This window comes from Hyalella azteca, unplaced genomic scaffold (genome assembly GCF_000764305.2).
Source record: "Hyalella azteca isolate HAZT.00-mixed unplaced genomic scaffold, Hazt_2.0.2 contig16293, whole genome shotgun sequence".
Taxonomy (NCBI): domain Eukaryota; kingdom Metazoa; phylum Arthropoda; class Malacostraca; order Amphipoda; family Hyalellidae; genus Hyalella; species Hyalella azteca.
Genome location: NW_025946118.1, coordinates 38,325 through 152,043, shown reverse-complemented (window position 1 = coordinate 152,043; position 113,719 = coordinate 38,325). Strand labels below are relative to the sequence as shown.

General features: G+C 37.3%; 5 protein-coding genes across 8 annotated transcripts; 4 read left to right on the top strand and 1 right to left on the bottom strand.

The window, feature by feature from the left end:
* Positions 1-2,117: 2,117 nt before the first annotated feature.
* Positions 2,118-4,933, top strand: LOC108682391 (selenocysteine-specific elongation factor-like). Its single transcript, XM_018171551.2, has 2 exons — positions 2,118-2,283; positions 2,687-4,933. The coding sequence occupies exons 1-2, from the start codon at positions 2,167-2,169 to the stop codon at positions 4,241-4,243; spliced, it is 1,674 nt and encodes a 557-aa protein (XP_018027040.1). The 5' UTR covers positions 2,118-2,166; the 3' UTR covers positions 4,244-4,933.
* Positions 4,515-15,829, bottom strand: LOC108682389 (sec1 family domain-containing protein 1). Of its 4 annotated transcripts, none has more exons than XM_047884845.1 (17): positions 15,811-15,829; positions 13,159-13,203; positions 12,780-12,933; positions 12,005-12,218; positions 11,566-11,653; positions 11,212-11,301; positions 10,510-10,660; positions 9,986-10,139; positions 8,893-8,968; positions 8,363-8,590; positions 7,681-7,778; positions 7,440-7,539; positions 6,932-7,056; positions 6,657-6,785; positions 5,934-6,077; positions 5,589-5,741; positions 4,515-5,144 (listed from the first exon to the last, which is right to left on the bottom strand). In XM_047884845.1, exons 2-17 carry the CDS (start codon positions 13,187-13,189, stop codon positions 5,112-5,114), a joined length of 1,968 nt encoding a protein of 655 aa, XP_047740801.1. In that variant the 5' UTR covers positions 13,190-13,203; positions 15,811-15,829; the 3' UTR covers positions 4,515-5,111. The 4 variants fall into 4 exon arrangements, with proteins under 4 accessions (XP_047740801.1, XP_018027039.1, XP_018027038.1 ...); XM_018171550.2 differs by lacking the exon at positions 15,811-15,829 and adding an exon at positions 15,748-15,808; XM_018171549.2 differs by lacking the exon at positions 15,811-15,829 and adding an exon at positions 15,191-15,672.
* A 6,541-nt stretch (positions 15,830-22,370) lies between these two features.
* Positions 22,371-74,844, top strand: LOC108682385 (E3 ubiquitin-protein ligase lubel). The gene is made up of 44 exons (XM_047884846.1): positions 22,371-23,198; positions 24,783-24,867; positions 27,945-28,090; positions 28,274-28,405; positions 29,624-29,686; positions 30,292-30,360; positions 31,731-31,827; positions 32,371-32,449; positions 33,041-33,193; positions 36,844-37,600; positions 37,919-38,293; positions 38,920-40,129; positions 40,378-41,621; positions 43,855-44,001; positions 44,585-44,794; positions 45,304-45,351; positions 46,206-46,325; positions 46,834-46,976; positions 47,710-47,830; positions 48,182-48,311; positions 49,107-49,430; positions 49,884-49,952; positions 50,380-50,478; positions 51,793-51,936; positions 52,566-53,195; positions 53,511-53,987; positions 55,022-55,192; positions 55,656-55,715; positions 57,051-57,170; positions 57,790-57,846; positions 58,600-59,316; positions 59,790-60,532; positions 61,475-61,624; positions 61,921-62,031; positions 62,832-63,029; positions 64,088-64,225; positions 64,591-64,728; positions 65,373-65,462; positions 66,803-66,933; positions 68,341-68,445; positions 68,559-68,670; positions 68,957-69,123; positions 72,511-72,676; positions 74,002-74,844. Exons 1-44 carry the CDS (start codon positions 23,169-23,171, stop codon positions 74,029-74,031), a joined length of 10,506 nt encoding a protein of 3,501 aa, XP_047740802.1. The 5' UTR covers positions 22,371-23,168; the 3' UTR covers positions 74,032-74,844.
* Positions 74,845-75,250: 406 nt separating this feature from the next.
* LOC108682387 (synaptogyrin) lies at positions 75,251-80,578 on the top strand. Its single transcript, XM_018171546.2, has 5 exons — positions 75,251-75,576; positions 76,680-76,914; positions 77,743-77,882; positions 78,931-79,117; positions 79,496-80,578. The coding sequence occupies exons 1-5, from the start codon at positions 75,481-75,483 to the stop codon at positions 79,525-79,527; spliced, it is 690 nt and encodes a 229-aa protein (XP_018027035.1). The 5' UTR covers positions 75,251-75,480; the 3' UTR covers positions 79,528-80,578.
* A 7,728-nt stretch (positions 80,579-88,306) lies between these two features.
* On the top strand, positions 88,307-95,299 carry LOC108682388 (fructose-bisphosphate aldolase). Its single transcript, XM_018171547.2, has 7 exons — positions 88,307-88,391; positions 91,279-91,492; positions 92,078-92,197; positions 92,404-92,649; positions 93,168-93,341; positions 93,619-93,876; positions 94,234-95,299. Exons 2-7 carry the CDS (start codon positions 91,289-91,291, stop codon positions 94,327-94,329), a joined length of 1,098 nt encoding a protein of 365 aa, XP_018027036.1. The 5' UTR covers positions 88,307-88,391; positions 91,279-91,288; the 3' UTR covers positions 94,330-95,299.
* The last annotated feature ends 18,420 nt before the right edge of the window (positions 95,300-113,719 follow it).

The following is a 113,719-nucleotide window of genomic DNA, read 5'->3' as shown; positions in this document are numbered from 1 at the left end:
TGCGGAAATGGCTGCCATTTCTTTTTGGAATGAGATAGGCAAATTCTGTCAATTACGTTTTCAAGCCGACACCTGGGTGCAACTTTTACGTAAGTTAAATTTTTTAATACGGCAAATATTTTTTATGCTACATACCTTAGCAGTTGTAACTTTACAAAATATAGTTTTTCACCATTTTTTTCAGGAATTTTTTGAAGCAAGTAAATGTAGTTATTGTAGTATTTTTTGACTTCCTTTATAGGTACTACATAGATAGGAAAAATGTTGACGTTTACGACACTATTTTTAGTTTTGCAATATTCCAATTAGGTTCGCTACTACAACAGTTTTACGCCGTGTCAGAGGCCTGTCCTGAGTAGCCCCGCTTGTCCCGAGTAGCCCTGATTGACGGTAGGTATGCATTGTTCACTATGTTGTTGATGTGAGGGCCAAATGTCACGGAGGTGTTGCAAGTGACCCCTAATATTTTTGTTTTGTGTGTGTGTGGGATTGGGGTGTGGTTTAAAATGATGTTTGGTCTGTAATCTGTATTGGTGCTTCTTTGTGTGGCTGGTCATTAATGTGCTTGTTGATTTACTAGAAGCAACCTTGGGTCTGTTCAGTGTAAGTCATTGTGCCACATAAGTTGCCACTTGGGGTAATACTGGGCTTATCTCACCACTAAAAAGTAAAAACCATATAATTTTTCTTCTCTAAAACCATATAATACTTCTTCAGTTCTTCACCAAAATCTTTACTAAAAACTGTATAATTTTGTCCAGAACTGTGATTTTTAAGGTTTGATAACTAAGTAATGACCACAAAGCNTTTTTTTACATTTTACGTATGTATGTGAAGTTTCATGATGATCGGATAATAACTGTAGAAGTTTTTCCGGAGGGTAGCCAGTCCTCTTAAGGTGGCATTAACATTAAATGAGGCTAAAAAATCCACATGGGCCACTTTCTTAGTGCCAAATGTTCAGTTATCTTAAATATAAACAGTTCAGTGACTGGTATTTGAGTCATTAAGCTATATTTGCTAGGTAGTTCACTACTTGGTAACAAAATTTTTAGGTAGTGATTTTATTTCTTGAGTCACAATCCTTGTCCTAAGGCATAAATAATATTTTTTCAGCAGCAATATCATTAGCAGACTTGTAGTTGTAAGTTCTATCTCTAATCTTAAATTTCACCTTAGTATGCTGATTTTCATTATTATTATTATTATTGTTTTTTGTTTCAACCAAAATGCTGAAATAAAATATACTTGAATATTTTTTGTTTTAGAACACACTTTTAGTGTTTGTGGCTAAGTTTATTGAACTCTTTTGCTTGAAGCAAGTTGCAAGATATGACCATGACAGCATTTAGTGCTGCATTAATTTTGATGAGAGCAGTGATTTTTGTGGGAGCTTGGTAGTTTTGGTGGAACAATGGTACAAAATCATGTAGGTATATATGGTAATATAAATTTTTCTCAAAACTGGTTATTCATTATACATGTGCCAGAATTATTTCAAAACTTCAGATTGATTCAAAATTTTTAAATGACTTTCAAGACCCAAGATTACAGATTAATGGTTTGCATAAAGAGGTCCTGAAGATGAACCGTGTGAACAACATATTCCGTTCACATAACAAATTGAATGGATTAATTATATAAATTAGTTATGCATGGATAATTTTGCCTATACTAGAGAGCTAAACTTATTTCAAATCATGACATGCACCTAGAATTTAGGAAAACAGCTATTTTTATGCCTCTTGTTTGGCAAGTGGCTGCCACTTGCATATTTGTATTTCTTGTTTTCAAAACACATGCCTGATCCTGTTTGGGTTTGCTGTTGTACAAGAAATTTGTATTAAAGAATTTAGGCATTTGTAATTTGTAAATTTTCAAAATAGTTTGACTTAATTCCATTGCTCTTTGGACTTGGAAATTATGATGACCTGCAACATCACGAATGCAAAAGCTTCCACTTACATAGCCTTTTGATTTACTTCTTTTGAGTCTGTTCCATGCTGGTAGGTATTGAATTGCAGACTCCAGATGAAATGTCTTCATTGTTACAATGCAATTAAGGTGCCCAAAAAGTTTCCCAAATGTTTTGTTTTCACTAGCTAAATTGCTGATTTGCAAATAACTTAACTTTTTGTATTCCAGGTACGATATACCTCAGTTAAAATGTTCAATTTCAATATTGGTGTACTTGGTCATGTCGATAGTGGCAAGACAACTTTGAGCCGCTGCATCAGCACTACTGCCAGTACTGCTGCCTTTGACAAAAACCCACAATCACAAGTAAGTAAATATGCACATTATTTTCTTGACTGAGACAACAGTATCATAATTCACCTAAAATGATGTTCCTTCATGCAAGTGCAATGTTTCTTAGCCTTATGATTTTTTCAAACATTGCAAGCTCATTTATGTACATGCTGGACATAAAAAATATGATCTTGGTGTATTTGGTGATCAATTGCACTGACATGCCATGTGTTGTTTGTTACCATTAAATTTTTTTTAAAGTATTCAAAAATAAAATCGTTCCATGCACAAAAAAAAATGTGGAAACATTCCATTTTTGTCCATAAATTAAATTCAACAGTTGGAGACTCGGGATAATTCATATTGTGCAGGATTTTAAACAGTCATCTTTGTCAGTGAGATGGATACAAAATATTTATTACTTGTGTGCTTGCAGGAGAGGGGCATCACATTGGACTTGGGTTTCAGCTGCTTTGATTTGCCTGCTCCTCAATCCGTGGCATCTGTCACTTCAAACATACAAATAACTTTAGTAGATTGCCCTGGTCATGCATCACTCATCCGAACAATCATTGCTGGTGCTCAAATCATTGACGCCATGATACTTGTTGTGGATGTCACTAAGGGAATACAAACTCAAACTGCTGAATGTCTTGTCATTGGAGAAATCCTCTGTAGCCATCTTCTTGTAGTCCTCAATAAAGTCGATCTACTCCCTCTCGACAAACGTTCAGCCATGACAGAGAAAATGACCAAAAGAATAAGGATGGCACTTCAGTCCACCAAATTTTCTGATGTCAAGATTGTACCTGTGGCAGCCAAGCCGGGAGGAGGTGTTGAAAACAACAGCCTCGACACAGAACCTGTTGGTATTCAAGACTTGCTTGTGGCTATTCAAGAGATGATATATGTCCCCACACGAAGCAATGCAGGTCCGTTCGTGTTTGCAGTTGATCACTGCTTTGGCATCAGAGGTCAGGGCACTATTATGACGGGCACAGTGCTGCAGGGGGCTGTAGCTATTAACGATAGTATCGAAATTCCCAGTCTTGCCATTTCTAAGAAAGTTAAAAGCATGCAAATGTTTCGAAAGCCGGTAGAAAAAGCCATACAAGGTGATCGGGTAGGAATTTGCGTTACTCAGTTCGACCCCAAACTTCTAGAAAGAGGATTTGCATGTACTCCCGGTTTTATTAAATCGGCATATGCCTTACTTGTGCGCGTGGTAAAGATCCCTTATTATAAGCTAGCAATTGAAACAAAAGCTAAGTTTCATATTAGCGTTGGCAACGAGACTGTGATGTCTAAGATAGTCCTCTTTGGCTCCGAAGTTGAATGTCCTGATGATTCATTTGATTATAACCGTGAATACAAACATCAGGAGGAACTCATGGATGTCAAGGCCATTGAGGCAAGTGAGAACTGCAAACTTCGAGCTCAGTATGCAGTTCTGCATTTGGAGAGACGCGTGCCGGTATTACCAAATTCTTTCATCATTGGATCAAAACTGGACATGGATGCTCACACGAATATGTGTCGATTGGCATTCAAAGGAACAGTGTTGGAAATTTTTTCTGTCAAAGAATATGCAGAAACTCAACTTCCAAACATCAAGGTCTTCAAGAATAAGACTAAAGAAGGGATCGTCGAGAGGCTTAACAACGATTCAGAAGTAATAGTCAGGAATTTGTTCAACAAGGACACTAACTTGCAGCCGTTCATTGGACTCAAAGTGCGCCTGTCTACTGGAGAAGAGGGTGTCATTGACGGACACTTCGGGACGAGCGGTAAAATTAAAGTCTTTATAGCCAAGGGCTTACTACCTGACACCAAAAATACACTACAGGCGCAAAGCAGTGGGAAGAAAAAAGGTAAAAATGCTGGTGAAGCGATGCAGAGTTTAACCTTAGAAGACCGTCAAAATTTAGTGATTAGAGTTAAATTAGATTTTAAAAGGTACCTGTTCTCCGTTGGTAAGAAAATGATTCAGTAATATCATTTTCTGTCTCAATTTTAGATTACTTCACATCATTGTACAATAATTTTGTATATGAAAACAAGTGGAATAAATATATATAGATATAATATATACGTTTTCCCCTAGATTGAACCGAAGGTTGTGCGCTTTACAGTTGCGCTGATGCCCGATATAGGTATATATATTTGTTTTATAGGTATTGCATTGCTCATAGTACAGTTTAATGGACTACATTTCTAGTGCTGGCATCTCTGTGCATATATGTTGGTCAAGCATTATTCGTGTCAACTTGCCTAATTCATATATTTGCTTAACAAACAAATGAAGAATAGCAAATTGCTAACAATAACAAATAAGTTCGTATTATGCTCAACGTTATGGAGTCATTTGTTGAACTATGTAGCCGTTAAATCTCCATTTACACTGAATTTGCGAGTAAAATTTCATAGGTTGGGCAAATTAGCTCGAGCAAATTGGAGGCGTTGTTGTTTGTTATGCTGCATATATATAATGTACATCGGTGTGGGATTAGGTTTAGAAAATTTTGCAATGCTACTTAATAAGGAGAGCTTTACTCAATATTAATCAACATTGGAAGAAGTAGCGTTAAAAAAATTACACCCTTAGTCATTGACAAACGGTTACGTTAATTGTATTTAGCATTGTGCCTTACCATTTTTTAAGGTAAATAATATTTGTTTTCTTGGAATCGTGTATTATAACCTTGTTTCGTTAACCAAGAATGGAGATAGAATATAATAGTTTTGTAAATCTAGAACGCAATATAAATCAAATGAAAAAAGATCATCCTCAATAAGCCATGAAAATCAATAAAATAAATAGAAGAGCCCAATAATTTCGATTACACGTGGTTGTCTTCCCTTCACGATCCGATCTCAGCACCAAGCTTCGAGAGCTGAAAAAACGAACGATCATCAGCCCCAGCACGATAGTTACAATGGGAAAAAAGATTATTGACATGAGTTTTCACAAAATGGTCAGACACTACGAGCATTATTGCGCATACTGTCTAAGCAGCAAATTTTTAAGAATGAAGAAGTTTGAATCAATTGGAGTGATCATAAAAATTTTGCTGAATCAATGAAATCCGCCCATTTCGGAAAATAATTCCAGTGGTTTTGTGATGGAGTGACGATAGCGACTGGAACTCTTGTGCGGGATTAATTTTTAAGAACACCTCTGGTAGTGATGCAATAATAATTTCCTACGTGAGTGATGTAATAATCATTTCCTGCGCGACTGATGTAATAATCATTTCCAGCGCGAGTGATGTAATAATCATTTCCTGCGCGAGTGATGTAATAATCACTTCCTGCGGGAGTGATTTAACAATTATTACCTGCGCGAGGAAGCCCTCAGGGCTGAGCAGCTCGGAACAGCCGTAGACCACGCGACGCGACACAGGCGCGGCTGACGCCTTCCGTCCAGCATAGGCGCGCAGGTTGGCATACTCCGTGTAGCAGCCGCCGCCTACCACAAACACGATGCAGTCCTGCAACATACACATAAATTATTTAGTCTTGCAAACACAAGGAACTATATAGTTATGACTAAATTCAAAAATAAACCAGAATTTAACATATAAACTGACGCACTTGGATAAAAATCTACTTGAATAGTGAAATACGGCAGGCGAAAAAGGACATCTGAATTGTTGAAGTTCAAATCTAAAATAATCAAGAACCTGGAATGGGGTACGTGCGCGGGCGGAGGCACTGTTGGCGTCCTGTGGTCGCAGCAACTTAGGGTCGTGGTAGCAGAAGCTCTTGTCTTCCTCGCACGACCGCAGCTCCATCAGGTTGTCGACTATGCGAGTCACCGGCAGCTTCTACGTACATCCGTCGACAAATTTAAAGCTAGCGAGTTCCCGCATTAATAGAAATTTAGTACCTATCACGGTCCTAGCTTATTCAGACAGTGCTAGCTTCCAGCTATCGCAGCAGTTTGTTTGCAAGTTCACTATCCTCATGTACAATAATATTGATTCACAAATGTATTTTCCAATGCGCACCGTTAGGCCCGGGTCAAATCTCTAAATTGTTGAGTACAATGCAAAGACATTTCAGAAATTGAGCATTCGTTCTTTCATTAGACGTAGACCATCATACCAGACCTGGATCACTATTATCTGCTGAACTAAGTATATAACCGTAACATATTTGCGGCACAATAACCATAACAAATAACAGATGTTATTAGAAATTTGAAGAATTTTTTGTACATTCTAGCTAATATTCTCAAGTCATAGCAGTGCATACGCACAAACAGAACTCCAGTAACGCCTATTCTGGCTGAAGTTTCAGAACAGATTACTTGCAACACACAAACAGAACTTTGGTAACGCATGTTTTAGCTTAATGCGAAGACAGAACTCAAGGCACACGAACAGCACTTGTGAGCCACTTACGTTCTCTTTGAGCACGAAGTTCTTGACGCCCTCCACGACGAGAGCCGAGCCATGGTTGAGGAGCTTCGAGAACATCGACACCGTCTTGGTCACGCCACCTCCATACTCCGGAGACGCGCCGCTACTGAGCTGAAGATAATCTCACTGTTATAAATGAAGGCATTTGAATAATGAAAAATAATAATTGCATAATTTAGAGAAGTCATGGGAATATAAAGTTTTAATTACGTAATTAATTAGGCAAACACATTTATTATTGTTAGAATGCGATTCACCTTCATGATGTTTCGCCATTGCTTCATGTAGTTTACTGGCTTAAGGTCAGCCCCTGCAGCCTGCAAGGCTTCCAGCATCGCTGTCATGTCTGCGTCGCTGCAGCTGTTGTTGCTGCCACTGCCACCTGCATCAAGAAAGCATCAATAGGCATTCGCAAGAAAATACCTCAACACTAAAATGTACTTAAAAATAATAAATCCAGCGTAAAATTTTCGATTTTTTCGTGAATTGTTTGAATAATTTGAAATAATCAAGGTGATGCCGATTCGAAACACTCAATGAGGTCCTGATTGTAAGTTCCACAAGGCAAGAAATAAATTAATATGAAGGACAGAATCAAGAACCTAGATCAAGGAGGCAAGAACGATTTGAACGAGCAAATGCTTACGAAATGATTCAAATAATTAAAAAATAATATATATAGTTTGTTGATAAGACCTCAGTTATTTAGACCTAGACAAACATAAATTAGGGTAAGATGCATTATCTATCTATAAAATAGAGTACCCGGGGCATTAGAGTGGCTGGTATTGCTGCTGCAGAGGTAGTGGATAAGGAAAAGACGTAGTTTGTCGGAAGCAGAACCGCATCCGTCTTCTGCGAGCAGCTGAAACAAAATAAAGTCATGTTTAAAAGAATCACAGAAATGCAACACTTTAGCACAAGATATGACATTTTCAGTAAATAAACGATTTTGAATGTTATATTAGGGATTCTAAGTTCACATTTGAAGTATGAGTCCTCTTACATCAGTCAATGGCTTATCCAGAGTAGCTCGAGCCATGATCTTTTCTTCGGCCTCGAAGAAAACGTCCAATTTACGCTTCTTGATGTGATCCAAGAGACCTGTAGGAATGTTCATTTTTTATTTCAATAAATTCTTGGTAATATCAACACACAAATTTCCCATTGTAAACAATTATCACTGGAATAAACCGTACATGAAAACATTAATAATTTCCAACAAATTAATGTCTAACCGAATCCTTAGCTAACTAAACTAGGATTGCTCCAAAAGAATATTTAACAAACTTAAAACCAGGTTTGTTGCTTAAACAGCCTGAACCCCAGCTCTATCGATTTTTTTTTCAGAACGCATGACTATACTTATTTAATGGTCAGCATTTTCAGCGTAGTAAGGTGTGAAACCAACCTCGAAACTAAGCTCAAACACTCAGCTCTCTCATTTCATCGTGTAACCAATCAGTGGAATTGAAAATATCATCACTCAACGTCAACGGGCCTACGACGATGTTCATATATATGTATAGCAACAAAGAACCCATACGGTGCTCATATCATTATAACGAACCAATGGTGATGCGCATGTCATTAAAACGAATCCATTTCAATGCACATGTCATTTTAACGAACGAATGGCGATGAACATATAAGAACGAACTAACGGTGATGCTCATTTCACAACAAACCCATGGCGATGCTCATATGCTTGTCTATGTTATCCTTCTTCCTGAGGAGGTCGGGCAAGCTGGTGATGGCCGAGGTGAGCTTTGCAGTGTTGTCCGCCAGCAGCAGGTCGACGGCGTCGTCGGCAGTCTCGGGCAGGTCGCTCTTAAGGCCCTTGATGCGGCCCTCGGCAGCCTTGTAGTCCTCCAGCTCCTGCTCAACCGCCGCCGCCACGTTTGGGAACGGACTTCCTGCAACATTTCACTCAGTCACTATGCACTTTTTCATCACTATGTTTATCTCTCATTAATCAACAACTCTCGATGAAAGATATCTTCCTCCGATATATATAATCACTTTTATGAACTTAATAACTCATTAAAACCACTCAGATCTCAACATTTTGACACAATATTTATGCGTGATACTGTCTGACTGTCTGCACGTTTGAAAACAATTATAATTACTTCTAAGGTGATTTGAATGCCAGAATAATCTACAATTAGAGCATTTAGAAGTTTACTCAACATTTAAAGTTACGTGTATCACTGACCTTTGTGAGTGTTCCAGAATGCATCGTCAGATCCCAGGTCATACTCCTTGCTGCCTCCATGCTTCGGTTTGGCGCCCTGGAGGCAAGTGGATATAAAAAAATATAACTCAGTACTCACTGCAGTGAGTGACAGGGAGCGCATTTTATCGTCGACGAAAACGTAAAGTCACGGACGGACAGACAGACGGACGGACATGGCGAGCCCAAAAGCGCCTTTTTTTTCCATAAATCAGAAAATGCGCTACAACCCCGCCGGATAGAGGACAGAGAACTGATGGATAATATTCTAACCTAAGTTTAAATAATTTAGGTGACAAAATCGTACCATTTGTTCACACGAATTTTTAAAAGCATTTGCACTATTGTGTCCTAATCTTTGGCTATTTTTAAATTTTATTTTCGCTGTTACCGGTACGTCAAAAAATAATAAAAAAGATCGATTAACAATCAGTGTTATGCCACAACCGGGACATGAAAATCAACATTTGGAGGTGATTTGCTCCAGGTATGATAAAAAAATATAACTCAGTACTCACTGCAGTGAGTGACAGAGAGCGCATTTTCTCGTCGGCAAAAACTTGAGGTCACGGACGGACGGACAGACAGACGGACATGGCGAGCACAATAGTGTATTTTTTTCCATAAATAAGAAAATGCACTAAAAATGGAATCGTTAAAATTAATGCACACACTTATTTTCCCCAGGTACGGCCAAGTAAGAAGTTTAGTTAGAGCATAGAACTTCCTAAGGCAAGAACATTAATATGATATTGCATAGCTTGCCTAGAGTGCGAGAAATAAACGAGGCACAATGAATATTCTAAAGGGCAAAGGACTCTGCAAAAAAATAAGTCATGGAATAATTCAAGTAGTATGCAACGACAATGATAGAATGCAGAATCCTAACGAGCATGTCTGGCGAGCGTAATATTTTATGAGATGTTGAAAGACTAGTAAAAACACAATAGGAGACGCACAGAAACTATCATTGCAAACTATCATTGACCGCAGAAATACATTTAATGATTCACAAAATGTTAAAACTGGGAAACAGCAAGGAAAATGTAATTTATCATGTCATGACGAAGCTTGCCTGTCGTGCATGTTGCTCAGTAAGTTGCAACGAGACTCTGTTGAGAGACAGCGCGAGGAGGTCGTGACACAGAGCCTGGTACGTCCACGGGTGGTGCAGCGGCGTCGCCAAATCCATCGTCCTGTCCACCAGCACCAGCAGCGGTCGGTGGAAACTAGAAGCAAATGCGCTTTAGCTATGGAAATTTAAAAGAAAATCATTTGGAGTTCCTAACAAGAAGTTAAGGAAATTAGATATTTATATCCATTATCCCATAAAAACAGCAGGAACAGATTGCAGTGAAACAAATCGTCTAATGATTGCAGATCAATAAAAATAGTAGGTTTAATTTTATTATAGCTCAGCCATGGGCCTTCCGTAAATACCATGATAGAAAAAAGAACCGGAAAGAATGCGAATTGATGATATCTCACGTTTCACATTGAATAACATACAATTTACATGAGCTATCCCTATGCCAGGCATCAAGGAAAATAATTGGCACTATGAATTTTTCTTTCAGCAGCTAAAAACCAGAAAATCACTTGAGGTGCCCTGCTTGGAATCCCTGCGAAGGCACGGCATTGAAGAAAGTGTTGCGGGTGTCTTTTAGACTGTCACGCAACTTCCGGTCCAGCCGCTCTGCCACCATCTGTGCTGCGTTGTTGCGCTGTGACCTGATAATTGGAACCTGACCTGCGAGCAGGAAAATATTAATTAACAACGATGCATTTCATAAAGTATGTACAGAGCAAAGAGCAGTGTCTCGAGCTTGTGGAAAATAACAGTGGAAACGTAGAAAATAATACAATGTAGTCTGCATATACCTAGCATACAGCACAGTGTGGTATGCACGTAGCAAACAACACAATAAAGAATGCTCGTATCAAACAATACAGTGCGGAATTCATGTGGCAAAAAGAAAACGACGTGTGGGATGGACGTAGCAAATGCTATATTGATAAAGGAACATGTCTCGCCTGAGTGCATTGAGATAATTATAATCAAACAGTAACACAATCTATGTTTAGCCAAACTATAATAAATTATCAATTGATTGATATGCATGCTAATAGGGATCAAAATGAAGGCTTGGAAAAATTGAACATAACTGGCATCAATGTGAACTAAAAAATAAGATACTTTACACAACTATTACCTTATATTAAAATCTAAAGCTACAAAAATGTAATCTTAAATAATGGATGAAATCTAGACGAAATGGAAATGAGGTTATCATTGCTTACCCAGATTGACAAATACAGAGAAGAGTCCATCCACAATTGCATCAATGATGAGCTCAATGTCAGCGTCCTGGACGTCGCGCCTGTGCAGGGCTGCGGAGTTAAATGTATAATTAAACAATTAGTAAGAGTGAAAGCTTGAAGTTGTGAAATCCGAGAAATTATTGTGATAAATTGTGCACATTTAGTATAGGATTGAGAACTCACACACAAAAACAGAATATACATGAGCTGTCAAATTAAGCATATTAATGCATATATACGGCTAAACTAACAGTAGCTTATCCTTGCTAAATAAGGGAACAAGTTTCAGTCCAATAAAAAGCTATATATATATATAGTATGGGCATAACTTACAATAGAAAGATATTGCTTCTGATCCTTGGTGTTTCAGAGTAAACATGTCTTCTTCAAGTGAGATGAAATTTATGAATTGATCATAAACCTGAAAAAAATTGACTATGTTCATTACATGCAAAAATGTTTCTGATTATTTCATAGTATGAATTTGTACTGAATTCATCAGGACTATTTAAATTAACAAATGAAAATAATTTTAACTTTTAATTTTTACAGAAACTCTTTTGGCCCATAAGCTGAGGAATAATCTATGCTAACTATTGCAAAATCATCAACATTTTGTGGCATTTACCACAACCGGGATTTTATCAAACTAAGATAACAAAAAGCAATATCTACCCTCAAAATATAATGGATTGATAATGTTTGTCAACTATTAACATGGCTCAGAATAGCAGTTCTTTGTAATACAATATCTCATTGGTGTAGAACACACTTTCTTTATATCAGCCTGTACTCCAGCAAGGAGAGCAGCCTGGGCAAGATCCTCCATCTTGTGCCTGCTGATGGGAGTGCTGAAGTTCAAGTAGTAGGTAGTATAGAGCCCTGCAGCAAGATCCTGGGATATGCGTATTAAGTTCTCTTCCGTGGCCTGGCAGAAGTAAATTGCAGGAACATCAGGAACTTCTCCTCTTTCACTATGCAGTAAGCTGAAAATTGATAAAGAACAAATGAGATATGTTGATATTTATTTTTTGCTTAGTTATTTCAACAAAACATTCTTCAAATTACTAATAAATTCCAGACATTACTCAATAGAAATGAAATTCATTAAGTGAAGTTGGGTTAAAGATTCTTGGAACTTACACCTAATTAGGAAGCACAGGGAATTCTGACAATTGAATATTCAATGGGATAATGCATTTGTAACCTCAATTTGAAAATGATTGAACACTAACAGAATATAGGTACCGTATATATAATACCTCACCAAACAAAATAGTCGAGCAAGGAAAAAAATAAAAATGTATAAATTTGATACATAACTAAATTTGTAAAATTGATTCAATCTATATAGGACTTCTGTGCACAAACATATGCACCCACAAGAAATTGGTCTGTTAAAGTGAGGACTGTGAATTCTGAGAGCAATATAACACAAATATGACAGAAATGCATATTTATATTTACCTGAGAAAACAATATAAATACTGAATACCACCAATGAAAAATTTTATAATAATTTTATTGCTTGAACAGGAGGAACTCACAGATGCAATGTGACACCCAACTGTCTGAGTTGTTTGACAGAGATGAGAGGTGCAATGATGTCTTGTCCATGGCGGTCATATATCAAGACAGAGAAGACAGTTTCATTGCTATTGGCAGAGTTGCTGTTCAACTGGATCATGTTGTGAAGAGAAGCTGAAAAAAAAGCTTTTGAGTACCTACACAGATTATAGTGAAACCATTTCAACATTAACAATGAGTAAAAATTGTAGAATTTGTGGAAATCAAAATAAATTGTAGAATTTCTTATGATTAACAAGTATGTAAATTAATATGACAAGTAAAAAAAAATAAATGAATAATTGAATAGCATTGCACATTCTTATATTGTTATATTTTACAGATGTTTTTGTCTCTCACCAAGCTGCTTCTCTCGAAGTGTTGCCACCATTTTTCAGCAAAGATCTGCCAGCAATATGACAAGAAGTTTACATTCACTGATGTCTTGAATTGAAAATAATGCAATTTATTCTGATAAAAATTATCCTTAATTATAATCTCAAGGCTAGGTAATCTTTAAATGTCAGGTTAAGTATTCTTTAAAAATTATCTCTGATTTTCATCAACGAGCTACTGTTAAGAGGATTTATTAAAGCTTTTACCTACGGATGCTAGATAGAATTATTTGGAGAGACAACAGCCCCTCAACTATCTCAATACTTCAGTGGCCTACATTACTAGAAGTAAAAGCAATGTGAGTTAACACGTTTCCTGCGATGTGACCCACCGGTGGGTCACCACTGTGTTACGTGTACGGCGACGGCCAATATCGATGCTATTCTCCTGTTGCGACGGTGGTATATATACAATAACTTCAGTTGCATCTGAGATAGCTCGGAGTGAGGTTGTCAGAGTTTTGTTCTCATATGTTACAGCTTGATTAGGTAAGAAAAACAGTGACCCACGGGTGGGTCCCATCGCATCTGAAGATAATGTTTTTCTTGTAATGCGATGGGACCCACTAACAATGGAAAGAAGACTGGGACCCACCGGTGGGTCACATCGCAGGTGTCGTGCATAGCAGCAAAAGAGCCGTCGCAGGAAACGTGTTAAGTACAGTATAGTATTCAAATTGGACAATTCAGCAGTAGCCACCCATCATGGTAGCATTCTCAATGTCTTCTAAATCACATAAATGAGAGGCGCAGTGGCCAAAAATAGGAGCATGCTTGCTCCAATAGGGGCGGAATGGCCGCGCAAGCCAATACAAGCGGGCCAGCAGCAGAGTGCTTGTCCAGGTCCAACAAGAGCAAGACAGGCTGGACAAGAGCATTAGAGCACTCCAGCACCCAAATAACTCCTTTTTTCTTAACAAATAAGTGCCACATTCTCAACAAATAAGTGCCACATTCTCAACAAATAGCACTGTTAGAGGGCCTTCATTTTGAAGTCCCCCACTGCTCCTCAAGTGAGTACCTAGCACTGGAGCGCCCAGGCAGCCCTAGTGGATCTAAATGACCAGTATAAAATTTCACCAAGCAACCCATGAATGAGACAAAAATTTTAATGATTTTAAATAATTTACCCATTTTCATTTCAATTTCATCTGTAAAAAATAAGAAAAAGCAGTACATTTTGTACCTGCCTTTCTGAAAAATTACCAAAAAAACAATACATTCTCTGTGATTTTAGAAAATTTTTGATCAATATTCCAGATCGGTTTTGGTCTAGTTCCAGCTGCAGTTACCAGTTAGGCCATAGACAATTCCAGATTGGGTTTTGTGGTCCAACTCCAGGGTGCAGAGGGTGGATGCAGCGTCGCCAATATATGGGTTTTCAAGCTCTAAGCGTCGCCGGGTAATTTTAAGATGTGTTGCCGGGTAATTTTTAATGAAAAGCCATTTATGCTGAGTAATGAAAAACTATTTACAAGCCACAAACTTATTTACAAGGTTGCATGAACATGTTACCCCAAATAACTAATTTTACCCTAAAAACAGTCTGATTGTACAGCAAGTGTCAACTGAACATGTGATAATTCAGTCTGACCACTCTAATGTGACCGCAACTACATAATCATAAACTTGATGTTTACATTTTTTTGGCAGGAACTCATTGCAACTGATTTCCATACAAGCTTCACTGCATCCTGATCCATCCAACATACCAGAAACCTTAATTTTTTTTAAATAGTTGGCCAAAGACTGACAAATGTATTAAATGCAAGAATTTCATTCTAAATGTGTCGGCAAGATCTTCAGAAGGTGTAAATTTTGCTACTGAAGCATCACCAAAGATCTTGCAATATTCATCCACTCTCTGCACAGTGGGTCCAACCGTCCAAGTTGTCCAACTGCACTTATATCAACAATTAAATAGGTAGGAGATAGTTTATCAAACACTAAAAGCTCTAGTTACAGCTCAAAAAGGTACATATAAAAATAATCCATACCTGCTCACAACTTCTGGAGTTTTAGCCTCTTACTAATTGTAATTTGTAATTGCTTTGGGATTGGGAATCCAAAAATTAAACAATGCCTATTAAATTAATAAAAGGTCAACAATTTGGAATATTGTATGAAATTCTAGTAAAATTATAAGCAAAAATAAACATTCCACAGTTAAGGGAGCATGTAAATCAGACAGTTAACAGATGTCAGTTATGAGTTAAGCTTAAGTTAAGGGGAGCATGTACATTAAAAATAAAAAATTTAGACTTTTCTGGTCCTAAAGTTCATTTGAAGGTCCAAGAACTGCACAAGTGATGTATTGTGAGTGATGTCCAAGAAGTGTGCATCAGTTTGTCAAAGAAAGAAAACAAAAACGTAGAAAAATATTGAGCAAACTGCAAAGGCCAAAGCAGACTGTGAGACTGACATTGTGACAAATCTTCAATGAACTTGAAAGTTGAATGAAGAAAGACAGTTGAGTTTATGAAGGAACAAGCTAAAAGATTAAATTTGTTCGGAGTAGAAATGAAACTTTAACTGACAATAATTCACCGCTTACTTAAGAGAACGCAATTTACACACGCGTTTTCGTGCTGAACCGTGAACGCAACTTTCTCCTTACATCGGGTTTAGGATCAGGAAGAGTAAGGTAAACGTCATCTGTAAACAAATGTTCCGTTTCTGCCACCACGGAAAGAAAAACACATTTATTACAGTTACCGAAATGCGGATTAAAAGTTATGCGCCGATTGTAAATTGATCATTACCCTAAATTTTCACTGAGTATGAGCTCAAATTTATATCAACGTTAAATGAAAATTTCATGAAATAATATTATTATCAATCAACATATTCCTAAAAATTTAGTTTGCTTGTCAAAAGAATATATTTCTGCGCCACTGATTAGAAAACTCTCTTAATTTGCGCAGCATGCTACATGAATATGCATCACTTGTGGTAGCTCGGAGGAACCGCACGTGGGAAGTAGGGCGGAGTTCAGTTGGGGACGTCAAGAACTTTGGTTTGGGGTCGTGTAAGAGCAGTGGCAGGTGTGACAGTGTGCGGCTATGAGGTGAACAATTATTGTAGTTCATTCAAGTACTTTATTGACTGACTCAACAATATTTTTATCGTTAATTTGTTGTTTTCTCAAAACGTATTCTAGATTTCCGTGAGACATGTTCGAAAACTTAAAGTTATAGGAGATTTTGAGTTTTGACTAATATTTTTTTAGCCAGAAAAACATCGTATAAAATAGTATAATACTGCGTATGAAATAATGACGTGCCTAGATGCTTAAGGCAAAACAAAATTATAATGTACCCAAATTGTCTTAAGTGTTTTTTTAACATTAATAAAACTGGCCGGCATTTTCTCAGCCATCAAAAGATTAAAAGTTTCGATCGGCTGTTTGTACTTCATCAGACAGGGAATTATTCATTCACGAGCTTCATATGAAACCTAATTTAACAACAAATTCTCGCTGAATGTGATTTTCTTAACATTGCTCTTCTGGTAACATGTGGTCATTGGACTCCCAATAAACTTGCATCTTCTCGAGCAACAAAAAATTCTACACACGAAAAAGAGTTGCTTTCTTATAATGTGTAGTTTGGTGTTCGTCAAGAAAATATTCAATACCGCAGTGAAAATGTGGTAAAAAGCATATTGATTTTTAAATATGTGTATATGGATTGATTTCATGTTCCGATTGTTAATTAAATTAAACAAGAAACAAAGCACAAGGTGAGAGTTTTAAGGATGAAAAACTAACTCGATCTGCTTGCGACATGCGTCGATCATCAACGACAGTGAAGGTGAGTAGGTACAAAATTTATATTTCCCATTTGGATGTGTATATATTATTTTACTAATTTATGAATAAATGTTTGTAAAATATTTAACCAATCTCTGTCCACCATTTTTGGCAAACTTAGAGGAAGTTTTCAAGATTGTGCGCATATGATTTGCAAGTAAGTATTCGTTGATAATTATCGTGAAAAGAAAAGAGGGCAGATTGCTTGGATAATAAAGTTCATATGGATACAAAGATGGTTTCAATCCAGCCAAATTTCTTGAAGCGAAACTCAGGATTATCTTCAGTATCAGAATGAATTTGGAATTCCTAATAGTTGGATCTTATTATTTAGCTTGCAAGATTATTGCTTGGATTTGCTTTATTTATTTAACAGCACCATCTAGCTTCACACTTGGTCAGTGAGCATCAACAGACGAAATCGCTTGCGCAGATCCATGTTAAATCTAAATGTTTTTTATATTCAGCCTAATCATCTAAATATAATTTCTCCTCTTGAAACGCTCGAGCGTATGGTTCATGTTTTCAAGATCAGAACACAATATTCATATGTGTTTCGGAGTTACTTGAAGTCCAAAGTTATCACTTCATCGATGTAGTTTGAAAATGTACACTACAGTCATATATGTGGGCCAACGGATTTCTTGCGTTTATAAAGTTCTCGGATGATAACGCCCGTTGCTTGTATTCTCTTTCTTCCCATATCAGAATCAATGTGTTCCTTAATGGAAACTTATGCTATGATGCATTGTTGCAATACCTTGACAAGATCAGCAATGATTCACATCGTTCGTAAGGGATGGCATGAGAATAAGACATAGAGGGGTGCCAACTTGGCTCACCTCCAGCACCTGCACGGAGCTGCAGCTTGCAGCAGCAACTGCACCCTGCAGCAGCTGGAGATGTGGCGCAGCAGACAGCTCTTAAATCATCATAATTGTTTCAATTTTTATTATTTTTGTTAAATGCAACAACATTGCTTAACAATTAGTGTTAAACTACTCCTGAGACATCGCCGTATCCATTATATTATCAGTAGCAATCAGCGGAACTATCTTTCGGTTCATCCAAAATTTTTTGATACCAGAGTCGAAAATTTCTAGTGAAAATTGTCCTCTTCGTGGTTATTTTGGCAAATTAGAGGGTTGTGAGGTTTCTTGCATTGACGTCAGTCTGTTCACACGCACGTCTCAAAATAGGGCCTGTGATCAAGCGTCGGGTTCTATTTCCGCCGATTGGTTGCAGTTGCGGCTGAATTGACTTACCGTCTTATGAGTATGCGCAATGTATACGATTATGTGCGTGTACGATTATGTGTGAAAGATCGTCTTATTATCTAGGTTATTGCCTTGCAGTTTAACCCTTTGTGTATGGATACATTAACTGCATATTAATGCCGCTTTTCCTACAAAAGGCATAGGACCGAGAAAAGGGCTAAGACTAGTTTAAAAAGGGTAAAATCTGTAACTTTATTGATTAAAACGCAACCAATTGTGCTTATATCTGAATAAAATACTGAAGGCTCGATAGACTATTTTGAAAAATTCATCTAAGCCATATTATTTTATTTATATTCTATTTGCAATCTCTTGATGAACAATGGGAATGAATTTATTTTCGAGGCCAATGCAAGGATTAACTTTGGTTTGCCAGATTTTTGGATCTGTGCATCGAATGTGTTTCCAAACCTAAGTCCATGTACATCGAAAGTAGTATATAATTGCAGCAATTTTTAGTAATTTTTTGAACTAGTTTTAAAACAATATAATAAAATTTCATGATGCAAAATAAGAAATTTGTCACCACAGAATATGCCAGACATATAGGGGATCTTGGTTCGTATGTTAGCATAGTGCAGTGCCACTTGTAACATCATCAGTAATAATATGCGTTTAAAAATGCATTTTTTAACACTTCTAATGAGGCCAGTGCCTCCGATGTTACTAATGCACAACGATTTTTTATGTTCTAAATAATAAAAATTAAATTTTTAAATTACTTTAGCTATAATTTTCTTTAATTTTTAATATTATCTATTCTGTCAATTGATTCATGGATTGTCTCCCACTTTAAGCAAGTGTGCAAAATTTCAGATCGATTGGACAGGTAGAGGTATTTTAAATATTGATTCTAAGATTTGTAGCAGACAAACAAACAAACAAGAATTGAAGTTTGAAGAGAAGTGTTGTAAAAATATCCAGCAATGAGTACTCCAAGTCAATAGACGCTCGTAATAAAAGGAATGTCCATATAATGCCATGAAGACAACACACACTCAAATTATAGGCGCAATTCCATAATTGACCCCTGAATCAATCGGTACGTTGTGACCCACTGAGTAGACCAAGCAAATTTTCTATTTGGGTCTAAAATTGGGGTGTAGACCCGGCATCTTTCCTCTATGGTCTAAAATTAGGCGCTGCTCAGGGGTCTACAGCTGACGATTCTCGCCTCAACTTCCGTCTGCATTCACACCGCAAGTTGTGATCGGTTCTCTCCCTGTTGAATTAAAGTGAATGATTGATTGTAGGCTTACTTGGTTTTTTAATTCCCGGTGGAATTTTGGTGGTTGAGAATAATATGAATGTTGCTTTCTCTACTGAGTTGTGATTGAGTAACTCAAAAAATGTGTGGCAATGAAAAACAGTTTTTATACAATTATAAGGAGAGATTGAAATAAGATCGTTTCAAAACCTTTCATATAATATTGAGTACCAAACGTACTTGGGCACTTTATCTAAGTAATAATTCATCAATTAGTTATATAAAATATCTACCTATTGGTTATTCTCTAGAACTCAAGCAATAAACACAGTATGAAAACTCAAATTTCTCCGATTTCAGTGGTACAAGTTTTTCAGTAGTATTAAATTATTAAATTGAATTTAAGTCTCTTTTAGCAGCAGAATAATAACTATGCTTCCTCCACAGCGCATCAACTATGATCCGTATTTACAGCTAACAATTAAACTTGCAAATGGCGTTGAAATAATCATAATGGGGGGCTAATAGCTGCAAATGTTTATTTTGAATTATTCGTGTTGATCTTTTCGAGTGAACTGCTCACTCAAAGAAACGAATGAATCAGGTTGACACTTATGAGAAAGCTTTTTGTCGTACCCAAACGTTTACTGTAGCGAGGAGAGTTCAATTAAATAGTGCTATTTGTTAAGGCTGTAATTATTTAAAATTTTAAATTATTATTGGATCAGACCGTCTCATCAATGCTATTCTTTGTATCACTGGAAGGCGCTAACCACAAGCGAGTCTTTTGCATGAATTAAGTATCCTAGCTTGTTTTTATTTCATTAATTTCTCAATTCAACTTAGAAGACATAAATTGTGTTTGTTCAATAAAAATATTGGTTTAATTTTTTTCGCTATGGTGGTTGTAAAATTTGACCGACATAAATTTTATTTTTTGTTTCATCCTAATAAGCGACGTCTTTACCAAGGTTTAATCTCCGTTATCACTTGCGGTATCCTTCTCAGGACAGAATTACAATGAATGTCAATTGCAATTTGCAGTAAGGAATCAAACTTGCCGTTATATCCTGACATCTAATGGTCGTTGTTAGTGGTCTTGTCATTTGACTCAAGCGATTTTAAAGTTGTATCTAGCCTGTCATAGTATTCCGAGGACATTACGATTGAAAACTGTGAGTGATTGAGACATTTTAAATGAACTTTGACAGCTCATTTATATAATTTATAATCATGGAAGATTTGACATGTCTATTTTGACGCCTCGTTTATATAATTTACGAACAAGTGTAGTTTAGCTTGTCTTTTACTTGATTTTTTTACAGGAATTATTTTTAATGGCAATTTTTTGGTTTTCCATGCTTATATGACGGTTTGGTTAGGTCGGTTTCCTATATCCGTCTGATGTTATTTTGCCCCGTCGACTGTAAGACACACAGAATGTGAGAAATTCTAAATTTTTCACCGATTATTTCTTAACTTACAACGTTAAATAATCTTCCTTGATATTGCATGGAATATCAAATAATTTGTTTCTGACGCGCTGTGCAGATGTCCTACGTCCAGCTGTGCGAACAAGTCAATGTTGGGCACTGGACGAACAAGCTATTTATATTTTATGCGATTCTGCAACTGGAGTCTTGTTTGAACGTTCATTCTGAGAGGTGCTACCTTACTATCGCTCTAAGTTCGAACCTAAATCTGTCCAAAGTGCTTAGTCCCGCGTTTTGAACATCAATTTTGATTATTGATCTTGACATGAAGTGGCCGCCATGTTTGTTTCCCCTCGGCATGTCGAGCACATTTGGCAAAGCTTGCCTCAGATCACAGGCGCCCCTCGCTGTCGCCGCGGGTGCATCCCGAAGGTTTTGGACAGTTGTGCCCTCGTTCTCTTCGAGGTCCCGTGGTGCTGCACGTGGGGTTGGTGACAGTCTTGATATTTAGACTGGCATGTAATTTTGGGTTAATTTCCATTTAATTTCTTATTATGTCAGTGCTAATTTTATAATGACCAAATTGGTATTTATGGCAAGTATTTAACTATTCAAATTTTGCGAGAATAGTGAAATCTCTGAGAAATTATAACTTTGTGTTTGTATAAAGACATGCAGTGCTATCCTGATTAAGGAATTTATCGGTTTATGAATAAATATCGTGCTTTAAGGTGAATGAAACGATGAATAGAATAGAATAGAAGTGTCGGCGTTGAAGAAATAGGCCCATGGCCTGTTGCCGATTCTTGAACTTTTCGTATACATGTTCTCAAGTGGTGGCATTACTGCATGGATCAAGAAAATGTAGCGATAAAGATTCTCACTTATATAAATTTTCTACGATAGAAACAAATGCTACTGTAAATGACGCTAGGGCAATAATAAATTACACTATACTCATTGCACAATCGTTGAGAGGTATTGGAAACTTAACCGTTGGACTTGGGCTGTTTAATATTGAATAATACGGGTGGTGGTTAGGCGGAGAAACATGACTGAGCGTTTTATTTTAGGACAGTAAGTAAAGACCCCGAGGCTAATACATTTAAATGACGATGCAAGTGATATTGATATAAATTTTGAAATTCTGAGTTAAAAAGTGAGGAGGAAACGATTATTGAAAAATTAAAAATGTATTTTGATTGATGGTTTTCGAGAAAGTGGGAACGTGATATGTGCTGCAAAATATTATGAAAAAATGAATGACTTCAGCGTGAATTGACGATCTTCAGATTTCAGTACACAATTTTTCAAACATGAAAAGGCCCATTGTGGATATTAACCCTATACCCAGTGAAAATTTACAGACGTGTCAGCTTCTGATTTGGAGTACCAGAAGCTGGGGCGACTCTAAATTTTGTTAGGGTAATAAATGGACTAGTGTGATAATTTAGGTTTTGTTTTACAAATATCGTTTAAAATAAGTATTGTAATGTGATGTGAAAACAATTTCCAGAATACCCAGCCAAGAAGCTTATTGAGTGTAATGGTGGCACGAAAGAGCTTTTCTTAAATAAAGTATCAATGATTCAAGTGTTTAAACGAAATGAAAAATCGTTGAGCTGCTCCCAGCTTCTTAAATTTCTTATTTTCAAAGCTGTAAATGATTAAAAACTTGCTTGAAACAGGGTTTACTTGAGGTAAACCCAATTTTTAACCCATAAGCTTTTGCAAGGTTCTAGTTATTTATCAATACAATTTTACCCAAATTGCCCTAAATGGGCTAATTTTTATTGCAACATAACGTTCGGAAGTTTATGTGAAGTGTATATAATAACTGCGTTATGGTTGAACTTCGAAAACTTCATGCTAATGATCATGGATCTGCTTCAGTAATAAAGAAGTTAATCAAGATTATTTTATGATGGATATTTTATTAGCAAGATTGTCCTGGATATTTTTAAACATGTGCATTGTATATAAAAGTCGTGGATTTGGAAGAAGTAATCGAATTTGATTAATTTGACGTCCACAGAATGTGTGCTTGGTGCAAGGATTCGCTCTTAATTGATGCCAGGAGATCGTAGTTGTCAAGTCGAATTGATGCCCGGAGAATTTTTTTCAAGTCAAACATCAGTGAAGTGAAGCAATCGTAAAATAAACATCGACTAACGAACAAGTCGCCGTGGACATCGTGGCGGATACGCGAAAAATTGCCCCGTAAAGGGTTCATAAAAAGCTACGAGTATGCCTCTTAAGTTTATGCGCCGTTTGCCGGTGAGTTCGTACGTAAACATGTACATGCAACCACTAGTGATGTATTTATTGCTTCAAAATATTAGATTTGGGCATGTTTAGAAGAACTAAAATCTTTCGTCTTCTTTACTTGTAAGTTCAACGAGAATTGAAAAGGTTAGAAATCGCCAAGAATTTTTTTATATCTTCCTTTAGTGGAGATGTGATGAATTTAGGTGGCGTTTTCTCAGCTTTTAAATTCCTTGGAATGTTCAAAAACATAAATTATTAAAGATACATTAAAAAAATTATTTATACCAAATAGATTGTAGTATCAAATATATAAATTTGTTGCTATAAAATTGTTGGGGCTCAATTTTCGCTCAATGATATCACCTCACGGACACTTTCGCGGCTGGACTCTCAGCTGGTCTAAACTAATGAACGCAGCTCAATGGAACCTTGCACACGTGTTCAATAGGAATGTTTTGGTTAATTCCATATTTATCGCTCATGTTATTTGCTTTTAAAATAAAGCATTTATTTTGCCTTTTTATTATCATAGCGGTGTTCAATGCATTGTTATGGACTACTTTTTATCTTGGAAAAAATTTTTACTATAACAGAATGACATGAAATTAAGAACATTTCTTAATCGTATTTAATAAATTTTCGACATGGAAAATTTTCACACCGACTGGAATACTCAAATGATTACACAGAATCCTGAGCGTATAGAATTTAATATGCTATACTCTAGCTCATTTAATTTAAAGACGTGCATTAAAATAATCGTTCATGTGGTAGCAAATGGAAAACTTTATATTAAATTGTGATGTTTCGGTCAGAACCATTTTTACAATTTTGCCTTCATTTTCGAGTTAAACGGTCATGCGCACCAAAATTCGATTCCGCCTTCGGTCATACGGACGCTTTCGGTCTTAAATACGGTCATGCGCACCAAAATTCGATTTCGCCTTCGTTTCCAACTTACACGGAAAAATCTGTGCAGTAGTACAGGAGATATATTAGGCTTAAATCTTTCGCAAACGAAAGTGAAATCGGAAAAATGATCACGACCTAAACATCACCGTCGAGACCTGTTGAACACGTGTGTGAAGTTTCATCGAGTTGCGTTCATTAGTTTGGGAGATATTTTAAGTTCAGTGAAATTTGGGAGGCCTGCCGTGAGTGTCCCAGAGGTTAATGATATCTTTAAAATATTCATTTTCCTTAAAAATATTTGTAATTACCGATGATATTACTAACAAGATTCGTCATCGTTAAATAATTTGTGTAATATTTTTAGATTCAAATATGACTGAATAGAAAGCAGATTATATTGAATGTGTTAGGGAATTTACAAGATTCAGTTTGACATAATTTCGAGGCGAAAATGTCCATTTAATCTTACCCTTTTTATGGTGTCGTGCGAATTGTATGTGCAGCCCTGCTGCCTTATATGAGACTCATTGTTATTTCATATTTTTAATACGTTGTTCAAAACTTTGACCGCAAATAAAGTTGCGGTAGCTCACGCATGCAGATTTTGCGGCAACATATATTCGTTAGTTATTTATTATAGACTATTAATAATCTAAAACTAGTTTTCATCGTTCAATCCAGGGGTCTGGCGACAACCGCCGGCACAAAGATGATCCGGACTATGAAGAAGTTGGCCCCGTCACTATACACCTCAAGCACACGCCAGGTGAGACAACATTTTCCGTCGTAGTGTTAATTTTCTAGCTTCAGTAACTGATTTAATTTAATTAATCAATTTAATTTGGTAGCTCCAGGCGAATGACCACGCACGCTGAAGAAAGGAATGTAAAGGTATCCGTTCCAAGTAAAATCACACGAAAGTCTGTGATAAATATGTTAATTGTTACAAAAGTTATATGTTTCAGAGTTTAAAGATTTAGGTAATATTACAACCATTGGCAGAAACAATTTTAAACATTAACTGACCGATCGAGGATTAATGAACCCAGCATAGTTGTACCACAGTAAATAGGGAGATTTACAATTCCTGCAATTTGGTTCTCTTACATCAAGGACAGTAACGGTTTTAAATCAAAACAGGCGAATTATAGTTCCAAGTAGAAATAATATTCTGGCGTTGACAAGAGTAACGTAAGATATAAAGTATTCACGATTTTTGGTTATTCATCCGTGCAAATCAAGGCTATTCGTTCGGAGAGTATCACGCCAAAACGAATGTCGGTTGAGGTGAAGACTCGAGCCGGCGCCAAGATTATGCGCCCCCACCTGTTGACTGAAGTGGCAAGTTGCCATTATTGCCACGCTTATCCACACACAACAGTGAATCTTGTGGATGAATTCTCCAACACACCTGCCGCATATCTGTATCTGTAACATCTTTATGGCATCTCTACGTAAACTCTGAACGCGAGGTAAACTGGCGACGTTGGTTCGAATGTAGTTGATGCAAAAGGCACCTAAGACTGATTTTATAGGAAGTGGATGCGAGTGTTTGGCTAGAGCGAGATCATAAATGTCGTTTCTTCTGATTTTTAGTTTCATAATATCGATGTAAATTAGGGAATAAAAACATTGGAAATAATTCTCCACATATTGTTAAACTCTTTGATTCTATTTGAAAAACGTAAATACTTAAGAAATGCTTTTCTCCATTGGCTATTTATTATTTCTCAATAATTTATTTAGATTTTGGAAAAACCTAACGGAACTGCAGTGTTAAATAGATCCGACACCTAATTAAAGTCCATACTGTGTCAAAATAAGTAATTACCGCATACTTTGCTTGTAAAGTAGCATATGCTTTGCGAAGTTCACTCAAAAATAACCATCAAACAACTGTGGGGTTTCCTATAAAAATATGTTTATATGTGGAGGGCCGCTTACATTTTTATGTACTAACCGTTACTTGACATTCATTTTGGGTAGATGACAACTTTAAAGGTGTATAAATGATTATTTATCTGTTGCCTAACAAATTTATAAATTTAATTTGGCAAATATTTCTATTTACATATGATAAATATTAGCATGTGATTGTGGAACCTGCCGGAAAAATGCTGATTTGGTTGATGTATTGTCGGTAGGTATCAGAGTTTCTAATATCGTGTAACTCGTATGTTGTTGAAATTAGCCTGACAAAATTAATAGAGTTATAGGCTAATTAGTGACGTGAAATGTGCTGTTGAACATGGAGTTCAACAAATACCTACCTGTTGAACATGGAGTTCAACGTTTTATTGAAATGAATTTAAAAGCTAAGAAAACGCAAAGCAAATTACCCATATTCTCATCGTAAACGATACGGAGATCAGCTTAATCATCAGTTCAGTACATGAAACCGAGGTGTCAGTAGGTGAAATTTGAATATTAAAATCTGTACCCGACATACCCACGTCGCGTTGTTCAGCGTCAAGGCGCACATGCAGCAGAATAAAGGAGTGAACTAGTGAAAGTTCAGAACTAAAATAACTGCTGCAGTGTTCAGCAACCTTAATGTTAAAGTTTGGCAACGTTATCTCGACGTACGCCGATGCGCACCTCGCACAACTGTATTCATAAACCAGTGAGGACCCAGTCGGGCAGGAAGAACATCTTTATACCCGAAGAAGGAACCAATTTCGAAATTATTCACTAAAAACTCATGCAAGATGGGATTCGAAGAATATTTGATGATTAAGATCCTCAACTCCATGGACATTACTTTAGATGTGCTATCAAAGTCGAATAAAGTACAATAAATAGTGTCAATTTTATTATTAACCACGGTCAAAGTTTCAGAATGTCGTTCAACAATCCTTTAATTTTAGTGAACTTCAGTGAAAAGCCATTCAGATAAAATATATTACCAATGATTTGAAATTCAGAATGCAAAACTTGGAAGATGGAGCGAACTATGAAGCCGCGGTAAGCGAATTCTTGCGATACATGAAAATCTGCAAGCAAGACTTGACTTATACTTTTAAGTAATAAAAGACAAACAATTGTTTTTTGGTCCGTTTTTTGATGCATAAGTTTTAATCTGTTTTGTATAATTTGGCTCTTCTATACTGATTGCACTTGTTTCCCATAACTTGTTGAACTTATGTTGAAGCTGGTTTTCGAAACTTTTTCGATGAAGAGGAGGCTGTTCATCAGATTCTTAACTTCCACGTAATTTTTGGATAGATCTCTTCGAGAGGCTACTCCTCAGATCTCCAAGTCTGGAGCAATACAAGAATTGACGCCAGGCCAACTCAGTCTATTATACTACGCCGATATTACTATGTTATGCTATGTTTAGATACGGGAATATACATGACATTTTCTTTGTTTTTATGTTATTGGTTTCCTCTTGGTTTAACAAACTAAAAATTTAAATATTCTCCTAACATGTGCTCTGTCAATATCATAAAGTCAGCTCGGTACTTTCATCGCTGCCTTCCTTTAGAAACGATTCATCATAAAAGCTTAGTAGAATAACAATTTTCTAGTGGACACTGAACAATGAACATTGTTGGTCTGAAATGAACTGGTCTGAACTGAAACTGAAACTGGTCTGAACTGAAATGAACTGGTCTGAAATGAACATTGTTCATTTCAGACCAGTATGGCATCGTTTGTTAAGTAGGCAACGAGTTGTTTAGCGTCTTGTGTGTCGATAACGATAGCTTGTTATAAGCTCTACATATACCTGCATATCTGCGTCAAACTGACTCATTCGTCCCTGCACCAAAAATATTGTTTTAGAGTGGTTTAATTTTAATCTGATTGGTATAAGGTGTAAGTAAGAAAATAACCCCCCAGACGGGCGGGGCGACGGCAAGCACTGCGAGGTGTGCGGGTCGGCACAAGCGGCCGTGCGGTGCGACAACTGCTCGGGGCAGGTCTTCTGCTGCGCCTGCGACGAGGTCTTCCACCGACACCCGCGCCGCACGCAGCACCACAGGAAGGTCAGCTGCACCTCGTGCCCCAACTTGCATGCGCTTCTTACTATTGCAAATTCTTGAATCGTTTGCTGGTCAAAATTTGGTTATTTGTTAATTCTTCATTCATAAATCATATATACTGAATTTGATTTGTTAATAAGTATCCAGAATGTTAAATAACGAAGATAAATTCTCGGGCTATTGCAGGCAATGGAGGGCGTAAGGCCCCCGCTGCCCCCCAAAGTATTGGAGGGGGGCAGGGAGGTCCCCCCACCCCAGCCCCCTCCCCGCCGCAACAAGAGGAGCTTCCTCGGGGGCGGCGGTCTGAGGAAAGATCAGGTGAGATTTTTTTATGTTGATTAGATTTATGAGTCCTAGTATCTCTGATATAAAAACTATTCTCAGAAACGCGTATGGTTTGTATTTATATCCAATCCTTCGGGAAAAATTGAGTATCACAGGGCAATTCCACAGCAAATTGTGTTGCAAAGTATTATGCCGTTTTTCAGAATGTTTGCTATAGGTGAAATCAATCAATAATATAAGAGAATGTAAGAAATTACGGTCAATTCTGTTGTTAGTGATAGTTAACCCTCTACCGCCTGACATGAGTGGCCGGAGCAATATTGTCACGCGCCTACTTCCCAAAAAGGATAAGTCCTAGTGAGTGCAAAACGACTTGCACTGATGGTTACCGCCCCGTACGACAACTTTAAAATGTTCTCTGTTGCGTACAATCGTCCTTACGTTGCTACGCTCATTAGTTTACGTATTATGTTACTTAATTACGTTGAAAGTTATGTTCCCGGAGAATGACATGCAGTGGTAGCTAGAGGATTAAGTGGAGAAACCGGGATCACGGGACTTAAACTGCTGTGAACCCAATGACCTCAGAGCGGCGCTGCGCAACATGCGTCACGTCATATCCCATATGTTCAATATATAATGCAAATTATTGAGACCGGTTAGGATGCGCCATTATTGAGACCGATAAGGATGTATGATTACTGAAACCGGTAATGAAGAAGGATTGTTTAGACCAGGAATGATGCAAAAATATTGATACAAGATTGCCAGTAATGATACAAGATTGCTGAGACCAGAAATGGATTTTCGCTTGTCACCCAGTTTACAGAATTTACAGAACACAGAATTTACAGAATTTACAGTTTACAGAAAGTTTACCAGCAAACTAGCATTTGAAGCAGCCAAATGTTTTTGCCTCGTGTAATATATTTTGTTTTACTTATATATTGAAATTAGGTAATTATTTGTATTTACATTCGTGGTGCTGTTTATGGAATTTTTAATTTTTCGTTGCATCAAGATACTTCGTTTACCATGCTCATTATTCCTCTTTCATTAAGTTCGAATTTTTTTCTTTCAGTTATTCGTTCAGCTTTTTTACACTTTCCTATCATGTCCCTATTTTTGATGTTATATTATATAAATAGCCTCCCTGCAGCATGAGCAAATTAAAGATGTTAATTTTCCTTCAATAAAGATGTTGCCCCACACTTTACTGAGAGATCAATCCTAAATTTGTGTTTCTAACAGCAACTCTCGACCAGCCTTGCGTCCCTACGGCAAGACTCCATAGAGCGATCACCTTTAACCAAGGTACTTAACAATTCTGTTTACTAACTTTCTAACTCAAAAGTTACGTTTAAAAATGAAAGAATTAAATAAACGAAAAATTGTGACATAGCTACAAGTTCCATCATGTGATGCCACATTAATTGACGTTTTTTCAATGTCTCTATCTCAAAAGCAATTTCGAAATGAAGAATGTTCTCTATTCTGCTACTCTCTTAACTGATTATAATATTTTTGAGTCTCCTCAGTTGTTATGATAATATAAAAATTGTGCAACTTGTCTCGCATGTTTTTATTCACATGACTCTTGCTCAATGTAATAAATAATTCTAGCTTTGCAAGGCTATTTGCCTCGTGAAGATTCTGGCGTAATAAATATACGTTGTTTTGATTGTTGTTGTTGTAACCAAATATCCAATGGTGTCTAAAATTATTTCACAGTCAATTGCTTTCTCTGTGAGTGACGAATATCGTTACGTTCTGTAGGGAAACGTTTTATTGAAAGCAAACAAACTGTGATAGTCTTCATTAAACTATATTAACTAACGTAAGTAATATTAAAGTACAGTTAAATTGCTGTAACAAACTTTTATTGCAACCACTTGACATGCGAGTGTCCCACTCTCCAGCCCCCTGCACCTCCACCACCAGTCCGGCGTACAGAGTTGCTCTACTCGCAGGCGCACAAAAAGTCTACGGTGACCAGAACATGCATTTCGTTATTTTATCTCTGTACTCATAGTAATGGACATAGTACCGTCCCAGAACTTTTCAGTAATTTCTCGCTCATGAAAGAATGGTTTTTGCTCCAGTAGTTGAATTTTACTGCATTCGTAAGGCTGCTTCTAACATGCGATCTCATCTTATTCCATAGAATAAACGCATTTGTATGTTATCGCTAAATTTAATTCGGTTTTGCCTAAACTTCATAGACGCTAAAATATTTTCTAGCCTAAAAATTAGGATGTAGCATCAGCAACATATCAAGCCTATAGTCTACTCAACTAGGAAAAACACAACTCGATCATACCCACCCAACATGGAGAACACAGCTCGATCATATACCATCCATCTATTTAATTGAAGGCATAATTGACCTTCAGAGAAATAATCATATTTCTATTGCGATTTGATTATTTTATTTTTCTCTTTTTGATTTCGCGCCAAAAACTAGGGCGAACTCTAACTTATTTGTTAAAACTTTTATGCCGTGCCCCCCATACTGCAGTGAAACTCTACGGTATTTGGTTCTGAGATTTAACTATCTTCTAAATGTAATACATTATTTATACAGTAGAACACTAATAATTCCCAAAAATTTGAGCGTTCTTGAGAGAATTAGATCAATATATTTTAAACACTTTTTCTGTGAATATTGAGAGCGCTTGATGCCAGAATTTTTTTTCAGTTTTCTGTGTAGCTTGTAAACTGAGAGAACAACGATCGATGTTCAAATGGTTTCATCATCAGCTCATCACGAATTTCCTTACTCACTTCTGAAACCAATAAGCTTGTTTTTCAGTTTTTAAGTAGCAAGGTGGAGCAACTGGCTTCTAAATAGTTCCCAATGGGGAACTATATCTCTGCCATTAATTTCGTTCTGAAATTAACCTACTTTAAATTAGGATTTCTTCTTGATCATTGTTGGAGTAATCTTTAATTTCTAACATCGAACTGAAAATTTCTGTATCCAATTGTAGTTGCAGTCGATTCTTTGATACTCGTTCGCTTGTATATTCTGCTTGCTATTTTCCAATATTCTGATTTCGTGTGCATGTTTTTACTTTAGCGATACATATTATGTAAATTTTTCTGAATGATATAGTTTTATTTTAACATTATTGTTAGATAATTCAAACAGGGCATCATGAAAATTATTACTAACTGATAGTCAGAATCATACACGAACCGTTAACCAATTTCGTGTATTTTAACGGAATATTGAGTGAGGAGGTCCATATTCATGCTAGCCTGACCTCCGCGCACTCGTTGTATTTATCCTAATGCAGGAATATTACTATGAATTTTCATACACGAAAGTTGACAGGAATTTTGATTCCCTCCACAGAGCGGGAGCAGTGAGGGTCCCACATCCGAGGGAGGAGGACTCATGGGCAGCCTTAAGCGCTTCATGGGCAGCCGCCCCCTGCCTGCTCCACCGTTGGGTGAGTCCTGTAAACTTACAGTAATTTAAATTATTAACAATAACTGGCCTCCCTTTATTTGTAAGTTTTATCGGTTATTTATTGATAAGGCACAAGAAATTATATTATTTATTGGATTTGTTTTCAACGTTTGTCATGTATTAGAAAATTCCATCCCGTTCTCTTTGATGAACAAAAGTTGAGCATAATTAATAAAATTGTGCATTACATACAACACAACTAATGCACCGAAAATCAGCAATGTTGCAACATTATTACGGTAAATTCTGAAAATCGGTAATTGAACATTATTTCAAAAACTCTTCTTTTCTCTTACTTTTTTTCTTAGCAAAAATTCTTCCTTGAAAAATGTTTCCTTCGATTAAAATGGATGTTATATATTTTCGAGTATCATTACGCATTGCTTAATTTATTATCCCATACTGCAGTGCAGACATTACTTACACTTATCATCATGCCTAAAATTGATCAATGAGCTACGGCGTGTTACATTGATTATCATTAATCGAATACCGCTAACTGTTGGGCCTGCTAACTCGACAGGCGGAGTGTCGAATGGTGGAGGCGAAGTGCACAGCAACCTCATACGCTCCATCACTTCACCTGACCTCGCGAACAGCCAGTGAGTGATGAACTTGTGTGTTTCTATTATTCATTTCGACGGGAAGAAGACTGTATTCATACAATTACAACAATCGCTACAAGTGAGCTTTTTTAAATATTTCTAGGTAAGACAAATGAAATGAGTGACAGAAAACCGTTGTAAAATTGTACCAAATGACCAAAACTGTCGAGCATACAATTTGTTATAATTACTTTTCATCGTGAATTTAATTTTAACTGAGCAAATGAGCCAGTAATTTGTTATGGTCTGTAATCAGGCATTGGTGCAATTTCCAAATGATCCAACCTAGCTGGAATCTTGTGACAAAAATCGTATAATTCGGAGAAATGATTCCGAACGAATCAAAGTTTCATGGCTGGAGTTGATGATACCCAAGCTGCCGCTACTTAACACGAGTTAGGTAATAAACACGATCGCACTTTATAAAATCATGTTTTATTAACTACACGCCGAAATTTACACACGTATTTATTCCTAAGTTACTGAAAAATTGGGAGTCATTTGCTAATAGCTGCTCACTTGTTACAACACTTTTAAGTCCTCTATTTTGTTCATGGCTCACACATTCCATTTTCTCTGGCCGTGAAGAAGCGAGTCGGTGCTGGCCGTGGCGATCCCGCAGACTGTAGTGGACCTGAACACCGAAGATGCTAGGCGGGGCCGTGCCCCCCAATACCCTGCGCTCCCTCGCCCCCCAGCCAGCTCTGCGGGGGGCACTGGGGCTGACTGTGATAACCATCCGTGTATATTTTAAATAACGAATGCAATAACTAAAATATTGCATAGTAAAGTTCATCTTCATCCTCAGCATATTCAAAGATTTATTCACAATTGCAGCTCATAATAGATATTAAGAAATTTAACCATATTTTTCGAAAAGTAAAGGAACACATAGTGAAACCCCGATCTGAAATGGTGACGCAATATTCAGCCACTGAAAATCGCGGAAAAAATGACTGAAAATCGCGAAATGTCATTTGGCGCAAATCATTCATTGAAATTTCTGAAAGTTTCGAACATGAATTTTGAATGTATTCATTTCTTGACTGTAAATCTGCACTGTTGGAGATTGTGACTCTCTTAGGGTCGAGCCTCCTGTCAATGAGGAGAAAACAGCATTATATTTTCTAAGATTTTATTACTGTTTAGTACGTTATTAGCAGCTAAGCTGCTGATTTATTAATATTTTTTGAAGAATCTGGCAATATTGTTGGCTGGCACCAGAGAATGACACGGCTGAGTAAAGCCTATTTTCGTGCGTCCTGAATTAGACTCTGAGACACCTGGTGCCATGTCGCGCTGTCGACCTTTGTTATGTTGTTCTGTTACTTCCGTTGTTACTGTTGTTGTTACTTCAGTTGTTGATGTTTCAGTTGTTGCTGTTACTTCTGTTGTTCTGTTACTTCTGTTGTTGTTACTTCAGTTGTTGCTTTTACTGTTGTTGTTTCCGTTGTTGCTGTTACTTCAGTTGCTGTTACTTCAGTTGTTGTTACTTCAGTTATTGTTACTGCAGTTGTTACTTCAGTTGTTGTTACTTCAGTTGTTGTTGCCTCAGTTGTTGTTACTTCAGTTGTTGTTATTTCAGTTGTTGTTACTTCAGTTGCTATTACTTCAGTTGTTATTACTTCATTTGTTCTGTTGCTTCAGTTGTTGTTATTTCAGTTGTTGTTACATCTGTTGTTGTTGCTTCAGTTGTTGTTACTTCAGTTGTTGTTACCTCAGTTGTTGTTACTTCAGTTGTTGTTACTTCAGTTGCTGTTACTTCAGTTGTTGTTACTTCAGTTGTTGTTACTTCAGTTGTTGTTACTTCAGTTGTTGTTACTTCAGTTGTTTCAGTTGTTGTCACTTCAGTTTTTGTTACTTTAGTTGTTGCTGTTACTTCAGTTGTTGTTACTTCAGTTGTTGTCACTTCAGTCGTTGTTACTTCAGTTGTTGTTGTTACTTCAGTTGTAACTTTTACTTCAGTCGTTGCTGTTACTGTTGTTGTTTCAGTTGTTGCTGTTACTTGGCAAGTCAAGATATACAAGTCATAGTGGCAAACGTGATGCCGTTCGAAAATTAAAAGTAAAGAAGTAAAGTTTCATAGAAATAAATATAATTTTGATCACTATATCGAACGATTCTTATGTAAACACGAATTACTTTATTAGTAACAATTATTAACATTAACGTGGTTTCCGCCCTTTCGGGAACCTCAACTTTTCACTGACGATGGAAAATTCATTGGTGAAATTTTTCGTGTTTCGTGTAGAGTGATAGACTCTTAATAAGTAAAACAATTAATATTATTATTATATTATGATAAGTAAAACACGATTGTCATGGTGACCTTCATATTTTGTTTATTATACATGCATTAGGTGTTCATGATTAATAGGTATATTTTTGGAAATTACAAAATGAATATTTTCAAGAAGATTTGAAGTGCCTAAACTAAAATTTATCATGTACCAAAAAAATTCCTCTATTTTATAGTCATTCGTGTAATTTATTCTATCACCTCAAAAGGTAATAAAATGATGCACTGCGTTCGTAGAGAATAAATTGTTATTCTGCACATATTTTAAAACTATTTGCTTTATTTATTTATATATTCAGTTATTTTATCAGTAATGCCACATTCTGGCTGTTTTTGGCGGTCACGTCTAACCCGTGCCTTCGCCAGTTGATTTATTCGACTGAGGCTTCTAGGCTTTTTTATATTGTTTTCTTGATGTAATGTTCTTTTTAATGGTTTAACCCTCAATTAGTGGTTTCCGCAATCCGACATTCAGCATCATTGTTTTGCATCAATGCAAATGTGTATTTGAATATTTATTCTATACTGAATTATTTGTGCGTTCATTTCGATCTAATTATGTTTAGGGGATAAATTGCCTCTCTCCTCTTCAAATTTTTTTCTGCCTAAAATTTTATCATGAAATAATTAATCCTTTTACTTGAAATATTAGCGATTTAATTTCTTCGTCGTAATGATTGTAACTCGACTCAGTATCTGCGACGTTAAATGACAAACTTGAACTTGTCACCTCTCCAAAGTTGGCAAAAGAGAGAGCCAAAAGGTATCACCTGTTACATTTTTTCGGCTTCTGTGTCTGAGTTATTTAGCGCAGAGTTCTTATACAAGCTAATATTCTGCTAGCAGCCAGCAAGTTTTTCATGTGATAAAATGGGCATTTTTACAAACTATATAATGACTGCAGTTTTTACCGTATCATATAGATTGCAAGTTAGGCAAGACAACCGTATGCATGCCTTCGCTGTGAACGCATGAAACTTGTACAATGTTTGCTCAATTTCTCGAGTACCTACCTTGAAACGAAGCGTCCTTCATCGTGAGTATTTACAATGAAAGAAGCTTCATTCATTGCGAGTACCTGTCATGCAAAATAAAGTGTCTTAATGAACTGTAATACATGCTTGTTATTAAGTTTATTTTAAAGAAAAAAACACATACGTTTATATCAAACAATATTGTACCCGGGCTACGGCGTATGCTTGTTCTCGAGATATACGCGATATTGTCCCGCTGCGCGAATTTGCTCATTAGCGTAACCTTGGCAGCTGACAAGACCGTACGCCGTAAGACGTGTTACCAGCCTTGCCAAGGACGTGACTGCGGGAAATTCTAATGATTTTTGCTGCTGGCTATTGTAGAGGAAAAATAAAATGATTTTAGTCACTCTTATGCAATTTAGAATTTTAATTTTTGCTACCTCAGGCTTGTTCTGTCGCTATTGAATTTGAAGGTAATTTACTAGTATATTCATAATCTTATTAATTTAGTGTCTGTCTGACGCTTCATTGCATTTGCAGTGCATATTGACAAATGTGGAAATGCTTGATGATGATATAGAACAGGTGTGATGGTGGTATAGGGCAGGTGTGAGTGAGACGGTGAATCAAGGCAGGTGTTCAGTGCTTAAAAAATTGAGCTCCGGTAGACTGAAATTGTTGGCCAAGGGAGGCGTCTGTTGTCCTTGCCAAGGGGTAAGAGTCTAGCCAAAAATGATTATATGTATGTGACTCGAAGCTCTGCAAGCCTCAGTTGTCAAGCAATCATTGCTGTGGACACCACGCGTTGCCATCCTGCTTTCAACTGTGCTTCATCTGGAAGCTTATAAAGTTTTTTCAACTTTTACACGTTTTGCTTCTAATTTTTTGGATGAGAGTTCCGTTGTATAGTTCTTTACGTTATTCGGTTTGTATGTAATTAAACCAAAGTATCTAAGAACTATACTGTACTTCCCTTTGTTATTTGTATTTACTTAAATTTAAATTAATGATGAACTGGTGAAAATACTAAAGCGAATAGCGGAAATTTTGTCTTAACAGTTGAATTTTTCTATGCAATTATATTGCTATTTAACATTCCAAAAACGTAAACTATAACCTTGTGCTCGACTACTACTAAACCATTATAATTTATACACAAGAATGTGGCTCTCCAAATCTTCATCGTATAAGCAAGAGCCGCACGTAAGCGCCCCGCAGAAACTGCCTACAGAAATGTGGCTTCCATCCAATGCGCGTAACCCGGAACCTATAGAAGAAGCACTAGACGAAGATGGTGCCTATTTGCACGAAAAACCTTCATATTTAACAACGGCACCCCCTCCAATAACCATCACTGGCAACTACCCAAGCGCTGGCTTTCCATCTCAGTCATACCACTATTCTTACTCAGATGGTGGATATTGTTCTGGTGAAGCCAGTGTAGGATATCCACCAATAATGTATGATCTCAGACACGGTTACTCGTCAGCGATGTATCCAACAGCGGGATGCAGCAGGGGAATACAAAAGTCCGCTTCTTGCTCATTTGTTCCTTACTCGAGTTCCTATTACTACTCGTTTTATAATTATACGTCATACCCTCAAGTTTGTACAGAAGAATCCGAAGAGCAAAGTGTAGACGTTGCGAAGAACAGTGAAGAATCCTTGGTCCGCCCTGAAGGTGAAAACGGATTGCGTTCTCCGGTCCCTTCAAGTTGCAGTTTCGATGTTTCTGGTCTTCATCCAACACGAGAGGACGAAGAAATTGCACTCAAAGGGAGAAAGAAGTATGGTGAAGAATCCTTGAAGCCCGACACCTCCTTGCCAGCTGTTATTCGAAGAAGGAACCGTAACAGGCGCAAACAAAATGCTGTTAGTTTAATTTTCCACTATTTCTCAAAGGTTTATATAAGCAAAGCATCTGCATTTTTCATTTCGGCAAATTCATTAGGTTTTAGAAGTTGAAAGGACAATTGTTCGGTGTTCGTTGGATTTAGTTGCTGAGTAAACTCATTCTACGCCGTTGGCAACAATGTAATGCTCTTTTTTTTTGCTTTGAACAATGTTCTTTTCAGAACCGTTTCACCAAAGTCTTCTATATCAGAATGATAATAACATGACAAGACTGCAATATCGAACTGTAGTTAGTAATAATTTCAGCTCGTGAATACATTTTTCTTCTGCCCACAGCAATCCATGATCGACGTCGGCGCCTCCTGGGACTCTGCTAACCGCCACCGCAGTCAAAGTGTGTCTGAAGAACAATGGATGCAGAATATGCAGCCGACAACCCACTCTATGTCCACCACCCACTCCGTGCCCACCACACCTCAAGTTCTACAAGAACAACCCTTCGTCAACCCTCGAAGCAGGTTTAACAGCGCCCAATCAATAGCAGGGGGTAAAATCAACAGCACACCTTCTAGAGGAGGAAGGGGTATGACCTCTTCAACATCGGTCTGTGATCTCAACACCATGCAACTGCAACAGCAGCAACTGCCCCTGCCCTTCCAACCACAGCAGCACCCTCACCAGCTGGTGCCTCGAATGGGTAGCATGCACCCGGTGAGGAATTTTTTTTTCAAATTTCGCTATCTCTAGATAATAAAAATGTACTGTAGAACTGTCAAATTTCTGATTACAGTGAGACTTGTAACATCTGCTATTAAGCGTATTTACTACTACAGCGAAAATTTGTAATACGGACAGCTGACACAGATACATTACCGGTGACCATTTGAAGATTCAAAGCATGCTTGGCCAACCAAAGGTAATTTACCCAGATCGTTTTTTGAGCACTTGTCTGTTTCTTGAGCGAATCTGAATCTTGTTTGGTGAATCGGTTTCAGATTCAGCGTGCCAGTAAGTCTTGTTCAACAGGCATTTTCCCTTTACCGTTGTTTCGCTCATGCAGGGAATATTTTATAGAAAACTGTTTATTGCCAGGATAATTAAATTAAATTGTTAGTTTACACTCCCCAGTATAGTAGTATGATTTTTAATTCTATAACACATTGAAATTACTCTCAATTAAAACCAAATGATAACAGGTTAATTCGATTCAAATACGAAAATACCAGTAATTTTCAATTATCTTCGAAGGAGCTGAATTTAGAGTGGAATTTTTATTTTTTTGCACCAATAGAACTATTCGAAGTAATCTTTACGTTCAATATATCCTACTTTTTCAGAGTGGGAGCTTCCAGCAGCTGAATCTCGTGCCGTACTCCGGAGGGATGATCTGGGCACCGCAATGCGACATGTGTCACGGTCCCACTCCGATGTACCCACCGCCAATACCCACCCATGGCATGAAACGCGCCGCCTCTAACTTATCCATGAACATGTCATCTGCGGGCAGCGATGTATCCGGTTATCCTTGGCAACCACACATGCACCATCACATGCCACATCCCATGTATCCGGGCTACTATCCACCACCACCACCTCCACCTCCGAACATAATGCAAGGATCCATGCAAGGGTCCACTATTTCCATTCCTGACTCGATGGCAGTTTTTAGCAAAGTTTCATCCTCACCGGCAGCATCAGTTCGGTCTTCATCACGGCGTTCGCATAATTCCAGCAAGTCTCGATCTTTTAGCCAAGCTGATTTGAGTCGCCGAACAAGGTCATCTCACCGGTCTGACAGCGATCACACTTCGTCCACTTCGCCTTCAGCGGACGACGACATCATAAATAGCTCCAGGCCAGGCTATCCAGGCAGTGTTCTAGCTTGGCAATGCGATCATTGCACTTTCATCAACCAAGCTGGTTCAAGGGTGTGTGGTATGTGTTCCAAAACTCAGGCCGCTATGGCCCAAGCTCGTAATCATTTGAAGAAAGCCACCGAGCGAAGACGAAGTGAGCATAGACGATTTAGCAGCCGACGAAATGAGCAGGACGAAGAAGATCTGGAACCGTCGGATTATGAAAATGAAGGCAAAAATAACAGTCATCAAACACACCACAATGGAAGGGAGCACCGGCGTGAGAGAAGCTCGAAGCTGTCAACAGCAAGTAGAAGCAGCAGCAAAAAAAAGTTAAGACGACGAGCTGGCAGCTCCGGCTCAGCTAGCGATGTGGTTGATGATCTGGAACCGTCGGATTATGAAAATGAAGGCAAAAATAACAGTCATCAAACACACCACAATGGAAGGGAGCACCGGCGTGAGAGAAGCTCGAAGCTGTCAACAGCAAGTAGAAGCAGCAGCAAAAAAAAGTTAAGACGACGAGCTGGCAGCTCCGGCTCAGCTAGCGATGTGGTTGATGATCTCGAACGTCAACTCAGCGACGTCAAAATATCCCAATCCCGTTCGGCAGATTTTGATGGCATGTCATCCCGATACAAAGAAAGAGAACGCGAAAGGGATCGAGAAAGAGGGTACCGAAGGCGTGAAGGTAAACTTCAAGGATGAGACTGAAATTGGAGTGGTGTGTTAACGCCCTTAGCTTCCACCCATGAGCCCTGCCTATCTCCGGCTGAGGGTCCTCTATAACAGTGGTCATTTACTAACCTTATAGCGTTAGCAGCAGTGTGTTAGGATGAATATATTTTGTACGAAACTGCTGAATTCATTTGTTATAAATAATAAAACTACTTATCGAAAGCCTTTATTCACTTTCCTTTCCCTTCCTGTATGTTACAGGATTGAGTGGCCGAGTGAAGTCTCGTAGCAAGATCGCTTCTGAGCGACTGTCTAGAACGCCCGGCCACCCGTCCCCAGACAGTCAGTCAGCTCAGAGTAGCCCCAGGGAACCGAGCCCCGCAGATGAAGAAGTATTTGAAAAAGAACAAATTGGCGAGAAAAAAGAAAGTAATAACAGTAATTCGAATGATGCGACTCTTGTTGGCCCTGGAAATTCAGATAAGACTATTCTTGCTACCGAGCAGAGATCACCTGATGCTGAAAATCGTGTTCGTAAGTCAAATCTTATATCTAGAGCGTCCACTCCAGGCCCGGTGGTTGAAATTCAGCACGCAGAAGTTCAGATTATTACGTCTAACGAGGCCGTGGAGATTCTTCGACCCCTGAGCACGAAGCAATCGGATCATCTTGTTGTTCAAAAGCCGAAAGAGAAATCTCCTTCTCCTTTCCATCTAGACGTGGAAGAGATCAGCTTCGCTAATACATTGGATGATGTAGCCACAATGGGTACAAATGAAGTGGCAGATATTGACCCTTCAATGGACGAAAGGCCATTTAGTGCTCTGCCCCCAATCGAAGAACCTCATCCAGAAACACCGTGCGTACAGTATGCCGAACCGCTGTCGGATCACGAAGACCTTAAGGAAATAGCGTTGGTGTCGGAACACGAAAACTTTACAGGCGAGAAAGCAAATTCATCATCAATCAAAGTGGAAGATGTGTTTGAAGAAATCATTCGAAACGATTTGAGTGAAGACATTAGGAATAAAGAAACTAATGAGGCTAACGCTGTCACTAGTCCGATAGAAAAGCTTGAAACTAAATCTTCAAATCTGGAAGAAAATTCTGAATTTAATCTTCGTGAAGAACCTTCGTTTGAAAGTGTGACGGCCCCCCACCTACCAAACGAGCAGGAAATGAACGACCTGAAAGAAAAAGTAGATGATGTATCACAATATGTTAGTCGTGACGTTTTGCTGCTGCCGACCAAAACCTCGTCTCCTCAAGAGACACGTCGCCCAACGCGCAGCTACTCAAACGGTTCGACTGACGACGTGCAGCAGCGACCGAGCTCTTCCATCGGGTCGTCAGCTGGATTCGGTGGCATCCCTTACGATCGTCAGCATACGCCGCTAAGTTTCTCATCTTCGGATGCAGCTTTTTACTCTCCTGATGACTCCCAAGATGAATTTGTTGATGATACAGCAAGCAGTCGACCGGAAGACATCAATCACATGTTACAGGTGAAAAGCAAATCCAGGGACAGATAGTCTATAATCAAGTAGACGTAGGCTGACATTCAAGCTTCGTTTATGAAAGACGCGTTTAACTTCCAAATGCATTAGGTGACACTTGGAAAAGGCTTTCTCGGCTCAAATAAATAGATTGACACTAGACACGAAGTATAGAGTTCATCTGAGCTAAAAAAAGGTAAAGCAAAACGTGCGAAATTGTACTGACATTCACGAGCGTCGAGAACTCATTACTTCAAAATATGAGACAATTTTTTCGTTACCTGACATATAATCAGAGTTTCACACATCAATAATCCTAAATTTTTGAAAAATGGGTCACAATCTAATAATTTATTAGAACACGGCTTCTAAATTATCGGTTAATAGAATTTTCTTTACCTCAGACCGAGGCTGGTGAGTCAAGCGCTGAGTCTCGCGATCACAGAAAAATTCGACAAGTAAAATTTTTAATTATTTGTTTTAGCGGGAAAAAGCAAGAGCGTCCAGCGAGAGTAGCGAAATTGGCTTTTAACAAAAGTAGAAGATAATATCAAGAATAAACACGTTAAATAAAAAAGTCAATAAATAGGCAAATTTTAAAAATCGCTTTTGAAGGGTCTAATGAGAGCACATGCACCTGAAACAATATCTAATGTACAACACATTAAAACGAAGGGATCCACTAATAGTTTACTGAAATATATAAATTAAACTCTGCAACAAGTTTCTTATACCAGGAGGCTGTCATCATTCCGGTCCTAAATTCGGGTTGTAACCATAATGATGAACCTCTGATTAACGCAAATTTATTGGCTTCCATATGAACTTGAAATGCCCCAACTCAGCAGGTAAAGTAAAATTAATATAACTTTAAAGTTACTGTCAATGATAAGGACTTATCTCTTCTAATGATGAAGACGTATTTATATCTTTTTCTCTTGCGAGAATATTAACAATTTAATTACACTTATGAGTACAATCTTTTAGGCTGCAGTAAATGGGATTGAAGAATTTCAACAAACCATAAAAAGTATTGAAAGCCAATTTCTTTCGAAAGCTGGCTGTTCGAAAGGAAAATGATTTGTAAAAGATCTTTATTCTTTCTACAATTATCAAATAAAATAATAGGTTTATTTACATACACGAAAACATTCGACGTTGAGTAACTTTATAATTTTTATTCCATAAATGGAATTTCTTCCGAGGACTTCCATAGTTTTCTCCATAGCAAGGTGATGGTACCAAAATACTATAAGTACTACTGTTACAAAATTCGGGTACCGCCTACGAGATTATGATAAGTGTTGACTCAGCTCGTCGAAGAGGTATATTGATAATGTACTGACATAACGTGACTGTGCTCTAATGAGACTTTGAACTTATAAATAAGCATCTATGTTTCTCTACGTGCAACGGTGAGTAAAAAATTGTAGACAAATGTAACAGAAACTGGCTATGATGATATAGGTTTTAAAGCTAACAGATTTTTAGCAGGTTTTGGATAAATCAATGGTATGCTTAGAGTGGCTTATTAATCCATGATGCAGATAAACAAACTTTACAAACATACCTCGTAGATTTTCCTGCTTTTACTTTACACTAAAATGTATAAAAATATATTTCATATAGAACTTGGCACTGTTAAAAGAGTTAGAATTTTATTCCTGCTCTTCCTGCTCATTAAATTTTCTCGGAGATATTACTAACAGATTTGAAGACAGGCTTTTTAGCGCATTTTCTCATTGATGAAAAAAATGCACTATTGTGCTCGTGATGTCCGTCTGTCCACCTTCCACCTCCGTCTGTCTGTCCGTCCGTGACATCATATTATACTGAGTACTGAGTTATAGTTTTTTTTGTTACATCCGCGGTAAAATTAAGGGTCCAACTCATGAAATCAGTTCAGAAAAAAACATAATTGTATCTCATATTAACCTGGCGTTGAAAAAAAGCGATCGATTAACGATAATTTTGATTCAATTGGTGTTGAACTATTACGTATTATTTGTATTGCTGGAGCACTCTGCACTATTTTAAAAGACCGCACTTGCAAAAATTGAAGTTGATATCAATTGACCGCTTAATGTATTTTATTTGTACTCCCTATGTGAATTCTAATTTTGAACTTATATAGTTGCAAACTAAATTTATTTTCTGTTTTGGTTAGAATTTTGTAATTGCTCATTCCAAAGTATCAGGTTGCCGTTTCCTCGATATAGACGGCAGTTTGTTGCTCCTACAGACCTTAGTCGTTGCTGTGGGCGACGAAGAGCTCGTCACAGCTCTTGAGTCTCTTAAAGCTGCTACTGACCAGCGGCGAGCGTCACGCGAAACAATCAAATCTTCAGTCGATGACTTACCTTTTTCATCTGAAGAGCCCTTAGAAGAGGTAGAGACATAACGTTCAGCACAGTTATTGCATTCGGTGAACAGAGAAGAAGACATTTTAAGCTAGATCTTTATTTTATTGGGTAAAAATAAGGACAAACCATTAGGAACACAATTACATGATTTTTTTCTGAAGTTACTAGATTCCAAATTGATGATCGAACTAAGGGAATTAGAACCTCTTCCCAACTCATCAATTGGATCTCCTAGAACTTGAATTAATTTAACTCTTGGTAATTATCAGATCAGAGGTTTCGGTCAGAATTCTCGTAGCGACTAAAAGTGGGACTTTGATAGAGACATTGCTTACTGACAATATTTTTGCGCGTTGAGTGTAATTAGCTCGCTAGTAGTCACTTAGTCGCCTAGTTTTTTTACTTCTCTAATTAACTCATTCAGTAACTCTGTATAAGGAAAAACCTTTCGTTACTAATGTTTTTAAAGCAATAGAACAGAACAGAAAGATCCATCATCTTACGATTTTTTCTAACTGAGACCTACTATTGGCACGATTATTACCTGAAATTATGCAGTCTGACATGGGTAACTCATACTTAACTTTTAACTTTAACGTCATTTTATAGACGAGCGACGTGAGCGCAGCGTCGCCTTTGGACAAGACGTTACGTCATTCCGAGGAGGACCATGAAGATCAAGACGTCTCCGCAGGATTCAGGACCAAATCTCCTGAAGGAGGCTACGTCTCGTCGGACGTCTACGAAGGACTTACCTTTCAAGACGCACTATCGGGGCACAATGACGTTCGTCCCCTTCAGAAGTCCGCCTCTGATCAGGTCCATGCTCTGTTTGTCCAAAATTACAAAATTTAATATTATCCAGGCTGTTAAGTTTCCTCCCTGACTGAAATTTCATCTTTAAAGCCTGAATTCAGATTTCAGCCTCTGATTAAGTTTATCATTTGTTCCTACAAATTAAATAGCATCCGCGCGGTCAAGTTCACCGGCTAAAAAAATTGAAATTTCACATCTCAGTTTAAAATTTTTACTGATCACTCAATTATATCGTTTACGCATTCACAATTTACCTACGATAATCCATAAAACAGAACGTAAAACATAGTTTTTCATTTACAATTTTGCCGTTAACGTTAATTCTTTCTAATCTATCCGCTGGCATTTTCTAAAAATCTACTTTTGGCCTCGAATGATTCACTAAGGCTTTTAATATGATATTGATTAAAAAACAATAATATAATGATGCATACCATTTAATAATAATTTTTGCCTTTAATTCTTAACACTTTCCCATGAATCATTGTCTTGAAAAATATTCTTATGAACAGATGCTGCTTAGAGGCGCGAAGAAGCCAGCTGAAGAGCCCAGTCCCAAGGTAGGATATAGGGAATGCAGGGGCCCGGCTGATTGCCCCCTAAACTTATAAATAAGCGAATGTCACGAGTTGACATGTGATCCAGTTGAGAAATGAAGAAATATATCGTGTAATAGCAACGTTGAGAATGTATGAAGAAAAACACAGCCTGAAACATATAATCTCAAACCATTAATGATTTATACATGTGTATCTGAATGAGATTGCCTTTTATCATTCTGTCTGTAATGTTTTGCATTTTACATGTAAGCGCATGTGTCTAAGTTTAGAGCTTTTTGGATTTATGAACCGATTTGATTGAATTTTTTAATGCATTCAACTCTTGTTTGTTCCGGTAATGTTCGCAAACCATCTTGTTGAGAGGGAATATTGTCTTCCGAAGGCAGGTTAAAAAATTTGAAGACTTTTATGGTTATGAAGAAACGCAAATCTTATAATTGAGATGGAACCATAATAATCACTGACAGACTCAACCATTTTAAGCTCTGCATGATTCGCTAATATAATCATTAAAAGGAGGCCAATGATAAATCTAATCATTTCGTTTATCATTGGCAGACTCGAACAATTTAGGCCATTATCAGTTAAAAAGGAATTTATAAGTGAAAAGCGGTGCAATTTTTGAGGACTTCATCAGAGCAGCAACAGTTCATCAGAGGCAAATAATAATGATCCATCTAATCACTTCCACCTTTATTTTTAATTTTCGCTAGCTAGAAAATTTTTAAATTATTTTTTTTTTTTTTTAGTGTTTATAAATTCTTGTTAGCCTGAATGTTATTCAACGGAATAAGCCTATATTGATGCAATCGGCTCGTTTAAAGAATATTTGTAAGTTTTGTCTATTTTCTCAGGCTCCTCGACGGGCGGTGGGCGACATCGAGGACCGCTACCTGACTGTGGAGGAACTCATCACCAAGAGGAAGCAGGAGGCCATGAAGAAGGATGGGCTCGAGCTCGTCCAGGTCTTAAGGGTAAAGCAATGACACGTAATATAACTTTCTTAATTTACTGAATCTCAACGTTGCCTAGTTTACGCACGACGCGAGTCCTAACGATCACTAAAAATAATAAATGAATATTTCTCTCCCTTGGCAGCATATTGACACTGACATGCATGGTTTTTCAGGGATTTTTCAGCGAAATATGTCTAGAATGTCTATAGAAGAATCAGCTAGAATTCTTTAAAACGAAAAAACTATACTTTTGACGGCGTTGCTGCTCTCGATCATGAGTCAAATGGTCGAAGTTGAGAGTACAAAATTGTGAACAGTGATTCGCAGTCTTAATCACAGCTAAAAGTGGAAATTCCGGTTTAAAAAGGGAGGTAATCTGGTGGCTTAGAAGAGCAGGATTTAAGAAGTATGTTCAAAGCACAAGCAAGATTAAACATGACTTGGCCCAACCAACCCCTATAATATTTTTAATATCAATAAATTTAAAATTCTTCTCTTCACTAAATTCGATTTGGCCCGCCTTCAGGAGGCGGAGCGCGCAGGCTACCGGGCAGAGGAGGTGTCAGCGGCGCTGCCGGTGTGCGGGGACAAAGGGCCGCTCGCTTGGCTTATGGAAAACTGGTGGCACATGGTGCACACGGTCGTGTCACTTGCTTCTACATATGGCAGGTGCGTGGGCCATGATCTGGTGGCACATGGTGCACACGGTCGTGTCATTTGCTTCTACATATGGCAGGTGCGTGGACCATGATCTGGTGGCACATGGTGCACACGGTCGTGTCACTTGCTTCTACATATGGCAGGTAGACGCTTGCTTCGAATGTTGTGTGTCTACTGTGGGCAAGCGTATTTCTTTTCTTGTGTTCAGTATACTTGTAGCATGTGCATTTCTGCTTAAAGTATTGTTATTTCCACGGCAAATGTTTTGATAACCAACATATAATTTCACCAGGCAATTTCACCGTCTAATTATACGGAGAATTAATGTAGAGATACTAATGAAAATACTAAATTAAAATAATAATGATCCAGCTGAATTTTTTGTGGACTAATAATAAAATATTACAGCATCCAAATTATGATAATTCCACGTTAGATTGCATGGGTGTGTCCCGAGGCAGTAGTTATAAGATCAAATTAAGCTCTTTAAATTAATAGAAAAAGATCTACTCGATGTTGTTAGAACTGTTTGGGTGCTCTCACCTTTGGTGCCCATGCGGGGAATGCCAAATAATGAAAGGCCCAACTGATCTACAGGGTTTAGTTATTTTGAATTCGTTGATTTGCTCTGGTGACTGTGGACAGTGTACTGTGTATATCCCTAATATTTTCAAAGTATGAAATTAGGAATATACAGTGGGCATATATTTGTATGTTATTTTGTTTTTGATCTCTTAATCAGAGAGAAGAAGGAAAACAACATCGGGCAGATCTCAGAAGAAGAGGCCAGAGCCGCGCTCAGGGCGCACAAGGGCAACATTTGGGCAGCCGTCACAGAGAGTCTCGAGCAACGCCAACACAAGGTGATGAATTTATGAGTAATGCAAATTAATCCAATTAATCCACCTTACTTTACAGTCTTTCCACTGGCCTGTCTACCAGTCTGTATTCCTGTTTTGGTTTCCGGTCGTATGGTTCGTCGGTCCTTTTCACCTTTTTACCTTTTCCTCGCAGCGCATTACTGTTCATAACCTTAGAATTTCATTCTTCCTCGAATTCGAAATGGAAAACTCACATCATCTTCATTATGCCAAATTGTCTTTCTTGATAAATTCAAAAAATAAAGTTTTAAAGTTTCAAGTGCCTTATATTTCCATGATTTCAATTTTATTTCCGTTATTCTCTCACTAAAAATGATTTATTTTTACGACCAGTTTGCTGAGCTGACCGCGAGAGGTAACTTCTCCGCCCAAGACGTGGCGAGCGCCTTGCAAGCCAACGCAGGTGATCTGGAGGCGGCCTACGCGGAGCTTCTGCGCATGCGCGGTGATGCCGCTGCCGTGGGTGAGCACACTTTGCTACACCCATGGTTGAATTAATACATGTATTAATTCAACCATGGCTACACCTATGTCCGCATTAATAAACGGTTAACCTTATTAATCTATTATTTTGGAATTCAAAAGCTGGTACTATGCTGCTTTGAAATTACACGCATTTATTTGTACTAATATCGTGCAATTTTCTGCCAGCTTGCGTATCACAATAATTTTTTGTGTGATGTTCATCGGAATTATGGAAATTGCATTCTAGTTTCTGGAATTATATAATTTTTTGAGAGATAATGAAACTAAGCATATTTCACTGGAAGCTCATGAGAGTGATTGTACAGTAAAAGGCACGGAAACACGAATTTTTTATTCTGTTCTTGGATATTGCAGTCGCATTTAAGTTTTGATCGTATCATAAAAAGTGAGTCTAGTAAATTTTAGAAAAAGGTTTCATTAGATTAATAAAAGAAATCGATACTTTGTGACTGGCTTGGCAGTATCTCAACGATGACATTTTCGATATTAAGAAAGATCTTTTATTACTGGGTGAGAGAACATTCGCGTCTGGGAATAGAGCATTACAATGACCTTGTAGTTTGAGATGTTAAAAGGCAGTGAGCTGGTTAACTTATCATGCCTGCATTAATTCATTTCTCCTTTTCTTTGAATTTTCCGAAGTAATAATCATATTATAAATGCTTATTAATTTTTGAACCTATATTTTCATGCTTCTGGTAACATTTAAGTTTTTTTGCGTAACATATGATTTTTACTCACACAAATTTTGGATGAACTCGTATAATTTTAGACGGCGACAACGAAGAAGAAAATGACGACGCAGAAATTGATGAAGGTCCTTCTGAGATGTACTCCAATATAAGTCATCAAGACATACCTCTTGGTGAATACCAACTTGCTCGTAATAAGCATGACGAGGACGCAAGCATCTACTCGAATATCGTCTCAACCGCCAATTCCGACCTCGTCTCCAAAACTGAAGCCCTGCTACAGGAAATAGAAAATGAGGCGCCATTGCTCTCAAAAGAACTTAAATTGAAGATTGTTCGCGCCATATTGGACGAGGAACCAGACTTGGAAAATTCTGAGCGCCATCAAATCGACTCAGAAGACGGTGGGCAGTTATCGGATTATAGCGAGAAAATGTGTTTCTTAGTTTTTAGAAATAAATAATTTTTTATAGCCAGAAAATCGTTTTATCAGCACAAATATATTATCAATAACGTAAGAACAATATTATAAAAGACACTGTAGAAATACTCATGTTGAAACTTTGGGAATCATAACACGGTAATTTTCAAAATTTTTTTAGCTTCTATTTTTGGGCGAAATGTGAGAGTGAGCGATGAACTGAATAAAATTATAAAATATACAAGTAATCCCTTATCTCTTGTTCTAATGTACTCTGTATCGGCGATATAGAACCATTAATTAAGGCACATATTTATATAGTGGATAATGAGATTCGTCTATATTTTGCTTGTTTACTTTTTAGGGCGATTGTTAGCCCGAAAATACCCTCGTTACTACAATATTGACACAACTTATTATTTTCTGTCGTTTTTAGAATCAACAATAGAAGAACTTCTGGCCCGGGAACAAAATCCGACGTTCTACGAGTACTTTACAGCAGTCGGTAGGCCGTGGTCTCTCTATCTTCAGTGATAACCATTCGAATTTAATATAACTTTTATTTGAAAATAATGTTGACTAAATAGAAAATTATGATTATGATGATTAAAAAATGACAATAGAAAACACTACACTAAAGAAATTATTGACGCCGTCAATAATCGTTCAGTTCCATATGGTTTTTAAAGCCAATTTATTTACCAGCTGAGAAAAGAGATTTTTGGGATGATAAACTTCAAAATTATATTTATAATTTTATACGATAAATAATGGAATGTAGATAATCTGGGATCTAGTTTATTAATCGTTAAAATGTTCACAAATAGAATTTAAAATAAGAAAATCCTTGAAATAATCATTCGCGAAGTGCATCGCCGTAGAAATTTCTCGTCGCCGAATAATCCTTGACTCTGTCACGAACTGTCCACTAGATTTGGACGAATATGGCGAAGAGCAACGAACTCCAGAGGAGGATTCCGGAGACGATCGCTCCGGCGTTCCGGCGGACGAAGCTTCGGAGCTATTCTTCGGTGCGAGGCTAGCTTGTTCACTTCAACTTTAGATCCAACCAGGATCTCTGGTTGAATTAATCAAGAGCAGTGACTCGTCTTGGAATTAATAGAGAAGTCTTGTAATCAGTCCACTCCCCAGTCCGGTACAACTGTCCAGTTTAATCCACTGTCCTTTCCAGTTCACTCTCCAGTCCAGTCCATGCTCCTGTGTTTTATTTGATTTATCCTGAATTTCTTTAAAGCAACGAAGCTATGATTTTTTAGAACTCATGCTACCATTGAATACCATTGTGGACGCATGAATTGAAGTTTCCCTAACAGTTTATACGCTCTTATAAAAGTTTTATTGTAAGGTAAATTTCTTTTATGCCGTTCACGTGTGCTATTTGACTGACGAACAAGGACGTTATTTTAGAAAGCGGTAACTTATAACAATCTTGATAACCAACTAATTTAACATTTTTAAACATTTACTTTCATTTATTACTACAAAGTTTAGATGATACAAATCATTTGCAGTTTTTGATACCTCAATGCATCTTTCGTTACCACTTCACTGCCTTCTAAAGGGTTAAATTTGCGTATGATTTTCGTTAATTTAAGTTGTAATATTTTTAAGTTTAATAAATTTCAGAAAAAGTAATCTAAACTCCAAAATTTTGTGATCCGAGTTTTTCCTTACTAAAGTCTCATTTTCAGGCATCAAAAAATTAAATTAATTAAATTAAAAATGTGGTACAGTACTTGGCATAAAAACTTTAGAAACTTAGCTACTTAGCTATTTCAAGTTCAATTCAATAATGACATGTTTTGCTCACTACGGAAATTCGTGTAGATTGTCGTTACTCGTGCTTGTTATATAGATTGTGGGTTTAATACGTGGAGATTTGTGCTCATGTCGATAGATTTGTTATTTCTTATTTCTACTGTCACAGCTTAATAAAGGTTTCGTAATCATATATTAGTTTGGCAGCTATCAACGACCAATCAGCGTAATTCCAAGCGTTTCTCATGAACGAATTTCATGAAATCTATGTACGTGCATCAAAATGAATCTACCTTTGAATTGAATATCTGCTTCGTATGTAAATCTTTCCAAATATTGAAAATATTTTGCCACAAATAATTTTTCCCACCAAAGAGGGTTCAATAGATGTAAATATGTCTAAGGCATTTGAAAACTGTTTGACCGCTCCTATCAATCATTTTTAAATTAAACTTTCTCTTAGTTTCTTGATATCGATTCTACCTTCATTTTTGCACAATGCCATTCCATATTCAATTGAAAAATTTTAAATTATATTCCAACATATTTTTCGTTAAATTTACTAGAGACCGCAAATTCGACGACCACTACTCAGCTAGTGACAGCACCAGACCACGGCGAGGTTGGAGACGCCACGACACTCAGTGCAGAGCAAATAAACTCTACCCAGACTATGGCTGCTGAGGAAATGCTATACGTCAGGAAAGAAGGTGAACAATTTTGCAGTGCTGTATGCTTACTAATATCAATAATTTTTACTCGTGATATTAGAGTTACTGAATTCAAGTGGATAATTTTGGCATTTTACGGCTCTATGAGACAAGGTAACGTTTTTTATCAACGTCTTAGTACAAGATTACGAAACGCATTTGTTCACTGATAATGAATGTACAGTTGATAATGACTTTAAATAACGTACAGTTTGGCAGACATTATCCCCTTATACAAGTTCGATTGAAAACCAGAAAATATTCACTGGTCTTGAATGGACATGTAATTTTTCGGTCATCCGTTGTCAATTTACTGACATCACATTTCGAATGAAGGTGTCGCTGTAAATTCGTCTTACATGTGTGGAATATTCAATACTAAATCCATGGACAGTTTGCGTTCCGTCCTCGAATTTGTAAGATGCTCTTTCCCGTTAAGTATTCTAATTGAAATGGCTGAAAGGAATAAACCGTGGAAATTAATCCTTATGTCATATTTAATCGAAAAATTTAATTGTTTCAAAAATTATTTAATGATTGAAAGTCTGCCATCAGTCGCCAAGAAGTTAAAAAATATCAGCCCTTTTAGCCTCTGCCTTTATTCAAACCTTTTTTAATTTTTCTTACAGATGTGACAGTTCATTCTATTGAAACTATTTCACCACAAAGCAGCTTAAGTGGATCAAAATTCCAAGAAGCTGTAGAAAACAATCACATGGAAATCGGAAAGGCTGTAAATCTTACCGCTGCTGCATCCTATTCTCCAAAATCGTCCCTTGATAAGAAAATTGCACCCAAAATTCCTACTACGTCGCTAGGACCGACTCCTTATCAGCAGCCGGTCCCTGAAAACTTTATTCCCAGTGTCGAGTCTGGTCTCAAGGATAGGTCGTCTCCAGCAGTCACTTACCGGAAGAAGAAACAACCGCCATCAGAATTATCAGAAAATAAAGGAAACAACGATAACAATGGGAATCAAATTTTACCTGAAAAATCAGAAAATCTAACAAAACAGCCAACGGAAGCGCGATCGTCCCTGACGTTCGAAACTTCATCAAGTGAAGAAGACGAGTCGGTGAGTGTAACCACTGGCAGACTCAGTCTAACTCTCAGTCACAGTTCAGGCAAAGATAGAGCAATCGACGTTATGGCAGCCACTGTCGAAAAAGAGGAAGTTACAACTGACTTGAATTTGAAGTCGAAATTACCGGCAACTAAAACGGCCACCAAGCTCAATATTGCAAACATCCGGAAATCAGGTGAGCATTGTTGTTGCTCAAAGCGATTTAGTAGATTATCCGCAAGGAAGAGTATTTTTTAGCGAAAATGTTCATAATGTTTGCGGCCACAGTATTTAAATTGAATAATATTGGGCGATTCTGCTACGTATGGTATTTTGAGATTAGACATTCATTTGGAAAGCTTATGTTAGTCAAATTTTATTACTGATATTTTTTTATATCATTCATCAGCCGATTCTCGTGATTTAATTTGTAGTTTTCAGTGTTAGATGTGGAAGTGGGTGTTAACAATTTGAATATTCATGCACTTTATGTGTGGTATCTGATCCATAGATATACGACACATTGCGCAACTGGAAGAACGAGAGAACAATATGGCTGCTACTCAGGCTGCTGCGATGAAATCCACTTCATATTCCGCTGGTAAAGGTAAAATTTCTGTCGGCGAAAAAAATTATTCTTCAATCGCCGATGGAAGCCGCTCTACTGCCGTTGATGATGCCTCTTCAATACCAGTTGAAGGAGATCTTCCTTCTTCCGTTAAAGGTGCCGAAATATCGCCCATTATTGAAGGTACTTCTCCCCTTATTGAAGAAGGTATCCAGTCTCACGTTGAGGAAGGCAATTCTTCTAACATTGGAGAAAACAACTCGTCTGTCGTTGAAGAACTCCCATCTTCTCCCATAGCAGGAGATTCTTCTTCTCTTACAGCGTCACAGACGAAGCCAGCACCCGTGAAGAAAGCTTCATCCATCATTGGCAAAGCTATTGCCAAAGCCATGGCTCGGGAGTCCAGCGTTAGAGAAGCAGGTACACTTTTCTTCTACATTCGTGGTTTTGAATGATGACAGGAGAGTTTTGTTGCTTTTACAATATGTGTTGCATACAAATATATTGACGTGAGTTTTTTAAATAAAAATTGCAGCACATCTTACAGGTAGGCGCATCTTGTAGATGAATTGTGATTTCTCATGACTCAAATAATCGATCGCTGAATTATCCTGCATTTGGTTTAAATTATAATGACAAAATGCTGTTATTGACCTAAGATTCCGTTTGAAATCGATGGCAATACCTTTTTTTAATCACACTTTTAAATCCCGAAGCCTGCACATTTCACAATTTTGATAAATTTGAAATTTAAGACTGAGACAATAATTTTTTTATGCTGATACCATGAAAAGAGTTATTAATTTCCAGGGAGTCGTGTGCTCCATTAGTGATCTTTTTGCATTTCGACTCATGAAGAGTACAATTTTGTAACAATTTATTTCCATAAAAGTTCACAAATATTTGCTACTTTCTGTATATATGATCTCAACAATATAATTTCATAGATTAATTGCAATTAGCTGCAAATTTTATCATTGATAGGGTGCAGTATTTATTTGACGGTAAACAGTATCCTTTAATAGGGAGCGGAAATTAGCCCGAGTTTATGTAGACAAGGACTGCTTGGACTCATCCAATAAACTGCTTGGACTGATCCAACGATCTTGCGAGCTCCTAGATGCAGAAGTGATGGAGCTGTTGTTTGCCCTAACCTAGAGTTTGGAAACGCCATGTGGTCACCGAAACTTGAAAATGACAAAATTTTAGTAGAGAGTGTTCAAAGACGTGCAACAAAGATAATTCCAGGTTTGAAGGGCAAGTCCTATGAAGAATGATTAAAGATTTATCACGGTGCCAAGCCTCTGTTATCGACGTCTGCATGGTGACCTCATTGAGGTATTCAAGTATACTCATGGTTTATACAAGGTCCCCGAAGGATTACTAGAAATTGAAACAAGAACCAACACCAGTACTCTGTTCATTAATAGTGATCGGAATTCTTTTGGCTGCAGTTTACTCCCCCGAGCCCGAAGAGTCGTCCAGAGGTTCGACGCCCGCCTCCACGACGCTGGAGTCGACGATCGCCTCGTCGTTCCTGGAGTCGGGAGGCTCCACGCCCATCTCCGTCAGTCCTCGCAGCACTCCGGACCTGCAGGAGGAGGCGACGCGGGCTGCTGCCGCAGGTTAGTCATGAATAACTTGTTATATGAAATACAGTTCAATGTAAACCCGCTGCTTGAGCCGCATCGTGCATTGTAATGTGGTGGTTAATTTAGAAATTTATTCAGTTGCGTTCTTCAAATTAATAATTACAGAATTTGTGTTTTTTTTTCAGCATTTTATGCAGAATCGGAAGCGTTCAGTATCTATATCAATTGCTGATAATTTTTTAACGTGCTATTGTTTCCGAACCATGAAAAAAAATCCCCACATTTCAAAAATCCACAAAATTTCCATCCCAAAATTTTCCAATGATATCTTCGTATTATATTAATTAATAATATAGAGGGAGCTCATTCGAACTGGCAATATGATTTAGTGTGTATTTTCTAGTTTTTTTTCAAGAAGATTTGAAAAAAATTTTTGTTTATGAAAAAACTTGACTTTTTTGTAGTTTTTTCAAGAAGGCTTTTCTCTCTTCCATAGGCGAGGTTGACTCAGAAGACGACGACCTTTTGCGATCACTGGACACCATACCTGAAGAAGGTTAGAAATGTGATAAAATTCAGAATTTTTATTAATTGTAATTTTGTACAAATAACCATGATTTTAACGCTACATTTTGTAAATCTAGAATGAGCTGGAAAAAAAATTAAAAATGCCAGTTTAATTTTTATTTATTGCTCTAACGCTGTAAATCGCCAATTTCTCCCAACAATTTAACGTAGAACCTCAATTTACCTGCAGTTTTTAGCTAAAAAACTTATATTCCCACGTGAAAGGCAGTCAAAATATTACTTCGACAATCCCAATAATTTTTGTTAGTCAGCAACTTCCTTAATATGTAGCGTGCCTCTTTATCCACGCTATATTTACTCTATCACTTAGTTCATTTTTATTTAATGTTACGCTTTGTTCGGACGTGGTGTGGTATTTGGTTCACTGATATGCAGTGTTAGTCACAGATGCTAACCTCAGCATTCAAATAATCGATCGCTGAATTATCCTGCATTTGGTTTAAATTATAATGACAAAATGCTGTTATTGACCTAAGATTCCGTTTGAAATCGATGGCATTACCTTTTTTTAATCACACTTTTAAATCCCGAAGCCTGCACATTTCACAATTTTGATAAATTTGAAATTTAAGACTGAGACAATAATTTTTTTATGCTGATAACCTAGAGTTTGGAAACGCCATGGTGTCACCGAAACTTGAAAATTAAAAAATTTTGTAGAGAGTGTTCAAAGACGTGCAATAAAAATGATTCCAGGTTTGAAGGGCAAGTCTTATGAAGAAAGATTGAAGATTATCTAGCTGCCAAGCCACTGTCATCGACTTCTGCATGGTGACCTCATTGAAGTATTCAAGTATACTCATGGTCTATACAAGGTCCCTGAAGGATTACTAGAATTTGAAGCAAGAACCAACACCAGGGGCCACGGCTAGAAACTAAAAAAAACTGCGGCAACTCATCCACGCGACAAAACTTCTTCTCGCTTTGAGTCACCGACAGCCTCCCTGATTACATCGTTGACGCCCCGAGTATTAACGCGCTCAAGAAAAGACTATATAAAGCTTGGAGAATATGTGTTCTTGGAGAATATGTTCTGACTAATCTAGTAGCGATTTCAAACTATCGTCTGTTTTGAAAAGATCTGGACAAATGACCTGTTTTTAGATCTGTGTCGCGAAAAGTACAAGAATCGGCGACAGGCCACACCAGGCCTATTCTTGAGCGCCGACATCATTATGATATGATATCGTTTAGAGAGATCGGATATTCTTTCGATGCAGACAACATTTCTAAACAGGAAGCAAAATTATTTTCGCTGCCTAACTCTGTTCATTAATAGTGATCGGAATTCTTTTGGCTGCAGTTTACTCCCCCGAGCCCGAAGAGTCGTCCAGAGGTTCGACGCCCGCCTCCACGATCATAGGCGAGGTTGACTCAGAAGACGACGACCTTTTGCGATCACTGGACACCATACCTGAAGAAGGTGAGAAGTGTGGCCAAATTCAGACCTTTCATTAATTGTAATTTTGTAAAAAAAACGATTTTAACGCTATATTTTGTAAAACTAGAATGAGCTGCAAAAAAATGGTAAAATATGCCAGTAATATTTTTATTTATTTCTCTAACCATTTTGTTGCTAATTTCTTCCTACAATTGAACGTAGAACCTCAATTTACTTGCAGTTTTTAGCTAAACAAACTTATATTCATAAGTGAGAGGCAGTTAAAATATTACTCCGACAATTCCATTAATTTTTGCGTCAACAACTTCCCTAATATGTAACGTGCCTATTTATCCACGGTATAATTCTCTATCGGCTAGTCAATTTTTATTTCATTTTACGCTTTGTTCCGCAGTGGTGTTATATTTGGTTCACTGATGTGCTGTGTTAATCACGGATGCTAACCCTGGGCAATGCCATCCACAGTTCCTACAACGCGTTGCGGTTGCAAAGCAGATGCTGTAGTTTTGTTCTTGCTAATTAATCAATTTATAATCTTCAGTGAGCTTGTAATGTATTTATTTTGTTCATAGTAACATAATTATTATGTATTTTGCTACAATTTTTTTTCCATATATTTCGTTTATTGTCATTTACTCAGAGGAGATGAGCGAACGAACAGAATCTGGACGCGTTCAGTCGCGGTCATCAGCCAGAAGTGAGTTTTAGTTCAAACTTTATTTCAACTTAATCGCATCTCTAGCATTCACCTCTTTTTAGGCATTCTTCCCAGCTTAGCTTTGCTTATCCAGCAGCCGATATGCTAGTACGAAAATTTAAGAGCCTTAATGTGGTAGCGAATTTTTTGTGTGAAGAAATTTAAAATTCTGCAGCAAGTTTTTGTCATAGACAAAAACATATTTGCACAGACATTTTGTTGCACGATTCCTGCTAATAATTGAAATGCTTACTCTAAAATAAATTGCACGTGGATATAGTATGTTAAGTAGTAGTACAAATTGTATAAATTCATGAAAGCCGCGAGATATTTGGCAGACCTCAACGCTGAGAAAATTTTGCAATTTTTTTATTTAATATTCCTGAAAATATTTCACTGACTTGCTGAACCAAATAATTATTTTTCCATCCATATGAAATTCTTGCATTTAATTTTCTTGTGCTTGTACTGCTTCTTCATTATGTTTGCTAAATTTTTTATTGCTTATATTGTGTTTTAGAATTGAATTCCATAGTCGGTTGATGCTTAGAAATAATCTTATTCTTTCCATAATCAATAATCAGCATACTCAGTCCATTATCTAATGATTTAGTATTCATCTGGTTTTCTGTTAACCTTATTACTTTCAATAATTTATTTCCTTACTACTTTTTTGGATTTAGCATCTCGATCAGGGGCTCCCGTATTCTTGTGTAACTTATTTAGATTCTTGAACAATTTTTCCGCACAAAGACTTCAAGCTCCCCTTCAGTGCTACTTCAATAGTCCGTCTGCTTACGCCTTCGATTCTAAGAACCAAAGACAAAACCCCTAAACCTCTCCCGAGCCCTGAGCCTTCTCGGAAAGAACCCGCGCTACATCAGGAGCAAAAATTCACCAACCATCACCAGGATACTACTTACGAAAGTCGAACATCTGGCGATATTGTCATGCCTGACGGTGATTCCGAAAGCTATAAGGATACCAAATTGACTGATAGAAGCGATGGTAGCGACTCTTCCACTCCTCGAGTGCTTGAAGCTGAAGGATACGACGAAAGTTCTTCTCTAATTCAACCGTCAAGTTCGTACATAATAGAAGGCTTGGGATGGACTTCTTCAGATGGGATAGATGGTACGGGGTGCACATCGTCAAGTGTCTTTGATAGGGCGTCTGCAGATGTTGATGCTAATATGTCACCCAACGGAAAAGCCGGTGCTGAACTTCCGCCTGCTGATGAAGAACCAAAGAAAACTGCAGCTGGTGGAGGAGGTAGACCAGATGTTAATGTTTATTATAACGACACGGCAATAAAAGCCAATACTGAGGCTCATGCCGAGACCATCAAAGTGGATCAGAACGACTACGAGTCTATGTACTCCATTAGGAGAGAGCTGGACAGTTTACTCAAATCCAGCTCTCAAGTTTCATTAAAAATTGAATCTTTAGGGGTGAGAAAAACTGAGCCCGGTGAGTGAGGTGGAACACATCCGTGTATGTCTTCATTCTCTTCTTTTTCTATATTTACTTAAATTTGTCAGTAGGTTTTTCCTAGTTCATCAATATAGTTGATTCAACTAATTTGGTCTTGAACTAAGAGTGTTTGCTTTCCAGTGAGCCAATAAGTATTATTTGAATGAAGCTAGAGTTAAAAACAGTCTAATGATATATGTGCGTTATACTGAATATTTGTTATCATTTGTTAAAAATTGAAATAACTATAACTTTTCTGCAAAATTTATTTGTAACATGAAGCCTGAGCATGTGCTTGTTTACTTTATATTCGGATAGATTAACAAACGTTAATGTAATACATATGTACCTTAGTATGGCATTTAGTGTTGCATCAGTTGACCAATTAAAGGTAGGAAGACCTTGATTGGCCGTTGACGACTTTCTCTTATTTATTTGTGTACGTTTATCTACACTTTAACCCACCACAGGACCGTTAAAAGACCCGTCAGCATTTAAGGACCTAAAAAAATCGTCCCCGAAAGTTCCTTCATCACCAGCGTCTGTTAAAAAACCAGAAACAACACCTGAAGAACTTAATTCAGAAGACAGAGAAGCATCGACAAGCGGAGCACAACTCCTGGCTGAAGAAAATATTAACACAGTGAAGCGATCTCCTAAAAACGCAAATAAGTCTAAGAAAACCGAAGAAACGTCTCAAAGTAAGAGTCCAAATGGACCTGAAGAAGTGGAAAAAATATCAATAAGTGTCAGGGAGAGAAAAATATACGGCCCGGTTTCTACTAAACCCAAAGTTATCACAGATGGTAAAGCAGCTCAAAATAAGAAATTGTCAGACACTGTAAATGAGACTCAGCCTTTAAATGGAGACCCGTCAAATTTGACGAGAACATCTAACATCATTCGTTCTCCAAAAGTTTTAGCAAAAAGAACTTCTAAAGAATCTTCAGCATCAGATTCAAACGAAAGTGCAAGTATTCCAACTGTTAAAGCTAAAACACCCGGGGTATCGTTGGGAAATAGGCCTCAAGTCAGTCTTCAGGAAAGCGAAACATCGGCGTTTTCTACACCGGCGCCGTCGAACGAGCAACACTCAAGTCAGGTGCAGGTGAAGATCGCCTCATCAGAGGAATCGGATGAGGACGAGAATTTGGCTCCGGCGCAAGGGGTGAGCGTACAAAGACACCAGCTGCTCTCTAATTTGCTTGACAAGGTAATTTCGTCGGGTTTTCCTTATTTTTTTAGATTTTTTCACCCTTTCGACTGAAAGTGCATGAAAGTTGGTCCAGACAATTTAAACATCTCGTTTTACAATCTTTATCGTTTTATGTTCCAGTTGAGAATAGACCTATCTAATGTTTGAGACTATCATGTACACTGTTTTGTTGCGCACTTGCACTTTTCAGCATTCATTAGGTCACGGAGATTGTGCGAGGAAAACTAAAAAAACATAATTTTTTATGTCTGTCGTTTTGTCTGTAATGTGAACAAAAATATTCTACTTGTGGCTCATTAGCTTTTAAAGAACCGTGCTATGTATGAGTCATTGACATTAAACGTCGTGCGAAATCACGTATGTTGACCGGCAAAGAGTGTTATAAAACATTGCATGATTCAAGCAATTTCGTTCGACTTATCTTAATATTTTATTGTTTGATCAAATCAAAACTGTATTTTTGCCTCGTTGACGACAATCTTCTTTCCCTTCCCCCAGTTTCTCTTTTCTTTCCAAATATTTTGCTTATAAATGAAACTGTGCTCTTATTTTACTATCTTGCTTTTTTCACTCCAATTATTGCAAGAAAAGCGTTTCGTTCAGCATATTTGAATAGATTTTTGCAACGTTTTTTTACAGTTTGATATTCAAAAACTCATTTCGTGCAATTTTTAGAAAAAAAATTGGCTCTTAAGAGTTGTCTTTCAACATTCTAACGCCTGCAGCACAATTAAGTGTAACCATGAAGATCCAATGTATAATAAGCCACGATAAAAAATAAATAGTTACGTAAGTAGGAACCGAATGCAATTATTTTTCATTTTAGATGACTTTCGACACTAATTAACCCGACTAGGATTGTTTAGTTTCTACTTGGGCTAAATAGCTGATGATAAACAGAGTATGGATACCTTGATAATGTAATGCAATTTTGACCAGCTTGAGGACCTGCGAGGACGTGAGCCTGACCACTTGGAGGTGCAGGCGCTGAAGCAGCAAGTTAGTGACATCAAAAAGAGTTTGCAGTCACAGCTGCAAGAGGGCGAGGGTTTAGAACAAACTACTGATGCCCAAAAAATGCAGCAAGAGGTGAGGACGCTAACCGGGGCATGAATGGGTATTTCGGGTAATTATTTGGACAAATAAGATAATACAGTGTATAGAAACCTCTTGGCTGATAAAAAAAATAGTTTTTATAATACAACAATGAAAATAACAGTGCATTTTCAAATGATTTTTTCGGTATGGAGAAACGGGTATCAGTATGATTATGGAGAATACTTTAGCACTTCTTGAACAAAAATATAGTCACAGCAAGTAACTAACATAATAAACATGGTCAAAAAATGGAGTAGGAAAGACAGTAACACAGTTACCTGTTGCAGGGAACACCGACCATCACTGTGGAGGCCGCCGACGACGGAGGCGCAGCCACTGCGATCGCTACTCCGCGGACTGCGGAAGAGACCTCTGAGTACGAGCAGCTCCGCTTCGACGTGAGTCTCATTTACATAGTTTTTAACATTGTTGAACTATATAAGGTTGACCCACGAGAAGTTCCGTCTTTCAGCTCAGCTTTTTTGTTACGTCACATATCGAGAAACATAAACAATCCCGTCATTCTCACGACTGATTGGTTGACTGGTTTGATCGCGTTTCGGTGATTGGTTGACGCCCGTGACGTCACTGAGATCAGTGACGTCACAGGCGAAAAACATACTACATCCGCAAAAATGAGCATCTCATGGGTCAACCTTATACTAGTTCAACCATGGTTTTTAATTCATGTCTTCTTGAAAACATTAAAGATGCTACTAAATATTTGGCGCCGGAATAGGAGTCGTACAAGTTATATTTCCGGCCCTTAAATTCGAATGTTGAAGGCAAACAATGCATCCTTAGGTTTCAGTAGCACCAAACTTTAATAGTAGATATTGTGATATAATCGTAATGAAGAATTTTTAATTGTTCAATTTACACTAAACATTTTTATAGTGCTAAGAAGTAGGAAAAATTGTGATGCCCAAATTCAAAGTTCTTGGAGTTGCGATGATGTAATATTTCGGAAATAATTTTATTAAAGGAGGGAGAAAGATTTTGTGCCATGGTCAGGATATATACGCGCACCTTGATTAGCTTTTGGTGCAGGAACGGTTGAGCCTTACTTAAACCGTTTACGTTATTGCTAAACCTATATTTTGCACACCCGAACGTATTAAACATGAACAACTCTTACAAAGTAATGTAATACATTACAAGTGACAAATAATATCAAGTAACTAAATACAATTGACAGCGGACCGTGCGACGGCTGCTGGCAGAGGGGCAGGCTGGCAGCTACGAAAAGGCCGAGCTCGCCGCCCAGCTCCTGACTTTCAGCTTCGATGAGGAAGACTCCATAGCCGCTGCCCAGGAATGCTCCTCCATATATGGCGCACTACACTTCCTACAGCAGGAGTGCGAGCTCTGCGCTGAGAAGTATCCTATGAGGAAGGTGAGTGCTGTAGCGTCTTGCACTTGCTAAAGCAGGAGTGCGAACTCGGCGCTGAGAAGTATCCTATGAGGAAGGTGAGTGCTGTAGCGTCTTGCACTTGCTACAGCAGGAGTGTGAATTCTGCGTTGAGATGTATCCTATGAGGAAGGTGAGTGCTGTAGCGTCCTGCACTTCCTGCAGCAGGAGTGCGAGCTCTGCGCTGAGAAGTATCCTATGAGGAAGGTGAGTGCTGCAGGTAGCGTCCTGCACTTCCTGCAGCAGGAGTGCGAGGTCTTTGAGTTCAAGTAACTCATATTTGAGGTAAGTCCTACGAATTAATGTCATGCCGCAAAAAGTTCTCGATGCAGCTATTGGGGATAAAATTCAAAGGCAAAGATATGGGCACTAAAGTTTGATACGATATCATTTGTTTTATTTTTTCCAACAAAACTGTTGAAAGAAATCGACCACATTTTTTTCAATAATCCAAGATTAAATAATAAGTCATTGATTTGATTGTTTTCGCGTGATTACATAAAATTAGACGGAAAATTTTTACATGGAATTCTGTACCTACTTTCGTGTCGATTGTGTCACAATATAAATATAATCGCCCAACTACAACCCCTAGATGACCGTATGATCACAATCAGACGGAGGAAGTACTGCATGTTTATACATTCATTACTTATTCACCATTACTGACAATACCCTCACGACTTTGATCAGTAGAACGAATGCAAGACTGCCTACTGACAGGGTTAAAGAGGAGTAATGCTAAGGACCTAAGTGATAACAAATGCTATCGGTTTCAAAGGGTTGATTTCTTTGATAACATGAGTTGACGTGACACAAAAAAGTAAGTGATGTTAATATTACACGGATGCTAACGTGAAACCAACAACTCTGGTAACATTATAGTCTGCACATGTCAATCAGATTGTCGATGCCCAGAATGTTCATTAAACACAAAGGGTTTTGATGGCATTAATGTTGACCCAATACTAACAACGCAGAAGGCATTGAGGTATGAATGTTAATCATATGGTGTCGATGACTCAAATATTCACCTAACACAGATGGTCTCGATGCTATACTGCACACATCGCTGCTGTATGGACTGCGCCAAGACGTACTTTACCTACCAAATAAAAACCAAGAATATCCGCGAGCTACGATGTCCGTTTTGCAACGAGCCCAACCTGGATACGGTCGAGGTCAGAGCGAGAACTTGTTGTTTGGTCAATAATATATGTTGAGATTAAATAATTTACAGAAAATTGAATGATTGTAAATTGAGTTTTTGAATTTTATTCAAATTTAATTTTTGGGACTGAATTTCCTTCTAATTTTTAATTAATTTGAGAAGAGCTTTGGTTAATAGAAATGGATTTTAGACATGCATACTGGAAATTTTTGGGCTAAATTTTGCGAACGGTTAATACAAAACTATTTTTGAGATATAAAGCAAGTTTATTTAAAATAAATGATTGGTTTCAAAATGGATAACTGAGAATAAATTAGAAGGTTCAGAAGTGATGTTTAAGAAAATGTCGTGCCTTCATTGTTAACCCTTTCGCAGGAGTCGGCGACCGAGTACTTCAACCACCTCGACATCCTCCTAAAAAGCATCGTGGACGCTGACACTCACGAGCTCTTCCAGCGCAAACTGCGCGACTTGTCACTCATGAGTGACCCAAACTTCAGATGGTGCAATAAGGTGAATGAGACGCATCGCTTCTAATCTGTTATAAAAACCTCGGTCGCATCCATGTGCTCGTTAGCAGAAGCATAGGATTTGGCGTTACCAGGGGCAGTGTTACTGAGCCACCGTCCGAGATTTCCTACTTTGGGTCTCAGTTGTTGGGTTTAGTAGACGGGAGGATACCTTAAGACAGAAGGATACCTCCCTTGACGGAAGGATACCTTGCCAGGCGAAGCTCAAGATATCCAGGCAGAATATCTTGAGCTTCGCTCCCTGTCTTGTGTAGCCGACAACTTTTGATAAAAAAGATCATTTCTGGACTTCGAAACATTCCACTGATGTTGGTAACAGATTGTTTGCGACTGCCTGTTCGAAATCGCTTTCTAGTTGAAGCGCTATTTTACTTTTTATGCTCGATGCCAACATCGTGCTGTCATAATTATCTCATTTTGCATTAATATTCTTCTAAGCATCCCGGTGCCCCGGTAACCATAACAACCTATTGGATGATCCTTGCTATATAATATGATCGAATAGCTCTGTAGAATGTAGATGGTTATAGGTATATTGCTAACATCTTTTATCACATCGCCAAAATAACATCCACATGGTCTCAGGTGTGACGCTAGTAATGCACACTATCCCGCTACTTCTTTCAGTGCTCCTCTGGGTTCATCGCAAACCCTAGAGCGCGGAAGCTGATTTGTCCGGACTGCCGCGACGTGACGTGCGCCCACTGCCGCCTGCCGGTCAGTTTATTTCTTATTTTTAGAATTTTCATATTATTTTTCAAATTTTTTTCAAACTCTAGCTGAGTTTACGTTTGGTAATGTTCACTGTGGGGTTGGAACTCAAAGTCTAAGCGTAAATGTAAAGTGGTCGGATTTAATTATAGTTTAAGTTCAGAGTGGTTGCATTTATATAGTTTTTGCTCATGAATTTTTCCGTTTATTAGTGTTGAGGTAAGATCTGGTTTCCAAGTTTCGCATAATTTGTTCCCCTTGATTGATTTTACTGAGTCAATTTTGCTCTATTAACTCGAGTTTAGTAAAGCTTTTTATTACTGATTTTAATCAAGTTATTTTCGTGGAATTAATTTTTACCCAAAAAAATTTCTCATCAGTTCCAAGTTATAAATTGTTTATAAATTCACTAATTGCGTCTGCATGGCAGTAATTGTTCAAACACTGAACATAACTTAACTTTTTTTAGAACTGAAACAATAGTAACCGAATTAATTGAACCATGTCTCTTAATTCTAGGAATTAAATGCAGTGTCTGCCACTCAGCATTACGGTAATTTCTGTTTCAGTTTTACATTCCTTAATGAAATTGAATGCTCTTAATGTCACTTAATTAGTAAAAATGATACTAATCAATCAGCCAGCCTCAATTTCGAGTTATTCGCTTAGCCTCACAAATGCCGATGATTTACAACTCAAATTGTTGTATGATTTCAGCCTTAAGATTTTCAAATAATTTATGCTCTATTCCCCTGGCAGAAAATATTATATTATTTCATTAAAGAAACGATTATTATTAATCGGAATCCTGGCTTTCAAAATACATAAAACATAATGCATAATGGCTACATTGAATAATCAATTTTAGTAAAAAAATACCAAATAAAATCCTCGTTCATTTTTTCTGAAGTCACTCTCCCAAATCTTGCTGAAGTACACAAATACGGCTGATTTCTCGTCTGTGATTGTTTGGTTTAGCTTGGAAAGCCGTCAGTGATTGACTGACGGTGTGCCAAAAATCGTAAATCCTTTTAATGGTACGCGCCTTGAAGAGAAAGAATTTCATTCTAAGATTTGTGTACTTGAAACGTCTCTTTTGTCTGCACTAACTTGAACTTTTTATCAGAGGTAAAATGAACTGCTTCGTAAAAAGACATAAGTAGAAAAAATATTGAAAAAATTTAGAGGAGAGAATTGTATTCAGATTGGTGTACTTGAAACGTCTCTTTTGTCTGCACTAACTTGAACTTTTTATCAGAGGTAAAATGAACTGCTTTGGAAAAACACATAAGTAGAAGATATATTGAAAAACTACGCTGAATAATAACCATGACTTGTATGTCTAGTGGGAAGAGCAACACGAGGGCATCAGCTGCGACGCCTTCGCCAAATGGAAGCATGAGAACGACCCTGAGGCGCAGGCCCAAGGCGTTGCTAAGCACCTCGCTGAGAACGGCATCACCTGCCCCAAGTGCAGGTCAGAACTGAGTCATAAACATGGGTCTGAACTGAGTCATAAACGCAGGTCAAAACTGAGACGCAGGTCAAAACTGAGTCATAAACGTAGGTCAGAACTCAGTCATAAACGCAGGTCAGAACTCAGTCATAAACGCAGGTCAGAACTCAGTCATAAACGCAGGTCAGAACTGAGTCATAAACGTAGGTCAGAACTGAGTCATAAACGCAGGGCAGAACTGAGTCATAAACCTAGGTCAGAACTAAGTCATAAACGAAGGTCAGAACTGAGTCCTAAATGCAGGTCGGAACTGAGTCTTAAGTGTAAGTCAGAACTGAGACCGTTAAGTGCTGGTTAGACCTCAACTTTTGACTGTAGATCAGAACTTCTGTCCAAAGTCTAGGTCAGATGATTCGTCCCAAGGGCTGAAAATCTTGGAACTACAGTTTCCTAAATAGAAAATGTTTGACGTACAGTTGTGGAGTACAGTTCAGAATTATTTTCCAAGGACCTAGTAAGTAAGAAATTTGAACATTTTATTAATCTGAAACTTCTGTTCTAAATCTTAGATTGATTGATCACATCCTGAGCCTCTCTAAAATAACAGTTATATCGTAATTTGGCACACGAATTGGAGGTCAGTTGAACGTATTTGTTGAATTTGGAACGAGTAGACACAACCCACTGGAAATAACTGTAACTATCGTTAGACTCGCATGGAGATATGATGAAAAGGATTGTGAGATTTAAAGAATAATATGAGTATTTGGTAACTTGAAAACAATTCTATGATGGATTACCATGTCTTGGAGGGAGTCCATGCAAGCTATTAAGAATTACATGGATTGTTATCAGGCCGAATCAAGCATTTATGGAAATGTATTAGTCAAAGCCACTCGTCCGTGAATTAGAGTTTATTTCATACTCTTTGAATGCTCTGAGTGGATGACTCGTTAAGATCACAAAAAATTGGAATGATTAGTTAGATGTTCGAAATTCACATTTAGCTGTGAAAATTCTAGTCGCAATCAGAAAAATTACTGTGTGGTTAAAAACCGGCAACCAGCCAACTGGTCTAATAGACTAATAGTTCCAATATATTAATGACTCCAATAAATTAATGCTATACTCATCAGATTACGACATTATGGCTGCATGGTGAAAGGTTCACTTCTATGTGCTTCACTACATAATTTTTAATCAAGAATTATTGTAATTATTCACTCCATAAATGGAACCGATCTCCAACTGCAATGATTATGATCTATTATCATTAATTTAATGGTACGGTAATTAAACGTATTCAGTTATTAAGTTCAATAAATATATATTTAATAATTAAATTAGTTATTATTAATTTAATGATATGGTAAAAGAAAAATATCACCGGTAATGATAACGGCTAATCATTTCACGCAATCACCGCAGGTTCCAGTACAGCCTCGCCAAGGGCGGCTGCATGCACTTCACCTGCTCTGAGTGCAAGTACGAGTTCTGCTCGGGCTGTGGCCAGCCCTTCAGGCAGGGTGCGAGGTGAGGGCCCTTCAGGCAAGGCGCGAGGTGAGGCGCCCTTCAGGCAGGGCGCGAGGTGAGGGGCCCTTCAGGCATACTTAAATTTAATTTAATGATGATTTTTGACGCTCCAGGTGCCCAGTTGGACCCTACTGCGAGCGCCTGGGCCTACACGCCCACCACCCCCGCAACTGCCTCTTCTACCTGCGGGATAAGGAGCCTCCGCAGCTGCAGCAGCTGCTTAAGGTGCTTATTATAGAACATTAGGGTCTGGTATTTTATAGAGAAGTTCAAGTCAAAGTCAGCTATTGCCACATGTAGTTCACTAGTTGTTAATTGCTTTTTAATATTGTATTGAGAAACTTATAAATAGAGGTGTTTATCGTGAGATTTTTAATTATAGAAAAAATTATTGCATCTTTTCAATATACACGATAAATTTTGACTTCTAATAATAATGATTTTGGAATTAAGTATCGATCGTAAAGCCAATGCTTACTTTAAATCGGTTCTACATTTGTTTCTTCGTCAGGAGAATAATATTCCGTTTGACACGGAGCCTCGCGATGATGACACGCACGGCGGCGCGGACACACAACGCAGGCAGTGTCAGGTTCCGGAGCAAAAAGAAACCCCGGACGGTCTCGTGGATGACATTTGTGGGCGATCCGTACTTCAAGGAAACGCAGGACTCTGCAGGTAACCTTTCATCCTGCTCCATATTTAGGATATTTGATATAAATTATCATCACTTTGGATGACTTAGGAAGACGTTTTGATAGTTCAAGAGCTTCTTGGGTTATACCGACGAATCTAAAATTTGTTTCCCACTCGAAATACATTGGCGGGGTAACTAATGGAAACAAAGCTGGATTTACCGTCACTCACGTCACATGTCGAGAGTTACAACGTGAAATTAACGTCATGACAAAATTAACAGAATTTCTATTTAATCATATAAAACCGACTGAAGCAATTACAGAATTCTTGCTCTTCACCCGTTATACTTTGTTGTTTTGATTTTTATTGTTTAAGGAAGGCCATGAGTTAAGTGTCAAAATAAAAAAAAAAACAAATAAATGACGAAGTTTGCTTTTTCAGATGCGCAAGCGCAACTGCACTTTATTCAATTTTGCGTATCTATAAAAATATTAAGGAGATGGAAATTTAATAAAATTGTTGTTTGGATTAATGCGCCGTTCGATTCACTCACATCATAAAATTCAAACAGAAGAGACAATGACTTGTACTTTTTCATTAGTTTTCTCATCATGCCCCTGGTTTCATCTTATGCACAGCTTAACCAGTTTGACTTAACCCAGTTAATTTAATGCTATACAAATATCTTAGAAAGTTTCATGTACTTATACCCTTACCTATTAACCCACGTTTTTCCCTTATACTTTTCCAAATGCGATGACAAAGAGTAAGAAATTACTAAGATTAAACCGAAAAACCTTTATTCTATGGTTTTCAAACCATGAAACACTTAATCTATGGTTTTTAAAGATCTTTGCCTAAAAATAACCGCTCTAACGCATCCCTTGACCAATGTCCTCTATGCCTAAAATTTCTTTACATAGTTTGAAAGCGGCGTTCTCAGCTATCATTAAAGCTTTATCAACGAAGTGAATCATAAAATATTCAAAAAGGATTCAAATTCCTTACTTTAAATACATTACTAGCCATAGTTCAGTCCTTGATGAAGTAGATTACTGAAACTAATTATTAATGATTACCATATAACTAATGAGTGAATGTACAAAGAATTAATTAACAACTTGGCTACTGAGTGCGTCACTCATCAACTCGGACATGAGTTACAGGTGAGTCCAGATCCCCTCTGCGAGCACTGAGCTAACATTGATATTTCATAACACCGCACACCAGTGTTAGTAACGTTAAAAAATGTCGGTATAAGAAACGCATCAAAATTGCTAACGAATGCTGAAGCCTAATTTGTTTCTATATCTCGATAGAAAAATAATGTTTTGCTCATGCAATTCCAGCGAATCGTTTCTCATGGAGTCTAAACTTCTGAATTCGTTCTATAAGCGAAAATAATTTTTTCATGAATCCAGACAATGTTCGTTTTCTTGGAGAATAACTTTTTCACGCTCAAAATTTTTTACGATTACTTGCTGCATAAAATAAGAACAAAATTTCTCAACGCGGGAAATTTGAATAGACTCCTTCTTTACAGAATACACTTCACTGAACAACTGGTGCGGCTTATAAATCAATACAAACTAGACCCTATCTCATTGCTCGACGAGGAGGATTTACACTACTTACTTCGCCGAGAAAATCTCGACGGACCGCGCAAGCTCGAGGGCGAGACCAAAGCCAGCTTTCAAGACCGCGTCAGGAAGGTAAGGAGCAAGGATTAATTTGTAGGAATGTAAATTGCAACAGTGATCGAGGAGCTGGTCTGCCGGAGAGTTAATTGCAACGGTGAGGAGCTGGCCTGCCGGAGAGTTAATTGGAATGGTGAGGTCTCGGTTCTAAGAACAGTGAGGACTTAAGGAGAGGAGGAGGGACTTATGAAGTAGAGGCAAGACTTGGTTGAATTGGACAGGATCTATTTAAACGAATGAAATTAATTTTTTAAGGTAAGATCTATTCAAATAAAGGAAATTACTTAGTCAATGGGAGGATTTATTGAAATTAAGTTAATGACACTTGGTTTTAAGGAGTATTTAGTCAAACGATGTAATGACTTGATTTTGGGAAGGATTATTCAAAGGAAGGAAAGGGTTCGATGTATGGAACAGAAATTAAAAAACGGAAATTATTTTAATGAATGTACGTGATGAAGGAAGGAAAGGAGGGGCCGATGACAAAACAGTACACAACTGAAATAAGAATAAGATTAAATACACTAAATTACTTATTTGAGAAATTGTACTATTTTTGAGGAAAGAACTTTGAGTGAGGAAGATTACATCGTTTGATTTATTTTGCATCCTCTTAACAAGGTTGTGTTGTTTGGCAAATAAGGCTTGTATACTTTATCGTTAAAGCTGATTACCTTCTGATTTAATTACCTGTTTTGAGCTTGGCTTGCTCTTTTAGCGCGATTTTGTAACTAATTTCTATAAAGCTTTGCATGGTTTTTAATAATAGTTCGAAATGCGTCTTTTCTGTTCCATTCTCTTCGCCTTAACTTCCATCCTTCATGTCGCCCGTTGCATATGTAATTCTTCATTTAATTGATCAGTACGAAAATTAATGAATTTTTTCCAAGCGAAAAGCTTATAACATGCTCACTCATATATTTGTCATAAGTGAAAATTCATTATTTGGCTCAACTTTCGTGACTTCCAGCACATAATAAGGAACATTCGTCACAAAGGAAAAAATTTCATTTTTGGCTTAAAGTTGGTGATTTTCATCTTAAAATAATTTGAACTTACTTCTGTATTTGCAACGAGTCATTTCTATTGACAGTTTATAGGACCTTACATTTTCTCACGAATTACAAGGCATTAAGTAGCTCAAAGGCTAATTTTTTGTGGGGGTTCAGTTCGTCGAGACCCGCAAGACAATATCTATAATTTCGCAAAAATGCCAGGCTTGAATATAAGGTAATAAGCTACGTACACAAAAATCGCTTAGCATTAATTATTACTCGATCACTCGCGAAAGACAAGACATTCAAAGTAAAACACTCCACTCACGTTGTACTAAATATTATTATTGTCACTCGTATTTACGACCAAACTCGCTGTTAGCTGTTAACGAACTAAACTGCAACCCGCTCTAAGCTGCATCGTTTCGATGCTTTTTATATCATACCAGTTGTATCCAGGCATTGTTTTGTAGCACATTTTCCGTGACCATTTAATGTTTATGATATTATTGGTCGCATTAATACACTATTCTTGATATAACCAGTCGTGCATACTCAGTTTTCTCGATATAACCGGCCGTGCATACTAAGCATGCTCGGCATAACCGGTTGTGCATACTCGGCAGGCTCGGCATGCTCGGCATAACATGTCGATATGGTGATTCATAATATATGTATATGCGGCATTAATAGCGGTACATAATGAGTGTTCTGGACATAATGTGGGGCGGCAGACTGCACTACGTCGAGTATCTGGTCGAGAAGATCAATTCGCACCACCTCGACCCGGTGATCATCTTCGACGAGGCGGACCTGCGCGTCTGCCTCCGCCGCAACGGAAAGGCCGTACCCGTCCGCCGCTGGGAGTCCGAGAAGCTCTACAGGGATAAGCTCATTAAGGTGGACTAAATAACGCCATGACCATAAAATTGGTCCTTAGGAGGGATAAAGGCCAGTCCTTAGGAGGGATAAAGCCCGGTCCTTAGGAAGGATAAAGCCCGGTCCTTAGGGGGGATAAAGCCCGGTCCTTAAGAGGGATAAAGCCCGATCCTTAAGGGATATAATCTGGTCCTTAGGAGGGATAAAGCCCGGTCCTTAAGGGATAAAATATGGTCCTTAGGAGGGATAAAGCCCGATCCTTAGGAGGGATAAAGCCTAAAAAAATAACGTTTTAAATGGTCAATTTGGTAGGATAGAGGCAGATCGAAGTGGACAAAATAAGTTATAAGTCTTCGATTGAGAGAATAGATTTTGGTCATAACAGCGTATCAAGGCTGATAAAAAAACGAAAGTAAATAACGAAACGAAATAACGTAATTTAAATTATTTTGTAAATACTAACCGTTTGACCTCTTAAGTTCTTCATGATCTCCATATTTATAGGACCGTTGGCTGTTTGTTCTGTGATTTCAACTGTTTTAATAAATAAATGAATTAAAGTGATTGCTGCAATAAATTTAACTGTTGCAATACGAGTTGAATTTACGTAGCCTCGTAAATTTTTTTACGAGGAATTTGAAAATTTTAAAATTTACGTAGCCTCGTAAATTCAACTGTTCAGTAAATGCAATAGGAACGTCCGGCTACGAAATATCAGCAGCCACCGATATTTCGGCTGTGACATTTTTTAGAACAAATTTGTATTATTGTATCAAAAATTATATCTGCATCATATTGTCTTATGTCTCGTCATAATAATATATTTCGTGATCAAGTCTATAAATCTAATACGTGTGGTAGGTTGTCTTGCTCCATTTAGTTTTCGATGTAATTCAAGTCACTGTGTTAATTGAATGCAAACTAACTCAGTTGATAGACGTGTCTTGTTATTACAATACGGAGGGATTTTCCTCTAGAATATGTTGCTTACGTCAATCAAGATGTGCTACCATACTAATTTGGTAATAAACCAATCATTAAAACCTTAATCGAAATTAGTTTGTGTATGGAATATCTATATTTATTTTGTTCGTATTTAAATGTAGTTCGTACACGTAATATCCCTATTTATTTGTTCGTATTTAAATGTAGTTCGTACACGTAATATCCCTATTTATTTGTTCGTATTTAAGGTATTTCGTGCACGTAATATCCCTATTTATTTGTTCGTATTTAAGGTAGTTCGTGCACGTAATATACCTATTTATTTGTTCGTAATCAAATTTATTTCATGCACTTCAATTCTTCATTTATTGTTTCGTTTTCATTTACCTTTGTTATTTCAGCTCATCAAGGAACAGCTGCCGCTGTCGTGAAGGTCGACCGCTACTGCAGAAATCAGCCTACCGTCCGAATGTATGCAAATTATAATAAATTATAGCTAAATATCAAATCAAAACAATCGCGATCGTTATTAAATGAAACTAATTAAACGATTTGTAAATTGAATCTTGGCTTGGGTTAAAGTCACTAAATTATTTTTCGAAAGAAAAACTCATAAACTTGGGACCGCAATGAGAACAATGTTATCTTTAGTCCATTATAATATTCATATGAAAATTGGTTATCAAGCAGTAAAAGATAATTCTAAATTTCATGAGTCCCCACCGAAATATCTGCCTTTTAAATATTTTCTGGAATATTTAGGAAGTCACAAATTGATTGGCTTCTTTTAATGCCATTTTCACAGTAAATCATTTCACGAGGATTAACAATTCAAAGTTGTAAGTTCACCTCATCGCGTATTTTTTAATTTTGGAGGTGTCGAATTCAAGATTTAAAATATGCAGGGAAAGTATTTCGGTAGCGATGAATAACTACGAATAGGTCTCAACTATTATTATCTAAGTAAAGAATTATCTACAAGGACAAGATTGCTCATGCGTTTCAGGAAAGTCGTTTTTGTAATGTGTTTTCACGATAAGCATAACTTAAACTTATTTGCAATGATTTAATTAAAGATCATTAACAGTCTGATTATTTGAACTAATATGTCCATACATGCTTTCCTGTTCGAAAAAAATAAAACTGTAATGTTTCGTATAAAGATTCTATATAGTATAAAACTCTGTAACGTCACCAGCACATTTTCAATGAAAATTTAAATTCCATCTCCCATTTGTTTAATTTCTTCCTTTATGCACGTGACTCCAGCCAGCCCTCCACGCTCTGTGTGCGAGTAGCTTAACAATAAATCTTTTGAATCGGTTATGATTGATTTATTTTCAATATGGTAAAACTCCGGAGAAATAGTTGAAAATTTTCCACGACAACTTCACATTTTGAACTAAATGTATAATAAATTGCGCTAGATGGATCAGGCCGCTCACAGATAACTGCGCTCATTCCATTATCTGAACTCAAAAATCTAACGGTTCGTGCAAATTTAAATCGTCTTACGTTTAAAATTGATTTTTTAAATACGAATTTTGGGTTTGGCGTGTATGATACGAAGGCGTTTCTACCTTGCGATTGATTAAGACTGAAGTCATGCGCAAACTGAGGTCGTCTGCATCATTTCCAGCAATCTCGGAAACGCAATCAGATCAATTTAACTCCCAAGCTAAAAGAAGAAAATTGTTCTTGAAACTTGAGTAGCATATTCCTGCCGAACACTGTTTATGCTTAGCTTATGATGATGTATTTGACAGTCTAAAATACGAATTCTCATTATTGTTTACACGCTTTTATGAGAACATGACCTCAGCTGTGTTTGCCTTGATTCTTGAAACTGGGAGTCTCTGAAGTCATACACAGACGCAATCATGGAGGGTGCGTACGGTGTCGGTAAAGCTGGAGCTGCGTTCGATCCTATAACGTTCGTTCAAAGACCTCAAGTAATATTAAGAGCCGTTTGTTGGGTAAGTGTTCTAATATACTAAGTTGACGTCTGATTTATTCAACATTTTTTCGCCAGCATGACTCATGAGTCTATTTACATAACTTATTATTTTCTGTTCGCATCGGATTAATCTCAACTTGACGATTACCGTAATTATTTGGCTGTAAAAAATAGCTTGATCCTTTGATGCGAGTTTAACCAGCTAGCTACCGGTACCACCTTACTCGCCAATCGCTAGTATCATCAATTCGCTTAAAGAAGAAAAAACAAAAATTCTGCTTCAGTAAACATTTCCTTATATCTGTTTTCACTAAAACAAAAAAATATAACTCAGTACTCACAGCAGTGAGTGACAGAGAGCGCATTTTCTTGTATGTCTCTGCTGGCTACATGGCACATGGCATAATAACTAGAGTGGAATTTTAGGAATTTTGATTTATTTATTGAATAAAAATCCAGCTGAACCTTGCCTTTTGCCACATGCTTGATTCAAGTTCATCAGATTATTGGCCGAGTACAAAAGGGAAGGCTCCTTTGTCTAATTTTATCAATATATAAATCATTTCATATGTTATAAGTTACAACCCTCAAATTCAACACTGGACTCCTAACAAGTTTCTCACAGAATCTTGCCTTTTATCTTGGTTTTCTTGGTATCTAAAGTTTAGCATTCAAACATTGCTTGCAAAATTTGTCATTGCCTTCAATGTTGCAAACTGGATAGGAATCAAATAATAGTAAATATTACAAACCGAATATTTTTTTTTTTTGCATTAAATTTGACCTGTTTGTCCAATCAACAAACTATTCTTAACTAAAGGTTGATCTTTTTCTTGTATCCATTTAAAACTAATGCCTGCATTTGTTGAAATAACTAGAAAAAATTGTCTTGCACATTGAATGTCTCTCTATAACTGGAATTCTGGTTCTTAAAATCTTGTGACTTTGTATGGAATTAAACTGATATTCTTAGAATTTTATCTCTAATTTTACAAAATTTTGATTGATCTCTGATTTTTTCTTATGTTTTCCTATTCTCTTCCAACTGTAGGTAGTTCCTTGACATGCCAGAAATGTGTTTAGTGGGTGTATTTTTTAACCTGATCTCTTCTCATATTTCAGCTGTTTTCTATCATCATCTTTGGTTGCATCTCATCACAAGGTTGGACTAACAATGAGAAAGGCAATGAGGTCTGCCTCTACAATGGAGATGGCAATGCTTGCAATTATGGAACTGGCATCTCAGTTATTGCTTTCTTGGCTTGCATTGGCTTCCTGGTTGGAGAATTTCTCTTCGAACAAATGTCTTCCATCAAGACCCGCAAGCGCTATGTCTTGGCTGACCTTGGCTTCTCAAGTAAGTGATTTTCAACATTGTTTCTGGCTGATCACCAGTTCTTTCTGCATGATTAATGAAATGTCATAAGCCTAAGTAAGGCATTGATAGTGTGAATGGGTGTATATTTCTAATTGATTTTAAATCCTATTTGTATGAATATTTAATTTTGTTTGCTTAGTTCATAAACTTCATGACATGGGAATCTAGTCTTAATTTTTATGTGGCCTCTAGTCTTATTTTTCTCAAATTTTTGTCTTTTATCCTTTATATTATTTGGATTGAAGGAAATCTGTACTATACAATCTGAATAACCATTAAATATTACTCATGTCTTGCTAATATCATGAAAACTGCTTGTATATAATATCATGGGATAGGTGCAAAAGTATATATCCTAGTTTTGGTTTTATACCTATTTTGGTCATAATATCAAAGGATTGTTGTTAAACCAAGAGGTCATAATCTAGGTTTGTCAAAGGCAGTTTATGTTCAAACTTTTAAATTCAGCACTTTCCTCTGCACCTAAGCCTACTAATTTGTTCCTAGTGTTCGTGGATTAGCAGGCACAAATCAAACCCAAGTATAATTTACTTGGTGCAATGTAAGAAATGATGAGCCTGGTTAAAATTGACTGTGAGGATAAATAATTGTACTTTCACTTACGCAATGAAAATTAAAAAATTGGTTTTGCACTTCTATTTACTTAAAAAAAATATTCATAAATGCTGGAGTTTGTTCAATATTTCTTCAGATTAATCAAAAGTCATACCTAACATTGCTGAAACTGTTTCATGAGTCATTTTATTTCATTCAGAGAATATGTAAATTTATTTAAATTTTTCTTAGGCTTCTGGTCACTGCTGTACTTCATTGGTTTCTGCTACCTCACCAACCAGTGGAGCAAGTCTGATGCACCTCCTGGTAACATAGGCGTCAGCAACATGCAGGCTGCCATAGCCTTTTGCTTCTTCTCTATCTTCACTTGGGTGAGAAATTTTTTGTCTTGCTTGTGTCCCATTTTTTTCATTCTTGTATTATTATGCAGTGTTTTTGTTGGTCTAGCATTTTTTTAAAGAGTATTGAGACAAGTTTTAATGCACATTGTTTGTGTTTATATTGAATATTAGTGATGAAACATTTTATTCATGAGCTTAAGATCTATGTAATTATTGATTTCTAGCACAAAAACAGAGGAACTACATTTACTAATAACTAGATTTTTTCTCAAAATATTACAAATTAAAAAAAATCGGGAGAATTTTGAATTTTTCCTAAAATTTTGGGTTGGGAAACCTTGTTTAATTGTTTAAAGATTCTTTAATATTTCAAGATGAATTTATTGTAAGCCAAGCTATAAAGTACAAATTTTCTACATTTTTTTACATATCTGCACAAATGCCTTTATTTTTTATCTGGTATCATTCATGTACATTCGCCTCCTCATGCAAAACTTGGAAAAAATAATATTTTCACTGTGGATGCTCAAGAAAGAACTGTGTGGCATAACCAAACTTATTTTGATGTGCCAGTTTGTTGAGACCAAGTAAACTTTGGCAACTCATGATTTTGCAACTGAAGACTTTGTTCCTCAAGCACCTTGTACATTGGTGACATCTGTAGGTTAATTTGTTACATTTTTCACTTCTGTGTTCAGTGCCCTTTTTTCTTGAATTCTGTAGTCTCAATCACCAGGCATTTCAATATTTGCCTTTTTAGCGCATTTTCTCATTTATTGAAAAAATGCACTATTGTGCTCGCCATGTCTGTCTGTCTGTCTGTCTGTATTGTGCTCGCCATGTTTGTCTGTCTGTTTGTCTGTCCGCCCGTCTGTCTGTGACCTCAAGTTTTCATCGACGAGAAAATGTGCTCTCTGTCACTCACTGCACTGCATTTTTTTTTTGTTATCCATGTATTTTTATTGTTCATTTGTGTTCAGGCTGGTTTCAGTTAACCTTGCTGGTCTTGGTTGTAAAGCATTAGATAGGTTTTACTAATGTTTTTACATCCATGATTTTCTTATGCGTTTGTGTTCAGGCTGGTCTGGGTTACCTCGCTTTCTTGCGGTTCAAGCAAGGCTCTGCTCAGGCATTTGCCCCCAGCTATGAAGTGGACCCTAACGCTGCTGTGGCTGCGGCAGAGAGTGGCTATACAAGCTACCCTGATGCTACAGACCCTCAGGGTGGCTATGCTCAACCACCTTTTGGGGGGCTCCAACAAATTGGTCTGTTCTTCTATGCGTTTTTAGCAAGCTTTTATTTTACCTTTATAACAAATTCTGTGAGAAAATTTTCTTATTTATTCTTTGAGGCTATTTGAAGATATTTTTGGATTTTTTTTTAATTAGCCTCGTTAAAGGAAACTATAATGTTCTCTTTTTTTAATATCCTGTTATAGAACGTTTCCTTCTTTTTTACCTAATTACTTATCTGTTACCCCCTTTTTATCCTGAGGTATTTTCAATGGAATTGATCGTGGCAAGATCACGCTGTTTTGTTAATATATGTGACGAGTTCTTCATGAATAAAATCTCCAAGCCAGAACAACTTTTGAAATAGGTACTTACTTAAGTGTCCTGATTCTAAAGCCATTATTTCCTCAGACCCTCAACAACAGCAGCAGCAACCCTACTAAGGCGGCGCCCTCCCTGCATTGCGGTGCGCCACTTGAAAACCTGGCCTCTTCATTGGCCTCTGCCTTCAGGCGTCATTGATGTTCGGCATTTGAGCGACCATGCAGCACGTCAGTCGCTTAATGCGCAACTAAAGCATTAGCAGTGGCACATATACTTCTCGTCGTCTTGTAAAAGTTCTCCATAGTTACAATAATATAACCTATTGGTACAATAGTCTCGAACATACCCTTCAATTCTAGTCCAATGATTCAGCAGAAATTTATTTTTGAGGACCAATCACCTGTCTGCTCTAATGCCCCGTCAGAATAGTGCTTGATGTGTGCTTTTTTTAGGTACTCTTATTCATTTTACAAACTGTTGCGTAGTATGTTGGATATCTTGCTTCCCTTATGTACTAGTGTCATTCGTACCTTGAAGGCATACCGTATATCTCAGTCCCGAGAAATGAACTTCAAGTTATCTCATGAACCATGTAGTGATTGATGTACAATTTTCATGATTGCAACAAATACCACCTATGATAAAATACTGTTGTACTATTCAATCTCTGTACATTTTAATATTGATATTCAATCCTCTGCATTTCCGGTATCATATATAATCAATTAAAAAAAGGATTTACCTAACATTTGCGAGCTGCTCACAAAGTGATTGATGGAAAGCAAGAAGAAATTGTTTGCGCCAGTGTCCCGTGTAGATAATTTGTTCACGATGTATTTCCTACCACGTTTGTTATTAGTCAATTAGTGTTTAGCATGTCCATCACTTCCAGTGTGAATTTTTTTTGCCAAAGTTTTGGAATTATTCAACTTTATTGTCATTGTTAACTTTATTTACAGCGCTAAGGTTCGTGAGTAAATGCTGCTTAGTTTCAGGCAAATTTCTGGGTCATGTGTTGACGTGATTGAATCCTTGTGTTCACTGCACTCAGACTGGACCCGACAGGTGAAAAATTTTTGTGATGAGATGGAAAGTTTTTAGTTTGCTATGTTCTGAATTACATATCTTTTTAGTTCTTCATTTGTTCATAAGTTGGGATTTTTTGCCGAATTCCTTTCATTTTCCTTTCAGCGTGGAATGTAGACTGGAAGTGAGATTACCGTACCTCATCACCTCTCTAGTGTTAGTAAATTGACCTGCGACACTTGGTTAAGTATTCTGAGCTTTCTTGCCCTACCACGTCTGGGTTTAAAGTTTAAACATGTTTAATTGAAGTGCTGCTGTGCTACTACGTCTGGGTTAAGTCTTTGGTAATCGCAGCGTTACTGTGCTGCCACGTCTGGGTTAAGTCTTTAGTAGTAATCGCTGCGTTACTGTGCTACCACGTCTGGGTCTAGACTTGAATAATTGAAATAATGCTGCGCTACCTCATCTGGGTTGTCTCTGAATTAAAAATATAGTCCTGTACACCTTGTGTTGAATCGTTTTTTTTATTTGCTTTAAGTGCCTGCCTGATGTACTGGCCATCGTGTTAAATGTATCCATCCCGCCAGTGATTAGGTTATTGAGATTTTGTTGCTTTAGTTACGAACTACTAGTGAAGACTTGCTAAATTGTACCGGTTCTATACTATGCCTCGTCAAACTAATGGTCGTTCATCTATCGTATCTTGTAGTCTATTGCTCTCATCTAAATTAAATATGCTTTCCCAATAAATTTGAATTGAGATATTATATTCATGTGTAAGATCTCGTAGTCTTGTAAATGAAATTTGGCTGCATTTCTCCCGTTGCACCACAGGCTCATGGCTCTATAGTCTAATGCTTTCATTTTTAAGTTGAGTTAAATGCTTGGCCTAAATAAGCATGTCTTCTCAACGTATTTGTATTGATATAGTCTTATTTTCTAGTCGCATTATTTAAAATACTTTGCAGCCAGTTTTACATTTTCGCGCTCATTGATAGTGTTCCCTTACCTCGCGTCAGTCTCAAAGTTATTCATTAACCAGTTTTTTGTTTCACCTCGTATCTATATTGGTAATTTTTTGGCCTTTTCTATTCATGCAGCTAGGAAGCTTCAAAATGAAAAGATACGTTTCCAGATTTCATGAAGTTTATTTGCGAGTACCACCAAACAAGTTCAAGAACAATTAACGGCAATTTTAACGTCATATTGTTAAGTTTGTCATTGGAAGTAGTCTCGATTTGATGAATTCCATAACTTAAATATTTATGGATGCTGGAGCGTTTCCAGCTAATGGTGGCACATTGTTTTTTTTTTTTTTTGGCCCTTCCCTGAAAAAAACGGCATTTATGTTGGCCGTAACAAATGATCTAACGAAAGAATCTTTTAATGTAATCTCTACAACCGCAGTTTGGGAAGATTGCCCTTATATCATTTTATGCACTTATTGGTTTTAGGAAGAATTTCTTATGAAAAAGTATAGTGCCTAGTCTTGAATTTTATCTTTCTCTCCTCAGTGATTGGAATGTTTAGTTCCTCATTCCTTAAGGGCTATTTTTTGTAGTAGTTCAGAGTGGTTTCCTTTGTTCTTGTTTGAAAAAATTTATCGGTTCATGATTTTTCTGCGATAATTTTTTTTATGTGTTCTGCGATAATCTCTGATGCATAACGGTTCATTGTGTGATAACTGATCGCACTAGGTGGAGCAAGTTGTTCTATGTGTAGATCAGATTAGGTGCTGTATATCGACAATGTTTACCCAACGGGGGAATATATGCACGAATAAAAATATCAATAATCGTTCTATGCGCTTATCAGAATGACAGAAGCATTGAATGTAACAACGCACGTTTTCATTTTGTTGCCTGAGCTATGAATTTAATTATTATTTAGCTCGTAATTGTAGCCCTGAGTGCTTCGAGTTGTCTGAGTATAATTCAAACGATTGATCATCGTTGCAAATAGAAGCTTTAGCGTTATTTAATTGTTTTAACTGGCTCTGATCGAGATGCAATGCTGCCAAATATCATCATATGTGCTTATTCTCGAAGATGTTACCTTGCATCGTTTATCTGCAATGGAACAAAAATATGAGCTAACTGTAGAAATATATTTTTACTAGACAGAAGTTCTATTTGATTAATTGCTGTTGCTTCCATACCGCGAGTCTCGCGTAACTCCGTATTGCATATCATTAAAAGGAGTCTATATTTTTTCAGTAGAGTCGCGCTTCATATTGCTTTTCCTCTGGTTTTCCTCGTCTTACTACCTCAAGTTATTCGAAATATTTTTCATACTGGCGTCTGTAATTTTTATGTATATAAGTTCTGTATTTTGCAGGTTGCTTGCCAAGTAAATTGTTATGAACTTATATATTTTGGAGGAGAGTCATAGCTCTAACCTTGTTCTCTGCCGTTCACTCGTTGGCTCCAGGAATATTCCTCTCTTAAGCAATGAGTAATTAAAATAAGTTTGAAAATAAGTACAATGGTACTGTTGGCCATCTAATTAAAATCATTGTATGAAAGTTCTACAATTTGCATACTTTTTGAGGTCATTTATTATATTAGAGTCTAAAGTATTGTCAATTTAGAGTGACAAAACTTTGATAACTCGAATATGCATGTCCCAGCTTACCATCGCTACCCATATTGTCATTTGCTATCCGTCGTAACCAATGGAATATAAAACTCTCGTAAAGAAACCTGATTGATTATTCGTGTTGAAAAATAGTGGAATTTTGTCTGGTCTGAAGGAGAAATATTGCATTTTGCTGATTATATTTATTGATTTCATACAACTACTAAAAATCTAGTAAAAAAAGAATTTAATTTTCTCTTCCCAAAAAAATCAATTAGCATCGTAGAAAGTAAGAACCGACTCTAGGCGATAACGTTAGCTGAGCGTGAATCGCTTTCAGAAAAGTTAATGTTTTCTTCATGGTAAATTGATAAAGTTGTACATTAAGTAATATAGTTTATTTGTAGCTCAGTTCCCATTGTTTCTTGATTGCGTATGAAACTGCATAACCGTTATCCCGAAGTCGGGTTTAAATTGCTGCTCTCTGTTTATTTCAATGTTAAGCGTTTAGTTGGAATTCAATGCCTGGAAGCTCCTCTCGTATATTTAGTAAAAGAACATCGCAATAATTGCCTAGGTTTTGTTATTCAACGTTGGATTGGTGTCACTGTATTACTTTGGTAACATAGCCTTATGTTCCTTAGACAACGCAATGGTTGTATTGATAGCCTATCAAGCGATTAGTAACTAGTTTCTTCCGTTGATCTCTGCTCATGATAAGCTATTATTGTGGCCTATTCGAGTCCCCAATTAGTGTAGGTATCAAAAACGTGTTTATTTTTATCTTAATTCACGGATTCTATGCGATGAATGTGTTTTTTTTCTGTTTACCTATCCAAAATATTCAGCCATTGTTTTTTTTTTTCATTCGCGTCTTCCGACCACTGCAGTACAAGGGCTTTTTCTCGCCTGTCACTGAAATTTTTATTATAATGAGACTTTACATTGTCCATATGAAATGTTCTTCATTCCTCGTTCAAAGACAAAACTTTTGGGACTAACCATTGTATTCTGCTGGCTTCTTTGTGAACATTGATTGAAAATTGATGCCTGTAATCATTGCTCGGTTGTGGTCGGCAAGACTAACGTTTGTGGTAGGCCATTGAACTTCAAGCAGCGTACATTTTTTTGATGATATATATTGAATATGATTATTGTGTTCAGTAATTATAGAGAATGTTGTTGTCGTTGATAATGTTATGTATAGCGTATCTTGTAAAAATGAAGCGAAACCCAAAACTTCCTAAAAAATTAATTAACCACGAACACTCTGAGATATAAATACCTAAAGTTTGGAACTTTGTGTTGGAAGGATTGAATGAAGTTTTTTAATGCATCTTGACAAACAACCATGAACAAAAAAATTGTTTTCATGTATCTTAACGAACAAATTTGTGTCATTGAAGGACGAAGATAAGCTAACACCTCAACAACTTTTTGGAGACGTCCTATTAAGAAATGGAGCTCCTGTTGTGTATCATTTATCTCAGCATTTAATATTTAAGGCCATGATTAGGAATGGAATGTTAATTACGATGCTTTGAGTGCATAAATAAATGATATATTGAGGAAGTTAGTTACTCCATCGTTCTCGCTTCATTTGGCAATACAATAATTTTACTATCTTGCTACTAACGAATTTTTAGCAGCTCAATTAAAGTCCTGTGTGCGATTATCATGGAGTGCATGGATTTTTTTATTTAAGTGGTTGCTTGTACCGTGATTATTTAACTGGTAGTTTTTTGCGTGAATGACTGAGTTTACGTCATTAAAATTCGTTAGTAATAAAATACTGTGGAATTAGGAACATGTTACTGTTTCTCTGGATGGTTCTTTTCTGTCATTCATAACATGCTAATAATTATTAGACATTAATAGTATCGATGTTATAAAGCTAATTGATGTGGTGCTGCAATATCTCCATAGTTGCAAGGGAACTGTGCCTGTGAACAAAACCTACTGGCTCTTAGTCATTGTTCGATAAATGAAGATTTGGGATTTGTCGAAAATGTTTTGTAACGTGTTACTTTATCTTCAAAGTTGGCTAATGCTATTTTGTCTTCTAAGAAAATAACCATTGAAATTTTGGTCAAAGTGTGTCGTTTGATTTTGATACTTATTCATATTCTAAATGGAGATAAAATCGTTCCAGTTTAGGCAGAAATTATACCGAGTTTCGGCTTGGATCTGATCACCTGAAACATTTATTGTGGTCAATTGGGGTGCTGATGTTAGCGGACTCGAGTTCCGTCATCATTTTAAGTAATCCTTAACTCTTAACTATTGGAACCTTGAACAATTGCGTTAAAACTTGGTAGTATTAACAATATTCTGCGTTTTTTATTAATACCCTCTTGGGAATTTTGTTATCTTTCACAGACTAATATCCTATCTAGAGATGTTGTTTATTTATCTAAAACTATTTGAGTAATCCTCTTCTTTGTATGACTGCCTGTCTTCCTTCATCTTTCAGTTATTAACTGCATCAACGACCGAGTTTTGAGATCACTTAATTTTGGTGAAGCAGTTTGGCGCAATGTTCATTTTCATGGTAACTCATTTAACCGTGTGCCGCTTTTGTGTGAACTTGCCGGCTGAAAAGTCTCAATGACGAACGAAATTCTGTGTGCTTCACTCAGATGTACGACGGTTGTGCGATTGCGATTGTTTTGTGATTAAATTATAACGCCATTATCAGCTTTCTTTTCCTTCACTTTCGTTTGATTAATTTGTCTTTATTAGAGCTGAGTTCTTGATGTTGTTCGAAGTACATTCGGTTTTGGTATGATTTTTCATTGTTTTTAGTTGTTCATTATACTTTTCCTGTGCAAGGTTTTTGTCTATAGGGTTAGAAATTTGTAAGATATACCTAGTTTCAGACTAATCTTTCGCTAGGTCGAGTTTTGCGTTCTAAGACTTAACAAAATTTACTCCTGCACGATCAAGTTTAAAGGCTTAATAAGACTTGTAAATAATAAACTCGGCCATGCACTGAACGTCAAATAATGAAATATAAGAGTACATAGTTTTAGCGATAACCAATTCTGTTGGATAATTCTGAACGATCTAAAAACAACATTTCCAGTTGATCGAAATTTCCAGCTTTGAGAGTTTGACGATGTAGAATAAATGTGTTGGAGGTAAAGTTCTATGTCGGTTCTTTACGTTTGAACATTTGTTCAAATACGTTGCTTGATTTCTTTATCGTCGGTGGAACATTATCGATATTCTTTCGTGACCAGAAAAGTAATAAAAAATTCTAGTGACTGTAAGGGTATCAGTAAAACTTTAGTTAAACCTACTTGTGCTTCTGGCGGCTTCATCTACTTCAGAACCTTGGAGGAAAGTCTATCTAGTCTTCTCACGTACGTAGAATATTTTTGCTCAGCCTTTAATGTGTGTGTGTGAAGGGACATAAAATTTCCTTGCAGTCATACGACTTTGTCACTACGCAGGTGTACTGTCAAGCCTAGCCTCCTAAAGAATTGTGAACACATGAAATACATTTCAAGAGGAGGCATTTTCTGTAATTGGGACCCACTACTGCACATGTACATAATACAGAATTGCATCTTTATGTTCAAATTTTGTTGTGTGGATGGAAACGCAAGTGTCATTGCTGATAGAAAATTTAGGTTATGCATGCATCAAAACTATACGTTGAAATAACATGAATGACGTTAAAGTAGACGTAACGTTGTCATTCGCACGATTTCTGTAGCAATGACACCTTGAAAAAGGTGATGTTCAAATAGCATTGCATGGTTGGGGCATTTTCATTTGAGCCAAAGTGGAAGCGTCACTCCCCATACTTGGTTTGGGAATCGTGATCGCAGCCAAAGTAGATCATTCATTCTCCAGACATGAATTTGTGCATCGTTGGCGTATTATGATCGTAGCCAGTGTAGACTTAACATTCCCCATGCATACTTGGAGTTGTCTCAGGTTCAACACTATAGTATTAATAAACTTCGCGTGTTGATTGCTCTTCATTGTCCTTTTCATTTTTGATTTACTGATGAGAGAAGTAATTTTATACCTAAATCATGATCTTTGCAATTCGTAAGCTATTTCACAGCAGAATCTTGGGCTGATAATCGTTTGATGAAATTGTTTATTTTTGAAATTCTATATAATTTGAATTCCCGAAGAGAATTGTGCACCAGTTTTTTTGTCGGACGAATCAATGTTATTATTGGAGAAAAACATTAAAATCAATTGTTCTATTTACGATCATGTGACGTAGGCACGTAGCCTAGCAAACGCGACATATTTCATTTGGCTGCTTCATGTTTGAGGACAGTTATAGAAAAATTCTCTCTTTGACTCTCAGGACCACTTTCAGTCAACAATTGCCAATTTGTAATCATGATATTCGTGTAAGAGCTCATTGATGCCTGATTCGTTACACTTTTGATGCTTTGTTTAAAATTCTTGCAAGCTGAAATCACTAGCTCCTGTCGCCTATGAAGTTTTGGTGTAAAGTTTGAAAACTGTAGAAAGCGAAAATATGTCTAATATATCTTAAATTAGATATACAAATGGTGTAGTCAAGCTATTTTAGAAAGAATGAAGCGTAAATGTACAAATTCAACCTTATATTCAAACGTTCTAGGATTCGCGGCTTTTAGATGGGAAGCACTTGGGTAGGTTAGGTTTTGAGAGATGTTCATTGCTTTTCGCAACGTAATACTTACGGCTTTGAGATCGGTTTGAGATTCCCTGGATTGACTCTTCACAAGTAAAACACATTCTGTTTAATATTTTGAACATATTTATGGAGACTGAAGTTACTATAATTTCCATTAAATTATCATTCAGAATTCAAATAGTTATATATATGGATATATATAACAATTCTCCGAAGGCGTTGCTTGCCTGCATAATGCCAATTAGTCGAAAATTTGCATTTTCCACTCATGAACAGCGTTGTTATGTGCATACACCTCATAAATTTGAATAAACAATTTCAAATTTCGTAGTCGGTCTCTTTGTTTGACCTTGACCGTGAGCGCACGGCCGAATCAATACTCGTTTTCAAAAGAGCGTAATGAGCATGCGCCGTCAACTGACCGAAGAGGCAATGTTGTGATTTTAGATCTTCAACAATGGAAAACAACGTGTGTTCGGTGTAGCAGAACTAGTAAAATACATAAATGAGAATGTGGATTTTTTTATTCTATGGTACAGTCATTTGAAAGAGTGCTTTTCGACGAAGACCAAAGGTTTCATAGAGGGGAGAACCAAGGGCGTTTGGAGGAGAAAATTGTGTCTTATATTCGAGCCTGCGCAGTGCCACTCTTCAGTCAGTGACAGACGCTACTTGAGCTTGTGTGTGCGCTACTCGTGCTCTTCAACCTCCTCGTTCTTTAAAAAACCGGTAAGTTTTTCGTATCAGAGTAATACGACTCAAATTAATGTGAAGTAAATTAATTAAAATCTTTATAATCTGAGCATGATTCGTTAAATGCTAAGATTTCTTATTCTCATAAAGGTGTAGTAACTTATCGATTCAGTTCCCGACTTTAACTCTCGGCTTTCCCGACTGTAATTTTCTGTTGATAGAAAACTAATATATTTGTAGTTTTTGCAAGCGTAAATCTCAATTAAATTTTGAAATGATGCTTCCTGGCTTAGCTTAGCTGGCTAAAACGAGGAATTCCGTTATTCAGTCTTGTGTCTGATAATCTTGTCAAGATTACGAGTTACGAGTACCTACCAAACATGGAGAAATTTACTGTCCATATTAGCCTATTAGGTATTTGAGATTTGATGAAAATAATACTAGCCAATTCTAGAAACGGAACGATTTGTGTCAATACGATTGAAATGTGTTTATTTTACATTCATTAAGCTCTAACTGAAACGAAAAACTTTGAAAGGCGTCAGCTGATCACGTGACCTTGTGATGACCCTTCACCGGCTGACCGGTGCTTGTTGCACGTATACAATAGCCCCTCCTTGCTTCGAATCATTAAATTAACTTGTAACTCGGCGAATTAAACAAATTTTACTTAAATTGAGACACCATTTTCGATTAATTTGAAAATTTTATTTATTTAGTTACGCAAGACAATGTAATTAGTATTGGAATTGGAAGTTTTTGAGAAGTGCTAAATTTGTGCTACCTAACTTGCCACAACATTTACATTTTTCTTCTGAAGTTCAGGAAGATGCCGAAGGCTTACAACTAACGTGATGGAATAATTTCCATACAACCTGATTTGGTCTACAAAATCAAAAAGCTAACTTTATGAATCGACGGCACCTGGATTCCTAAAGTTTTGAATCTTAAAAGCTATTCTCGATTCGAAAATACTAGCTTTTTAATATATTTCAGTATCATTTGGCATGATGTTCACACTTCACAGAGCTCTCTCAGTGATGAAAGATATCTTCGCTTGTAAGCCCGACCTACTATATCTTCGCTTGTAAGCCCGAATTCTTATCTAGTGCTCAAAGTTTACTCCATATCTTTTATTCTTCAACGCAGCGTGAACTTGAATTGATAAGGTTATGTTGAGTTATCTATCCCCTGTTGAGTTATCCCTAATTGAATTCTTTGGTATCAACACGTAAGAATGAAGACAGTTGTAATACCAGTTAATGTAAGATACTTCATACTTGAGAATTATTTCTGATCGCCTTAATACGATAATTAGGCTGAAGCTATATTCAAAATTATCTCATTTTCTTTACAACGTTGCTCAATGTATTATCACTGAAAAAAAGTTCAGATCGTTGGTTTATTCACCGAGGTCACTGTTCGTTTGCAACTCAATTCTATTTTATCTTACTACAACGCGTTTTATGCCCCTTCGAATATCGTATATACTAGTACCATAGCATTACTTTCTTGCGTAGTGAACTACGATAGCAACATCCTGAGCTACGCTGGGTTACTTCGCCTATTCTCAATATTTCACCTATGGTTCTTATGATATGAGCAGTTGATTTGGCTACGTATAATATTCTGATGTATCGGTGTATTGAGACAATCTGAGACATTTGCGGTTAGTCTGCAATTAACGAAAATTATTTTAAGTTTTATTTGTAAAACGCTGTTGAGACTACTGTCGCTAAACACAAATCCGTACCTTATCACGAAACTTTTAGGGTGGAATAGAAGAGTTTTCACGTATTCTTCACAATATATAAAAATTTTGAAGGTGCGCCACCACTTGTATATGTAAATGGTTGCTATCTTCTTTCACGTGACTTGCGGCGGCTCCGAAGGTTCTGCAGGGTGCCTCTCCTCGGTAGAATGTTGGCTGTGTACCAACATCGGTCGTTCATGCCAACTGGTAGCCGGGTTTATAGAATGCTTGAAGCCATCGCCCGCTACACGTTACTGCTCACTTATCTACATTTAAAGAACAAAGGGGAGCGGGAATACTTTAAAACTCGAAAAATTTTCGCTAACATATGGTGCGTTCATTTTCAATTGGGCTGAAATGGTTTTAATGAATTAATTATGCCTTGAATGTAGGAAAAAATATTGTACTTATGGAAAATGTACGTTTTATATTACATTGTTGTAGACTGGTAAAAAAATTGAATGCAGGTTTTTTGGTGAGACTTTTAGAGACTAATTCTTACTAAAAATTTGATTAATATCATATTATTATTGATAAACTGATATTGTATGCACACGATTAAATTTCGGATAAATTACGTATAGGGCCTCAAGGCAATGATTTTATTTTCCTGTGCAAACCTTTTAGTACCAATACATTCCACATCCGCTATTGCTAATAAATGGCTGTACGGTACTTCACAACACAACGATTGAAATAGTCGTCGTACATGATAGTGATTAGCAGAATTAATACTGATGAATCGCTAATAACCTGTCCTTTGATTTCCATACAGATTCATGTTAAAGGGTTGAATTATTCTTTTTTCATTTCCTTGTGCTGCACATTGTTGATTAATACCATCACTAAGATAACCGTCATCATTGTTGAACTACAATGAAGTTAATCAATTCAGCGTGATCCTAATTCATGAGTATCGTTTCAGCGCCGGATATAACCATCATCTTTGTTTAACAACAGCGAAATTCATAAATTGAGCGTAATCATGATTGCTCAATTCCAGCTCCGGATTTAACCCTTGTCATTATTAAACATTAATGAAACTGATCAATTCAGCGTAATCCTGATCACCGGGTGCTGCTTTTCAGCGCTGGATATTACCAACTTCGTAATTGAACTACAATTCAATAATAAATTGAGCCAATCCTTATCGCTGCATGATCGTTTCAGCGCCGGCAACATGACGACATACTTCGAGTACCCCTCCGCTGAGCTGCAGACCGAGCTCCGCCGCATCGCCAACTTCATCACGGCTCCCGGCAAGGGCATCCTCGCCGCTGACGAATCCGTGGGCACTGTCGGCAAGCGTTTCGCTGACATCGATGTCGAGAACAGCGAAGAGAACAGGAGGAAGTACAGACAACTTCTCTTCACCACCGATGACGTGAGTGGCTCTGGGTTATCTTTCAGCTCTGGAGAGCTGATGCTCTTTAATGCTGATTGCTGTTGTAATCTGGTTTTCATGGTTGTTTCATTCCTGGTTTTGTCACGTTACCCACGACGCGTGAGTGTCATTCGTTTTTTTCAGTAGTTGCCGCTGTGTACAGACGATGTTGGTATCTGTGCACAGACAATGTTGGTATCTCTTTCCTCAGTTTCTCATAATTTCAGCTGCTAATCAGATGCGTTTAGTATTATATTTTTATTTTTGTTAACAGATGGAAAAATCTTTGGACTTCTCAATTTTTAAACATACCTATTTATGACGCACCGTTCTAAGCCTAGTTATGCATTTATCTAGCAACGCTAAATATTAAATATTAACGAAATTCTTAAACACTTGGTTCTAGAAAACAAGCTCTTAAAACTTGAAATGAGAGAATAATGTTGTCGGTGTCATTTCGCAATGCATGGTTAAGAAAGCCCTATTTTTCAAGCTACTAAAAAGTATATTAATTACGGCATCGCTTTTCTAATTGATGTTTCATAAAACCCCATGCTCCTCTGATTAAATACACTGTACTTACAGAGCATCGCCAATTACATCTCAGGCGTGATCCTCTTCCACGAGACTCTCTACCAGAAGTCCGATGACGGCACTCCCTTCTCTGACCTCATCAAGAAGAAGGGAATTTTGTGCGGTATCAAGGTATTCACGTAACCTTTACATAACAATTTCTTGTAAGTTTCTCAACTCGATGGTGGAATCATATTATCCTCAGAGAACTAAATGTAGTAATTTAAATCAATGTATTACGTTCTTAGTAAGCTTTTGAGGGATTATACCTTCATATTTATCAATATAAATACATATGCCCTACATGGTCGAACTGTCCAACGTCATAAATTGATCAGGTTGACAGTGGCGTGGTGCCGCTGATGGGTTCTGAAGACGAGTGCACGACCCAGGGCCTGGACGATCTATCAAAGCGCTGCGCCCAGTACAAGAAGGATGGCTGTGACTTCGCTAAGTGGCGCTGCGTCCTCAAGATCGGCAAGAACACGCCCAGCTACCAAGCCATGCTCGAGAACGCTAACGTCCTGGCTCGCTACGCCTCCATCTGCCAGATGAATGGCCTCGTGCCCATTGTTGAACCTGAGGTTCGGTGTGGGGTTATAATTTCACCCTATTGTGAGAATGTGGTACTGATATTTCCCGCTAGACATTTCTTGATCTATGGCTTTGTTTCTATTGTCTTGAATTCATGTTCCATACCAAGAATTTTTGTCGTTTCCATAAATTGGTCAGTACGTGGATACCAATTAATAGTGCGGTTAGATAAACATTAAATGGTAAAAATTAGAATATGTATATATTTTGCTCGTGCTATCTATTTCCTGTTGGACATGCAAGTAGACAATAAACGTTGCTTGATTGAATATATCTTTTGGATAATTGGATTGAGCGATTTAGTGCCCCCACCATCTCCATCAATCTACTGGATCAATATTTTCGTTATAACTCTCCTACTTACTTGGCCGATAACGAGTTTAAAATGTCAATAATACGTGAGCACTTGCAAGAATCGTTGATTATTTGTCCCATCGGGCAATGCGAAGGAATGTTAGTTATACTAAAATTATTTAGCTCTTAAGTTGACAGCAATACCCTGTTGCAGGTGCTCCCTGACGGCGACCACAACTTGGACCGGGCCCAGAAGGTAACAGAGACTGTGCTGGCGTTCGTGTACAAAGCTCTGAACGACCACCACGTCTTCCTCGAGGGCACGCTGCTCAAGCCCAACATGGTCACCGCCGGCCAGCAGTGCTCCACCAAGTACACTCCTGAGCAGGTGCATTTCTTGACTCGTCAACTGTAGATGCCGTACTTGTACGTGACTTTTTGGAGCTACTTGTACGTATGCAGGTCCTTTATTTGTCTTTCTGAAGTTGTTCTCTCACAAATTTCCTTTCATATGAGCCGTTTGCTTCTTCACATTCTTGAAATAGAATTAAGAACTAAAACGGTAAGGAATAATTTATATGCATGGCGTGGTTTCCATTTAATTTTTCCCTCCCATCTCTCCAATTATTTCTTATCTTTATTTCTTCTGATCGCCAACATTACAGGTTGCCGCGGCGACTGTCACGGCGCTGTCGCGCACGATGCCCTCGGCTGTGCCTGGCGTGACGTTCCTGTCAGGTGGCCAGACTGAGGAGGACGCCACCGTGCACTTGGATGCTATCAACAGATGCACCGTCGCTAAGAAGCCCTGGGCACTCACCTTCAGCTATGGCCGCGCCCTGCAGGCCTCCGTACTGAAGGCCTGGGGAGGCAAAGATGACCAGATCAAGGCTGGCCAAGAAGAGCTCATCAAGAGGGCAAAGGTGAGGCCAATGATAAGGCTAAGATGGGGTCGGTGCTCGGAATGAGTTGAGAGAAGTTCAGATGCTTGAAATTTTTACGCTTGAGGTCTACTAAACATGGTAGTGTATTGAGATCAAGAAGAATCATTAATATTGGTGTTACGTTTTCACATAATAGGCAGGCCTTTCTTGTAAAATAAAAATATACAAAAATCATAGCCATGACGGAATGTTTTTATGACGAATTTATTGTAAGAAACGCTAACTGTCGAATCTGTGCCCCCAGACTACAAAGAAGCGAGTTTTTACTGACGCCACGATAAGAGTTCCAATGTTATTCTAGCCATAACTCGCACTTATACTGATGTCATTTTGCAGGCTAACAGTGAGGCTGCCCTCGGCAAGTACGAACGCGGCTCCTGCACAGGTTTTGCCGCCTCCGCCGATCTCTATGTCAAGAACCATCAGTACTAAGTTCCTGGTATTCCAACGGTGGCCGCATTGTGCTGTTCTTTTATCGTGTTAGTTTAAAGAAGTAACTCTGGTCGAACAGATGGTGTTCTGTTAGAGACTTACGTCACGCGGATGGGCGGTAATTGATTCCCATAATGATGATCAAATGGTGTTATTTCTACCATAAAGCTTGATTTTCAATGTCAAGGTAAAGTCCCTTTTGAGTTGGGGAGTACAATGTTAATAAAGAAGGAATATCCATTATTTTGATTGTGAATGCCTATCCTAGTCTTGTTCGAACATTGTGCGTATTAAGAAAAGTTGAAGGTTAAATAATATTTGTCATGAATCATTCATCTCGTGTGTAGGTAGAGTGCTTAGATATAACGAGTTGCTGTTCTCCATTGAGTTATGTTGCTACCTCTGCTGTACGTTAGTTACTGAAATAATAGTGCCGTACGCTTCATTGTCAGTATCTTTATCTTCCGATGTACGCTGTTGGTAGTCACGCCTAACGACTTTTGCACCGCGGAACTAAAATTGTTATTATCGACCAGTGTATTCAGTTCCGGTGAATCTTTCATTCTAATGTATATTGATTAAATATTCGATAGCAGAACTTATTTCTAGTCAACTGAGAGCACGAAGCTGTGAAATAATTTCTTGGAAAATGTTGAACGTTTATGCGTTAATAAGGAAGTGAACATGAGGTTTAGTTCCGAAAATCTTGATTTTACCGAAGAGAGGAGAAAATCTTACTTAGGAGATATGTCGTTGAATAATTCATTTCCCTTGCAAAAGATGAAGTGTCAAAAGTCACTGCATTTTGTTCATCTATTCCTGATGCACGAATCCGCTCGTTTCTCTTGTACGCATCTTAACGCAGACAAGAGCTCGAAGGATTCCTAATGCATTTGTGCTCTATTGTAACTGATAGCATTCACCTTAGCTGTATCATATTCAATAATAAACCTAATAATGGAGTTAAGGACTCGCGGTCTTTTTGTACCCTGTGAATGGTGCCAACCCAACTTACTCAAATGCGTTTAATGTACAATTGTACAATGAGCATGCTCATCTAGTAAGGTATGATTACAGTTGAACTGTGACTCAGGGCAGGGTACACAAGTACTATTTATTTGGTTTTCTGAATAGTAATCATCAAATTAGGATCAAAATAAAAATTTCTAGTACGTGTTACGGGAAGCGAACCACTCAATCGGGAAATTTCCTTGAATTACTTCTCATTGTTAATCTTCTCATCAGAACAATAGTTTTGAACTCAGACATTTTATTTATTATAGACACGTGTCCTGTTCGTTCCGTTGTCCCACCTGACGAGCCCGTATCGGCTGCTTCTAGAACTGAGGTTATGCCAGACAAACCCACAGCCTTGTCTTAACCTCAGTCAGACAACCCACAGCGGAAAAATGCCTCCAATTGCCCACAGATTCCCACGTACTTCAGTTGGCTTGCTGTTCGCATATATCCTATCTCTTCCGGTGGGAATCGAGGTAAATGTAAAAAAAAGTATTTCAGGGACGAGCGATTTAAAGAAGTGGCTTTGCCTGGCGTGTAACTAATTTCAATTTCGCATTGTCAGTGGGATAAGTGTAATAACGGTACATTCCAGTTCCTGAAGTGTGTTTCTAGTAAATTAGTAACTATCTTTTTTTTTTTTGTATGTACCGAGAATTTTCAGGTCAAAGCGGACTCTGTGCAGTTGGGTTCACTATCTCATAGCAGCGGGATCGGAGTCGCGGTCACCGCAGCTCTGATATTGCTGGAGTTCAAAAGAAACGATCTATTTTGTTTATTAAACTGAGCCATAACTTGCTGGCGCTATTGAAAAAGCATCTTGTTATTATGTGACAATCAAACGCTATAATTCGTATATCTGACCAGTATTATGCGGTTTTTATTGAAGAGCCGGGGGTTTAGTGCATTAGCTACTGAGTAGCGATTTATAGTTATATATGGCATTAGCGGTTTCTGGTGCACGCTGTGAGTGAGTACTGGAAAAATTTCATGAAGATCAGCTAAGACGAGAATACTTGCATGACAAGACTGCTCGGAGTGGAGTAGTGCGATCTCGGCACCGTTAGTGTTACATTTTTGGCATAACATTGTGCACGAGTTTTGCCGCGCTGAAATTTTATAGCGCACTTTTCAGTAGCCTCCCCACGCCAAACTTAATGAGAAGAAAGCCGGCATTGGGGTAAATAGCAGCAATGCTTTTTGTCAACACTACGCTGCCAAGTGAGTTTCCAGAATTTCCATTTCTTTACTTTTCATGTTAGAAGCTTCTTATTTAACAGAGGGTGAAGGTGATATTCTAGGAATAAGGTTCATGTAGTACTCAAAATCGATAAATTCTGGTAACTAATCGGTTCCAAAATATTAGCTATAATTTGGAAGGAAAATCTAGCATCCAATTTTCAGATCCAATTTGATATTTTAAGTGTCATTGTTCATATAATAACCCTTACTGAATTCCGCCCTGCAAGTTGTAGAAGACTTGCCGTGGCGGTATTGCTTGAACTTATCGAGATTGGTTCTGATTTGGAGGGGTTAGGCTCGAATGTAGCTAAAACTTATCGTTTAAGCACTTGCCAACAAAGTAAGTCGTACAAATTCTAAAAACGCTCAATGCACCATAATGTTGATGAAACACTGTGGTAGCAGATAGCTATTGCTGCTCCGGCTTATTTTTTGGATGATAATTCTGATTTCAGTGATTTGTGTGCAAGCACTGAGAACGAGATTACGATTCGAATAATAGTAATGATAAGTTATAGATGATAGTTGAAGCTGCAAACAACGGGCGCTGCTGTGCTAGAGTTAAAGGCGCTGCTGTGCTAGAGTTTAATGGCCCATATATGAAGATTTCATCTGTTACTTAATTAAAGGTTGTTATTGATGAACTTTCTCAAATTAGGAAAGTTTTGCATAGAAAATTTGTGCTTATTTACATTGAGATATTTCCTAAATGTATCCCGAGTTAAACGTTGGTAAAATATAATTTTTTATGGCAAACGTGAGTTGTAAAGGTGGAGGCTCCTTGCATTTTTGAATATTTTCAAACTTGAGGCTCTTGTTTAGCACACAGACCATGGACGAAGGGATCCGAGGTTAGGTTTGCCTACCAAGGTCAACTTGGATTGAAACAATGGTTGCGGTTTCTTCTTAATGAGGAAGTCTTTACGCAGGTCCCGTTCTGTTCGCATCTTTCTGCTCTTGTCTGTTCTGACGTAAGGTAATTTGCGAGGGTGGTTATGTTCTCAGCATGTATTTTGAAACGAAATGATTTTTTGGCATTTAGGTGCGTGCTACCGACTGTCAAATAATCGAAGGTTGGATACCTAAGAATAGTCGAGAGGAATTTTGGTTCTGCAAGAATACATCTGAATTATGTTGGTTTAGCAATAATTAGTCTGTATTAGATTTGGCAAGAACTCGTCGATTATAGAACTGAAGTTTAAACTGAGGTTGGTCCCGAGCTGAATAACATGTGTGATTTAATTGTGTGCCTACCCATGCATTCAGTTCGGCAATTTATTTTTAGATTGTATAGTAATTTTAAATTCGAAAACTTAATTGCTAGTCCGTTAAATACTAGCTCGGATGAAGGTTTCATGTTGCCGGTGTTTTGATACCTCAGACAAGATATGCTCTGGGCGACTTCTTGGCTCACTTTGCTTTATTTAGATTTTACTTGCCACAAACCTCGCCGTTAATAAAAACCAAACATCATCTCCGAGTTGAGTTGAATGTCTACTACTTGATGTGAACTGCTGTTCAATGTGAGCAACGAATATTACAAGTTGTATCCAATAATGTGCCAAAAATTTTACTATACATTCAGAGATACTTGATCTCCGAATGTTACGTCATGTCCTGCAAGTGTCCAGTACCGTCCCTCTAGTGAATTTGGAGTGGTTTAAACCTATATATACTGTAACTATAACCAATAAAGCCTGATGTGAAATTTAAAGTGCAGCCTTAGATTAAAAGGCTGCATTATGTAACTGTTCCTGCATTTTACTACATCCGAATTATTTTCATGTAAGCTATTTTCGGCTGTATCATACAAGGAAAATAACGTTTGCTCAGTGGCGTAGGCAACGGAAGCCTTCTCTGCCATATAAATGACGCCGATAATTATCCATTTATTTCGTCCCGTGTATTCACGTTCGCAGTGTTCGTAGGGGTGTCGGTCTGAATGTATGTACTGACCTTGTCAGAAGAAAAATCGAAAACCCACTTGTAACAAACGAGTAGCAAGAAGAAAGACTTCTATGACATGTTAACGAATGGTTTGCGTCGCCTTAAAACAATTAGCTTCACCAAAAATGAAGTCGGAATCTTCCTGGTTCACATGGCAGCTTTCATGTCTGATTTCCACTCAGCGGCATACTCAATCTTTCCTCAGCACTTCACTGCTCTACTCATTTACCAACAATTTACGTAGGAATAACATTATTGCTAACTCACCGATTTGTGAGCTTTAGGAGCTAAGTACTGAAGGATTTGTCGGAGTCTTTTCAAGTAATCCAGTTAATACTCAGTACGTGACTTGACGTATTATTTCCGTAAAGATAACAATAACGGGAATAGCCACTATAGTAAAATGGCTTCAAACCAAGGTGAGAACGGTGAAGTTTATGCAGCTCAATCCAAGCTTCTTGAGAGCTAACCTTTTCGCATTACCGACATGTATATTATTTGTCATGAATTAAGAAATAAGAGCTTCTAATTGCTATGAGTAAACATTCTTAAGCAATATCAACGACCAATAGTATACATCACCAAGTAGATACGTACGCGTCGAGTCAGAGTGGTTTAATTAAATTTGCATACTAAATGGAATGAATCGATAAATACCGATAATGACACACGAATCGAAAAATGTACTTGACTCGCTGCTTGTCAATGAAGATGGTATAATGCTGGTTACAAACGGATTTGTAATTGTCAATTTATCCATTATAATTTCAAAACTATTGGGGTGTTACTATGTAGATACTAGATAGTTATTGCACAATGCTTTCCATCAAATTGATCATTCGACTGGAAGACGGCGACCATTGGAAGGTGGCGAATTGCGTGTCATTGATGGTACCGAGGCATTTAAAAAGCGATGTGGAGTTCAGAGCGATGCCGCATGGTCCAAATAAAATCATCTGTTAAGTTTTTTTTTTTTGCATTGATCTACTTCATGAATGTAATTGAATCTCAAACATACATTTTTTATCAGTGATGAGTCTTGTGACAGCACTAAACGAACCTGATTTATGTATGCAGGCAAGATTATGCGAGAGATGAAGTTGGCATATATATGAAGGATCTTATGCATCTCATCAAAGAGATCTCTGTTACGGTACTTTTAGACCTTCTTGTTGCAGAGTAAACTAGCTGTTCGCATGATCCTTGGCCTTGTATGGCCTGCATGGCGAGCATTAAAGAAGTGCGTGTCCTCGCTAATTCGGTGAACAGATCTCTGCTCTAGGGTAATTAATTGCTGCCATAGGGTAGAATGGTGCGAGGGTTGTTCATCGTCCGAGGGCAGTTATTTTGTGAATAGAACACCAAGATGCGTTTAGTTGCGCATGACCAGTCGAATAAATTAAAACGACTTCGAAGTAGATATTGTAAATTACTGGAAGTAATACGATCAACATTGTCCGCTGATTTAAACTTTTTCGAAAAATTTGTAACCCTGGTACTATGATTTTGAAAGTTGCTAATGAATTCGGATCTCTTTCATCTAGTTCTTTTTCAAGAACACGATATTTTTTTGATATTTTCATATTTTCGGAATGTGGAAGTGTATTTTTAATACTCAAGTGTATATTAACCTTTACTCAACCTGGTTTGATAATAATTTTGTTTAAATTGCTTGCAAGAATTTTTTATGCATATATTTTTGCGACTGACATTCGATGAGTTAAAATTGAAATTAGATAAAAAAAACGATTTCACAATGCGACTCCTATTTTTATTGTGAATTCGCTGCGCACTTGTAACCGCCTGCTCACCTAATCAGTGAGACGGAAACCCACTGAGATAACAGCAGACTAGCGTGTTGAGCAGCCACCAAATACTAGCAGACTAGCGTGTTGTGCAGCCACCAAATACTAGCAGACTAGCGTGTTGTGCAGCCACCAAATACTAGCAGACTAGCGTGTTGTACAGCCACCAAATACTAGCAGACTGCATAAATAAATATTATTATTATTTTTTCGGGTCCAATTTTACCACGAACGAATCCTCAAATATCTTAACCTTAGGAGAATTCCAGGAAGTAAATTGTAGTGAATGTTGTAATGAAATGGTATGAGTTTTCAATATAATGAATTCTTGGTTGGATGCTGTAACATGGGTCATTCATGTTCACGTTATGGGTCATCGCTGCGTGAAAATGAAGAAAATAAAATTGCCCCAATTTTTTAGTACTTGCCTCTATTTTTGACTGATGCACTGCCTATTTTTGTTCGTTCAAATTAACTTAACTTTCGATTGCTCACTGACTAGGACTCTAATTAATACTGACCTGGTAATTAGCAGAGTAAAAGAGATTATATACTCATATTAATGCTAACCTATTACTATAGCAATGCTGATGTAGCCACAAAATTCTCGGTGGTCTTTAAACATTTAGTTTTAGTTACTGCATCTTCAGGAATTGATCTGCTCTCATATATTCTTCCTTGAGAGTAAGTAAAAAAAAGTAAGCATGTTCATTGTTCCTACTTATGTTTATCATAATTTTTTTTATTATTTTCAACGGCAGTTGCATAAAGAAATCTTATTATTATTATTTTCGTGTCCAATTTTACCACGAATGAATCCTAAAATATTTTAAGCCTTATGGGAATTTCAGGAAGTAAACTGTAGTGATGGAAGGAATGAAATGGTACGAGTTTTCAATATAATAAATACTTGAGTGGGTGCTGTAACACGGGTCATTCAGCTCAACGTTATGGGGCCTCGCTGCGAAAAATCGGTAAATTCTCTAATTATTTAATATAATTCACTCATTAGTGTAAGATTAGAGTTAAAATGAACAAAATAAAATTGCCCAATTTTCCAATACGTGCCACGATTTTTTGACTGTTGCACTGTGTTTTTGTTTTGTCAAATTAACTTGACTTTAGATTGCACACCGACTAGGACTCTAATTAATACTGACCTGGTAATTAGCAGAGTAAAAGAGATTATATACTCATATTAATGCTAACCTATTACTATAGCAATGCTGACCTAGTATTCGATTTGAGTTTCAACGTTTGAGTTTCAACACAGAATTATGGTTAAATCACGATTGTCAAGTTTACTGCTGCTAGCCTTCAATCTTTGTCGGATAAAGTGTCGAGTCTAGAGATGTCGGGTTTGTGTTGCAGTACAAAGTGTCGCAGTAGCAAGTATCGCAGTATCAAATGGCAGTACACTCTAAACACATGTGCCACACTTCTATCAAAAGTTAAACGCTCGCTTTTCTTCCTAATTTCATGAGGACATGCCTTCTACACCGCGTTGATCTGTGCGATCGAGTTGCCTTTCGCTGAATAGCGTGTTTTGAGGAATGACACGTACAATGAGTTTTGCTGTTTTTTCACTTCAATGAGGAGTTTTTTTTACTTTATCCGAAAAGTTGCTTATCTTTTTCGAAGAGTTCGATCTTACATTTTAGGTAATACCTTTCGAGAAGACTTGGTTGTGACCGAGAGGGTATAATATATATAGATATCTGGCTTTTGTAATGAAATGGTTGTTTGGTTGGACTCCGTGGTGCAAGCGTATGAGTTGTATTGCATTTCAAAAGTTTAAACGTGCGTTTCAGGAGATGCGACGATATGCATGTCTGATGGCGATATTCGACGGTAAAATTGTTACACTTAACATTACGTTGCTTATCGTGCGCAGTTTAATTTTGAATGCTACAAACGAATCTTACTACGAATGCAGTTGAAATTTTCATTCCACTCGCGAGGAGTAAATGGCCGTTTCGTACTTCTATTACGTGCAATAAAATTAGGGCGCGATACCAAGAAAGGGCAAAATGTTCTCTACTCGATTACTGTTGTTTGAAAGATGATGTTGACTAGGAGTTGTGACTCGATTACTGTTGTTTGAAAGATGATGTTGACTAAGAGTTGTGACTCGATTACTGTTGTTTGAAAGATGATGTTGACTAGGAGTTGTGACTCGATTACTGTTGTTTGAAAGATGTTGACTGAGAGCTGTGACTTGATTACTGTTGTTTGAAAAATGCTGTTGACTAAGAGTTGTGACTCGATTACTGTTGTTTGAAATATACTGTTGACTAAGAGTTGTGACTCGATTACTGTTGTTTGAAAGATGTTAACTGAGAGTTGTGACTCGATTACCGTTGTTTGAAAGATGATGTTGACTAAAAGTTGTGACTCGATTACTGTTGTTTGAAAGATGATGTTGACTAAGTTATGACTCGACTACTGTTATTTGAAAGATTTGTTGACCAAGAGTTGTGACTCGATTGCTGTTGTTAGGTAGATGCTGTTGACCAAGTTATGGCTTCATTGCTATTGTTTGGAAGATGCTTTTGACTAAGAGTTGTGACTCGATTGCTCTTGTTTGGTTTAAGGTAACGGTTGATTGAAACGGGTATCCAAATACATTATATCATAGATTTTAAATCTGATCTGCATGTCTATAATGAATCGTTTCAAAAACTGAGATCCTTGCAACGCTTCGATTAGTTTTAGGGCTGGTCTCGTACGAGACCTGAGCGGAGGACATCTCAAAAATTTATTAGGTTTAAGCAGTCCAAAGTTCGCTGCTTCAGGCGCCGGCATGACAAGACTTTTCTCAGCTGAAGTGCTGCCGGGCAACCGCTGACCGCAGACTGCCATGAGCAGATCCTTAATACGTGTCAGCCGCTGACCGCAGACTGCCATGAGCAGATCCTTAATACGTGTCAGCCGCTGACCGCAGACTGCCATGAGCAGATCCTTGTTACGTGTCAGCCGCTGACCGCAGACTGCCATGAGCAGATCCTTGATACGTGTCAGCCGCTGACCGCAGACTGCCATGAGCAGATCCTTGCTACGTGTCAGCCGCTGACAGGATACGTGTCAGCCGTGAAACAGGGCTGACTGCCCTCAGCTCTGTGGCAAAGAGATATATGAATGACACTCGCAACGTGTAACGTAATACGAAACACTGAATTTCTCTAGTATCACGTTTCTTGCATTACAAATCGTTTGCTGATGTGTAAATAGAATGAAATTGGGGAATAGGTATGGATTTATACTCATATGGTGTGAACGCATTTATTCACTGAAGAATGGCTAAACAAAGTTACGTACAGGCGTCAATCGCGCTGTCAAGAAGCAACGTCTGCTCAGTAGACACACGGTCAAAGTATAACTGTAATGACACGCGCGTTCTCTAGCTGTACCCTGAGCTGACGTGTATAATGTAACATGCGAACGATTCGAAAATTAGGAGGCTCGGAAACTACGTTTCCATCGTGAAAGGCTGAACCGGTTTATCGATGAATTTGTTTCGTTATTTACGATTGCTGTAATGACGATATTTATATTCTTATTTTGATAATTTTAATCTTTATTTATTTAGTAATAAATATATTATATAAATGTTTATTTAATATTTATTAATTCCCACTAACCGAGCCTAATTAAGGATTATTTATCTGTCACATTCAAAAGCATGAATGTGACTAAGTTAAAATTCAATCTTAATATAATCTTATTCGTATCATCGTAATAATAATACTATTAATTATGTACTAAAAATAGCTTACATTGAGAACTTCGCCATACCTGGCAGTTATTGTCTATAGTTTAATTTACTGTCGTTAAATTCTCCTTGTAGTTCGTTTTAGTTGCGGCACTAATGGAATCGATTGTTCGGTTGTGGAATTTTCCATTTTGTGTTATGTTGGAAATTATATCACGAATGCTCTATTATTTGTAGTCATCGTTGGTTGTAATATACTTCGCTCTTGCATCACTAAGCGTGCGCCACGATGTCGGCTTCGTATGACCTGCGGAGCGCCATTGAATATTTCTCGCTCTCAGCTTCAACGATGTGGACTGCATATATTAATTCTCATTTAAACTATTGGTATTCAGCCGAGGATGACATTTGTCATCACGAGTGTCCACGATGTCACTTTTGTTGCTGTCAAATTATTTTATAATGTCCGAGAAGAGTTGTCTCTTAAGAGCACTGATGGTGGATTTACTTGCGTTCGATCTGTTTGAACGGAATCGTTAAAATGTGTTGATATAACCATATGATTAAATCCTACCGTATTATACATCAAGGAAGTTTTTATACCTTGAGATATATATACACTCTATGTATGTGTTAATCCAATATAGAAGTTAGAGAGAGTATAGAGTAACTTTAGCGACCAATTAGAAAGCGCAAATTGAGATTGATGGACTACTTTCTCAGCGAATTGGACTTTTCTATACCCTAATAAATAAATAACTGAACCTTCGTGAGATAGCATCGATTTATGAACATGTGCGCTCATTTAACACTTTTTACAGACTACTCGAAAAGTCCCGAGTTGTCTAGTTGTCTAGTAACTTCCTGAGCATTCTTTGGAAGCACATAAAAAAGCCACTCAAAACCTGTGGTCGGGCAACGTCTTTACCGATCAAAAGGGCTTATCTGCGTCCGAATTCTTGCATGATTGCGACGAAATTCTTCACCCTCTGCAAAGAAAATAATCTGTATGCTCAAAAATTCATTAGGCCATTAATTTCACAATGTGAGGTTTCCCCTATGGATATATTAAGGCTCCCTCCTTTCAACCAAAAAATATTTGTTCTACACGATCATCATGTATGTTTTACCAACCATCGAGCAGCATTTGAGGGTTAATTAGTACACATCTTGATGCGCGTTGATTAAATTGTCTTACTTATTTTATGAGCACTGCTTCTAAATATAATAACTTCAAATAATTAACAGACAATGCCTCCTGCTAGGACGATCATTTTTTTATGATTTTTACAATTAAATTCCTGAAAAATATAACTTTTTCCTTTTATTCCGCGTTGCTAGATTATTCTTGAGGGGAATTATGGCTGGGATAACACACGCGGAATAAAATTGATATTGTTTCCATTTACTGCCGATGACTATGGCAAGGTTATCGGCTACTGAAAAGTTAATAAGTATGATAATAATAGAGCTTGAGGGTATTTAAACCGCAAATGGTCTTCATCGCCAATGATGATGAACACAACCCATGGCACTTGTCAAAACTCGCTGAAGTTAAGAATGTTCTGGTGAGTTCGATGTTTAAATTTTGTGCTTCTGCATGAGGAAAACCTATCTAGTGATATTAAGAGTTGAAGAAAGAACTTATTTATACAAATATTGTAAATTCTGTAACAAAATTTCCACCAACATTAATGTTCTTCTAACAAAAATCATTATTAACCTTGGCTGCCGTTGAGGAAACAATTTTAATCCTACAACTTTCGAGCTAGTCTAAACTAACAAATTAATATATGCTCACACTGCCAAATGTGAAATTGAATTTAATGCTTGAATTTTCATATGAAAAGGATGCATCTTGTGTAACGACAAATTACACGTGAATTACTTTAACCAATGCTTGTTTTTCTGGCAGTCTGGCCCCAGGCAGGCTGGAGGGACTGTAGTTTTTGCATCGCTCCTGTTTGCCCGTCACTGTCATGCAGTACCGAGTATTGAGTGCGAGTTTTTATCTACTGATTCGTGGGGAATATTAACTTGATTATTATCGAATGGTCCGCCTCTCCCTAGTGATTCATATATATCTATTGTTATCTCTCATTGTGAAAACAATTTAATGTAGGTAGAACCGCGTGTTTAGTTGTTGATAATGTATATATGTTGATAATGTACGCATATATGTTGATAATGTACGTCTCGACTCATTCGATTATTTCATAGAGTTCGCTCAAAGTTTATTTTGGCATTAATCTATTTCGCATGCATTTCTTTGAGTTTCTCGTCACAAAATTTTCTCTGTCTGATAAATAACCTTCATAACTGCTCATATAATCGTGCAGCGATTTAATTTACCCCTCAACCTTTGTCGGGAGCGGCGAAGTGAAAATTTTGTGCCCTTTGAGTTAATGATTTTTATAGAACGGATAAAAATTTGAAAATGGGGGCAAGGTTTATAATTACAAATTTGTACTTTTTCATATTGTAAAATATTGCTTCCAAATGATACCCTGAATAGTAGAGAGTACAAATAAGGTAGCAACAAATCGTTTATTGTTTGAATAAATTTCTGCAGTTCTGCATCTCGACATCAATGAATATTAGTGTTGTGTGAACAGATTATCACAGATGTCACTTGATCACCCGGTTTCCTTGAGTACACTTGCCCGACACGTGTATTGAGGTGGATAAACTTCTGAGAATTAAGTCTCTGAAAATCAGTAATGCCGGATAGTTTGATAGCAGCTCAAATGCAAAAACTGGAGCCCATGTTAGGACAGCTAATATGTGTTGACTGATGGGAAGGTTGCAACGGATTAAGGAATTAGAGATTAAATGCAACTAAATTTAGAGTGCTGGAGCCGCAAGAATATATGTAGAAAAGGAAAGTTTCAAAGCGGACTTGGTAATTCCCAGAACTTCTGATTACTTCTCTAAAAAATTCTGCTTTAAATTACCCTGATTAGTTTTGTACACCTGAAGACACACGTGCACCAAGTTGAATGAATAACGAGTATACTTTGAAAAATTACCGGCTTAAGGGAACATTCATAAATTATTCTTACAGTATCTCTTTAACCAACAGATTGCGACTATGTACCATTTATTCCACTTATATGCGTGCATCCCTGAAATAGTTGCAAGGAGAAAGTCCGATTTGTGAAACAAAGTTCTATTTGTTCCTAGCTTCTCTGAAAGACTAAGCAGAAGACTAGTCGCAATAAATTGGGACTTGCAATTGCCATCCTCTGAACGTTGTCCGTAGCAATTGCTTGCGGGTGTCGCTTTTGCTTTGTGTTGTGGTAAACTTTAGCTCATATGTATTTTGAACATCTGAATACAGTATGGTTACCTTTATCGTAGCTCGTTAAATAATTAGGATTGTTCTATAAATAATATTTTCGAGTGAGTGTAAAAAATGATTCTAAATCGTGTTTTTGTGCACCAATTACCAAACCCGGTAAAGTTAAATCAATTCGTAATTTTGGAGAGGCCTTGGATGTGCGCGATGAGAATAATGTTACTGATATATAGAACAAAGTTACGCGACATAAAATCAATTTTAGGTGCCATGAGAATTTTCAGATTCAAAATAACATAAAAGCTGTGCAAAAACTTGCCAGTTTGATTAGTCTTCTGTGAATTTCCGATTATCTGAACCGCGGCTGCCGGTTGGAAGCTTCTGGTTCACGTCAAACCCGTTCTTGGTTCGCGCCACAAGTGATATCGATAAACTATGTCGCAGTTTGCGTGGCTATGCAGGCAATCCCTCCATTGTAAAGGTAATTTTTTGCGTCAAATGTTATGTAACGTGTTGTAACTTTTCATTATCATTGCTGTCTCATTGTTGGGTTTTGAAAATGCTTCACGTGGCGAGAAATAATGTTTGTAATATTATCGTTCAACGTTATAGATTAGATGCTGTTGAATATCCAGCGTCACCAGCAGTTAGGCTTGAACGGGGATGCACATTGGCCTGATGTAAATTACACTTGTTCTTAATTTATGCAAATTCTGCTTATGTTCGATAAAATCTATGCGTAGGTTTTTATTTTCTATTCACTATGATAATTTTGAGCCATAATTTGGTTCCATATAATGACAATTAGAAATTCCACCAGGAGACGTAATTAATTTTTGTGCCAAATTACGTGGATATCATAAGATTACATGGTTTCTTTCTGGCTTGTGTAAAGTTATTGTGGAAGCTTTACAATAGTCAAATGTTGAGTAATGTAGAGGAATATTGAAACAAAGAAAGATGATCATTTGTTTTTTTTTTCAATGTTATTGTTAATTATTTTTTATTACTTAATGAATTGTTAATAACAACTTTGAACTTTTTAAGGGGAATTGTATTGGCAGGAATATTTAGTGCGTACGAAAACTGTTGGAATATTCCGTCTTCTCGCCGGAATTCTATTCCACGTAAACAATTGAGAACCAACGGAACGTTTATTCTACGTATAAGTTTGCTGCAGATTGGATTGAGGTGAAGAGTCGAAAATGAAATCAATTGTTTTTTAAGACATGGAACTATAACCCCATAATATGCCATGAACAACTATAAATAACCATTGTAGTAGATAGTACGGCAATTTCCATTAAGAATGAATTTTGTATTAATATTGTTGGTGTAATTATTTAGGACTTAGGAGTATCTATTAACTTCATAGTTGTCATACAATTTGCGTGAACACGAATAAACTGGAGGTGCAATGGTTGAATGTAAATATCATTCGTATATTCGATTATATTCATTTGTGATGACTGACGAACTGTTGCGAGGTATCTTCCTCTATTCCTTTTATACATATCAATAATAAGTACAGATAAAAGTAATTTCCACATGGGCTTTGTTGCAGGGGGTTGTATATGATGGTGTAATTTAGGATAAGAGTTACTATGCTTGTTTGCCAATCTAAGTACGTTATTCCATCACTGTTAAAAGGTGAAATTATTCAGTGTACTTAGCGATGAGTAAGTCCGTTGTTGTCAGTGGAGAGGTGAACATTTAACAGGCTTTTTTCTTTATTTTCTGCTGTATCCAAAAAACTCTTCCGGTCTGAGTGTTGCGTTTCGATCAGCTATTAAAATGCTTATCGTAGTGATTCTTAGCAGTTAATCTTTTGACGTTAAAAAACTATATTTTGAAATTGAATAGTAGCTGGAAAACATATGTCCGATACGTTAATAACTGAGGCTGGTTTGCTGTAAAAGCGCCAAGTGCGCTGAACCAACGTTAGATGGAAATTTCCAGTCGACGCTGAAGTGCAAGAGATTTTATAATGAATTTTTATTTGATGATCAGAAATATCACGGAAAGTTCCATTTCATTAAACTTTTACGCTCTTGGAAAAACAAATCGTGGAGAAGTGAGTTCTTTAAATTGCTTCTCATGTCAGACAACGTATAGTGAATCTTCAATTAAAATGTCCACATTTCATGCTGTCAGGTCATGAATTTTTAATGTATGTTTTATCTGATCTTATAAGTTGGCTCTGACGTTGATTAAGTAAAACATGTTCACATGTACGCCAGAACGTTCTCAAGAAACGTTATCAAGCTCTGCTGGCAGGTGCCGCTGAGGCGCCACTGTATATAAACGTTGCCAGCGCAGTGCCAGCATCAGTCGGCCTCTAGCTTGGGTAAGAGGAGGGTGACGTGTGGTGCTGCGGACGAGCGCCCTGCCTCTTATCGAAATCCAACTTCGAGTGAACCGAAACTTTCCAAACAAAATTTCATCTTCTCCGCTGTAAGATATTTAATGTTGGTCGTGAATTATTACGAGAAATATTATTCGAACTGCACGTTAGGAATTATCTAGCGTAACTTCATAAGCAATATGAGCTTTGAACAGTTAACGATGGCTTGTAGGATGTTACTATATTTTTTACACATTTCTTCACTTGAAAGTTGATTCTACAATTTCTCACGGTTCATGTAAGGAAATAACTATACCATAAATGTCTGTTACTTGAAAAACAAAAATCGACTTTCGAGGAGTCTTGTCACCGTCGTTCAAGATAAGATAAAAAATAAGCATTCCAAGTAGAGTCCTCATTTGTACAAAAAAAAAAAGAATGCGCCGAAATTACTCGACTTTGACAATAATAATAATATAAGCTCATATACTAGCTTTCGTCATCGGGCGAGAGTCATTTTAAAAATGTAGATTAGTGCATATAGTATACAATAGTGACACGTGTTTAATTTTAACTAATTTTACGCTCAATCTAGTAATTAATAATGACCGAAATTAAATTAATTTTTCGCAGTAACCCGCTTCTTGAAACTTTGTCATAAGTGATGTGAACGGACGCCACTGCCTCTACATGCTCAATAACTTTATTTTTTAATGCAAGATTATAAAGCTCGGTTGCAGACGAGCTTCCATGCATGAATAAATGCTTCCCGGGATCAATTATTTTGGTGACCGGAATGCATGCATCGAGGCATTGATGGAAGTTCAGCGAACTGCTCGATAAACTGACCATTGTTGTCTCTATTCATTCGTGTATCCACGTGAATGTAGTGAATGACATTAGGCAGGTTATGGATGGTTGATATTGTAGGTAATAGGAGATATATCAATACGGGTGATTCATAGCCCTAGATTCAATAATATTCTCCCAACTTCACAATATGAAACGCTGTCTGCGTCGAATAATTTCAAATATTTGCTTATGAAACAAATCGATTTAGTGCTATAACCATTTTCATGTCTTTTGCTCAGTTTTAAAAATATGTCGTGTTTGATTGATTTGATGGGGGTAAGATATCAAGGCTTATATCCTGTCCCAGTAGTGTATATTTGCCTATTTTTCGTTTATAACTGGTTACTAGCTTTGACTTTTTATGTATTTTTCGTTAGCCTAAATTTGTTCTAGTGAACGGCATCTGAGACTATCTGAGGGACTACAGTCAGGACACTACATTGTAGGCAAATAAAATATCTAAAATAAATTATACTTTTGCATAACATCTTTGTGCTAACTTATTGGGAGCAGTTGGCAGGACTTGTTACTTGCTTATCTGTAGAAATTGATGTTAGAATTGTCAAAGGCATAAACCTAACATTTACTGAAATAATTTCCAATTATTTTCATCATTAGTGTGGGTTGAATTTGAATAATAAGCAAGGAAAGAGCATTAAATCAGTTTTATCTGATATATCAATTGACCGAAGACGCCGAATGTCTCGTGCGACAGTAGCTTGCGTTATATCACATCGGCTTAGCTTGACGAACGAAGTAGCGAATATGCCATGCAAGACTAGTAATTGTGAGAACAATAGATTGCTGTCGTATTTATTTCCCCAGAATTGCTGTTCTTGGTTCAATTGAGTTTTACCATAGGACAATTCATGCCAGGTAGATAATAGCTGAGTTACCCTTGTCTGGATCGACGACAACTCTTGTTACCAGGGCCTATAAGGTACGAATAGCATGTGATAGCGGTAAATTAAACGTACTAATAAATTAAGGGTAACTAAACACAAGATTTTCCTCCGCGGATCTGGAAAAAATAATATCTCTAAAATGAACTAAAATTAATGGGAAGTTTATTCCTTTCAATTAAAACTGGTTCATAGGAAGTCACTCGAAATTTCGCAGTATTATTAGTGTTGCAAATCTGACTTTGGAACAGTTATGATGACATGACATTACAGCGTCAATAGTTCTACTTCATCATTCATTGAACCTCAGCATTAATATATTTCACTCTTTGAGTATTTGTTATGGATATCTTTGTCATTGATATACTCCTTTTAAACACCTCGTCATTAAAAGCGTTCGCATTGAACCTTTTCACAAATTTCATTTTGCTCTCAATGCACGTTTCCTAGAATCACCCAACGCAGTTCTTTCATACTTTCGTTTGGAACCAAACTAACTATTTAATTTTTTGCCAATGCCAACTACAGCTGTCAACGACACTAAAGTTCAAGGATTCGTTCAGTTCCTCAAATAAGGAATGAAAATGACATCTTGAAGTGGGTTTTGCACGATAGCCTGCAGCAAAGATTCAAGATCCAAATCTAACTAAACTGTCGTCTCATGATCAAAACTGCGAGTTCCAACGTAAATAGGCCATTGAAAGTTCATTCAATTTATTAGGGTGTATTATAGTTTGTTTGATTAGTTATTCAAAGTATGCAGCAATGGGAAATTTCAATGCAGATATAGTGAAGCTAATTTTAGCTCTATGAGGTGTCGTATTTTACGGTAGTTCGTATAAACTATTATTCGATTTTCATTTAGCATTTAGCTGCTTAAGGACATGATTTTCGTCTCATATAACGGTGCAAGACATCAGGTCCTGTCTGTTCAGAAACTCCTGAATATAAGACTTGTTTTATGCAGTAAACTAGATTTGGCTAATTTTGATGGGTGTCTATCTCAGTTGGAATTCTCCCACGTTAATTAATGCTTTTCAGTAACCGAGACTAGGTAGATCATGTAAAACGCACCAGTAAATCGTATCCTTGTGAATCTGGAAGTAATGAAATTGGTTGCAGCAGACATTTTTGCACACTTATTCGTGGTTCCTGACTTTTATTAACATCTTTCCTATTCACATAGACGGTATGAGCAAATATCCAACTTATAATCGTGTATAGAGTTTCATCGTTTTATTATTGCTGGCATGCCTCAGTAGATCATGTACTTTAGTTAAGATTTCTTCCTTAATCATCTGCATTTACTTGAAGAGGAAACCCCGTACACGCGATTGAGCGCCACTGAGAAATTTGATCGTGGCCCCAGCTCTGCAATGTAATAACTACTAGGTTTGAGCACTGCGGAGCAATTTTATTGCCGAGCAAAGCCAAATTGCTGTCTCCAAAAAGTATAGGTTAACACATTCTTTGCCGGCGATTGAAGCGAATGTGACTTCACTCCTCGGTTGGGTTGAAGTTCATGAATTTTTTTTAGCAATACATATACCTACCGCATGCCAGTTTTTGGTTCAGATTGAAGCTTAGTATAGTAATTAAATTTTCAAAACATATCATTCAAGTGCATTGAAACTAACTAGATAATATCTTCAGTCGATTAAATAAATACTTGTCATTTGTTACAGCTGCACGGTGTAAGAGATCAAGTGAGAAGGTTCATGGGTCGAAGTAAATTTTGAGGTTTAGATTTAGCCACCAATTAATAAAATGTTCGAATTACTGAATAAAAACAAGTCTTCGTTTTGGACAGCCTTAACGATCACCAGAAGCTATTATTATATGTGTTCATTATTATTTTTAGTGCACCTCTAAATTCATCTCAACATTTTGAATACGTAAATTTTCAACTCGAGTCAAATCATCTACTAGGTCGACGATTTACTGATAAATTTACTTGAAGTGTAATAGGTCTCCATACTTCTATATATATTATGTACTTCATAGAAGAAAAACATTTATTGCCAAACGCAGCAGCCAGATTCGATAATCCTCTATAATTTAATAGATATTAGACATGCCATTTGACACATCTGTTCATATCTGGTATTTTCCCTCATAAATTCTTCTCCTAGGTTAATTTTTGAGAGGCTGTAAGGAATATCATTACGGAATATACGAGCCATTTACGTAATGATGTATATTACGAGCCATTTGTCCTTTACTGTACTAAAGATAAATAGGCACTCGAATGCACTTCAAGTGGTGGCCATA

Excerpts from the sequence above, each read along its gene's own strand:
- LOC108682387 (XM_018171546.2), top strand. The coding sequence starts at position 75,481 with ATGGAGGGTGCGTACGGTGTCGGTAAAGCTGGAGCTGCGTTCGATCCT. Across the intron at positions 77,883-78,930 it reads TCTTCTCTATCTTCACTTGG|GCTGGTCTGGGTTACCTCGC; the intron begins GTGAGAAATTTT and ends GTTTGTGTTCAG. Across the intron at positions 79,118-79,495 it reads TGGGGGGCTCCAACAAATTG|ACCCTCAACAACAGCAGCAG; the intron begins GTCTGTTCTTCT and ends TTATTTCCTCAG.
- LOC108682389 (XM_047884845.1), bottom strand. The coding sequence starts at position 13,189 with ATGGTGGCAACACTTCGAGAGAAGCAGCTTG. Across the intron at positions 10,140-10,509 it reads TTCCAAGCAGGGCACCTCAA|TTTCCACCGACCGCTGCTGG; the intron begins GTGATTTTCTGG and ends ATTTGCTTCTAG. Across the intron at positions 8,969-9,985 it reads CTGAGCAACATGCACGACAG|GGCGCCAAACCGAAGCATGG; the intron begins GCAAGCTTCGTC and ends ACTTGCCTCCAG.
- LOC108682391 (XM_018171551.2), top strand. The coding sequence starts at position 2,167 with ATGTTCAATTTCAATATTGGTGTACTTGGTCATGTCGATAGTGGCAAG. Across the intron at positions 2,284-2,686 it reads ACAAAAACCCACAATCACAA|GAGAGGGGCATCACATTGGA; the intron begins GTAAGTAAATAT and ends GTGTGCTTGCAG.
- LOC108682385 (XM_047884846.1), top strand. The coding sequence starts at position 23,169 with ATGCCTCTTAAGTTTATGCGCCGTTTGCCG. Across the intron at positions 31,828-32,370 it reads CCTGCCTGCTCCACCGTTGG|GCGGAGTGTCGAATGGTGGA; the intron begins GTGAGTCCTGTA and ends CTAACTCGACAG. Across the intron at positions 48,312-49,106 it reads CGGTGATGCCGCTGCCGTGG|ACGGCGACAACGAAGAAGAA; the intron begins GTGAGCACACTT and ends GTATAATTTTAG.
- LOC108682388 (XM_018171547.2), top strand. The coding sequence starts at position 91,289 with ATGACGACATACTTCGAGTACCCCTCCGCTGAGCTGCAGACCGAGCTC. Across the intron at positions 92,650-93,167 it reads TGCCCATTGTTGAACCTGAG|GTGCTCCCTGACGGCGACCA; the intron begins GTTCGGTGTGGG and ends ACCCTGTTGCAG. Across the intron at positions 93,342-93,618 it reads CCAAGTACACTCCTGAGCAG|GTTGCCGCGGCGACTGTCAC; the intron begins GTGCATTTCTTG and ends CCAACATTACAG.